Source organism: Saccostrea cucullata, unplaced genomic scaffold (assembly GCF_032062105.1).
Source record: "Saccostrea cucullata isolate Sc308-1 unplaced genomic scaffold, CSIRO_AGI_Scuc_v1 ctg1907, whole genome shotgun sequence".
NCBI lineage: Eukaryota > Metazoa > Mollusca > Bivalvia > Ostreida > Ostreidae > Saccostrea > Saccostrea cuccullata.
In genome coordinates this window covers 1-144,179 of record NW_026919461.1, presented here as the reverse complement: position 1 = coordinate 144,179, position 144,179 = coordinate 1, and the positions used below count along the sequence as shown (strand labels likewise).

At 33.2% G+C, this 144,179-nt stretch overlaps 5 protein-coding genes and 2 long non-coding RNA genes across 11 annotated transcripts in view; 3 read left to right on the top strand and 4 right to left on the bottom strand.

Annotated features, from left to right (window-relative positions):
* The window catches only part of LOC134232010 (uncharacterized), a 61,491-nt gene extending 5,728 nt beyond the window's left edge, over positions 1–55,763 (bottom strand). The window contains exons 1-12 of the mRNA XM_062713961.1: positions 55,696–55,763; positions 54,001–54,164; positions 52,031–52,258; positions 51,575–51,820; positions 46,128–46,382; positions 40,424–40,663; positions 37,545–37,793; positions 36,651–37,059; positions 33,045–33,153; positions 19,886–20,003; positions 18,974–19,408; positions 1–102 (exon numbers count right to left, since the gene is read on the bottom strand). The exon at positions 1–102 is cut by the window's left edge and continues 414 nt beyond it. Coding sequence (XP_062569945.1) covers positions 1–102; positions 18,974–19,408; positions 19,886–20,003; positions 33,045–33,153; positions 36,651–37,059; positions 37,545–37,793; positions 40,424–40,663; positions 46,128–46,382; positions 51,575–51,820; positions 52,031–52,258; positions 54,001–54,094 — 2,485 coding nt within the window. The 5' untranslated portion in view covers positions 54,095–54,164; positions 55,696–55,763. The remainder of the gene's footprint in view (positions 103–18,973; positions 19,409–19,885; positions 20,004–33,044; positions 33,154–36,650; positions 37,060–37,544; positions 37,794–40,423; positions 40,664–46,127; positions 46,383–51,574; positions 51,821–52,030; positions 52,259–54,000; positions 54,165–55,695) is intronic.
* LOC134232005 (uncharacterized) lies at positions 5,237–6,905 on the top strand. The gene is made up of 3 exons (XR_009984677.1): positions 5,237–5,321; positions 5,806–5,863; positions 6,452–6,905. It is a non-coding gene; the product is annotated as an uncharacterized LOC134232005 (long non-coding RNA).
* Positions 55,764–65,586: 9,823 nt separating the features above from the next.
* LOC134231995 (synaptotagmin-7-like) lies at positions 65,587–71,952 on the top strand. Its single transcript, XM_062713940.1, has 4 exons — positions 65,587–65,969; positions 67,770–67,939; positions 68,910–69,024; positions 71,393–71,952. Exons 1-4 carry the CDS (start codon positions 65,588–65,590, stop codon positions 71,695–71,697), a joined length of 972 nt encoding a protein of 323 aa, XP_062569924.1. The 5' UTR covers position 65,587; the 3' UTR covers positions 71,698–71,952.
* A 4,597-nt stretch (positions 71,953–76,549) lies between these two features.
* Positions 76,550–116,939, bottom strand: LOC134232014 (uncharacterized). Of its 5 annotated transcripts, none has more exons than XM_062713985.1 (20): positions 116,892–116,939; positions 113,860–113,987; positions 112,323–112,556; positions 111,423–111,653; positions 110,540–110,779; positions 106,909–107,148; positions 105,941–106,388; positions 105,452–105,554; positions 101,313–101,430; positions 100,437–100,859; positions 98,989–99,156; positions 95,913–96,425; positions 91,177–91,431; positions 90,877–91,089; positions 88,598–88,695; positions 87,206–88,385; positions 85,991–86,227; positions 77,786–78,027; positions 76,808–76,874; positions 76,550–76,725 (listed from the first exon to the last, which is right to left on the bottom strand). In XM_062713985.1, the coding sequence occupies exons 2-19, from the start codon at positions 113,948–113,950 to the stop codon at positions 76,809–76,811; spliced, it is 5,100 nt and encodes a 1,699-aa protein (XP_062569969.1). In that variant the 5' UTR covers positions 113,951–113,987; positions 116,892–116,939; the 3' UTR covers positions 76,550–76,725; position 76,808. The 5 variants fall into 5 exon arrangements, with proteins under 5 accessions (XP_062569969.1, XP_062569958.1, XP_062569986.1 ...); XM_062713974.1 differs by lacking the exon at positions 116,892–116,939 and adding an exon at positions 116,368–116,402 and having other exon boundaries at positions 113,860–114,027; XM_062714002.1 differs by lacking the exons at positions 85,991–86,227; positions 116,892–116,939 and adding an exon at positions 116,368–116,402 and having other exon boundaries at positions 113,860–114,027.
* An 87-nt stretch (positions 116,940–117,026) lies between these two features.
* On the top strand, positions 117,027–119,264 carry LOC134231988 (uncharacterized). Its single transcript, XR_009984671.1, has 3 exons — positions 117,027–117,124; positions 118,921–119,000; positions 119,098–119,264. It is a non-coding gene; the product is annotated as an uncharacterized LOC134231988 (long non-coding RNA).
* A 694-nt stretch (positions 119,265–119,958) lies between these two features.
* On the bottom strand, positions 119,959–126,562 carry LOC134231977 (MAM domain-containing glycosylphosphatidylinositol anchor protein 1-like). The gene is made up of 7 exons (XM_062713929.1): positions 126,405–126,562; positions 126,229–126,310; positions 124,980–125,093; positions 124,075–124,163; positions 121,182–121,302; positions 120,720–120,895; positions 119,959–120,045 (listed from the first exon to the last, which is right to left on the bottom strand). The coding sequence occupies exons 1-7, from the start codon at positions 126,552–126,554 to the stop codon at positions 119,962–119,964; spliced, it is 816 nt and encodes a 271-aa protein (XP_062569913.1). The 5' UTR covers positions 126,555–126,562; the 3' UTR covers positions 119,959–119,961.
* A 13,169-nt stretch (positions 126,563–139,731) lies between these two features.
* Positions 139,732–144,175, bottom strand: LOC134231966 (integumentary mucin C.1-like; the record flags this gene model as incomplete). The annotated part of the gene is made up of 4 exons (XM_062713920.1): positions 139,732–139,775; positions 140,001–140,130; positions 140,581–140,705; positions 143,320–144,175. Coding segments are annotated over 4 exons (1,155 nt in total), but the record flags the coding sequence as incomplete, so codon positions are not given.
* Between the last annotated feature and the right edge of the window lie 4 nt (positions 144,176–144,179).

Below are 144,179 nucleotides of genomic sequence, written 5' to 3'. Positions count from 1 at the left end.
TGTCCTCCCAAGGGATATTTAAAGATACGGAATAGTTCTCTGACATAAGTGTGGATATCAATATGCTCCATTTCTTCATTGAAAAATTCATCTCCATTAATTCTGGAATAAATAAAATATTTAGAAAATATATATTTTAAAATATACATGTACAATGTATGTTGACATGAATGGATACACATTATGTATCACGAATAGTTTGTTTCACAGATGAATAAAGTTACTATGTTTTGTTACGATGCACACATTCTTAAATACATGTGCTTTTAAATACGACTTCGTTCTAAACCTTGTTAAATATGTAAATGAATTGTAAAACGTACAGGTTAAAAAGAAACATGGACGGTCATAGATTACCTAAAAATTTATTTATTCAGAGACTAATTAAGAAACAAATGAGAATTTGGCGGGCGCCAAAATGCCACTTTTGAAGTGGCATAATTATCCGGCACAGTGTTGATATTTATTATCATTTATGCAGAAAAAAATACTTTAAGATAAAAATTCCGTCATTTAGAATAAAAATTTTTTGCTTTATTAACTTAAGTCAACATGTTTTTTCTACCGTTCAATGTAAATATTGCATGCATATTAAATACTTTGCATATTTAGATTGAGATGAACATCATAAATCAGCCCAACAAACCAAAATCATTACCTTTAAAACAGATAAATAATTATAAACAATTAATAAAAAAAAACATATAAAAACTTCAATTTATTAATTCACTATAGTAAAAACTTTGGAACTTTGAATACCTATAGTATAAACTTTGGAACTTTGATTTACTATTGTAAAAACTTTGTAACTTTGATTTACTATAGTAATAATTTTGGAACTTTGATTTACTATGGCGAAAACTTTTGAACTTTGATTTACTATGGTGGAAACCTTAGAACTTTGATTTAGTATGGCGAAAACTTTGAAACTTTGAGTTACTATAGTAAACTACAATGAAAATTTCATATAAATCCGTCCAAGCATCTCAGAAATCGTCTGCACAAAATATCGACAGAAATAAAACAAGAGGCCCAAGGGCCACATCGCTCACCTGAGAAGCTTTGACCATTCTGTTCTTTACCAGATTTCCCCCTTGTTATACATAATGCATCCCCACCCTACCCCACTGATCATAATTTAGACATTTTGAAATCTACACTACCCCATGATACTTCCATGGGCACATATGTTTCAGCTTTTTTGGCCCAGTGGTTCCTGAGAAGAAGATTTTCAAAGATTTTTCCTATATATTTCTATGTGAAACTTTGATTCCCTATAATGGCCCCGCCCTTCCCCCGGGGGTCAAGATTCCTACAATTTAGAATTTACACTACCCCATAATGCTTCCACAAAAGCTTCACTTTTTACGGCCCAGTGGTTCTTGAGAAGATTTCAAAGATTTTTCCTATATATTTCTATGTAAATTTTGATTTTTCATTGTGGCCCCGCGCTACCCCCGGGGGTCATGATTTCAACAATTTAGAATCTACATAATACTAGGATGCTTCCATGTACGATTCAGCTTTTCTGGCCCAGTGGTTCTTGAGAAGAAGATTTTTAAAGATTATTCCTATATATTTCTATGTAAAACTTTGATTACCCATTGTGGCCCCGCCCTACCCCTGGGGGTCATGATTTGAATAATTTAGAATCTACACTACACCAGGATGCTTCCACATAAGTTTCAGCTTTTCTGGCCCAGTGGGTCTTGAGAAGATAATTTTCAAAGATTTTTCCTATATATTTCTATGTAAAACTTTGATTCCCCACTGTGGCCCCACCCTTCCCCTGGGGGTCATTCTTTGAACAATTTAGAATCTACATTATACCAGGATACTTCCACATAAGTTTCAGTTTTTCTGGCCCAGTGGTTCTTGAGAAGAAGATTTTCAAAGATTTTTCCTATATATTTCTATGTAAAACTTTGATTCCCTTTTGTGGCCCCGCCCTTCCCCGGAGGGTCATGATTTGAACAATTTAGAATCTACACTACCCCAGGATGCTTCCACATAAGTTTCAGTTTTAATGGCCCAGTGGTTCTTGAGAAGAAGTTGAAAATGTGAAAAGTTTACAGACGGACAGACAGACGGACGGACGACGGACAAAATGTGATCAGAAAAGCTCACTTGAGCCTTCGGCTCAGATGAGCTAAAAAAATAATAATAATAGTGAAAAAGAAACAATAGAATAATAGAAGGATCTTCCGTAGGAGACGAAAGACCCTAATTAACTAAAGTTTACTATAGTGTTTTTTTTGTTAGGGTAATTTATTTCAAACATTTAGCTCGTGATCTTAATTTTAAAGTGGTTGATCCAAGGCAAGTGAATATTACTTTTAAATATTTGTGATGGGTAAAAGGACATTACTGATTCCGGCTAATTGATTTCAAACATTAAACTTATATGTCATGTGTGATCAAGATCAAAACTCATAAGTGGTGGATCCAAGGGGGTGGATAATAATCTTTTTTTAAATATTTGTGAATGATCAAAGGATATTAATGATTTTTGATTATGGCTAATTTATTTCAAACATTTAAGTTATATGTCATGTGTGAACATGATCTTAATTTAAAAGTGGTGGATGTAAGGGGAGCGGATATTATTTTTAAATATTTGTGGTTGGTAAAAGGATAATAATGATTATGGCTAATTTATTTAAAACTTTAATCTTATATGTTATGTGTGATCAAGATCTTAACTTATTAGTGGTGGATCCATGGGGAGTGGATATTCATTTTTTAAAGAAATATTTGTGGTGTATCAAGGATATTAATGATTATGGCTGATTGATTTTAAACATTAAGCTTATATGTCATGTGTGGTCATGATCTAAACTCATAAGTGGTGGATGCAAGAGGCATTAATATTTTATTTTTAAATATTTGGTTGAATCAAAAGATTTTAATAGCTGTACTTTGTGATATATAACCGAATGAGTTCCATTAATTAAATATTTAGATATATTGCACATGAATTAAATAAATCCAATCTTATTTGTGGTGAATGCAAGGGAAATGGAGATTTAAAAAAAAATCCACAAACTAGACATCATATAAACCTAACATATATAAATATATATTAGTTAAGGAAAGAAAACTCTTTGGACACTGTGAATTGATTTCTATTGTGTATATTGTGTTGGTATAAAATTTTCTTGTTTCATTTTTTTAAAATCAGATTTATTGTCATCGATCAAATAACCTGTGAAGAGTTTTATGATGAATGTTTCATTATGGAAGGCAACTGCCTTAGAAACCTGTTTTCATATAAATCTTCTTTTACATAAGCAAAAATTTGAAGAATGAATACTTGAAAATTTAAAAAATAATAGATATTTGTTATAACTATCCACTTTTATAGAATGAGAAACAGAGAAGATACTAATGATCCATTAGTCTAAGAAAAAAAACCAAGTTTTTTAGGAATTATCTTACAGTAAATATATCGATACATGGGATTTAAAACCCCATAATAAAGAAACGTGGGAGAAAAAACCCCATATTACAATATAAGCAACATATGGGTTTAAAAAACCTACATTGATTTTCGTGGGGTTATTTCCCCCATGGGTGAAAATTAAACCCCATTAGGTTTTTGTGGGTTTTTTTGTGGGGTCTTTTTAAGTTCATGTTTCCCCATGGGTTTTTTTTTAACTCAAATATCTCAAAAACGTGCAGAAAATGTTGAATTTTTTTTTTCATAAATCAATTTAATTTTAAAAACCCCACCATTAAAAAAAAACCTAAGATGATAGCTTTAAAGGAAAAGGGTGCGCAAGTTTGGAAAAATGTCCATTCCGAAGTTGTCCGTCCCACTGTTATTATTATCTATAGCTATAACTTTTGTTGAAATTGAGAGTTTAGACAACTCTAGTGTAACATAATTCATAGAACATGCTGAAGTTATCAAAATGAAGGCTTATTTCGATTCGAGACACCAACACTGAAAGTGTTAGAAAGCGTTTCATTATGTGCTTTAAATCTCATCTTCTCGGGTCTATTCTGGGAGCACATGTACTTGTTTCGGAAATAAATTTTAACCCTTAGCATAATAACAGTGCTGCTATCCCACAAGTTGACATGGGATGGGATCGGATAGGATTCAGGATTGCGGATTCACGATAGAAACATATAGAAGTTAATCCTATCCTATCCTTTCCTGTATCCTACAGCCAATCAGATTCGAGCAAAGGTTCATTCATATTTCAGAATAAATTACAAAATCGAAATACGATATAAAATCCCACCTCTGATGTTTCGGAGGTCCGTGTTTGCTCTGCTCTTATTTTGTATATTGTTTAATGGACGTTGATATTGAATACTGTTCGTTATTTCCATATCCTTCTTACAAGAGAAATATTTCTAAAATTTCAATAGAAAAAAAACCCATTCTTTTCTCTAAACACAGATTTACATTATAAACTTCGAGTAACACGGCGCACGATCTAACCGTGAACGGTCACCGGAAGAAGGTGGCAGAGGATAGTATTTTTTTGCAATCAAAACGTTTGACTGACGGTTGACTTAATATTGAGCTGCTTTAATAATGTGTATTGAAAAATTTTTAATTTCCTCCACATGTAATAATAGTATTATGTAGTCCCTTGAGAAATTTGAAGCTTTTAGGAATAAAACATGTACAACTTACACAATGAGCCCTAAAGATGGCGCAGGGACAATCTCAAAATTTCATGTGATCAAGCCTATTTTCACTATTTCGCCGCAGCCGCATCTTCTTCCAGACCCGTGCTCCTGACCTTAGCTACCACACAAATTGTAGAATAACATTTGTACATACCAATGAACAGCAAGAGATAATGGTTCAACTACCTCGTGTTCAAGCTACAATTCATCCTGTGAACCCACCCCGCTTTTCTGGTGAAATACCGGTTGAGCGAGTTTTGAGCATAGTTTTGTATTTCTAGTCCATATCCCATATACAGTAGTAGTTACACTAAAGTGTCATATTTCAATAAAATATACAAGACCACAAATTCCCTCCAAATGCACCCATAAAATATTCTAGCTATAAAATTACCTGTAATATGCATTCAAACCTCAGGTCTCTCTATTTTTTCTATTTTTTGACCGGTACCTTATTCGAAACTATCCTCTGCCACCGAATTTGGGAATGTAAACAACGAAGAGTCCAGGTATCGAAAGACCGTTCTTCTTCAGCTTGTTTGGATGATTAAACCGATTCTGACGTGTGTAAAAGTGTTATAACATGTTTTTTTCTGTAAAATATGTTCTGTTTAATTGGATAATTCTACAGGAACCGTCAACAGCGGACTTGAATAAATGATGTGCGAGATCATGTAAGTATACTACACACTGTACATTAGACATGCTTGTATTTTTATACATATTTATCACTTTAAACAATGTTCTAATGTACTAAACATTTTATTCTATTTAATATAAACAAAATTGGGTGCGGAGAAAAGAAGTAGCGTAGTCTGAAGGGGGGAGGGAAAAATATTTATAGTGACAAATATTCTGTCATATGATTCAATCAGCTATCAATGAACACTAAGACTAAAACAATCATATGTATTATGTCTCAATCAGGTTGTTATACTCTTATCATTTCCCTAATAAGGTCAGAAAATAGTTTCTATCATTTCAGTGTAATTTATAATAAATGAATGTAGAATCATCATAATGATCATGACCATTTCTAATGCTACTGCTAAATGTTTAATAAGCTCACTCGGCAGTGCACTTACATATTGTACCTGTATGTATGATGCATTGTGAGTTATGAAACATAAGTTAATCTTTTAATATTCATCATTACAGAGAATGGATTTGGCTGCACTCATGCACCATCACATTATAAAGGATTTTAATCTAAAAAGTATGTATGATTTTATTTTTATCATGTATTTTTACATGGTCATTTAAATACATAAACAACATTTTCTGAGTTGAGGTGACATGTCGGCAGTTTTTCGGAACAAGTGATTTTCTTCTTTCAAAAATCTTGAGAGTAAAACTGAAAGAAATGTGAATTTTTCTGGTCATCATGTTGTTGTTACATAGATATTTTCTTCTTCTTCTTTTTCATATTCAAATTTCAAGACCAAAAAAAAAAATAGAAAACCAAGAAAAAACGTTAAATAGATAAAATACAAGCAGAAAATAGAGGAAAGTTACTAAAACAAATGTATTCATACTTGTTAGCAACTTGTCAAGATAAAATGAATTTTAATGTACAAATATGCTAAATAACATCTTTTTTTTATTATTTAATATGACTGAGGATGCAGTATAAGATTTTCTTTTTTATGATTTCTAAAAGCATTACTTTACGGAGAGAAAAAGGTGAAATTAAAGCCAATAGTACATGGAATGTGAAAGATAATCAAAATCAAAAATATTTTAAATGTGTGTGAAATGTGTATGACAAAATTTACAATCTACATGCCTATATTTTTGTTTTCAGGAAACCCTGCACATTTGCAGCTGTACAGAATGCAGTTCATGTCAAATGCTGTTAGAGTAAATGATGAAAGATATGTTCAAACCAGTGTCAAAGAGTCCAAAGTCTGAAATCATGGTGCTATTATTAGAGAGATCACTGTTTGTTTTTTGTTTATTGTTGACATTTGTGGAACTGTTCGGTTTATGACCATCTCTGACAATAACTCTGACATTTAAATTTCAATTTGAGCGTCGGATTAGAAAGCCAAATTATATGCATGTAAAACATTATACAACTGTAATAAAAACATTGATAAACTTAAATTTAAACAAAGTTCATGTACATGTATCTGTGATCTCTGCATTGAAATTAATAAATACTGTACATGGATACTTTTAATGACTTTGTCTCATGGTAATGGAATATTCAAGTGGTAAACATTGTTGAGGAATCACCTTGAATAAAAATATTATGAACTTGATAAAATATTTTTCCTCATTTAAACACTGAAATGTTAAGATCAAATGACAAGGTCAAATACAAGGTTTACTCAAGAATATGTTATAAATGCTGTAAATACTGTGAATTCTTATGCATGTTTTATAAGATCTAAGGAACATTTGCGGAGCTTTTTCATATTTCTCAATCAGACACTTATTAACATTCAAGATCAAATGCCAAGGTCAAATACAAACCTGGCTTACTCAAGAATGAGTTAAAAAATACTGTAAATAGCGTGAATTTAATTTCTTATGAATGTTTCATAAGATCTAAGGAACATGTGTGACCTCACTACAATATTTATTACTGTCAAATCTGTCAGACAATAAACATTTAGCTAATATATTCTATTAAAAACAAATTATTACATTTTCACACAAAAAACAAAATTGGAAATTGAAATACATTTGTACGGCACTGAGATGATCATAAACTGAGAAGAAACTGAAGTTAAATGAAAAAAATTAACATATCTATTATCCTGAATTTTATTTGGCAACTATATATTTTGCATGTTTGAAAAAATGTCACATACAACAGATGATGAACTGGAATAAAAAAAAGAATAAATTATGCATTTAATATTTGATATGATACAATTCCACATTTAAAATGTATAACATTCTAAAGTCAAGATATACTAGATCTATATTTTGACTAGTCTGTTTGGTTTATAGTCTAGTCATATCTTAATTCTGTTTTTAGAATTGCATTCAGAAAAAAAAACTGTTTTACAGGCACAGTTAGATTATACATGTACATGCATGTTATTTTCATGGTGCTCAGTTTAGGAAAAATAAAAAAATTACATGAAACATATACTTACACTTTAAAACAGTATAGGCCTATGATTTTTAAAAATAATTAATTATAACACGCCGGACGCAAGTCGCGATCTCGGGTCTCCCGATCATTGTTACGTGTAGTAGGAAAATTAAAACACTAATTAATTTTTTTCTTTGATTCTTCGGGAAGCCCAATTTCTTTACATATGTTCTCAAAATCAGTACTTGCCCACGTTTAATTACGATCTATTTGTTTACATTAAATTTTAACATGATAATGATAATCGTAAAATTTAAATTTGTGCGGTGTGTCGGGAATTATGGAATGCCGATCTCGATTATTTTTCTCCATTAAATGATTTAACATTTCAATGAATACCATAACTATATCTGATTTTTTTTCTGGTTATTCTTTTTTTTTGTTTTGTCATATTAATTCCGAAATATCAAAAAACTAAGATTTGCAGGATAGGATAGGATTAGACTGAAATCACAGGATAGGATTGTGGATGCAGGATTCACGATAGGATAGGATATAATTGTCAACTTATAGGATAGCAGCACTGTATACCACAGAGTATCTATCTCCAAATTACACATAGTACCTCCTCCTCAGAAACACATCAATTTACTCTTTCAGATTTTTTTTATGGCTGTCAGCAGTTTAGAGCATTTTTGTACATGTCTTCGAAATTTATCATGTTTATAACGGGTCAACTTGAAATACATGCGTAGTGTATTTTGTGAAAGATTACAGGGTTTGAAATCTTATTCTAGTTGGGTTGAACCCCCTTTTGCCTATGTACATCATGTTACAATGTCATTGTGGCACTTAGGGTCAGATTGTGTTATATTTTGACTAAGATGTGTAATACTCTATATTTGAGTAAATTTAATGACCCCCATTTAATTAACTGTGCTTTACTTTTCCGTCATTTACTTTAATAAATGACATATTTCACTTTAACATGATGTTATTTGTTTCTGCCTACTTTTAACAAAAAACAAGCTCAGTCATTTGGCAGGAGAACTAAGGAACATAAAACTGTTTATTATCATTGTCTTCTAGGATAATTTATCTACACAACCATATATGAAATGCATGTGTTTGTTTTCATTTATCTCCGTAAAAAGCGTCAAAACTCTGCTCGCCGATGGAAAGTCGAAATCAATTATGAAACGATATGTGCTTATCTCGGACAAAGAGGAAAATAAAAAAAAAATGAGTGAGTTAAAAAATTAAAGAGGAAAATTAAAAAAAAATGAGTGAGTTAAAAAATTCAATTCCATATTTTAAAAATTGCATTGAATAAATAAAATTTGCTTAAGTCTTATTTTTTCATAAAAACACCATGAGGTATTCCAATGTAGTTTTAGATAGAGGTAGTTAACCAATCAAATTCTTTTCCCTCTCTTAATTAAAAAATCATAATAATCAATATTTAAGTCATTTAATTTTACATCGCACCTGCACCGATTACATTAAAAGTTAAACCTTCTTTTTTAAAAAAAAGAACATTTGAAAAATATATTGACAAGTTGATCACAAATTAAAAATTGCTAAGGCATTAATACTAATTACACCCCTACCACTACTGGATCGGCATCTTTCGTTTATCATCGGTGTTCTGCAAAAATAGTATTATCCGAAGAGTTTGAAGTAGAGTTGCCAAGATTTGTTTAGACTACATCGAGACTGTGCTTGATTGATCGATTGATTGAGTGTATGCTGTTTAATGTCCCTCTCGAAAATTTTTCACTCATATGGAGACGCCACCACTTGCCGGTGGAGGGATACAAAGGACAAGATAGGATAAGACCATTATTTGGCCCCCTATTTTGGGTGTCTTTCAGAATGATCCAACAGTTTATCCATGTAAACCTGTATTCAGTCCTGCCACAAAATGAGTTTTGGTTTTAAGATTTAAAATATACAGGGGTCACAGTGAGCTCTGGAAATAGGTCAATTTTTGGAATTTCTCATTTTTATGCAAATTTTCATTAAATTTACAGCATATTTTATTTTGGAAAACATAGAGCACACGCTTGCCTATCTACCAAATTTATATATTTTATACTCTGATATCAGATGTAGTATATGTGTAAAAATCTCAGATAGGCAAGCGTGTGCTCTATGCTTTCCGAAGAGAAATGTATCTCAAATATCATGAAATTCCACCAAAATTGAGGAAATTCGAAAAAACGTCCTATTTTTGCACCCTCTAGTGGCTTCTGTGTAAGCTTTAAATCAAAATTAGTGCTTGTCTTAAAGTAAGCATCATTTTAACGTTTTAACTAAAAACTATCACAATTTTACCAATGTTCTGATTTTTATATCAAATAGGGGGCCAGATTCGGCTCTTAACCTATCTTGTGCTTTTGTCCTATGCTCGGCACTCAGGGCCTTTGAGCAGTGAGGGATCTTTTTCGTGCCAGCACCTACTGCGACTAAGGGCCTAGGTTTATGCAGTCTCATCCGAAGGACCTGTCTCCACGCCCTACAGTGGGATTCGAACCCGCGACGTAAGGATTGACTCCTTACTTCGCGACTCTAGAGCATACGCTCTAACCACTGCGCTAGCACAGGCTAAAATGTAAAAACTATACGATTAAAGTGCCAATTAAAATGATTTATAATTGACAATAAGTTAGATGAGTGAAAAACTATGAGTTACAACGACTATTTCAGGAATTTTACAACTAGAAAGGCTAAAGCATCTTGAAATTAGAAAAAAAAACACAGTGATATTTTTCATTTCTGAATTTCATAGTTATGAAAAACAAGAGGCCCATGGACCACATCGCTCACCTGATCACTGTGCTAGGAAAAAATCGAAAGTGGTTTATTATTGTAAAATTTAAATCCAAATGACCAATCATGGATGTGCTATTCTTGAGAAGAAGATTCTTAAAGAATTTTCCTATATATGTCTATGTAAAACTTTAGTTGGCCATCTTGGCCCCACCCTATCCCTGGGGGTTATGATTTTAATAATCTTGAATCTACACTACCCGAGCATGCTTCCATTTAAATATGATGAATTATGGCTTTGCTTCTCTTGAGAAAAATTTTTTTAAAGAATTTTCCAATTTTTTTTCTATGTTAAACTTTGTTTGGGCATTTTGGCCCCGCCCTACCAATGGGGGACATGATTTGAAAAAAATTTAAATCTACACTACCTGAGGATGCTTCCATTTAAATATGATGAATTATGGCTTTGCTATTGTTGAGAAGAAGATTCTTAAAGGTTTTTCTTATACATTTTTAAGTAAAACTTTAGTCTGCCGTTTTGGCCCCGCCCACGCCAGGGGTCATGATTTGAACAAACTTGCATCTATACACCCTAAGAATGCTTCCATTTAAATACGATGAATTATGGCTTTGTCTTTCTTGAGAGGAAGATTTTTAAAGATTTTTTTCCTACGCAGCTAGGATAAGGCTGCCCGTAAAATATCAAACTGTTCAAACTGTACTTACTTCTCTGAACTACCTAGATATGACGTCATAATAGAATATGACGTCAAGTCACTGCATACTTGAGCTGACATGACGGGGAAAGTGTCATAATTTTTACATAGCATGTAAATTTATTTTGGGGATTTGTGTTTAATTCAAGAGTAAGGTTTGTTTTTTTAAGCTTAATAGTGCTGTTATAACGTTTAACATTTGATATTTAAATATCTTTATTTCTTTTGCTTGTCCGATATGCATATATTCAAGCAATAGCAAAAAATTATGTTTGAAACGCTCCCCATACACTTCCGTAGACAGAGTTAGAATTGATGAATCGTGTTTATATTGGACTGGCACAAGTGAAAGACAAGGATAAATTGAAGATATTTTGCGTGAATCTACAAGAGAAGTATGTCTTCTAACTGGATTTTGCTGGGGGATCGTATGTAGTTGATCCGTTTTTGTATAAATCGCAATAAAGAGTGGAAAATACCCCTTCTTATGTTGGTAATTTTAATTTATCGTAAAATATTTTCTTATGAAGAAAAGATTAAACCTGCCCCCAGCACTTTCTAAGTACCATGGATCACTATGAATTGGTCTATGTAACAAACTTTGCACAATAATTGTGTTATGCACTTGTGCCGATGCGATTTTTGTGCAACATTTAAGAATATCAAAAATGTCCGTCACGTGATCAACACAGTCATCTGACATCACAGAAATGCTTTATTATACTACCTGATTAAACTGTTATCTCAAGTTGACTTCAATTTCAAACAAGGATAACATATTGAAATTAAAATTTAGCTCAAAATAAAATGTATATTTTTAAGACATTTTAAGCCCTCGGACAGCCTTATCATGACTGCGTATATATTTCTGTGTAAAACTTTGGTCAGCCATTTTGGCCTTCCCCCTTCCCCTGGGGGTCATGATTTGAACAAACTTGAATCTACACTACCTGAGCATGCTTCCATTTAAATATAATGAATTATGGCTTTGCTATTCTTCATAGAAGATTTTTAAAGAATTTTCCTGTATATTTCTATGTAAAACTTTAGTCGGCCATTTTCGCCCCGCCCTACCACCGGGGATTATGTTTTGAAAAAACTTGAATCTACACTACCTAGGGATGCTTCCATTTAAATATGATGAATTATGGCTTTGATTTTCTTGAGAAGAAGATTTTCAGAGAATTTTCCAGTATTATTCTATGTAAAACTTTGATTGGCTATTTTGGCCCCGCCCTACCAATGGGGGTCATGATGTGAACAAACTTGAATCTACACTACCTGAGGATGTTTCCCCATAAGTTTCATCTTTCCTGGCACAGGGGTTCTTGAGAAGAAGATTTTTAAAATATGCCACAAAATTTTCATTAATTCCCAGTTATCACCCCTTGAATGAGGGCGTGGCCCTTCATTTGAACAAACTTGAATCCCCTTCACCCAAGGATGCTTTCTTTCAAGTTTGGTTGAAATTGGCCCAGCGGTTCTTGAGAAGAAGTCGAAAATGTGAAAGGTTTACATACAGAAAGACGGACAGACAGAGGTACGTCGGACAAAATGTGATCAGAAAAGCTCACTTGAGCCTTCGGCTCGGGTGAGCTAAAAATAAAATGACCCTATGTTATTTATTATTTCTTTAAACATTTTTAGCAATTTTTATTTAAACACCTTGCACCTTTACTTTGTTGTTGTTGCTGTACTATCATTAAAACATATGTCAGCTACATTCTTGGCATTAAAAATGTAAATGAAGCACAAAGAAACGAAGAATACTTATACCACCTATAAAAAACATATTTATGAATTGTGTTAAAACGCATTATATTAAAGATCAAAGCTAACATGTATGTCATCTTAATGGCTTAAGTACATACGTGCAGTAACTACATAATCACAAACAGATCAGATCATAAACTGTTTAAAATTATATTTTAGTAGAACTAAGAGGATATCTCTATTCTTTTATCGTATTGTATGTAACAATGTTCTCTCTCTCTCTCTCTCTCTCTCTCTCTCTCTCTCTCTCTCTCTCTCTCTCTCTCTCTCTCTTAGACAAAGAAAGAACCTTTTTAAAAGAGTTCTACAGAAAATTTACTTTTAGTAAGCATGGCAACATCATTTGTTAAAATAATTAAAAAAAGGAAAATTATATATCTCAGAGCAGTTTATCTGCAGGTCACATTATATAGAATCATACCATACCTGTGTAAAGAAACTTTCTAGAAGTATTCCATTTTTTTTAATTCTTACTCACCACAATAACACGGTATATTTAGAAGAAAATCGATATATAGAGGTATTAATCCTATAGTGAAGTTTTGGTGTGCCAAGTTATTTTGAAATTAGACTAAAATTGCAGGAGGAAGAGGATTTTGAAAGTATTTTACAGATATTTCTATTTTTAGTTATCAAGACAACACACATCATCAAAATCAAAATTAGTTCATGGAATGATATGAATTAAACCCTAGTGTCGAGAGAAGAGAGAAATGCTGAAGCATTTTTAGAGTAAATATAATTGCTCATTATATTATTTCATAAATTTAACTATGGTAAAAGCTGAATAAAACTTTGTAGTATCATCAGGAATTTGCTTCGATAATGTCACAGGATCTATATTTCTTGCTTTGCAGCAAAATTTTACAAACATCTCCAAATCATTCCGGTCATTTAAGAGACATTCAGGAAAATCGCCTATATGTGGAATAGGATTGTTTGTGTTAGTACCATTGTTATATAAAATGGATATTTTGTACAGAAAAAAGTGGAACAGACGTTAAATGAATGTAATATTTTGGGGTGTCTTTTCTGTAGATTATACGATTTTGCAATCTTTCTCAATATCGAAATGCATGCCAGAAAATCTTACAAGAGTGATATCGGACGCCTCCTCAAGAAATATATATGAATGAACCACAAACTAATTTATTAAAGAAACTATACAAGACTCAATTATAATACTCCATGGCCGGAAATAATGTTTAGCAAAATCTAAATTTAAAATTAGTTACAGTACACAATGAAGGCCGAGGTATAGATTTATCCCTGATATAATATTTCTCTTTAAAAAGCTCCTCAAGAATCAAACACAAGGAGTTATAATGGTTTAGAGGTCTAACCCATGTATAAAGGGGTTAAGGAAACGACTTAAGAAATATTGGAACTACATAGGGTGAATTCACCATGCATCGGATACCTTTGTACTTCAACAAGTTCTAGCGATATCGCTACCGACGGAAAATTATCAAAATGGAGTTTAACATTTAGTTTGTGATTAAAATAACAATTTAGGACACAATTATATGCCTTTTTTGAGAAAATATCCCCGAAAATCGAGTTTTTAGAAAAAACTGAAAATTCACCATGGATCGGACATTGTTCACCATGCATCGGACAGACGGTATGGAGACCGAAAAAATATCATACCTTTATCACAGTGCTTTAAAATCCTTGATATACATATATTTTCATCTTTTATCTGAGAAATAACCCTCAACTTTAATTTAATCGACGATATTTATGCACAAATGTAGAATGATTCTCGATACCTCACTCTGCCTAAGAATTGCTCTAAAATGCTTATAATGCCGTAATTCGCGCCTTTTTCTCATGGTTTATCATACTCTGGTTTGTTGAAATAAATTGAGTAAATTTCCAGACGTCAAATATCGATAACTTGTATTTTGACTGAAAATTTAGAGTTTTTATTTTCTTTTTCCGCAAAAAACAGCTGTCAGCTGGGTTCTGTATGAAAATGGTAGTGCTTACCTTTGCATCGAAAAGTGTCCGATGCATGGTTAATTTGTGTCCGATGTACGGTGAAAATAGCATACTAGTAAAAACCAGCTCTAATAAGAATTAAACAAACATTGAAGTGAAATTTAATTATAATTTATGTAAAATTACCAATCCCTGACAAAATTCACCAAAGTCCGACTCGTTCCGTGGAAGTCGAATTTAAAAGAACGATAACTCTAAAAATTGCAAAATCATAAATTTCGGGTTATTCCCCTTAGATGATGTAAAAATATGACGTAACTTCAAGGCCATTTGCGTGGTATTTTTATCACAACATGATAAACACAATCGGTATCATTAAAAAATTTAAATCTTCGTCTTTATGACAGAAACAAATAAATACACAGAAGTCTTAAGTTGAAAGATAGTTTATTGCCTAAAGTTGTCCGAAGCAAGGTATGTGTCCGATGCATGGTGAACTCACCCTACTAGATGACGATGTATGCAAAGAATTATTCACAACACCCCCTATGGTGGCATACAACAAACACAAGAATATTGGCGATCTTATCATTAGATCCAAATTAAAATCAAATGAAGTTTTAAAAAAATTGATTGATTTATACATACAGTGGACCCCTGATGATGGCAGACCGTATCACAATTATATAATGACATGTGCTATCAATACTGCCGACACACTCTTTATTAACTTAACAAATGAGCATCTGAGCAAATGCTTCATTAAGAGTGTCGGGTTCTAATAAGTTGAAGACATGTCTGGATGTTAAGACTATACTTCTTACAAACACTGTAGGAGGAGCAGCATTTGAAATATTATTCACAGACAAGAGGCCCATGGACCACATCGCTCACCTGAGCAATGTAGCTAGGAAAAAACATAAATCAATTTATTTTTTAAAAGTTAAAACCCAAAAGTGGTCTAAACCAATCCTTAAAAGGGAGAGGGTAAGGCTTGAACTAACTTGAATCTACACTAGCTAAGGATGCTTGCATATTTATCTCTTTGACTACCTGTAACGTTATTACCCTTTATATTTGAACCTACATTGTGGCTCTATCCTACCACCAGGGGCTGTGACTGGAACACAATTGAATCTACACTATGAATAGGACTAATCGTGGCTTTGCTATTCCTGAAAAGAAGATTTTTAAAGATTCTTTCTACATATGTCTATGTTAAACTTGGATTCTATGTTGTGGCCCTGCCCTACCCCCAGTGGTGATGATTTGAATAAACATGAATGTCCACTATCTGAGGATGCTTCCATAAAATATGATCTCATGCCTCTGCTATTCCAGAGAAGATTTTCCTATATGTTTCTTTTTGAAACTTTGAACGGCCAGTGTGGCCCCGTCCTACCTAACGGGGTCATGATTCTAACAAACTTGAATCTACACTACATGAGGATGCTTCCCTATAAGTCTCATCTTTCCTACCACAGGTTCCTGAGAAGAAGATTTTTAAAACATAGAATCAAGTTTGCACTATTTCTGAATTATCTCCTTGTGAAGGCGTTGCGCTTTATTTGAACAAACTCGAATTCGATTCACCTACGGATACTTTGTGGCAAGTTTGGTTGAAATCGGTTCAGTGGTTCTTGAGGAGAAGATGAAAATGTGAAAAGTTTACGACAACAACGACAACAGCAACAACAACAGACGACGGAAAAATTTTGATCAGAAAAAATCAGTTGAACCTTCGACTCAGGTGAGCTAATAATTTAAGAAAGAGGAACATCCTACCATACATATTTGACCAACGAAACTCAACGTTACTTATGTTCTCAGTGTACGAAAACGTACATAATGATAATTCATGTATATACGAGGGTTGTCCTTTAAAATCGTGGACAAAGCGTTTTTCTCGTAAAATAATGGAAATAATAAGCTGAAATTTTCAGTGAATGTTAATTTGTCAAATTTAATGTTTTGGATAAAATATACACAAAAATTTAAGTTTTATAATGCTTGAATATGCACAGGGTAAGGCCCTACGGCGCATGGTCAAAAACGAAGGTATTATATATAAGAGAATACAGGAGTATTGATTTGAAAAAAAAAAAGATTTAAATAGATAATATTAGGGTGAAAATTATCCTTATTCACTTCCACAATTTATTTATTGTTGTCTTCTTAAAATTTTCAATGCATTTGGTCAATTTTTTACAGTTTCCTCAGCATTTGAAATGGGAGCGTGGTAAATACAACGCACAAAATATGGTGACGTTTGGTGACGTAACGGTGCACCGGAGATCAGTTCGCTATGATTTAGATGGAGTAATAGCACCCTATAAAGCTTAAAGTGAATATAGAAGAAAACAAGAGATGTTCGTAAAACACTTATGCCCCCCTCCCCCTAATTGGAATATTTCCAAGTCCAAGGGGCATAACTCTGTAAAAAATGGTGTGATCGTACCCAAAACAGAACTTGACTTAGATATTCATATGATATATCTGTATACCAATTTTCATTTCAGTATTTTAAACGGTTGCAAAGAAAATGAACGGAAACGGCAAATAATTTGAAATTGAAATTTGAAAATAATTTGAAATTATGCCCCCCTCCCCCTAATTGGAATATTTCCATGTCCAAGGGGCATAACTCTGTCAAAAATGGCGCGATCGTACCGAAAACACAACTTGGCCTAGATACACATGTGATATATCTGTGTACCTAATTTTATTTCAGTATGTACAACAGTTGCAAAGAAAATGAACGGAAACAGCAAATCATTGTAATTTTTCCAAGTCCAAGGGGCATAACTCTGTCAAAAATGGTGCGATCGTACCGAAAACACAACTTGGCCTAGATACACATGTGATATATCTGTATACCTAATTTCATTTCAGTATGTACAACAGTTGTAAAGAAAATGAACGGAAACAGCAAATCATTGTAATTTTTCCAGGTCCAAGGGGCATAACTCTGTCAAAAATGGTGCGATCGTACCCAAAACAGAACTTGGCCTAGATACTAATGCGATATATCTGTATACCAAATTAAATTTCAGTATGTACAACAGTTGCAAAGAAAATGAACGGAAACAGCAAATCATTGAAATTTTTCTGAGTCCAAGGGACATAACTCTGTCAAAAATGGTGCGATCGTACCCAAAACTGAACTTGATCTAGATATTCATGTGATATATCTGTATACCAATTTTCATTTCACAAATAATTGAATATTTTTTATGTCCAAGGGGCATAACTCTGTCAAAAAATGTGCGATCGCACCCAAAACAGAACTTGACCTGGATATTTAGGTGATATATTTGTATACCAAATTTCATTTCAGTATGTGCAACGGTTGCGAAGAAAATGAACGGAAACTAAGTGGACCGACGGACTCTCTGAGGAAAGTCTTTCTTGATCGAGTCCTGAGGTAGTACAAGACATACAAACAAACTACAATTTGTAATAGCTAAAGACGCTATCAATGTAGACCGCATCAATATGATTGTCTGTTAGTTGAATGATGTTGGAATATTATCCGTATCTTACCAATAAATCATCAGAAGATCGTACATTTTTGCTACATTGGTTCCTAAATTGTTTATGGAGATTTAAGTGCTTCAATGAAATTCCGAAATTTAAGTGGGACTTTTCCAACTTAATTTTTAGTGCAAGGATGAAACTTGAGGTACCTGACGCTGTTATAGGCACTTTGACGTTATCATCCGTACGCCGTAAGGTGATACAATGCATGATATTAAATCTCATAATTCGTTTATTTATGCATATATATATTTGAAATTTGCTTTATTTATTCAGGAAATATGTAGTAAGAAGTAGTGAAAAAATTTCAGAAAGCAGTGATGATTATCATTCATGCTAGACAACTTGTCCACGATTTTACGAGACAAACCTCGTATCTTATATGTATATGGAATCAATTCTTAATTCATGTTGAAAGAAAATGATATAACTTATTTTTTTCTATAATATGAAATATTAAAAAAAAGAAAATAAATTAGAATTATATAACAATGATATGATTTATCAAACAAACATATGTACATTGTACATGTACCTTTTACAGAATAAGGTAATCCGTGTCCACGACCCTCCACAATCAGTCTTGTCGCTGTTATAGGACCGATGTCTCTGGGACCATCTCCATGACGATAGTACATTCTAGAATATATTTCTATGGATTCATCTGAGGCTACCTGTATGAAGAAGTCCTTGTCTATCTCACTCAGAAGACAGTTTTCACTGTAGGATTTCATTATCATAGATTGTTTATCATCTGGGATGTGGTACATAGATAGTTTATCAAGTGGAATCATCTGAAAGGAATACTGTTCCAGCAGTCCTTTGTTCTCTAGCTCCTTCAATATCGTCATGATATCAATGTCACCCATGTAGTCGGCGTCACTTATAGAGACGTCACCCCTCCACACCTGATATAAGAACAAAGTGTAGAGAACGACGCGCTGCTCCCTTGTCAATCCCGATAATGGATCTGTGTAATACATAAAAAAATATTTGTTAATGCTGAAATGAAAAACATCTTCATAAAGTACTACACTTACTAATTAAATTGTGAACAACAAAATGAATTTTAAAAAAGCAATATATGTACTGATATGCTTTCAATTTACAGTTTGTTCTATTTCACAGAAAGAGATCGTAGTTATGTAGTTTCAAATGTGAATTGTTTACATAAAATATCAAAGAATTGCAAACACAAACACCTGTTACGTCAATTTATCTAGTCAAACACGTTAATTAAATTCTTATCTCGATTCTGTGCATGTAAAAAGACATTTATATAATATTTTTTGGTCTATCATTAAAAACTATACATCATAAAGTTGAAACATATTACTGTTTTGTATGAACGACTTTAAAATATATCATAAAAGTACTTAAAATAGGTATTCATTCATCTAAATAATTACATATAATAATTTATCATGGTTTAATATATTTCATATACCTTTATTGTTTCCGGAATCCAGACGTCCATTTTCATCCCCAGACAAATCCTGATTACTTACAGAAGTACAAAGAGGGTCTGTGTCTACATTTGTCTTTGGGCGTTTTGCTAGGATAATCTGCAATGAAACGGTTAAAATGTATTCGTGTTAAAAACATTAAAATGTTTTAACACCGAATTATTATGTATTGACAGATTCCCTTACTGTAATGGTGCATGCAAATAAAATGACTAACGCTCGTTAAATGCCTTCTATTTGCATTTTTTTAATTATTTTTTTTTTGTGGCACACAAAGATGGCATCTTTCAAACAATAATTATTACATCCTTATATATTTATATATTTTTCCTTTCTACATGTTTACAAAAGTGATTTATATTCCGACATTCCTGTATAATTTTTTCCGCTTTCGCAAAAGCAAAGGCACATTAAATGTAATTCGTTTCTCCCACTGTCCGTCCGTCACAGAAACTTTAACCTTGGCTATTTCTTTTAAATTAGAAGAGACAGGACTTTCATAATATACGTGTACATAACCTATGATAACACCTTTCTAAATACACTATATTTTTTTACCCCGTGACCTTGCCCTTGAAGGTTGACAGACTAGTATCTAAAGCTAACATGAATTCGTAAAAACGCTACTTTTCATCTATGTACGACTTTTTTCAAACAAATTATAGCCTTATTCCGCCATATTTCTTCCAGACACCTTGTCTTATTGTAACGATATATATCCCAATGCCCTCGTTACACTTGAATGATTTTTTGTCTTGGCTATTAACTTGTGCACATCTACAAGGTAAATCATTTGTAAATACATGGGTTGATCAAGACATTTCAAAATCACCACAAACAACATAATAATCATATTTTTTTTTTTAATAATTATTGATTTGAATCAAATGTAATTAAAAAAAAGGAAAGAAAATGCAAGTTTGAAAAAAAAATAGTTGCAGGAATACGCATTTTTTTCACTGCGCCAATTTATGCAGAATACACATGAAATAAAAAGTACTAAAACCCGAAAACACACTTTGAAATTATCATTTGAATGGATCAAAACAAACGGCGTCTTAGATTTGCAGGTTTTATGCAGACTTGGATGCATGTCGAGAAAACGCGTCGAACGCTGTACACGTACCCATACCTGGTAATAAGATCACTGCACCGGTTCGAAGATGTGCACAAGTCAATTGATATACACCCTGAATTCCATTTTTTGAAATATGAATCACAAAAAAGAAATAAACTCCATAAAAACTCAAAATTAAAGACACTGTTACCAATCCGTACAGCCTGGCACATCGAAACACTCACTGACTCAGTCCGTGCTGATCAGATTTTGGTCAAGGAAAATATCAAAAGTGGAAAAGAAAAGTTATTTGATATTTGCGCGGCTAAAGGTGGGGAGGAGGGTGGCTAAGGTATAATTATTACGGCTTCATAAGGTACACGTATAGCTAAACATTGTCTATCTAGTTCTAATAAACATTTATATAGTCTGCAGTTGTTTTCCATCGCAAAACTCATTTGTCAATTACAACTGATTATCTTAGTATACTAATCTCAAATCTAAACCAAGCAATGTGATATCAGATAATAATTATTTTGTTCAAGACTTAACGGCATTTAACCAGAATGCTAAATTTTTTGTGTACATCTGTACGTTTTTTGATACACGCGCGAAAAAAATCCCCTGTTTAGATTGATATTTCTAGGCATTTGTATTTTTAAGGGGGGGGGGGGGGCAGAAATAATTGACATGACCGTTACCAAAATATTCTTGGAAGACAGACATTCCTGCCATAATCCATTTTTGAGATTTTTAATTGTCTCACTCCGACCACAAAGTATGTACATTTTTTGCGGGATTCGGCTGTTTTATTATTATTACAGGAAGTCTTTCAGTATCCCTGTCTGACAGTCTAGCTTTTTTAAAATTAGAAATAATTTCTGTTGCAATATTTGGGAGATATTTTTAAAATCTAAGGAAATGATACTTGAGACCTGGTTGAATATATAATTTTTAATTACTCTTTTATTCATTGAACTCTCTCCCTCTCTCTCTCGTAACCATCCGTAACCGCAATAGTAGATATAAAATCATATGCAATTTGTGCTGTACCATTTATTAGATACTGGGAGAGAGCATGGATTTTTTCAGGCGGGGATGTCGAAATTTGCTCAAAAATTGAAATAATAATTTTACTTTTGACAAGAAAATAAACCCAAACTTCTAATGCTTCCTACCTTAGACTTTTCATACCAATTTAACACAAATTCGCGTTTACCAAGGACTCTGCGTTTTCCGAGGGGGTGGGGTGCTGTCCAACGTAACTTTTTTCTTGCTTTAGTATATAACTTTAATAACCTTACAAATGCCGGGGGAGGGGGGCGGGGGGTTCTGACCCAGTTGACAAGCCAAAAAAAAAAACACACACACAAAGAAACAAACAACAACAACAAAAAATACCTAAGCACCACACTTTAAAATCTTTTTGGAGGGGATAGAGGGGGGGGGGGGGGGGCTTCCTGTATCATTTCTGTTTGGTGCATTACTTTTCAAAGCTTGGATCTGCGTATTTTCCAGCAACAAAAAATGTGAAGGGAGCTTCCAAATCAAAATATTATCTAAAACTGCAGCAGAAGATTATTCTCAGAAAAAGTGAAACCCCCCCCCCCCCATGCATCTGCATACTACGGGATCATTTTAAAGCTTTATCTTCACTGAATCGAAATATTTCATGCATACTTGCATGCATGTTAGTTACTTCTGAAGATGGCCCAAAAATTCGCTGGCATCTTTCTCGCACGTTACTTTTGGGTGATTGGAGCCCTTAGCCAGGGTAACCAAGACGAGATAGAATTTGTCCCCGAATGAACTCGGAGATGAGTTTCATTATAAACATGCTAAAGTGCAGCTCGCTACTTTTAGAAAGAATGCTTTGCTTAACAGAAAAAAGCATAAAAAATTCAGAATGTAATTAATTTTAAACACAATATGAATTACAATATACAATTTTCTGAAAATAATTGTGCTCGTATTAAATTATTAAGAAAAAAAAATAAAATAAGCGTCCGGCCTAAATTCCCATATTTACATTAATAGCAACGTACAATTTTTTTGGTTTAGTTTTTTATTCACGCATGCTTTATTGATCTACTGTTATGTATAAAATCACCTATATATTTTTGTGGTCTCTGTATACTATTGTAAAATGGTAAGGATATTCAAATATATGATTAAAAATGATTGAAGGTACACGAGGGAAAGCAAATCAGTGAAAATCTACAGTTCTAGCAAACAGAAAGGACAGAGATTTTTTTTTTATTTCTTCAAATAATATTTATTAGACGTAAAAATATCTATATTCTATATTACAGAAAAACCAATACACAGTATCTAAAATGAAATGTTTTATCGTAATAAAATCCAATCTTTTTCAGAGAGCATTATGCAATTTTTTTACCCCCCCCCCCTTTTTCACGGAAAAATCTCGACAAAGGATGAATGATTCGTAAGGTTGCATTGTGGCAACGTACTTTGAAAAAATTACGCACTTTGAAAATTTTTTTCAAAGTGCGTAAATTTTTTCAAAGTGCGTTAAATTTTGGACACACTCAACGCACTTTGAAATATTTTTTCAAAGTGCGTTAAGAATGCACATAAACATTTTTTACCATGAAGCCATTTAACGCACTTTGAAAAAAAGATATGTATGAAAATAAAAATTCTAGACTTAGATTTTAGTAATAGAGGAAATAAAATTGTAATAATTATATCTTTCGAAAAACTTTTTTAAAATTTACATGAACTCATTTAACCTCATTGAGAACAAGGAGAAGACGAGTAGAAGGTCTCTCATCCCAACTCTGTTTTTCTTAAATATTGTACATAGCCGTCGGTAGCAAATTTAAAGTTGACCCCACAGGTAAGCCCCAATTTTTAATGCATACATGTATATATTATGTATATCTTTTAAAAATATTTATATGCCTTTATGTAACCCCCCTTTCCGGTACTGATGCCAATGCTACACCCAAAAATATGTGTTTACATAACTGGTATGACGTTGAAAACTTTCAATAAATTTAAGTTTACATAAAATGCATGCAAACTTGAAAAAAATCAAGTACAGTACAGTATTTAAGCAAGAAAGAATTTTCAAAGTATGGAAAAATCTAAATCGCTCACTTTCACATCCTGAAGTGACCTCTTCAGAGAAGAATTATCAAACAGGTTAAATTATTTATCTTACCTAAGATTTGCAGGAATATTGACAAATCCACACACAGTTTTTCAAAGTGCGTTAATATGGTCCATGTTAACCCACTTTGAAAAGAAATTTTATTTTTTCAAAGTGTGTTGACTTGGTCCCAAAATTTAACACACTTTGAAATTTTTTTTTCAAAGTGCGTAATTTTTCAAAGTGCGTTGTAACATTGCATGCAAGAAAAATAAATTTAATGTAGTTAAGCCATGTTTATAAATTTTGTTTACATTTACAAATACAGACAAGAGTAATATCTATTTTTGAAAAGAAAAGGATTTGCTTTTTTTCAATCAACAATAATAATAGTAAGCTTTCCACCTTTGAAATATCCCCTGACCAAATATACCGATCGTCGTGGACCACGTGTGTAAGTGCTATGTGGTGACAATTTTTTACTGTTCGGTTAGCAATGGATAACATGACTTCTGAGATTCATATTTCAATAAAAGTAAAATAGGATTTTTTTTTCGACATGTGCACATCCCTGTAGCGATAGCAGTATACAGGTAAATATCTTTATCACTGCGTTCGATGCCTATTCTCGACCTGTATGCGTGCATATCGAAACGGGTTTTGCTGTATTCCGTGTTTTTTTTTTTTTAATTGCAGCAAATGCATTAAAAAATAATTAACTTCTCAGTATAGTTCTAGTTTCTGTTGGATTTTAACTTTTAAAACATATATTTGGTCAGTGTATGGATTTATGACAACTATGCTATCGGAGATGTGTACATGTCGACAGCCACGCTAGAAAATCACTAAAACTCTCTTTTTATGCTAAGATTAAAATAAATATGGAAAAAAATCACTTATTTAAAGAAAAATCACAGTGATGAAATACATGTATCAAAGTTTTTCAGACCTTGCTTTGTTCACTATAAACTCGATCATGTAACTTTCATAAAAAGAAGTTAATATGCAAATAGAATTGTTTAAGAAAGGAAGATATATCATAACCTAACATTTATTTTTCTCCCCCTTTCTCGACAAGTATTAAATCAATCGAGTACTACATATACTGCGTTTAATCGCAACATTGTCGGAAATTGTACATATTCAATTCTCAAGCTCCTTGAAACCGTGGATACGCGTCAGAACGGGGGGGGGCACTTTCTTGCAAAGATAGACATAATATTAGGCATTTAAAAGTGGTGTTTACCTTTTTTGTTGGTTAAGCCCCCCCCCTTCCAATTAACGTCTCCCACTATTTGCCTGCGCCGCCCATGATACGGCTATCGACCTACAATTTAGGCCAGGGAGTGTATTTACCAGCTATCCATTTTTTTCTGGAGAACTATGACCATCAAATACGTGATAATGAATGGCATAGAAGATGATAAAAAGGAATAGAGGATGGACGTTTTCAGTAAATCCCCCATACACATTTGTTTGCAATATTGTTAAATATTTCCCAGTTACTATAGTAATGTGCAATTACATGTTTTTACAATTAATTTACAAGTTTAAGATAAAGATATTTAACTGTATATATAATCATATGTTAATGGGGATTTGTCGTGTAAAATTCTTTTAAATGTTAATTTTAGAATGAAGAATGAATACCCTAAGAGAGAGAGAGAGAGAGAGAGAGAGAGAGAGAGAGAGAGAGAGAGAGAGAGAGAGATTGTCAAACAATTTTCTACACATTTAAATAATTAAAATCATGCTTGTTTTTCTAATTTTATTTCTAAACGTTTACCCCCTCCCCCAAAAAACATGATGCATAAGGCCTATACAGCAATTGATATGTTTTTTATTAAAAATATCACACTACATATCATTTTTAGTGAATGCGGTTAAACCAAACATGAAACGATTGAAATGTAACCAGATTGTTAAGACATCGGGATCGAGATGCCTTTCATAACTCGATACGGATACGGATACGTATACGGATACGGATACGTCAGATAGAACAATCTCTATTAAAAACTATGCATGAACACATACTTTGTATATGATGTTCTTTCAAATATTGAATTCTTACATATATATCTTTCATATTAAAAATATTGGGACGATTTATATGAAAGCCAATAGGGGCTGTCGGCGCACGAACAAATTGCGGAATAATTTACGCATATAACTGTTACATTTGGTTTTATTTCTTCAGTTCTATGTAAAACGTTGAACTCGAATCTAAATCAATGAAATCAGAATTAAAATCTTGTTAACATGGCAAATTTCCATATGAATATCAATTAAAACAGACGATAAGTGTCATGATTTCAAAGTGTTGTCATAACTGAGTTTGATGAAAATGACGTCGTCAAACGCGTAAAGGGCTCAAGGGAATGTAATGAATTGCTTGGATAGGGTTTCTATACATTAGAGACGTGATAGAAAGAGTACAGACGTATCAAAACACACTATATTCTAACAGAGAAGTTGTTTTAGAATGCTATCAGATTCAATGATAATTTATCCTATATACCAACAAGAGACCTATGGGTCTTATCGGTCACCAGAGCATCATGTGCGTGACGTCGAAGATTGAATTTAGTTAATGTTGTAAGCTAGATGCTATGACAATCACAATTTTAAAAGAGGCACCATTGCTAATCATAAGTATACACTTAGCAATTGCTTACTTTGTTTATTTGAGACCCATAGGCAGGGCAGGGGAAGAAAAACTGCATTTGAACTAAACAGTAATATTCAGCAATAATCGGAAGTGCACCTACCACAAATGAAACCCTAGCCCTAGGTCCACACACTGCATAATTTTTTAAAAGACGCCCTTGCTTATCAAAAATGTGATGGGCATATTTCAAACAATTTATTTTCAGTATATAAATTCAGACCTCCCACCAATCCCCAAACTCTATGGTACCACTTACCCAGGGGCCTTGAAATTCTCAGTTCTAGAAGAAAGGCCCTTGCTCACCATAACAATAAAGGTAGTTCATTTGCATATTACCCAGGAGCAGAGAAGACGATTTTCAAAAATTTAACGTATTTTCACTCTATGATTAATCAATAGAGCCCCACCCTAACACAAGAACTCCTAACCCGGGAACCATTAATTCACAATTTACCGTATATACTCGCCTATAAGTCGGTCTGCCTATAAGTCGGTTGTATTTAATAAGCTAGTATATCAGATGCACTGGCGTAACATAAAACCATAATTTTAATATCTCGCCTATAAGTTGGACAAAGAGTTTTAGACCAGAGATTTACTCCTAAAAAACCCACTTATAGGCGAGTATATACGGTAGGTAGATGCACAATTTAGGTAGATGCACTCTTGCTCATTATAACTATGCCCATAGTTTTATTTAATACCCAGAAGCAGACAGGAAGATTTTCAGAGAATTAATGCATTTTCATTATATAATCAATAGAGCCCAGCCTTACCACCAGAAGCCCTAACCCTGGGCCCATAAATTTCAAAATTTTAGAAGAGGCACTCTTGCTTATCATAACTATGTACTTCATTTAATACTAAGAAGCATAGAGGAAGGTTTTCAAAGAATTAATGCATTTTTATATAATCATTAGAGCCTAGGCCTAACCCCAGAACCCCTGAGCCTGGAGGCCATAAAATTCACTATTTTGGTAGAGGCACTCTTGCTTATCATAACTATGTTCTTAGTTAGTTTATTTCATACCCAGGAGCATAGAAAAGGATTTTCAAAGAATAAATGGATTTTCACTTTATAATTGATAGAGCCCCACCCTAGCAATAGAACCCCTGATCCTGGGGCCATGAATTTTACAATTTTGGTAAAGGACCCATTCCTCATTACATTCACGACAACAGTTTGACTTTCAATAATTTCAGTGGTTTTTGCCCAGCCCCTCAGGCTCCAGGGGGACGGGGACCATGAAATTCACATTTTCGTTTCCCTTCATCCATAAGGGTTGTGTACCAAATTTGGTTGAAATTGGTATAGTGGTTTCAGGGAAGAAGCTGAAATTGTTCAAATGTAAACACACGACACGTTGAGCACATCGACGGACGAAATCGAACAGCAATAGGTCACCTGAGTGACTCAGGTGACCTAAAAATGGTTATAGCATGTAAAAAGTAGAGTACTGTTTGTTAAACAAAGTCATCGAGGAACTTTTTTTGCAACGAACGACGTCAAACATGTGTATTTTCTGCTGCCTAAAATATAAGGTGATCCTTCGACTACTTTACGACAGAAATTTGAATCTATTAAAAAAGTAAAAAAAAAAAAAAAAAAAAACGAAGAGTAGTGAAAAAAATAGTCTCTTAGTCAACCGTGGTTTTTCACTTTAAAAAAAATTGATATTAACAGACGATTGTGAAGCAGACAAACAGATCACTACGTTATAAGAGACGTAATTTACGCTTGCTTTCGTGCGCCGATGTACACTTATATGCTTTCTTTATTTTTTAATACTTTAGTTTTCTTATTAATTATGAAATCATCATGGAATTTGAAAATTGACAACAAAATGTTTCTTTTTGCATTGACACGAAAAGAAATTCAATTTAGTAAAGAGAAAATAAACTGGTTTCTCTATTTTTGGGGGGGACAACCCTCGTATATTACCTGTGAGATGTCCTTACCAAATGCACTATGATTTTTGACCTTGACGTGTAAGGGTGATTAACTAAAAAAACAAATTGATCATTCCTTTAAATTGACCATAACTTTCTTTTGAATGAGAAGAGATTAGGCTTTCATGTTAAACTGTGTAGTATCTTTGACCAGACGTTCCTCGAAAGCAATGATTTCTGACATCATGCATTTTCCTTAAAGTTTGATCTTATTTTCAAAAGCTTTAACCTTGGTCTTGACCTCTGAATGAGAAGAGACTGGACTTTCATATCAAATCTGTAACATGTTCAATACAATACTGGCCCCTGAAAATCTTATTCTAGAGTGAGGCAGTTAAATGCAACATATAAAGCCGGTGTTTTAGAGCGATACTTTACCTACTTCCCCTTATAAGTCTGCTGTAGAGTAATACTTCCGAAGGATAAGAATAAAAAAAAGAATAGGGAACTCACAGAGGAGGGTCTCACTCTAGAATGGGACCTCTTTAAGGAGACGTGACTCTAGGTAAAACATTCCCCCGGGGAGATAGTATCAATCTTTCGGGTGAGTTATGTAAGACTCTGGTGTAAGTTTCACTACGAAACACTACTGGACGAAAAAAGTGCTGAGAATCCCAAATTTTACTGATAATGTTTGATAATTACTGATACGGTGCTGTTCTTGCTGATGATTACTGATATTTACTGTTATTATTACTGTTGTTTCTGATAATTTTAGTTGTTGCTGAGAAATACTGATAATTACTGTCATCTTTACTGCTGTGTCTGATAAATACTAATAAATACTGTTGATGTGCTGTCGTTGCTGAGATTTACTGATATTTACTGTGGCCACTTTTTTAAAGCTAAAATAGAATGAAGGGCTTTAAAAACCTTCAATTATTACTTTTTTTTACTTATATAATCATGGCATTAACCTATTTCTTTTTTAATGTTCTGCTAATGATAAAAATTAAACACTGATTTCAATTCATTACTATGATATTGTTGTGAAAATGCTTAAACAATTAAATGAAAGCTTCAGCATATACATGTATAAAGGCAAATGTTTTCTACAAGTCTATGAGAAAAAAGTTATTTATCTGTAAGCTAGATGATTGGAATACTTATTGTATATTTTTTTTTATTGAGGATGTAATTTATAACATTTTCTGTAAATAAAAAGAACATCTAAAGACTTTCTTTAAAAAAGATAACTTCATTAACGCCCTCTTCCGACTCAAAGAAAGGGTAGGGAGGTCAGTGATATTTATTTTTCATTAATAAGAAATAGTTCTTAGTGAATGGGGAAAAATCGGGATAAAACATGTTTTTTACGGGTTTGAAAACATTGATTCACACCGTTTTCACTCGGTCAACTGGTCAAGAGAGGACAGCATTCGCTTTTAAAAGGTCGCCTTAAGTTTCATAGAGCTTTTTTTTTTTGTTTTTTTTTTCTCAAAGAATTTTTATTATATTTTACGTGTTTGGTTTTCTGAATTCTTATTGTTAATTTTGTTTTTCTAAAATTTTCTCGAAAATGAGAAAGTTTATTGTTTTATTAAAAAAATTAATTAAGTGATATAAAACAGTGGTGATTAATTATACTGTTCAATCATAAGGCACAGCTTTCTCTTCATTTATTTTGAATGAATTATTTATTTATTTTTGTATACAGTCCCAGAATATAACTCTTCTGCATGCACATGTACAAGGTACATACACCACACGTGCAACCAGCAGATGGGGGCTGATAAAAAAATTTGTGGTCAGAATCCTTAGTACCAATATAAGTTCAGAGGTACACAAGTGTTATAATATAAAATTTTGATGCCGATGATCTATTAAATTTAATGACACAAAACATTTTCATTCATTATTTTTAAAATCTCATTTTTTTAAATTTAATTTTATGAAATTAGAATTAAATAAGATAGGAGACCTAGTGTAATCTATTATGTTAATAAAGTTAATTATCAAATTGATCGATTTCAATCTTGGATGATCAAATTGATCAGTTCTCATTGATCAAAAATCGATAATCGACCTGTGATTTGACTGACAGGTGCTGTGTATATGTCGTCGGCCCCGGGGTAGAACAGGGACCGGGTACAACTTGTATATTCCATGCAAATTGTAGTGTTCAGCGTAACAATGGGCACTTATCACCTATTGTTCTCCGTCTGCGGCTACCGGTGTACACAATAAACACACTTCCTACACTGTATCTGCTACTTTGAGCAGAAACAATCTTTACCAGTTTGTTAAAAAAATATCCTGTAATTTTAATTTTGACGAATAAAACTGATATTTAAAAAAATAGCAAAAAAGGACAGTGCAGTATTAAAAAGGAAACAAAAAAAGAAATGAAGTTTTAATTCATAAACATTGTACAGATTTAATCATTATTTTAATCTGCATAATCTGCCTATCTAAGTTCAGTAATTCATTTCATTTAAGCACATTTCTTGAGATAAATCTAAAAAGAATACTCTGGGGAGGGGTGTTTTCTGTTAATGATGATGGCTTGTGGCCCATGAAACTGACACGAGATACTGATACGGAACATTTCACTTCTTCGTCTTATAATTAAAAAAAATCTGCAAAATGTAAATAAAATTTTAAAAGGATAAGATGATAAAGTGAAAGCAGCGTTTGTAATAATATTAGAATGATCTTTACCTAATTCAGAAACAAAGAAACTCGACATCACTGAATCCGCAGCAAAAATCTTTTATGAATTTTGAATGTAAGTAACATATATGACGTTGTTTATCGCACTCATTCATAAAAATAATGTTCTGAATGTTTTATCGTTCATTGATTCTCTAAATTAAATCTATGTACATGTATAGAAAAATATGGAATAAGCTATTATAGCATGTATGATATATAAAATTAAAGAAATCAGCCTTTCGTCGTTTACAGCATTCCTCCCCCTTTCTATGCTACATGTCGTTCAAGTAAAACCATGTCAATAAGCACCCAGCCTGAAATTCTTTCGTTTATACAAAGGTCCTGGACAAGGAGAACATGGAATGAAAAACAAATAATAGTCTTTGTACAAAATTATTTTCATATTTGTTATACGGCGTAAAGAATGTACTAATAATTGACCCGATTCTCAAAATGAGAGTGGAACTCTTATACGTGGTTGACATGTGTATTCCAAAACAACAAACAAGATGGCATTTATGGAAAAAGAAACTTTCAGTTTTATTTTATTTTTTTTACTGACTGGCCATGTATAACATGTTTAGCAGTTGTTTAAATTGATCTCGCTGCTACCGGCAGCGTACAAGCGCCCATTCTATGTGTACTACTATTAACAAAAAGACGCATATTTTATCATCTGAAAATCCCATTGCATTAGATTTATAGTGCCCTGATGGCTTAGCAAATAGTTAATTTAAAAAGCGAAGAAACTCTAATTAGCGTTGATACCACACAATGATACAGTCTGTATAAAATTCGCATGGTGTGCATAATCAGCTAGAGATCTGGAGCGTACTAGCTAAAAGTATACAAATTTATAAAATTAAAGATAATTTAATTAGTTGTTTTGAACTTGTCACATTCTTCAAAATAAGTGAATACTGTATGCTTCATGAATATTTTTTGATAATTAGTTCATACTGTCTTGTTAAATTGAGAATTGTATGTAAATCGAGAGGGAGGGGGGGGGGGGTGTTGTACATAACGAATAGAGCTCATACGTGTACATGTTCAGTTCTCCTCGATAAATATTAATTACAACCAATAACAAAGACGTCCCCTTAAAGCTTTTTATGATCTAATTTGAACATTATGATAAAAAAATGATTATAATAAAATCGATATAGTCAAAAAATACGAAGACAATTAAAACATGACTTTATTTCTCATCTAGAATAATTTATTTTGTAAGTATACGGTAATGATTTATAACAACTGGATACTTTTCTTAAAACAAATAATAATTTTTCAGGGTATGTTATCCCTCTCCTAGCTTTAAAAAAGTGGCCACAGTGATTATCAGTAAATCTCAGCAACGACAGCACATCAACAGTATTTATCAGTATTTATCAGATTCAACAGTAAGGACGACAGTAATTATCAGTAATTCTCAGCAACAACTAAAATTATCAGCAACAACAGTAATAATAACAGTAAATATAAGAAATTATTAGCAAGAACAGCACCGTATCAGAAATTATCAACCATTATCAGTAAAATTTGGGATTCTCAGCACTTTTTTCGTCCAGTAGTGAAAGGAAGTGTCACTATACAATATCAGGGTATCAGGAACCTTGATCCCCTGGATCTACTCTACCATCTAGCTGGTCACCGTCAAATGAACTCGTCTTACCGCCACATATTACTACTTACGTTACCGTTCTCCCAGATGGTCTCGTTATTACTTCTCTTCTCGGCCATAATCGGAAATGGCGAGCAACTGTCGTATATCGCATCTAAAGGTTGCAATCGGCTACAAGGTCTGTGATAAAGAAAAACATGATTATCTTTTTTTCTGAAGGTTTCAAGTTAAATTTACTTCAGGTCAAACCACATGTTCCTCAACAATATGTTTTTCTTCCAAGAATTTGCGAATTTAGTATTGCTACTTAAACAAGTTTCTTCATAAAACATGTAAAAGATTAAAGTTCAATACATGGAATTTGTGCAAGATACCTGAGGTTGTAATTTACTATATACTCCGATAAGTAATCAACCATTGCTAATCTCAAAATTTATGGTTTGTGTATCTTCTTAGAATTTTTGAAAACAGTTTTAAAATAACAAAATAATGATAATGATAATCAAACTGTTTTAAATTATGACGAGATACTAAACAGATATTCGAACGTGTCACTAGACAACAAGAAAATTCGTTATTTAAAAAAAAATCATTAAACAAATCCTTTCATAGAAATAAATGTTTGTATTAGTCATACAAATATGCAAATATTTGCGTCAGATATCCCAAATAACAAATATATGCAAACAATATGCAGGAATTTATAAGTTTGAAATACCTGTTCTTTAGCATCCTGAAACTTTGAATAAAATAATTTATCCCATGTTCACCCCTTTATTCCACAGATATAGCCCATGTGATATCGTTTTCATATCCCACACTAAGTACAGTTATCACACCACAGTTATATTTGCATTAGCGGGATGAAGTACAATATAGCGGAATCCCATATAATAACAGTGTAAAACATCGGTTGTGAAGTATTAAACTTGGGACAAAAAGAATAACCCCATATTTTGTAATCCAACTCAATGACTGTTTTTATCCCCTCGCCAAGGTTCGGGATAAAAAATCACACAACTCGTTGGATAATATCATATCCAACTACAAACCATGGGAGATTCTATATTTATTTACATTTGGTAAGCCACAATGCAAACTTGTGTTAATTTGAATCTGGTGGTTTTTTCGTAAAGGGATTTCTGGAAGATTTCTTTCCTTAATTAACATTCAAAATGAGATATTTCACTCAATTTCATGGTCCAGCTTAGTCAATGATCTGTAATTTGAACAGACTTTGATCTCCCTACATGATGATGCTTGCTTGATGTTTGATAATTATCATTATTATATGATTGAATAATTTCCATCTCTCTGATTGGCTGAGACGCAAAACAGTTAAGGTGCGCAAAGGAAATATCGACTAAATTTTGTATTTAAAAATGTATTCGTAATCGGGATAGCGATTATTTTTAGTACATTATTCATATCGGATAATTGTAATTATGATTAAAAACTACATATCGAGGACGATCATATTTTATATTAGACTAGTCACGTGAAGCGGCAGTCACGCGATTTTAGCACATTGGCTTGAAGTATTGATGTTACATATAAATATCACTAGTGCAAGGGCATAACCAAGTTAAATTGCCAAGTTTAGTATATAAATATTTTCAACACGCATTGTAGTTTCTAAAAAGTGCTGCGATCCTGTCTAAATTCTGCAATTTCATTGTTAAAATTATACTTGTATGACCGAATGCTATATTTTTTGCTGGTCAGCGGCATGAAATATTGATATAATTAAATTGTTTAAATTAAGGTTTCATCAGGATCGCAGCACTTTTCAGATACATTAATAGTTCTATAGTTGAAATGTAAAAGCTAACTTTGATCCATAGAGTGTATGCCCTAGCACTAGATCGATTTATTAAGACCCCCCACATTACCCTCCGATGTACTTGCATACAAATATACGGGAGTGTCAATTAAGTACGTAATGTACAGAAAATATATTAATAAAATAGTGAAGAAGACATTAAATTCAAGTTATTGGCCCATAGAATATCAGTAAATAATATTTTATTTAATTAGAGAATACATATTTTGTTGAGAAAATATTACTTGATCTGTCTCTCACTGCATACAAATTACGTCACGTTGTAAGATATGACGTCATATTGACAAGCGTATTGCGATCAGTGACTTGTTTATAACTTGTTATGTAGGATTTAATTGACGACAAAAAAAAAACACACTGTAGTAAGTTTTATGTAGTTTGATGATTTCTTACTGGTTAAATTAGCAGATAAACTCATTTTGTGGTATTTTAAAGAAATGTTGTATGACGTTTATTGTGTATGATGTCATAGTCAAGTTTTCCCGTACAAATTAGGCTCCGCCTCTTTTTTGTAACCTTAACTGTGCTGCGGATCCATTTATGTTAGAAAAATACTACGTTGTATTGACCTGCATGTGACGTTCCAGGTGAATACAAGGATTTATTTCCTCTGCATTGATCTAAAAATAGATCGGGGAATTCCAAACTGATACAAATTGTTTTGGAAAGCTATTTAAACAACTATGACTTTTTTCATGTGAACAAAACATAAGCGAATATATATATTTTCGGGTGAGGGTGGTAAGAGGGGATGCAAGGATACCCCTCCAACACTTTTACTGAAGAACAATTTTTACTTTTTGGCAATCAGTTTTCCCTGATAATACTCCTTCCTTTAAAAATCTAGAAATTTAAAAAAGACTGACATTATGTTTTTTTCATGGCAACTAAAATTGATTAAAAAAAATCAAATTGATACAACTGGTTAGGCTTATTTACATTTTCATTCTGCTTCTCTTTTGTATTTGGCTAGGACTTAATTATTAAATGCAAACAAATATGCTTTATCATTTTATCAGTAAATCATATATTAAAACGATTATTGCTGTTTTTTCTGTTAATACAATGATTAAGCCATCCTCGAAGTACAATATTCACCTCGCCCTTTGGGCTCGGTGAATATTGTACTCCTCAGATGGCTAAATCATTGTATTGACCTCAAAAACAGCAATAATTGTATAATATGGAAGACCACGATCCGGTAGTCCTTTCAAAACATTCCTTCACATCCCTATAAAAAATCTATTTTAAAAAACATGTAAAGTACCAATCTAAATCTTTCGATCTTCAACAGTTGGGAATGTTTACATGTTATCATAGTCAGTCACAACCTTGTAGTTCTTGAGAAGAAAAACATAGTCCTGTAGGAGAAGCTAAAATTTAAAACAACAGAGACACTGACAATATATAACAAACAAAGGGAAACATTTTGAACATAAAAACTCACTTGATTGATTTAGATGAACTAAAGGCAAGAGGAAAAAAAGCTGCTCTGATTACTAAAATAGCTTGAAAGAGTACACAGTCTTCTGGATGAAACTTAGGTTGCAACTATTCCAATGGTTTAATTTTTTTTGTGAAATGTAACTTGTTAATGAATGAAGGTTGCACCACTTCTTGGCAAGAAATTTGGTTGAGATTAAAAAAATTCTTTCCAAGCTTCAAAATATTTATGCGATGAGAAAATTAAACTTTTGAGTTTAATAACTGTAAATGTATACATACAACTATCGCATGTGATAATGATAATATTATCTCCTGATATCCCTCCACTTAAAGGTTTTTACTTTTTGAATTTATCATTTCTGATTTGATGTCTGAATATACTAAATACCTTTGATTAATGTCATGTGGAATACTATGATCATTTCCTATAGAGTCAGTAGAAGAGGTGGACTGGCTTCCAATAGGACCAAAAGGAGACGTGGACATGTTCCCCGAATGGGTAGTAGGAGAGACAGACATATTTCCCATAGGATGTACAGGAGAGTCAGGCATGTTTTCCAAAGGATCAGCAGGAAAGACGGGCATGTTTCCTATAGAAACAACAGGGAAGGTAGGCATGTTTCCCATAGCAAAAGCAGGAGAGGTGGCCATGTTTCCCATGTGAGCAACAAGAGAGGTAGACATGTTTTCCAGAGGAATGACAGCAGAGGTAGACATGTTTTCCGAAGAGCCATCTAATTGATTCAAGAGTGGTGAATGCCGTTGTTTTTTGTGGTCTAAAATTCCCCTTCTTTGATCTTATTAAAAGACACAAAATATATAAATAATACTAGTTCATCAAGAAGTTAATATTGCGTGCAGTAGTCAAAAATTAAATAATTATGGGCAGTTTAAAAAATTGTAAAGAGAGTCCTAGATACTTTAAATGTGGAAATTTTTTTAGAGTAAATAGTGTTCTGAGTATTAATTTTCCAACTTCAAGTGGGGAAGATTTTATTTCCAATACATTTATTACAGTACTTTGCAAAAAGGTAACCAATAGAAGCAATTAATTTAAAATTGACAGTAATTTGGGTTTTTTTTTCAATTTAAATGAAAAAATCAAAATTTTAAAAGTAATCCAACGGTATCAACCTCATTGTGATCAAAGACATCTTCTATTGCTATTACGTTCTAAGTCTAAAATCTTTAGAAAGATATTCAAAAACATAAGGAAAAGTGCCTGTATCAATAAACTTTTAAATAAAACCCCTTCAATTGAATAACGCTGTTAAAATCATACTTGAAGACGTTGTCATAAACTGATCAAAATTTGGCCGTTGAAAAGGCATAGGAGCATCATTTTGATGTGGTGTATTTGGTGTCAATCGCTCATTTTGTCCCTTCATAAAATTCTGATGCTGATGTTGCTGATGTGGCTGTTGTTGCTGTAGAGCTGGTTGTGGTGTTGTATGTCTTTTCTGCTGGATGAATGGATGTAGACCCCAAGGAGCCTGAGCACCGTTATTTTGAGGATAAAATATTGCTTGTCCTAAAGTAAGTCAGCACAACATTAAAACAAGTAAAGTGACCATTCTTCCAAAATCACATTTCATTTTCTGTTCCGATTTCAATATCATTATCCAAATAAAAATACTTGGAACTTCCACATCACCACCTTATTTTTTTGGAAGTCAATGAATTTGTAGATCAGTGAACCCCGTACATGTAAATATGCTTCAAAAAGCGTTTTTACTCACTGAAAAATTTAACAGATTTTCCCGCTTTTCCGGATTATGACAAAGAACTCACATCCTTATCTCATATATTTCATCAGTGTGATGCATTGATTGTAGTGTTGGCAACGAGTACCTGGTTAACCGGTTAACCGTCGAACGTTGCGAGTATCGGTTATTAAAACTGCTATTCGGTTACTCGGATGAAATTAATTCTACATAGTAAAGGGAAAGGAAATGAATGTTTTATAATTTATAAATGTATACTAACTTACACATTTCCCTAGTTTTAGGTACCGTTAGATTTGATCTAGTGCATGGTTGTAGTGAATCGTTTTGATTAGTTTTCACAATTTATATAATTGATAGCTTTGATTGCCTGGGGCATACATGTTTTGAAGGCCTGAGTTTTAATTAGGCCATTTTTTTTATTAATTGCGTTTGTTTTACGGATTTTTTTTTTTGGAAAATATCCGTTGGGTGGCTACAAAAAAAAAGAAGAAGCAGCTTTCAATGTTCAAAACTTTTAATATGCAGCATATCAAAGCAGTTGGGTAAATCAACCTCAGAACATTGCACAGAAATGTCTTTCTTGGCATTCCTCACTAAAAGAGAAAGATTCTCTGAGCAGAGAGACATATTATGTGAACAATGGTAAACTTTTCTGTGTATGTCTATGACTGGATACGGATGTCCATTCCCTGCTACGTCCACATTGCCACAGAAAAACACACTTTAGCAAATTTTACACAACCCCCTGTAAAATAATAAAAGTTTAATCAAATTCAAATAATACCTTTTCTTAAACCGTATAAAACTAAAATTAAGTGCACAATCAATGGACACAAATAAACTTACTAGAATGATAAGTCATCCCCATAGGGTTTCACATTCCTATGACTCTCATACAAACATTTTTTGTCTTAGAACATCCTGATGAGTCAGTTCCTTTTCCAATTCTAAAATTTAAAACTTTAAAAAACATTTCTTTCACATCATTTGATAGATTCATACCTGTACAATGACATTTTTCATTTCTCTGTGTTTACAGAATTTTAAAATACCAAACATGTGCTTTTAAAAATGAAAATATTATATGAACCTAACCATTAGATAAACTGTAAAATTTATTTAAAAAACATTTCTTTCACATCATTTGATAGTTCATACCTGTAACACCACGTTCTTACAGATCAGAAAAATTCTGGGTTTTGAAAATATTAATTTCCTTAACCACCACACTCCATTCGCTGATCAGATAACGTCACATATAGAATCATCACCAGTCTAATCAGCTCATAAAAACCGTCATACATGTACTAATGTCCTTAAAACATTTATATTCTGTTTTGAAAAACCTAAAATGTTTCACATGGCCGTCATACTTATTTCATCTCTGTCTATAAAACGCTTGCAGAGTTTTAGGGTCTATAATGGAAGCGTTTACATGAGTCTGATCACAACTAATTAAAATTCAAACAATGTACGGTCATTACCGGATTTTTTTTTATTATGATTAAAGTCAAGTTCGATCAGCGATTATATAAAAAGGATTGAATGGAATTTTTTTTCCAAAACTTAAAAAAATGGGGTCGGTGGATCCGTAAAACAACTAATAAAAAAAAATTGGCCTTACCTCATTTGATAATTTAACGAGATGCCGCCGCAGACCTAATAAGTTTGGAGTTGTAACAAAAGAACAGCTGATTCAAAATCTGTTAAATCACCTAAGTTTAAATTATTCGAAAACAAGCGATTTACTGGACACTCCACATATTGATTATTAATAATGGAGTATGTAAATAATTATTCTACTTGATTGCGACAATATTTCGGGGGCTGAAAAAGAAAGCAAAAAGTGGCGATTGGCGGTAACGTATTTATTTGTCTTTATGTGTCGAATTCCCTATTTATTTTCTTTTTTTAAATCAAAAATCTTTGACGATATCGTATGTGTCTATTGTATATATATTGTCCCTATATAGTATATTTGTGCATTACTACTACCGATAAGTATAGAATAAGATAAATAATAGATATCGATACTTTTACCAAAAATAATCCAAGTAACCGGGTACTCAATCGGAAGATGAAGCGAGTAACTGGTTACTTAAAATCGTCCGATTTGCCAACACTAATTGATTGACAAAGAAATTTACAGGCTTATGGTTAGTACAGTATTTGAACGACAGGGGAGAATATTTAGATTTAAGATAAATAAAATTGGTGAAAACTGTAAGGTATCATTTTTGGAACATCTTTCATAATATGCTTAATTTAGAAAGGCTACTTTCTTTCCTTTGCATACATGTTAACTTGTTGTTGGGCTCTTCAAACAAAATGTTAAAGACTCAAAAAAATAATTAAAGATCCTTTTTAAGATGTTGAAAGGATAACCTGGCCACACTAGAAATTTTCTATATTATTGATACTGACAAAATCATACCTATAGGGGTTCTCAACTCCTGATTTGAGTGTGGCTGCTGGTATGACATATAAGCTTTATTTTCATGTGGAGCCATTTGTTCATTCATTATTTGTTGTTGATGCTGAAGCTGTTGTTGATGCTGTTGATGATGTGAAGTTGGTTGTGCAGTTGTCTCCTCTAGTCGCTGGTTTGTGTTTACCCTGTTGAAGCCCAAAAGATCCTGAACACCATAGTTCTGATCAGAAACCAATGCTGGACCTAAAATATTTTTCAATTTAAAAAAAAATATGTACTGCATTAACAATTTCAATTCGTACAAAAATGCCATTTTTCCTAATATTCAGAGACATATCTATATTTAGCCACCTGATACTAAAAATAGAAATTGAAATTCCCCTCAACCATTGTCCAAACCAGCTAGTGGTGTCCAGCTCTTGTCATTAAAATTTCAAATTTTACAATATACGCTCTAATTATGCAGTAATGACAATTAAAACTTTGGCAAAATTTAATTTTTCACATTTTTCTAAAATATATCTATTTATAGATACATTTTACTAAAAATAGGAGCAAAAGCCAACTTATGTTTTTTCATGAAATGACACTACTTATTCCCAAGTATAATTACACACATAAGATTTGGGAAATTTCCGCGGACAATTTTTCTTATCTAGCCTCAAAGATCTCAAAAAATTCCAATTTCCCCATTTTTCAAATTTTTAGAAACCATGTCATTTTGCACAACCTTTTTCTTACAAGAAGAATTTTTCTAGAATAAACGAGTATATGCTCTGTGTACCCTAAAAGGTCATGTTATCAAATGATCCAATGATTTTTGATAGAGTGTATTAGATACCGATTAATATTCATTTACATTTCTTCAATTTTCATGTTTTACTTTAGTCAAAATGGGCCAAAATGGCCGAATTCAATGGATCCGTCTCCATGGCAACCAAGTGCACGTGTGGAACTTCCGACACGATATTTACTAGTTTTGTACCAAGACACACCTATGGAATAATTTCATCAAAATCTGAGACATGTCGTTTCCAAGCCCTATAGTTAATTTGTAGGTGCTTACAGAGAATGCGTGTTAATAAGTTTTGTTCTTTGGGAGCAGTTTATGCAACAACTTTGATGAAATCTTAAATTAATGAATATCTGATCAAATAACGCCTCAATTATCAAATGCACATTCTGACGATAATAAACTTGGGTCGTGTACATTATAGTTTCTGCTGACTATGTTGCACATCGTGAGGACGGACGGGATAAACACATGATAAATGCAAAGAGTAGAAAAAATATACTATACCCCCTAGATACCATGTTGAATGAATCAGAGACACACCCTATCTATGATGTTATATTCTGTACGTTTTTTTTCAAGAAAAAAAAATGACAGACAGGTAAAATTTCCAGTTCAATCCGTTTATGATACATGTACATTTGGGACACACCGGTATAATGAATTAATTCAATGACCAAGTCACGAAACATCAGTAATGTTCTTAATTTTTTATCATACAAATTTAAAAAAATAAATGAAAGTGCAATTCAATTAATTTCTTTTTAAATATACATGTAACTGTATCCCTGTAGTATCTTTATTGCCATATTCTTATAAAAGAGTACTTAAGTTATCTGCGTTGTTATTTGTCACACATCAGTAATAATTTGTCATACTTCATATTGTGGGGTTCCGACCCCCCACCCCCACACATTACCCTCAGGCTATTTTTTTTCGTTAGAAGACCTCACTCTCTAAGCCTCTCATTTTATGTCCAGGCTCTATCTCCCATGAGAATGTACTCTACTATAAACTGGCTTGCTAATTTTGGCTATCCTCTTTCCCTTAGACCTGAAGTTGAACAGGTTACATTTGAGAGGAGCAACTCAAAATAAAAAGAGATAAACAAGTAGCCTCTTTTTGACTTTTTTCATGTGGCATGAAGGCGAGACTGGAATTACCTGCAACCATAAAGAGCTGTCACTATCTCGGTACATGTAGTAAGTTTTTGCAGATTGTTTATTTCAATAGATCTGTTTAAATTTTCAACTCGAATTTTCTAACTTCAATACTTCGTTAGGCCTACATATGTTATAAACTCTCGGATCGGAAAATATTTTTAATAATAAACTTTTTTAAATTAAGCTGTCTTCTTGAAATGCCAACAGCAGTTTCTGAAATGCATGTTGGTTTTGGATGTGGCCTGTGGCTTTGTGCGCTTGTATCTTGGCTCAAGTAAACGTAAATCATTTTTATCATTTATGACGCCAGTCGATGCAGACTTCACGACATACACAATTTGTGTTTTGTAAAGGGGTAAAACAATAATTTTCAGTTTATATATACATCCTGGTAGTTGCTTCCGATATAACTGTTTATGTTAAAATTATATTTTAGGATTAATTCAGACTTGTTGACAAATAAGTTTCTCGGGTGATCTCCCTTTGATTACATAGTGACGATGGAGACGAGGAGACGGGATCGGGAGATAAAACATGAATACATTGTTTGTAAAATAAATAAGATTTTGGGGGAAAGAGTATCCATTTTAAAAAAAAAATATTTCAGCATAATCAATGATAATGTAAACCTAGATCAGCTGCACTCGAATAAAAAGTCTTGGGTTAGGAATGAGTCACCATTCTTGCATCTTCATGCAGTCATTCTTACAGAGACTCCGAGAGACTTACGTAATTTTTTTGCACAACACAAAATAACTTATAATAAATGGTATATTTGCATTTAAAAACTAATTAAAATTTACAAAAGCAACAAAGAATCTTGTTTCTTTTTAATCAATATGGGTAAACCCCCATTATTTCCACTTTGGTGGTCGGTTCGAAGAAATTTGAATCGAACGAAAATTAAATATTTCGATGTGGCCACACCCCTCGAACAAAATAAAATAATACTCTATTAGTTCAATTTTTAATTTTCTTTTTAATGGTGTAAATTTTATTTTGTTCAAAGGGTGTGGACACAGCAAAAATTTGAATCAAAGACGAAAAAATGCTAAATTTTGATAAAAAGTAGCAAAGTGCACGTGTTTAGATGTTTTGTACACAAATATGACGTCATCAAATGAAATTTTGGCGTAAACTATTCAACTTTGATACCTAAGGATAATTTTTCCGTAAATTATTTTCTTATCCCCCTCACTTTAATTTTCCTAAAATCATTAGGCCGATTAAGCACATTCCTGGATTTAGCTCTTTGGTGGTATCCAAAAAAAAAGTCTTGTCACAAGGAATACACATGTGAAATATGAAATTCATGGCTCCACTAATCGAAAGTTATGGGCAAGTTAACTTTTTTGTGGACAAACGAAAAACTAGACAGCTAGACAGACGGACGGACACGACAAAAACTATATACCCTCGAAACTTCGTTTACGGGAGCATAAAAAGTACAGTTTCAGAGAAATAAGATTTTCTTGAATCCAGCCTAAGATGCCAATGCTTATTTGCATGATATGAAATGAGAAGTGGTTTGTGGTGTCTTGCAATGATAGCAAAAGCCTTTTACACTATGTATTATATAATACATAACGGAAAAAGAACACAAAAAATCCCAAATAAGTATAACAAGAGGCCCAGGGGCCACATCGCTCACCTGAGCAATTGGCTAGGAAAAAACACAGATCAGATCAGAACTGAAAGTAAACTTTGGGGGGGGGGGGCGCTTGAATTTTACACACACCCCCCAGGGGTCATGATTTGAACAAACTTGAATCTACACTACCTGAGGATGATTCCCTATAAAAATAACGAAGCCTAGCTTTGAAGTACTTGAAAAGAAGATTTTAAAAGGTTTCCCTATATGTTCCTATGTAAAACTTTGATCCGACATTTTGGCCCCATCCTACCCCCGGGGGTCATGATTTGAACGAACTTGAATCTATACTACCTGAGGATGATTCCATTTGAGTTTCATCTTTCCTGACCTAAAGGTTCTTGAGAAGAAGATTTTTAAAGATTTTCCCTATATATTCCTATGTAAAACTTTGATCGGCCATTTTGGCCCCACCCTACCTCCGGGGGTCATGATTTGAAGAAACTTGAATCTATTCTACCTGAGGATGATCCCGAATGAGTTTCATCTTTCCTGGCCCAGTGGTACTTGAGAAGAAGATTTTAAAAGATTTTTCTTATATATTCCTATGTAAAACTTTGATCAGCCATTTTGGCCCCACCCTTCCCCCGGGGGTCATAATTTGAACAAACTTGAATCTACACTACCTGGGGATGATTCCACACGAGTTTCATCTTTCCTGGCCCAGTGGTTCTTGAGAAGAAGATTTTTTTAAAGATTTTTTCTATATATATTCCTATGTAAAACTTTGATCGGCCATTTTGGCCCCACACCACCTCCGGGGGTCAGGATTTGAACAAACTTGAATCTACACTACCTGAGGATGATCCCGAATGAGTTTCATCTTTCCTGGCCCAGTGGTGCTTGAGAAGAAGATTTTTAAAGATTTTTCCTATATATTCCTATGTAAAACTTTGATCGGCCATTTTGGCCCCACCCTACCCCCGGGGGTCAGGATTTGAACAAACTTGAATCTACACTACCTGAGGATGATCCCACACGACTTTAATCTTTCCTGGCTCAGTGGTACTTCAGAAGAAGATTTTTAAAGATTTTTCCTATATATTCCTATGTAAAACTCTGATCGGCCATTTTGGCCCCACCCTACCCCCGGGGGTCATGATTTGAACAAACTTGAATCTATACTACCTGAGGATGATTCCATTTGAGTTTCATCTTTCCTGAACCAAAGGTTCTTGAGAAGAAGATTTTTAAAGATTTTCCCTATATATTCCTATGTAAAACTTTGATCGGCCATTTTGGCCCCAACTTACCTCCGGGGGTCATGATTTGAACAAACTTGAATCTACACTACCTGAGGATGATTCCACATGAGTTTCATCTTTCCTGGCCCAGTGGTTCTCGAGAAGAAGATTTTTAAAGATTTTTCCTATATATTCCTCTGTAAAACTTTGATCGGCCATTTTGGCCCCACTCTACCCCCGGGGGTAATGATTTGAACAAACTTGAATCTACACTACCTGAGGATGATTCCACATGAGTTTCATCTTTCCTGGCCCAGTGGTTCTTAAGAAGAAGATTTTTTATAAATGCCATTAATTTTTCTCTAATTCATAATTATCTCCCCTTGGAAAAGTGCCTGGCCCTTCATTTAAACAAACTTGAATCCCCTTTACCCAAGGATACTTTGTACCAAGTTTGGTTGAAATTGGCCCAGTGGTTCTTGAGAAGAAGATGAAAATGTGAAAAGTTTACGACGACAACAACGACAACAACGACAACGACGACAGACAACGGACAAATTTTGATCAGAAAAGCTCACTTGAGCCTTCGGCTCAGGTGAGCTAAAAATCATGAGAATTTCCTTGAATACCCGGATACCCATCGTTTTTTAAACTAAAATATATTTGTTGATCAATTTGCAATTTGAAAATACATTGCTGATATCCCAATTCGCCTTTTCTGCAAAAATATCAGAGATTTGACAATTTTCCCTATTTTTAAAAATATGATTAACTTTAAATTTACATATTAACTTTTTGAGTTCCGATATACTTGAGTGAATGTTTTCGATTTCTTAACTGCTAATTTTATAAACCCAAGGATCAGACTACCTTAATAAAAACCCATTCAAATCAGTAACGATGAAAATAATCATACTTGAAAGAGTTGTCATAAACTGGTCAAATTTAGGCCGTTGTAAAGGCATAGCAGCATCATTCTGATGTTGTGTATATCTATGTGGTGTCAATCGATCATTTTGTCCTTTCATAAAGTACTGATACTGACGTTGCTGATGTGGTTGTTGTTGCTGTAGAGCTGGTTGTAGCGTTGTATTCCCTTGCTGCTGGATGAATGGACATGGGCCCGAAGGAGCCTGAGTATCGTTATTTTGAAGATTAAATATTGCTGGTCCTAAAGTAAATCAACACGTAGTAAAAATAAGTATATCATAAGTAAAAAGATCAAATAAAAAGATACCCTTGACCCCTGTTCCACTTTCAATATCACTATCAGAAAAACAAGAGGCCCATGGGCCTTATAGGTCACCTGAGCATTATGCAACAACTTTCCAGTGATTAAACTTGATTCATGTTTTAAGCCAGATGTTATGGCATTCACAATTTTGAAAGAGGCACCATTGATCATCATAACAATACACTTATTGCTTAGTTTGTTTACTTAATAACCATACGCAGGGTAAGGGAAAAAAATGCATTTCAACTAATCAGTAATATTCAGCAATAATCAGTAGTGCCCTTACCATACATGAACCCCTGACCCTTTGGCCTTGATATTTGATTAATACCAAGAAGCAGATTTCAAACCATTCATTCATTTTCAGCATATAAGTACAGCCCCCCCCCCTCTATGGTACCCCTGACCCTGGGGCCTTGAAATTCACAATTCTGTAGAATATGGGCCCTTGTCTATCATAGCTATATCGTCGCTGTAATATCAAATTGTCGTAAGTCAAAAATCCCAACTTTTCAGGAGAGACAAAAAACATCTTTTTTCAAAATGTCGTATGTCTAGTGTTTTCCTTTCTGTCCTGGATGTTTTTTCTGTACAAATTGTCGTATCTCCAGAAAAGCATTGAAACAAACCCCTGCAATGTATTGTAAAGCGTACGAATCTGATATTAGAACGCTCTGAAATGTTTTATATGAATTAACATACTCATAAATTTATTGCAGTTACAAACTTCGAAAAACTGAATTAAGTTTGTCATGAAGTAACTTACATCTAACTTTTCATCAATCTTTCCATTGATTTCTCTGTTTATTAAATAAATATACTTTGTTGTGTATGTTGAACACATTTTTTAGTAAAAATTATAAAAGATTTAACTAAAATTATAATTTTTACCTTGATATCAGACGGCCAGTGACATCCTTGTCAGTGCCCAGAGACATACGACCTTTTGTCAGGAAAAAAAATGCATCCAATGGACATACGCGCTTTTATCACACGTCTGTATCTCACTTTCTAATTGGCCTAGAGACATGACGTTTTGACAGAACATGTATTCGATATTGCAGATTCCAAATTAGCAATAAAAATTTCGCGCCAAAAATCGACTTACGACATTTTGATATTACAGCGACGATATTCATCATAATTATATTTGTAGTTCATCTACTTAATACCCTGGAGCAGAGAAGAAAATTTTTAAAGATTTAATGTATTTTCACTATATAATCAATAGAGCCCCACCATAACACCAGAACCCCTGACCCTGTGGCTATAAAATTCACAATTATGGAAGAGGCATTCTTGCTCATCATAACTATGTACTTAGTTAGTTTATTTATTTCCTAGGAGCAAAGGAGAAGATTTTCAAAGAATTCATGTATTTTCACTATATAATCAATACAGTCCCACCCTAACCCCTGACCCTGGGGCCATAAAATTCATTATCATGGTAGAGGCACTCTTGCTCATCATAACTATGCACTTAGTAAGTTTATTTAATACCCAGGAGCAGAATTGAAGATTTTCAAAGAATTCATGTATTTTCACTATATAATCAATAGAGCCCCGCCCTAACACCAGAACCCCGACCCTGGGGCCAAAAAATACACAATTATGGAAGAGGCACTCTTGCTCATCATAACTATGCACTTAGTTAGTTTATTAAATACCCAGGAGCAGAGAAGAAGATTTTCAGAGAATTCATGTATTTTCACTATATAATCTATAGAGCCCCCCCCTAACACCAGAACCCCTGACCCTGGGGCAAAAAAAAAACAATTATGGAAGAGGCATTCCTGCTCATCATAACTATGTACTTAGTTAGTTATTAAATACCCAGGAGCAGAGAAGAAGATTTTCAGAGAATTCATGTATTTTCACTAAATGATCTATAGAGCCCCGCCCTAAAACCAGAACCCCTGACCCTGGGGCCATAAAATTCACAATTTTGGTAGAGACACTCTTGCTCATCATAACTTTGTACTTAGTTTATTTATTTAAAACCCAGGAGCAGAGAAGATGATTTTCAAAGAAATAATGCATTTTCACTACCTACTTATTTAGCCCCGCCCTAGCACTAGAACCCCTGACCCCTGGGGCATGAATTTCACAATTTTGGTAGAGGACTCATTGCTGATTACAATCATGCAAACAGTTTGACTGCTTGATGTCCAGGAGTAAAGAAGAAGATTTTTAAAGATTGCATTAATTTTAGTGGTTTTTGTCACAATCAATATTTAATTTTAATTGCATTTACATTATGTTTATGGTTTTTATTTTATTTACCCTTTACTGGACCTCTATACTTTTGTTACCTTATTGAACCTCAGTTAAGTTTTGCAGGTATTGGTCAGTTACGACCTATTGTATTTTGGGGTATTTAAATCGCTGCATAGCTGACCAGGTAACCAGGGTCCACGTTTTCATAGCTTTTAAATGGTTGACATACAGTCCAAGATGAGTGGCTAAATTTTTTCTTTCAACGGTAACCATTTCTCCAAAGGGGTAAGTTTGTTTTTTATTTCATATGTAAGTTTTTGAGTAATACATTTAAAACGTAGAACTATTTAAGAACTTGAGTTAATTAATGTTTTTGTTACTATTTACGTATACAGGTTTTGCTGGGTAGAGTTACTCATGCGTTTATTGTTCTATTTTTGTGCAATGTACTGAGTTATATACGCACGTAGGCTATTTTGTTTTGCCGCTTATAAAGTCGGTGTTGTGGGTTTAATAGTTAAAACCACTTTTGTTAAGATGTTGTGTATTCTTAACGTTTTTCTTGTTATAATAGTGTTCGGTTAAAATTACCGGGACTGATTGTATGGTGTGCCATTAGTGCAATTGTAGTCAATGGTGACTTGAGTTTTTCTTTTGTATACGTAGCTTGTGACTTAAAAATGTTATTTAATTCAAAGGTTCCTGATGTAATCCAATAATCTAGCCGTGTGTGTGTGTTGGTGACCACCTTAATCAGACCGGGATACCCACTGGGAGCCAGTTGGCGGGAGTCCGTCGTGAAACGGGGCGTGTCGGTGTAGACGTGGTTCGGAGCCAACGATATTGAGGATTATAAGAGACTTTAAGTTCTATTTATTGTAAATAAGAGCTGTGTAAATATATTGTGAATATTGGTTTTTATTGATTTTATTTATAGATAAAAAATTGTAAATAGAAAAAAAAATCTTGTTATATCTGACTGGACAGAGCACGACGGCTGTCGTGACAGTTTTTGCCCCACCCCTCAGGCCCCAGGGAGGCAGGGATCATGAAATTCATAATTTTTGTTCCCCTTCACCCATAGATGCTTTATGCCAAATTTGGTTGAAATTGGTTCAGTGGTTGCAGAGAAGAAGCTGAAAATGTTCAAATGTTAACGCACAACGCACGACGCACGACGACGGACGAAAACGGATAGCAATAGCAAAATTTTTGTAGTCAAAGAATTTGTAGAACAATAACACCCGTACTTGTAAATATGATTCAAAGGGAGTCTTTACATACTGAATATTCAACATTTTTTCCCGTTTTCTCTGATTATGACAAGGAACATAATGCTATTGTGCAGGGAATGTCTTCTCCTCCTTGGCACCTGAACTTATCTCTGATTTTTTGGAGATCCATACTTACTCTGCTTCATTATGGTATTGTTTAATGGACTTTTGATTCTGAATACTGTTTGTTATCACTATATATTTCATCAGTTATTTATCAAAAAAATTATTCAGGCCTAGGGTGGGGACTTTAATTGAAGGACAGGGACGGATAAATAAAAATGAAGATAAATATGTTGGTGATAAAAACTGTCATGTGTCATTATTTTCATAATGTATATGCTTAATTTAAGAAGCTACTTCCCTTTCTTCGAATACATATTGACCAAATGTTAAAGAAAACGTTTGTAAACCTATAAGGTTTAGCGCAGACATACTGTTTTTACATTTTAAACTAAGACAAAATTAATATCATAATCAATATTAGTTATTAGTATTAAAACTGAAATGATATAAGGGTTTATTAAATCAGAATGTATACTATTAGTGACTGAAATTCGGTGACTTTATAATAAGAAAAGACTTTAATTTTGTAACTATTCTTATTTTGTTAAAACAAATTGGATTTTGTTATTGTTTCAATGAACTGCCGTTAATCTGGAAATTTTGCTGTAGATAACTTTTTAGCAAATTTGCGAGTTTATTGCAATCGCAAAAATATTTTTCTTAAAAATAAATCACCAATAAGAAAATGTAAACAAAGCAGTGGTCATTTGCAAAATTTTGACACGTAATAATTAATCAACAGCATTTTGACCCGAATTCACTAAATAAGATCGACGTAAAATTTTCCATATTAATGGTTTAATTTGGTAAATCATTTTGTATTAAAATTGATCTGGATAGACCAATCAAGCCCATAGATAATAGGTAATAAAATTTGAACGGAAATACAATGGTATTACTAAGAGCTTTCAGTAAGAGCAATATAATGGAAACTTTGAAATAATTAAGTAAAAGAGCTTAGGCCTAGAACTCCTGTAGTGCAGAAATGGGGACTGAGCCTATAAATATTAGTAATGAGTATTAACCTGCATAAAGGGTGCACGTGGTACCATGTTGGGGTTCATAGGTCAACGGACAGACCTACGAACAAAGTGTAGGTAGTTAGTGATGGTTGGTTAAATGTAGTCAATGAAATGAATTTTTATATCCGGAACCATGGATACCCACTGAGCACAAAATATCGTTTTGGTCAGAAAAGAGCATTCCTGTTTTTATTCCAGGTCTTACTCTCAAATTATCAATTCTCTCTTCGCCTTTTCTTTTTGGAAATAATTCTTTTGGATTTTTGAGTACTTATTTATTGGGAGTTTGGTCTTCAGCTCTTTTTATTTTGGACAGATCCTTTGAACATTTATATCAACAGTGTATTGGTTTATACAGATCAAATTACAAATTTCGAAAACGCTTTATAAATCTATACGATCACAGTAAAATTGAAAAGTGGATTGATAAACTTTTAAACCAACAAAAGTGTCCTCATAGGCTTACATGTTTCAAAAAGGAAACAATGTTAGAAGGATAACCTAAGCACTCCAGAATCTTCCTATAATATTGCTACAGAGAAAATCATACTTGAAGATGTTCTCAACTCCTGTTTTGGGTATGGCCGCTGATTAGACATATAAGCTTCATTTCCACGCGGAGCCATATGTTCATTTGTTAATTTTTGTTGATGCAGAAGCCATTGTTGATGCTGGTGTGGCTGATGATGTGAAGATGGTTGTCCAGTTGTCTGCTCTAGTCTCTGGACCTTGTTTCTGCTGTGGAAGCCCAAAAGATCCTGAACACCATAGTTCTGATCAATCATCGATCCTGGTCCTACATGTAAAATATTTCAAATTTTCAAAAATATTTTATTTACATAATATTTACAAAATTGACAAATGCAGTGGCCCCCCTCTCCTGAGAATTCTTTTATATAAATATTATCTTCCTCATTTTCTGACCTGGAGATAAAAAAAACTATTTGTTTGACTTAAAAATCGTAATTACATGTGAATCTCAATTTACTAATGCAAATATTTAGACCTGACGTGTTTGTCATCAGGTGATTTAAGCTTTGCTGCTGAAATGGCATATAAACTGTGTTTTGGTTTGTTGCCAATGGACCATTCTGTTCATTAATTGAGTAATGTTGTTGATGCCATTGTTGCTGTGAAGTTGGAAGTGCAGTTGTCTGCCCTTCCTTCTGGATAAAGTTTGCTGTAGGGATGCCCCAATGAGGTTGACAAACATGAGAATAAGATACTGCTGGTCCTAAAATATATCAACAACAATTAAACCAATCAAAGGAAAATCGTTTTTATGTAACACTTTTCTACATGTACCATGTCATATGAATAAATAGAACAATGACTACATAATTGTTCCTTTATACAGAGTCTCTAAGCAATGAATCATTGTTACATGTACATCCATCCTTAAATTTGCTTTGAAACCAAACTTTACTTTCCAGAAAAACATGTAAACTATTGAACTTTTCATAGGGGAAAAGCCACCACTCAAAAAATATCTACATGTGATGTGCATATTGCCATTTGTTGACTGAGAAATAAAAAAGTCACCGTATGTAAATATTTATACATGTGTATAACTTATAGTGTACAGTAATTGTGAAGAATCTTAATCTGAATACTGCAAAATACATTCCTTGTCAGGCTATAACATATAAATGAATATATTTTATGCATGTATTAATAAATTCTTATGAGAGATTTGAAATTACAGGGTATCATATTAATTCCAAAGATGATACACGTGCTCTCTCATATCTTCTAGAAAATACAGCAATGATCACGCTACAGTGCAATCCTTGCATCGCCCTGTTATAAATGATACTCAAGCTACTTAACGATGCAAGTATTAAAAGGTATTGCTTAAAACACATACTGTAAAATCACTACGTTTTGTGTCGGTTAATTTTCGTGGTTTTCAAGGTATGTCGAAACCCAAAAATTCATGTCTAGCACGAAATGCAATTTTCCTTTTTTTAGTTACTGCTGAACTATTCTTCAATCTTGAAATCAAATCCTCATTCACTGATTTATTTATTTCAAACCACAAACAATAGATCATTCGGAGAGATGTGATTTTTTTCAGAAAACTGTAACAACGTCTAGTATATGATTCCAAAAATGCATTAAAACCTTGAACCAGCTAAAACAGATTCTCACTTCAAACTTCGACATTTGCTTTTCCTTAATTTTTTTTCCTATTTATTTTAATAAAAAAGGTTTCGTGCAAGAATCGCTTTGTCTGGTCCAGTGGTTCTTTTGAAGATTGAAAATACAATAGTTACACCAATTCATATAAATAATCTTCATTTGAAGAGGAATATGGAGATAACGAACAGAATTTCATATCAAAGTCCATAAACTAAAACAAAATAGGTGCAGAGCAAACAATATCCTCCTTAGCATCAGAGGTGGAATCAGGAGCCTTGTTGTAGTTTTACAATGACACAAATTTGAATTTCTTTCATCCAAACATGGTTTAAAAGCAATATGAGCTGCATTTTTTAGAAATTTATTTTGCTGTTGAAATGTGTTATTATGATTAACTTGTGTGTAATTTAAATTCTATTGATCATAAAAGCCAAAATAAAGTTTTAAATTGTTTCAGAAGAAAATTTCTGTACAGTCGAACGTACCGCACTATATAAGAACTCAATATTGTACAGTAAGACAATAATGTAATTTTGCTTCAATTAAAGCTTATAAAAACTTCTTCCATCTCAAATATGAAAAACAGAAGTATATAAATTTTCAATTTCTATCATCGAAATAGTTAATTACAAATCTGCAACAAAAATTTCCCATGTCAAACTTTCAGCTCATATTGCTTTAAAGATAACAGAAAGACAGATAGTTAGCTGGATGTGTTGAATGAACAATCATGTTCTAAAATATATATGATAGATAGATTGCTGGGAAAGTATAATGCCATAAGATATACCATAGATATATAGGAGTATCTAAAACAGAGACCTATGATCATACCTTGCTGACTTCCTGCTGCAGTAGCTCTACTGTCTGCTTCTGGTGTAAGGGGGGTAAGTCGTACAGGAGGATCAGGACCGCGTGCATCCATCATGAGACGTCCATCACTCCATTTTGATCAAAATACCCCGCAAGTAGAATCTAATATTTTAGATCTGAACAGTCTGAAAGGATAATGCCAAATGAAATGCCTATATGCAACACAGATCATGTGAATAATGCTTTAATGTTTTAGAATTAAATTGAATGCATGGAATTTGAATTGAAGCTGTAAAAACATAATTTTATCTGAACCACGCCTCTTCATTGGGACAAATTTTGATCATGACTTAACCAATGGGTGTGTTTTTAAATAAATTTGGTTGAAATTTGTCCACTGTTTCTGTGGACTGTTTCATGTTACGCACGACAGACAGCACAGAGGTAAATCAATATTGAAGTAAGAAAAAGCCGCAGGCTTTGACATTAAATTTTATAAGTACCAAACCAGTCAGACTACTTCGCATAATTACTAGCCCTGACCATAATATTATTACCCTTTGCCCCCCCCCCCAAAAAAAAAATTGCAAGTGATTTTACTGAATTGTACCCTAATAAAAAATCAAAATGAGATTAGTACTACAACATAGCTAGGAAACCTTTTGTACATTTTGTGGTATAAGCATCTTTTTGATCACAATTATATGTATAAACTGATATGCACAATTGAGAAATCTGGATATTTAGCAATCGCAAAATAAGTTCTTGCAGCCACAGTACCCATTTCACAAAATGGTCTCCAGAATTAACGTTATATGGTTGACATTTTCTAAATCCTTCCACAGTTTTCACTTACTATCATTGTAAAAATAATAATAATGCAATATGAATTATTAGTTTAAAAGGTTTTAGGTTTTTAAATAAAATGAATTCATATGACTTTCTAACTTGTTTATTTATGTCACTGTTTCACAAGGCGAAACAAAGATAAAGTCATAATAATTTTTCTCCATCAAAATTAATATTGATTTAAGAAATGATCCCTTTTAGATACAATTAAATGGTTCAAAAAAGATTATTATTAGCACATCCAGTAACACAATCGTTAGAATTCAATGTAGTTTAGTATATGCTGCTATAAAACACGCGTGGTCATAATTTTAATATTCACAACGTTGTGATATCATGAAGTCCAAAGGAATTTAAGCAAGACAATAAGCCTGTCACATTCACAAATATGCCTGTTAAGGTCACTTGAGTTTGGATATTTTACACGCGCTCTTAGGTTTAGGCCTACAATAAATGACAAGAGAAGTATTTTCACAATTCTGTTTTATTGTTGCCAATTAGAAAGAAGTCTCAGAAGCAGATTGATCCAAATGTTGAATCCTCCCAACCCGCCCCTTAGTTCCGACGTCTATGAAGCTTAAATACATATGTACGAGATTTCGTGCTAGTGCTACTAAAATAAAGATACCTTTTGACACACACAAACACATAAAGAAGACCAAAATGGAGCAAGGCCTAGCTGTTGTTGACATATTTCTACATGTAAAACACGGAAATATAATCCATCATCTGACATCAGAAACATTTAACTTGCAGTACATTTAGGATATTTACATTTCATTGATTCTTTCTATGGAATCCAATGATAGTTGTATTGCATATGCATCATCAAATCTTTTCTTATATATAAAAAAAACAGTATCTCACCTTCTCTTTGTTACGAAATTCTCATAAAAAAAAAATCCATGATGCTCGTTTCCTTCCGTTTGGAAAGGATAACCCCTGCTCTATAAATAGGGTCTACACTGGAAATATACACAATGACATACTACATCTACTAGATGTACTTCCGTTTTTTTTTCTTTTAACGATGCATATACACAGATTTGAAGTGGTTGTTTTCTGTATAATATAATGACCTATCTATTTCAATAGCATTTTATACGAAAATAAAAGTTATATAAATTTCAAATTCATGGATGGGTTTGATTGAACATCCTTGCGTTTTTACAAATTTAAATTATATTCTTAATACATGTAATTAGGAAAAATTGCAAACGTTTTGTGTATTATGGAAAATATTAAAACTTTAATCCCAAAAATTCAGAGTAGAATGTTCGAAAGCAAATCATTCACACATTGTTTTGTCTGTTCGTGCACTTCTGGTGAGCAGACTTTAACATTCGAACACACCCGGTGAATTGTAAACCTTAACAATAGCAGAGCTCGTGTCCTGTTTACAAAAACTGTGTACGTTTCACGGGTGTATTCAATTTGCTAAAGTCTGTACACAACACTAAGCACGAAATGACGATACTTGTGAAGGGGTGTTGCTTTCGAACAATCTACACTGACTATTACTATTTTCTGGATTCAAGTTTGAACAATTCTCCATATAGTCTCCAATCAGACTAATTAAAAATTCAAAACATGAAAAAACATTGCCATGTATAGTAAACATTTATCTTTAGTTGACCCCTTAACAACATAAAAAAAACATTTAAACAGACATGAAAATGAGCTACATTGATGCATAGGTATATGATAGGAAAAGTTTATTTACCTTTTTTTCATTTCTCTCATGATCATCGGAAAGCTGGATAATCACCCCAAATCCTTCAACATTTTAAAATTATTGTCTACCCGCCTAAAGTACAATGCTGCTATCCCACAAGTGGAAATGGGATGGAATCGGATAGGATTCAGGATTGAGGATTCACGATAGAAACATGGAGAAGTTTATCCAATCCAATCTTATTCTATCCTATCCTGTATCCTACAGCAAATCAGATTCCAGCAAAACTTGATTCATATTTCAGAATAAATTACAAAAACGAAATATGTTATTAAACGTTTACAAAAGAAATATTTATAAAATTACAATAGAAAATAAAAAAAAATGCAGTTCATCTCATATGCAGTAAGACTGAATAATGAAAGATGTTCAAACCATTGTCAAAGAGTCCTAATTATTAAAAAAAAATAACATTTCAAATATCATGAATTTTATTTATCAACTATGGATTTTACGTGTTTTAAAAAAATCACATACAACAGATGATGACTGGAAATTTTTAATTAAGAATACATTATGAATTTAAAGGAAAAAAATCATTTAAATGGTGTTTGTTTTAGGAAAAAATAGTTTTACGTGAAAAATATACTTAAACATTAATAACGCATAGGCCTATGCTTTAAAAAAGAATAATTATAACACACCGGGAGCGAGTAGGAAATTAAAACAAGGCCTATTTATAATTTTTCTTTTATTTTTTTGGATGCCAAATTTCTTTACATATGTTCGCAAAATCTGTACTTGCCCACGTTTTTGTCATCTCTCACGAGAGATGACACATTAAGTTTGATTTCCGGATGTGAAGTCCCAGTGTAAACTGCCATTTTACAATCGGCAATCCTCGGCTAACTCCTTCAAGTGCAAAGCCATTCAACGATCAACGCGATGATGCGATTTTCTAAATAAAGAGATGTATGCTTGTGAAAGAGAAATCGGCTGGATGATGGCGGTTCTTCAAAATATGTATGTTCTTATGTATAGTCTTCTTGGCTATTACCTAAGTGATCTAAATCATTTAACTAGGTCAGCCTGAGCGCGTGTGTAAAGATCCTCTGCAGCCGAGGCGTGGATCCAAGAATTTACAGAAAAACAACATCAAATTCAAAACATTCACATAACAGTCCAGTCCAATACGAAAAATCGTAATATTACTAAAATTCGTAATATAAGCAATTTCTAACTCTTCTAAGAGTTACTTCCCTTTTTTCTGATACAACCTGCTTGTTATGTTTCATGAGAGATTATACGTCTCTGGTTTCATCAAATAATCGTGGATATGCATGCATTTTCTTTGTTTTGATGCATTTGATCCAAGTGCATGCAGAGTCAGAGCCTAGTGAAAGTTGTACAAGTTATATCCCGTAACATTTCGTTGTTAGAGATGAGGGTCTGATTTTTAGGGTAGACTTCGGGAAAAATATAGGGAATTCGGGGATTATAGAACACTATGACAAGTTTTAGGATACATTGAAGTTTTATGGAAAATTGTTCCCATCCCTGGGAAAATTCTTATATAAGAATAATAATACAAAATTTTCACTCACCCATTACTATTGTTACTTTCCTCTTGCATTTTCATACCTTTCGATAGACGTCACTGACCAAAATGACCACGTGATACTAGTACTATTGGGGCATAATGTATTTCTGACGTCATACTTTCCTTAACATCATTCAGTTTCTTTCAATGCTAATTTTGTCTTACATTACGAAAACTCGTAATATAGTCTCTCACAACATGCTATATTACGAGTTTTCGTAATTTAACTATATTACGAAAAATAGTAATATAAGAATAAAATTACGATATTCTGTAATATTACGATTTTTCGTATTGGACTGGACTGCATAAGTAATCGCATTACTAACTAATAGGAATTGATGGTAAAAACTTTAATTTTTTGGCACATTAGTCATTCTATAACTCGATGTCATTTTATTTTTTAATTACTATAATACAAGTCTGATTAATCAAATGTATTAAGAGTAAAGAAATTTTAGAAATTAATATCACAAGTTATAAGCGGACACATTAATGTCTATAAAAAAAACTAAAGACATTGGAAGAAAGATCACAAAGAATCATTACAAGTATCTTCTTTCATGTCTATTCTTTTCTATTTTAAGGATTTATATTGTTTATAAATAAAGAACTTGCAATCACTCTCTTTATGCAGTTTTAATTGCATTAATGGCAAAAAGGTCACCAATTCACCCCTCCTATATTACTGAATTTAAGCCAAAATCATTATACAGATTATTTATATGTTTAGTATGCAGATAAAGTTTACTGAAACACAGAAAATATACGCAGTGCAAGTGAATTTGGACGGTCATTTATGGCACAATACCGTGTATTCCGAAAACAGCCGTAATTAAGTACGGGGCTGGCAAATAAAGAATCTTTTAAGACAATTTGTAAATGCTTGATTTTAGCTGATAGCATATAAAAATGTTATTACAAGGCCGTAACTTCCATTGAGGCAAGTTAGGCAAATTCCTCAATAAATTTTTTTTTAGAGATTTCTGAAAAGTGAAAAAAAGGTTTCCATTTTTTTTGGAAATTATATGTGTTTTCATGCATAAAATTTTTAAACTTTTGTTTTAATTTCTTTAAAATCGTTCGACTTAGCAGGTGTCATATTTTTTTTTTCATTTAAAACGCATGTAAAATATAATTCAAAATATTTGTTTTGTCAATTGTTTGATTGTTAAAATCCTTTCAAAGAATTTCTCATTCATATTGAGACACCACTTTTTGCCGATAGCGGCTGCAAGTTTTAAATATGAACTGGGCTCTCAGGGTTACTGAAGATGATAAAAAAGTTTTTACGGTCTTATCCGAAGGTTCGGTCTCTACATCCCGCAGGGGATTCGAACCCGCGATGTAAGGATCAACTCCTTAGTCTGCGAATCTAGAGCATGCGCTCTAACCACTGTGCCATGCGGGCGACAATTCAAAAACGTAAAACTCTTTAAGATTAAATCTTTTATTTTCTCATTCCCAGGTTCTGGGATCGCCCTCCTCCTGGAATCCCCCATCACTGGCCGTCAAGTACTACACTTTCCCCGTCTGAAATAAGAATGTCCAGTGCCTTTGCCTCATTAAGAATTTGAGCCTAGTTACGGCCTTGTATTATTTACTTATGCTTAAATACATGTGGGTGTCGGGTAGGGGTCCAAAGCCACACACAGAAACACACACAGAGACACACACAAATGATTTCATTGCATGTTAAATCTTGTGAATATTTTGGGCAAAAAAAAAAACGGTGAGCCTGGGCACCCTCTAAATCCGCAAGTGCTGTTAAAGATTGATTTTGAATAGTAAACTTTTTGAGGTAAGATAAGTTTATTTTTCTCTTTCTAACCCAAGGGGTTCGACGCCCATATCAGTTAAAGGAATAGGAAGTTTACGGGAAATGTTTGGAAAGGGTAGGAATTATAAAAGTTAGTGCTTTTTCTGCTGTCAGAGTAAAAAGCTGTGAAATACATGTATGTAAGGAAGGCTAAGATTTTACTCAACTCATTCTCAACTCATTGATTTTTTTAAACGAATTTTACAAATACTGCGTGGTGGGAGATTAACATTTTATTTTACATAAGACAATATAACTGGCCTACGGGGCAAAATTAGACAAAAAACTCTTCACTTTGTAAAAGTATATGTCAATGAAACGTGTCCCATGTAGTGAAAATTGCTTTGACAATTTCCATAGGCATTGGAAGCAAACTCAAAGTGGAGGAGAGGGGCTAATTGAAAAGGGGGGATAAACCCAAATTTTTAATGCCTATATTATGTTTCTTTTTGCGAAAAAAGTGAGGGATGGGGAAGCCTCCCACAAATCTGTGTACCAGCCCTTTTAACGTTGTACTGCTGTAATTGTTCACAGCCCCTCCCTTATCCACCCTTTTTGTTCGAGTATAGTCATATACTAACAAAATGAATTTGTTTTTTTTTTCGAAAAAAAAAATAGAAAAAGGTAAAATAAGACCGCGGAACATTAACAGGCAAAATTGGAAATATACAGCTTACGTCATTTCAATCTGTTGCAATCAAAACATTCAGTGAAAGACAATGAAAAGGGCGGGTACAATTTGAAGCGGACGGGGGGAAAACATCGAATTGAAATTGCAGATCGAAAAATCTTGACGTGAGCCCATTGCAGAGGTGTCTGAGAGATGAACGAACGACAACTCTGCATAGAAGATCGCTTCCCTAGAAGAATAGAAAAATCTTTAATAGCTGAGAAAAAAGTTACACTCCATTGTTTATTCTGTGAAATAAATGAAGCCAAAGAGATGACATTTGAGGCTTTCTGGAAAGCCAAACTTGTTGTCTGACGTCACGGCGTCAGACAGTACTAGATTTAACCAAGGCTTATTTATGCAGTCGTTCCATGAAATTGTTTAGATAGTTCGATAGTGGAAATTTCGATACATGCATAATCTCCAAAGAGTAATGTAGTTCGTCCCAGGAGGAAATGAGCTTTTATTTACATTACTGAATGATCTTGTCTTTAGTATATATAATCCGTACTTTCATCTATGAATATGTCCGCTTCAGTTCTCTATAAAAAATGCCTTAGCATATAAATCTCACTGTTTTGTGTTGTGTATCAAAGATTAAGTCATTTTACATGTCATGGTTAAATAATTGATTGCTTATTTTTAGTAAAATTATACCTTGACATTGAATTATCAAGCACGTGGTTAAATATTTTCTCTTAGTTGCCCTGCTCCAGGTATTGAAAATCTGATAATACAGTGCCTGAGAAAAATGCAGCGAAAACAGAAAAAAATGTCTTATTCAAGTTTGCTTTTAATTCTTTATTGTGTAAATAGTTTTGTATGCTGGCTGAAGTGTTATACTACACACCTATCCAACGATTATATTATATTACATTGTAAATTAGTTTGCATCTTCTTGTTTCTTTTCCCAGATGCTTCAGTTCAGAGTTTCATCAATCAATTACGTAACAGTGTTATGTAGAGAATCATTGTACATCAAATGGTTTGAGAAGCAATGAACATGTGTAACGCTCTGCCAAAATTGTTATCGCCAGGGTTAGGTTTATACGCGCCCATTAAATTGTTTACAACCTTCATTTCATTCTGTTTGTTGAGTAAAAAAAAACAGTAGGTCATTTGACATGTAAAACAATACTTGAACAATGCTGACCCGGGATCTTAAAACTAATCTAAATCGATCAAAATCTTTATTTTATAATAAAATGTCGTAAAAGTCAAGCAGACCAGAAGGGTTAGGGTTAGGGATATTTTTAATATTGATTCACAGAGATGTTGTTATGTGCAAAGGAAGAAAAAATTCCATAATTAATAAATATTTTTTCGGCGATTAAAAATTTCACTTAAAGTCTTAGTTTATGTCATGATTATGGAGCCAGGAGCTTGAATTTAAAGTTCTTTGTTCATTGTATACAATATTGATTACGCATGGTCTCTTAAATATATAGTATCGAACGAAAGAAATTATATTATTATTTCTTTCCGCTTAATGAATTTAAGCAAACCACGTCAGACAAGCTTTTTAAGAAAGCTAATACTTGTTTTACAATCTGTTTGTTTACATCATATTTTAACATGGTAATGATAATCGTAAATATAATTTTTGCGGTGTGTCAGGAATCATAAAATGTAGATCTCGATTATTTTTCTCCGTTAAAATATATTACATTTAAATGAGAATAACTATAATTGAATTTTTTTCTGGTCATCCTTTTTTTCGTTTTGTGAAATTAATTAAATATTTAAAAAACTCTGAGTTGTACGATAGGATAGGATTAGACTGAAATCACAGGATAGGATTGTGGATGCAGGATTCACGATAGAATAGGATAGACTTGTCAACCGATAGGATAGCAGCACTGCATTGTATCGTTTAAAATATCGGCTATCATTACTTTCTGCTTTATTTGCAAAGTAGCTTCGACCATATAGTTCTCAAATGAAACATATGCTTGCAAAGTTAAGAACAAAGATATATATGCATCTTACACCAATGAATAGAAATTTCAGCTCTAAAGCAAATATATTAAGTCATTGATTTTAACTCTTCGTCCCTTTTCAAAGAATTGCAACTTCATCACAAATACAACAATGTACGTTTTTTAAAAAAAAAATCTTTATCCTTACAATGTAAGCTATTGGATAATTTCTAAACATTCATTGCATTTACAATGTATTACGCTTAGAAAGATTCTCCGTGAATTTTCAAATCAAAAACTGATAAAAATGATAAAAAATGACCTTTTTAAAGAGAGAAATGAAAAATATTAAGACTTTAAATATTCTGTTGACTGACAATCATATCAGTTTTGAATAGTTTTGACATCCCAAACAACCAAAATGAATTTGAATTACCATATATCAATATTGGATTCTGAAACTTTATAAAAATCTTTACAACTAAAAAATACATATAGGGTGCGAGTAAATGTTAAAAAAGGCGTCTTTCTTTAATCCTCACTAAGATATTAACAGTAGTAAAGGAGATACTTCAAAAGTACTGTGCAACAAAGTATCCGAGAAGTGGTGTTAAGCAGATGAGGATACTTAAAATTCCATGGAACTTAAAGACAATTTGAACTCACAAGATTTTACGAAATTAAACAACTTAAAATCTTACCACTTTTCAACTTAATACACATACCTTCCACATGATAACTTAAAATCATGACTTTCTGATATCAATGACAGTTGCTTTTTAAATAAAAATGGAACTTGAAAATTTACTTACTTGTTAATTGGTCATTTGCAAAGTAAGTTATTTTGTAATAACATTCTATTGCACGCACTAGTACATGTACTATAAAGTTGACATCAACTAGATGCTTGAGTTTCTGATTGATAATATCTATGTGGTTTTTGAAGACCAGATCTTTCAACAATCTATTAGAATTCCCATGGGTACCGAGAGCGCCCGTTATAAGCAGACCTATTTTTGTATTCATATGAAGAAGAGTTTGTCCAAAATATTAAAGGTGAAAAAAACACTTGCAAAATCTGTACTTGAATTGCAATTTGATTTTTGTCAAACAAATTGATAAAACCTTGGTATGATATCAGCTGTAAAGGCAAACATTTATGCTATTGTTTACATACATGTATATTATGACAGTTGTTAATATTGTTATGTTCATTAATATATATCCTCGCCACTAATTCACATTCAATAGATTACATAAACCGTCTTTTTCAGCTTGTATTCGATACAGCTTAACATAAATGCTGAAAAGAATTGATTTTTTGAATTTATTGATAAGTGAAATTTTAATTGGTTTGCAGTGTAATTAAAATTGTATCAACTTTAATTTGTCATATACTACAGACCATCTGCTACTATGTAATCAAAACACTGCGACTTAAGGAGCTTGTCAATATACGCATGGGGTGTATCGACCAAACTGTAATTAGATGTTAATGTTATTTAGTCGCGACTTCTGAGAAATTTACAATCAATATTCAATTATTTCTGTTAATAATGTTTACAAAATGACGAAAAAAATAACGGTTAGAGTGAGAAGAATGAGAATAATGTATTGATTTTGTGTATAAATATTTTTAAATAAGCAAGATTTATGGTGTTGAAATTAAACGTAAAAAAGAAAGCATCTCTGATAGTATTTTCACCAGGCCCGAAAGATTTTAATGCATTTATGTATATATCATTTACAAAGACGATCTATATATGCATATACATATATATTCCACAAGAAATACTAGCACAGTTTAATTCAGAGTAAACGAATTAAAAAAAAAAATATATGAATTCCTCGAGGCTTTTCTTTAAAAATCTTTTTGTTTATTACGATGAAAATTTTATTTTGACCCCCCAAGAGGTAAATTTGGATATTTATTAATTTTTGCCTTGTATTCCGAGTTTGATTAAATTTGATGTTGGGAAGGGGAGGCTATGCTGATACAGAAACGATAATCTATGTGAAATATTTTTATCAGTTTGAGTAGCAATTGCATATATGTTAATATTTGCACAGACCGATCAACAGTAGTGAATCATTGTTACAGAATGTTTTAATTTTCTCTGCGCAGCACTAGTTCTCTGCCCTTTATTCCTGCTTCTGCCGCTAGGAATACAAAGTTGACGATGTTTACAATGCCCGCATCTCCATGCTGTCAATGAAATAAATTGAAAAATTCTGATTCTGTGTTATTACATAATAAGATACAATAAATAATTCACTAAAGCGCCAGTCATAAGCGTGTTTTATTTGAAAAACAGAGACATGATTTCATTTATATCAGCATTTGTATGGATTTTTCTGTAATAAATAGATGTTATGTGTTGTTTTTGATTTGCATGAGAACGACTTTAAATCTTATGTTGGCAAGGAAGCACCAGAAGCATTTCAAATCATGGAGTTAAGTAGCTTATAGTAATAACTTAAAACATCAACGCGAAATATGCAATACATTTACGCATTCAGTAAGACATGACATTGTAAATTTGGAATGTGTTTCCATATAAACTTCAAAATTTGTTTTGTTTTTTTTTTCATTTGAAAGAATAAAGGTGCTGTGTAGCATGTAGCTGATTTGCACCCATCTTACACAATCTTAATAAAACGGTGAACATATGTAAATATTACATAAATGGTACTTATTCTATTTTCTTATTTCTATGAACGTTGTTACTTTGGATACCAAAAATAGAATGTACCTAAAAATATTTGTCGTTGGTTTCTTTTTAAAAAGAAAAATATGCCCAAACACTCAAAATAAAATACCCCGTCTGCAAATGTAAACCTACATGTAATACGAAAAGAAAACAAAACTCCCTGTATAGTGGGGTATTTTTTGTGGAGCACTTGTTTTGTTGCATGTAAACATAACATGTACATATACATGTAATCTATAGAAAATCCATTCCAGTAAGAATACAGTCTTACCAGAAATATCTTGGTTGAAAAATGTGTGATGCCCATTCAAATATATAAATTTTTGTCTAAACTTAACTTTTGAAAAATACCGTTACAGCCACTCATGAAGAATGATTCACAGAGATCTCAAAGTTCTGATGACGTCAACAGCAGTTTATGGAAAGGGATGAGGAATATTGCGTTCACGTTAATGGAGAATGCGTCACAGGACGCAGAGGAAGTGGACGCTGCTGCGTCTGTTGACGTCACGGAAGGCGTCGATTGTAAACTAGGACGCATACAAATAGGATTAAGTTACGATTTTCAGTCTTTAACATTAACTTTAAAAGTGATTCAAGCGAAAGACTTAGTGGCAAAGGATTTTACGGGAACAAGTGACCCTTACGTGAAAATTTTACTTTTACCTGATAAAAGACACAAGTTAGTGACAAAAGTGAAGAAGAAAAACCTTAACCCACGCTGGAATGAGAGTTTTCTGTTCGAAGGTTTGTAACATATACATTTCTGTACATATATATTAGTGGCACGTGGAATACCTGAAAACCAGACATTTCATCTGATTGTTTTTATAACTACCAATGTTTTACACTTTTTTTATATATAAATCGAAATAGCTTTAATTCTTTACTTTCACTCTAAAATTATTGTTACATCACAGTGTTGAGTGAAAAAAATTCCCCAAGTCAGTAAGAAAAAGTAGTTATTTCAGAATCCTGCTTTCCAGTGTAGTGTTTTAAAAGTCTAGTAGAGTCATGATCCCGTTTAGCCGGCTAGGTTGAGATCGAAATATGACTTAATATTTACATTAGAAGATAGAATAAAAATATTTTGAAATTTTCCGTAACAGAATACATGTTATAGGGCGAGGACTCAGATAATTGTTGTCTCCTCTTTTAATCAGCCTACTTGATTAATACATAAGACTCACGATAGGTAGTGACCGCCTTACAGGGGATGCTTCTTTGTTGTAGGCACCTGATCCCCTTCTTGATTTTCCTGTGCGTTGAGTTTGTCCCAAATTTAACGCACTTTGAAAAAGTTTTTCAAAGTGCGTTAAATTTGGGACCAACTCAACGCACTTTGAAAAAAAATTTCAAAGTGCGTTAAGAGTCTACATCAATATATTTTACCATGGAGACACTTAACGCACTTTGAAATTTTTTTTATAAATCATATTTTAATAATGAAAAGATTTTATTTGTTATTCATCTTTCAAAAAAGAATTGTTTTATTCCCGTCGAAAAGAGGTGACAACGGGTATAAGATCCCTAGCCTCAGTCAAAATCTTTTCTTTCCAATACATAGGTGTCGGTAACAAACGGGGGAGGTGAGCAATAAACCCAAAAGGGGTAAGCTGCATTTTCAATGCTTATACAATGTATATATCTTTCCAAAATAAGTGGGGGCTTAGCCCCCCTCTACCCTGGCCTTTCACCTGGTTTCGATGTCTATGCTATACTCAAAACAATCATATAATTATGTATTTACCTAACTGGTATGACGTTGAAAACTTTCAATATTGAATGAATTAATTTAAACAGATGAACACTAGAAATTTTTAAGTACAGTAAAACGTATTAGAGAAAAAGAATTTTCATAGATTTGAACAATCAAATTGCCCCATTTTTATTATGATAAATGCTTAAGTTGCTTAAAAATGTCCACTGTTAGTGCCCCCCTTTACACCTTTACATCTATTTATCAAAGACTAGAATTGTAAAAAAAAAAAACGAATTAATGAACTTAAACAACCGTCACTCTTTTTTTTTCAAGACCCCTTTCCCTTTTATTTTATCAAAACCTCAAATATTTAAAACGTCACATCTCAGGTCCTGAAGTGACCTTATCATAAAAAAGTTATCCAATCAGGATCTGTTATTTATCATGCCGATAGATTTCTATGAATATTGATGAATCTTTAAATTTTTTTTCAAAGTGCGTTAAGATGGTTGATATTTACGCACTTTGAAAAAAAAATGCAAAGTGCGTGAGCTTGGTCCCAAATTTAACGCACTTTGAAAAATTTTTTCAAAGTGCGTAATTTTTCAAATTGCGTTGTAAGGGATGTTGTTACATGTAGATGTTAGTGTAGCGGTTATGCAAGCGGATCTAACATCTAATTTTAATTTGATGATAAAATAAACATGGCTTTTGAAAAAAAAAATCATTTTTAAACTATCACATGTTGAGATTGTTAAATTAATTTCTTTTGCAGTATTCTTAGATAAAGAATCATTATTTTTGTGTTATCTGGCTAAATATTTATTTTATGACTTTTTTTGTAGGTTGGCTTCATAACAAATTGTTAGAGAAGACAATATATCTACAAGTTATAGACTATGACCGGTTTAGTCGTGATGATCCTATCGGTGAAACTTACATTCCTCTTAATGAAGTAGATCTCTCACAGTCTCCCATCATGTGGCGGTACCTTCAGCCGTGCAAGGACAGCAGGGTAAAAAAAACTCACCAATTTAGAAGTCGAATTAAAACAGGATGTGTTAGTGAAACACTGATGCCCCCGTATGGCAACAAAACAAAGATTAAACTTTTCTTAAATGCAAATTTAATTAACTGGTACTAAAAGTAGGGTATTCTCACTGGAAAACAATTGTGAAATTTGAAAGTAGGCCAATGTTAAAGGTTTTACAATATTAAGTACCTGGTACAAAAATCTCCAAGGTCAAGGTCAAAAGGTTCAGGTAATATGTATCCAATGAAAGATCTTGCCAATGAATAATGAGTCTGACCTACTTTAAAAAAGCCAACCTTAGAGATAGTGCTTTCATACTATAAACATTCAATCCTTGTGACAAGACTTTTCATTTGATAACAAGACCTTTGATCTTTTTACCTTGACCTTGGAGTTTGACCTACTTTAAAAAAATAACCTTGGTTATAACTTCTGAACGGTTAGGACTAGGACTTCCATACTCTAAATAAGTACTCTATGTGGCAAGACCTTTCATTAGATACCAATTACCTTGACCATTTGATTTTGACCTAGCAGATTTTTGTACTTATTTAAATAACTTGAACATTGGCTTACTTTCAAATTTCAATTTTTTTTCCTGTGAGAATACCTACTTTCGGTACCAATTAGTGAAATTTGCATTTAGGGAAAGTTTAATATTTGCTTTGTTGCCATAAAGGGGCATCAGTGTTTCACAAACACATCTTGTATTTACATGCTAAAAGCAGCGTATTTTGCTTCTTTTTCTTAGTTTCCAAATTTCCTCTATGCTTTTAATAATTCAATTAAATTTATCTAAATGAAACGAATATTATGCTTGTAACATCGTTTAGCTTCTCATTTGAATAGTTAAATTACATGTACATGTACAAGGTTCATGTATGATTTCATACTTTGCTGTTGTATACAGTCGAGTGTACTTAAGAAACATAATTTTTAACTTCTTTTGCAGGGAAAACTGGGAGAAATTCTACTGTCATTAAGTTACCAGCCAGCTGTAGGCAGATTGAATATTATAGTAATGAAATGTAAAGATCTCAAAGCTAAAGACATAACGGGGGCATCAGGTGAGATAACCTTTAGAATGGTGTGTAGGTATTAAAACATTAATGTGTAGTATTTTTGTGTATGATAAACCTTTAGAAAGGTTAGCACCTAGTGTGTATGATATAGAAGGTGTGTAGCAGTTCTTACATCAAGGTTACCTTTAGAATGGTGTGTAGGTATTAAAACATTAATTTAGTATTTTTATGATAAACCTAAGTTAACCTAGTTATGATAAAAGTGCAGTATTTCTTACATTATGTAATTATGATAAATAGCTGTGCAGATATTTAACACAAATCTGTATTCTTACAAAATATACATATAAATATGATAGATAGGTGTTAAGATCATAAAGCACTGATGTTTTGTTTCTTAAACTACACAAGTATTACTTAAGAAACTCCCGAAAACATTCAACTTCAGGTATTTAAAGAAAGATTGGGAGTAGAAAATTTATAGGGTCCCCCTTCCTATGAACTGCTTTGTTTCTAGTTTTAGGGGACAGGTGATAATTTATTTTCAAAAGCTTATTTGATATATCATTATTTCCATGCAGATGTAAAGTATACCCATTCTGAATTATTTGATTAAAAGATTAGAGTAATAATATAGCATTATTTGCACACAGATGTAAACTATACCCATTCTGAATTATTTGATGAAAAGATTAGATGAATAATATAGATATTCAATTACAAGTATTTTGACACTGTGCGTTAATTTGCTGAACTCATTAACTTACACAAGAAATTTTCATGATTAGATGTTTTGATTTTTTTCTTCTTCTGTCAAATGAAATTGCCAATTTTCTCTACATCAAAATAAAACAATAATTTTCTCTGAAAAGGTTTACAATAAAGAAATATTCTAGATTTCTGTGATGTATTCAATTTTTTCAGAATACGGATATGCGATTTTTTTGTTAGAAGTGTATTGCCATAAACATATAATTGTTATCAATTTACATTTATACCCAATAAAAGATCTCCTTTTTAAGCTTTAATGCTTTATGTCATATATATTAAATTATATATTTAAAATATGTAAATAATGGATGATTGTATAATAACCTTAATATCTAAAGGAGAAATGCAAATAAGAAATTCTTGTTGTACGAAGCTGTAAGTATTGACAGACCTTGATTTTAATAATAGTTTATACACTGTACAAACAAACTTAGAAAATAACAATATGATTTATGTTTAAAAAAGAAATTTTAAGTCCAAAACTTTTTTTTTTTTTATTTAAAGTTTCACAATAATTGGAAAGAGTTACAGAAACTTGTATAGAAAGGTAGAATTTTGAACGTCGAAAAGGTTTATAATTTCTTAAAAATTAAGAAATGTATTACATGTATTTGTATAATTTGCAATAATAAAAGACCAAAACATAAATACCTATTCTTAGAGGCATCTATTCTTTTGTATCATCATTCCTTATTATTGCTTGTGCATGATATGTTGAAATGTTTTATTTTATTAGAACAAATCATTGACTAAGAGTCACCCCTCCTGAAAGTCTTTGCTTAAGCATCCCTTAATTCAGAGATTAAAATTACATATGTCTATCCTCATGTGATGTCAATTTTTTTCAAACAAACGTTATTAATTTATATTTATACCCAACAGAAAATAGCATTTGCAAGACTGGTTTCAATAGGTGTAATGAAAAGTACTCTAATTAATACCGTAAGTAAAAGAATTTGAAAAATGTTGGGTTTTTTTATTCATTGAATCAATCATTCAATGTTTTAAATAAATGTGGATAAGATCAGTAAATCTTTCTCATATTTCTTTATTTTGGAATTTCCTTTATCCACCCTGTCAAGTTTCTTAGATATTCACAATTCAAACAGATTTAAGTATCAGCATTATTTATTTGAGCCAATTTTATGTAATTGTAATTCTCTTTGATAGAAATGTACGATCTTTTAGGCAAACATAACAATGTACCTTGTTGTATGTATGTTTTGCATCATTAGGAAATAGGCAACGTAAGTTTGTAAATTTTTTACCCTTTGTTCGAATTTATTAGGAATTTTTCATTTTTTTCTAAATTTTCATTTTAAAGGTTTCTCGAACCTTATTTTGTTTTGAGAAAGTTCTTTAACGGTTCTTGATTTTCAGGAATGGGAAGTTAACTTTTGAAAATAACAAATATATATCCGTTTGAGAGCTATCTTTCTTATAAGGGTATCCATGAACCTTGAAAACATATTTATTTACTAGATTATGCAAATCTATCACTATACCTACAATAAAAAAATTCATTCATTTTCTTTTTCTTCTTTTAGTTCTAACCATCTTTATTCATTAGTAAAAGCCCGGGGCCTATACCCAAGAAGAATAGATTTGAGAAATATAAACGTTTTCCTTTTTTTTTTTGCAGATCCCTATGTCAAGCTCTGGTTAAAATTCGGAAACAACCGTATAGAGAAAAAGAAAACATCAATTAAAATGCGAACTCTAAATCCAGTGTACAATGAGTCGTTCTTTTTTGAAATTACTTGGGAAAAGATCCGGGAGGCTGCAATAGAAGTGATTGTGATGGACTTCGATAAAGTGGGAAGGAACGAAATGATAGGAAAAATTGTGTTAAGCAGCAAGAGTGGTCCCTTGGAGACAAGACATTGGAACGACATGATAACAAAGCCTCGCCAACAAGTCGCTCAGTGGCATTTACTTAAAGACTGACACAGGCTAAGGCTTAGAATATTCTAATTTTGTTTGATTAAGCAAAAAAAAAATATTGTATTTTGTTGATAGGATGTTCGATATTGCAAATTTTGTAAGATATTGTCATTTTATATGATTAGTAATTTGTGTTCTGTAAAATTTGTTTTTAATATTAAGATCTCACAAGATGGGTTGCAAAGATGGCGACGTTGTTAAAGATGACGTGATATAATGCAATCTTTCATCTATGTGTTTCATTTTATTGTTTTGAAAAGTATATTTAATAAATTTATCAACTCCATTTTGTCTTAGAAATGTGCACTGATAATGAAATTCTATAGATAAATGAAGCACTGTAAGTTTAAACTTCCTTTAAAACACAACATTAAGTCGGGATAAAATTTCGTTGATTTGTTATCTTAGATAGTTTTGTGGAGATTCAATTTCTTTGTTTTCAAACTAATCCTTTTCTTTATAATTATATACAGTCATATTGAATTTCGTGTCGGATTTAATTTACTTAAAAAGTTTTTAACAAAAAGAAATTCAACAAATTTTATCCCCTACGTATATTCTGCTTAACCTAACATTTTATAAAATCAGCAGACACTCGGAAGGGCAGTCAACCTTTTACAATCTTGAAAATAAATCCAGAGTTATCCCTCTTTAAACACAATTCTAAGCATTTATATCTACAGACATGGGCACTGGAAGATTATTTTACTAAAGAATACAGAGCCTTGCCGCTAGGGTTCGATGTAAGGAACGATAACTCATCATTACTGGAACTTGTTTACGTTCCCAAATTTTTTGATATCGTTATACATGTTTTAGGTAGAGTGAAGACATATATACTCCTCATGTGTGTAGTCAACCGTTTGTGTACAAAATAATGCAAGAAACCATTTTGAGTACCAACTGAAGCAGTCTACGTCTTCTCTATAAACTATAACTCATAAATTGGCACTTTGATCTTCATAGTTGTGTTACCTGTAGTTAAAATACAACATCGTGCAAATCAATTATTAATTTAGATTTTTAAAGATTTCATTTAAGGTATGAATAGATTATAATATTTTGAGAATTTCATGCATATCCATATTTGCAACTTAAAAAAGCGGAAAGGCGTAGATTGATTGATTGATAGTATACTGTTTAACGCCCCTCTCCAGAATATTTCACTGATATGGAGGAATGCTGGACAACTCGCCCCCAAGACAAGTCGCCCCCAAGACAACTCGCCACCTTTTCAAGACAACTCGCCCCCAATTTAGGACAACTCGCCCCCTGTTAAGACAACTCGCCCCCAGGTTAAGACAACTCGCCCCCAGCTTTAGGAAAGCAAATTGGGGGCGATATTTTTTATATAAATGTATATATTTTTTATTAAATATATATATATTTATATTATTTCGATATTTATTTTTATTTTAAGTGTTTCTGGCGTTAGTTACGCTAAAAAATTGTACTCCTCTTCTCACGTGAGGTGCCTGAAACAGAAATATGTTTTAGATGAAATTCATCAATATTTGCATTTATGCGGTCATTATGCCTATATAACATTGCGCTTAAAAAAGGAGAAGATACGATTAATATAATTTTTTTATGAAAATGTTTATTTTTTTTAAAGTATTAAATATATATTTTTTCTACTTAATTATTTTATTACAGATGACAAATTCCAGTCATTTCTTCCTTATATAGGGACCATGTCAAATTATTTTTTCCAACGCAAGCTTTCTTGAATTCTTCATCACTTTAAAGTTTTACTGAAGTTGCTTCGGAGCTTGGATACACCAATTTTTTTATCAACTTACCGTATATACGTAATTTTCGAGGCTTGCATGCTCTAATTCTTCATTACTTTAAATATGCTTTGGAGCTTGGACAAGCCAATTTTTTAACAACTAAATATACGTAATTTTCGGGGCTTGGTTGTCCTAATTGATCATCACTTTGAAGTTCCAAATTACTTGTGAGCTTGGGGATTTCATTAAAATGCTGTCTGCTGTTTTCATTTCAGTTTTCATAAGTTCCCTAAAAGCCGTCGTCAATGGAATATCATTAATATGTCATTAAATAATTAAGATTGTTCAACTTAGAACATTGTACTTGATTTACCTAGACATATTCTACAGATATAAATTTAAAACAATATGATAAATTAAAACGCATTTATTTGCTTTATTTCATAAGAAAAAAGTCTAAGGAAATAAAAAATATTTTATACTGTGTTCACTAAATATATATGAAAAAAACCCAAACAAATAACAACATATTACACACACAATCGTAAATATTAATTTTATTTTACCTATAATAAATATCAATTATAAATCATAGATTAATCTTGCATTTAAAATATATTTTATTGAATAATATATGTCGTTTTTTTTCCTTGCAATACACAATAAAATATAATGGGGACGAGTTGTCTCTACAGTGGGGGCGAGCTGTCCTGAGTGGGGGCGAGTTGTCCTAAATTGGGGGCGAGTTGTCTTAACAGGTGTTGGGGGCGAGTTGTCTTGGGGGCGAGTTGTCCTGATTCCATATGGAGACGTCACCACAGCCGGTGAAGGGCTGCAAAATTAGGCCTACGCTCGGCTCTTTCAGCCTTTGAGCAGGGAGGGATCATTATCGTGCCACACCTGCTTTGACACGGGGCCTCGGTTTATACGGTCTCATCCGAAGGACCGTCCAATTTAGTCGCCTTTTACGACAAGCAAGGGGGTACTGAGGACCTATTCCAACCCGGATCCCAAAAGGGTCAGAAAGGCCTAGAGTATATGCATGTGCAGGTATAAATAACAAATGATAGAACTTTCTTTTTAAAAAGAAAATACGAATGCTTTAAACTGTATGCTTTTCAAACGTGCTGACTTTTACAATTTACTTGCAATAGGCACATATCAATCAACCTTGCAGCAATTTCATTGGATTTAATCTCAAACCTGGATAAAGACATGTGAGTTTTCTTTGTACAGTCATATATTCGTCCTAGCAAATTAATAAGTCTAAGAAATCAGTAAATTTGCAGTTTAAAAAAAAACTTATACATGAATATGTTAAACTGTGTTTGTTCTTTGCAAGTATAACATCCTAAATGTAGTTATAATGACCGAGTACTCAATCTTAAAGGAAGACGAGTAACTAACTGTTTAATCAAAAATAAACATTTTGAAAACCATGCTTATAATGCATAATTTATTTTACATGACTAACAATTTTTACCTAGAAGTTTCAATTACAAGTAACAGTATTTTTAAATGTGAAGAGTATTTGTAACGTACACATAAAAATAAAGCATATATTATAATTTTGTAACAAATGCTATGACATACAGAATACGTAAAATAGATAAAAAAGTAAATATATTGTAAACATTTTAGGCATTGTTTCTTCCGAATTTAAAGAAAGACAAAATACAATAGCATACGCAAAACATAAAAACAGCTCTAAGTCAGCAATGATTAATATTAATTTTTTCATTGAATTTATCTCGACGATGTTGCTTCAAATGACCTGAAGATTTAATTTCAACATAAGTGTTAGTACAAAAATAGATTGAATTAATTCACTGCTTTCAAAATTAACTGTTTAAAATTGCTATAAAATCAACATAATTAAATTAAATACATATAAAAATTATAAAAAAAAGTTTAATGGACACACTTTAATCAAAGACAGGGATTCTGACAGTATACAATATAGAAAATCTAACGTGTCCACTACTAGAGACGTCCTTCAAAGAGTCGACCACAATCTAGTTATACGAGGGGTGATCAAAAAGTTCGCGAACTAATTGAATAATTCCGAAAAAGAAATGATGTGGGGTTTCAGTGTTGAAATTTTTTCAAAGTAGTCCTCTTTTTTTAATGCGCATCTGCAACCGTTCTGCCCATGCGCGAATCACGTGATATAAGCTATCATGTGACATGCTCTTAAGCGTTTTGTCACAGAAGCCTAAAATTTTTTCGGTTTCTTATATTTCTTACCATGCAAGTTATGTCTTGCAACAAAGGCAGTCCATTTGTCAAAAATAGCCTTATCTCTGCAATAGTTTTGGTGGATAATGATATCCTTTTGCAGATTGAGGATGGTGACCATCAAACCCAAGTCCTCTTTCTTTGGAACGTCGTTTATTTCATGTGGATAAAGTATGGGTACCTTCACATTATCATATCTGATATGTTTAAAGTCTTAAGTAAAGTATATTTTTGGAATCTGATCATTATATTATTGTAAAGATATTCATCTGTTTATCTAACTGTAAGTTGGCGGCGATATTTTAAATCAAATTGCTTAACAAAGTACACGTCTCTCCCAGTTTGCTTTCACCGGTCAACAGAACAAACATCATTTTTAAACATCTCCTTTCCTTCATGTAAACAATCAATCAAATTGATAACAACACTAATAGCAAGTATTTTGTCTTCATAAATCGTGTACGAATTATTATAAACTTCTACAAAGGAATTTCTAAGATATACGTTTAACTTAACAGCCGTTCGTTTCTCGAATACGACTGAGTCAACCATTTTTTGTCACAAATGATCTACTTAATGACGTCATTTTCACATTGTGACGTCACAAACACGGGGCAAAACGTTCCATACCATATGCTTTTTATAGAACATATGTATGGCTCTATGTATATTTCTTTCTGATCGGAATTGCGGTTTCGTAAATATAGAAAAGTTCGCGAACTTTTTGATCACCCCTCGTACAAGGCACAATAGGTTAAAAATCATTTTAGTTATTCCAATTTTTATCTTTACTTTAATACAAATGCAAAAAAATATAACTATAAAAAAGTTAATCTACAATGTAGATATCTTTTAAAATTTCAAAACGTTATGAAAATTCATGTAAACTCTTTCTCGAACGGGGGTAGCGCTATTAATGTAAAATAACACAGAAATTTCTTATTTCAGTTTGTCGTCGTGAATTGGTTTAACTTAGATATCAATGGTTCTCCTCTCTGCATCAGGATGCATCCCCTTTTTAATCACTGATGTTTGTGAAATATATCCGTTTCTCATGAACCTGTAGAAACAACAGTTAAATAAACTTCTCAACGAAACATAAAATATATATTCCGTTTGATAATCACAAGTATTTTACTCACCCTATTTCTGCATCTTCAAAGCTTTAATTTCTTTTTCCAAAGTCCCATCACTGAGTCTCATTATTGCCTACACGATGGTAGTAAACAAAATGCAAGTTAATGTCGTCCGACATACTAGAGACCCTGAACGATACCTATGTACTGAATGTGTTTTAAGATTTCAAAATAAATTCAATTTCAGTTTAGTGCACAGGATATCAAGCTTGCAAATGTCTTTATAAATAAGATGACGTACACGTACGATGTATTTATAAGCTGAAAATCTATTCTGAAATCTAAAATGAAATATTTGGAAATAACGTAAAGTATTCAAGCTCAAAAGTAAATTTCACAATAAGATCAAATTATGAAACAGATGTGGTATCTTTTATCTTGAGCTAACTGGTATATATATATTCTTATATTTTGCTTAAGAGTTTAAAAGAAAACTTCCTTCATAATTTTGTTAGGAGGTGAAAAGATATAAAAGAAATGAAAGAAAACCGACATCATTAACAGTGTTTTGTTTTTACAACCATCCATTAAAAGAAATGCTAAAACACAATTGTTAAAATGTATCAAAGAATATTCAAAATATTTAAGAATTCCTTTTAATAATATGCTTACCAATATTAACTCATAATGTTCAGGGGATACAAGTTAATTTCGGCGAAAGATTAATTTATGTGTATTTCCAAAATCTTATTTCATATGAAAAGTGAATATAACTTCTATGATGCAAGCACGAGTTAAATTTGGCGAACTTTTCTTCAAGACCAAATATGCAAAGGTCAGGGCAATACTTACACCCTTTAAAACAAATCTCAATTCAAAATCCTGGAGCTCAGGGTCTCTTACAATAAAATATAAAATGTTTTTGAGTCACAATATTTTTTTCTAATTTTGCAAAGACATTGACCTATTCAATATGATATAATTTAGTTTTTTTTTTTGAATTAAATTTGATAAAACCAATATAATTTTAAAAGATGTGTTAACCTGAGATAAATCCTTCCAGAAAATATCCAGTTCCTCTTGCTCCATTGTTTTGTCTGTTTGATGTACCACCATGTTTCTGTAATGTCGTATTCGTTCGACATCATCCGTTTCACTTTTCTTTCCTACCTCTGGTTTGTTCCCCCAGCCTACCAGTGGCTCCTGAACATTTAGTCCGTAGTTTCTCAATAGTTTATACATAATCGTCACGTCAAACGCTGAAGAAGATGGACTAGTCCCATTGGCTGGAGAAAAAAAAAGAATATGATAGAAAGTCTTTCACTTCATATTTCAAATATATTTATCAAGTTGTCTTATCAATATTTTAAAGATAATATTATCACATTTTTGTGGTCACAATGACTACATTGACTAGAACATAATATTTTAATTTTTTAAGCTTCTTATATTAAAATAATAAGACCTGGGGTTAAATGGTGTATGGATTTCATTTGTTACTCAATTATTTTTATTTAAGTACTAGTCCGTGTAAAAATCATGCAAAAGTGATATTTGAGTGATACACTCAGGTTCTCAGAATTCAAAGATTTTCCACACATAGATTTCTCTTACCTATGATCCATGTGTGTAAAATAAAAAATGTTTTGGATCATGGTTACTATGGAAACCTGATCAAAGTAATTTCCTTAGCAACCAGCCAATTTTTCTATCTGAAGGCACTGAAAATCACTGATCTTTAAAGCCTGAAATTATATATAAAATCTTGAACAATAATTCTCATTTACTGAAATAATAAAGACACACACTTTATTTGTTTAAAACACATAAGACATTGATATTTTATCTGAAGCTAGTACTTTGGTAGACATTAGGATATATGTATGTTTTTGCTTTTTTGCTGATTCAGCATTTTCCTTGATTTTGACAATATTCAAGGTCAATTTAAAAAAAATACCAAGCTAATACAGATTTTGCATGACTTTCACATAAAAGTAGAGAACTTTCTTTTTTACAGATTGACTTTGAAAGCGTGGGTTTTTGAAAAATCCTATTCGTTGCCTAGCAACAAAATTGGATGTTTTGATAACTTAAAAGTGAAAAATGGTAAGGGTTGGGTCAAAAATCTTATGAATTTTTATCTTTTTGTGGCAGATACAATTTTTCAAGTAAGAGAAAATAACTCTTATATAATTTTAAAAGGAAAGAATAATTTATAATCATTAATCTCCATGGCAACAGGAATTTTTCCTTAGCAACAATGCAAAAACAGTTATTTTTTCGCCCTTTTAAAATATTATATTAGAAATAAATCGACAATTATTCTCAAAATTGTAATTAGGCAAACTGTCCATTTAATATGGGTTTGAAATAAGTAAATTTTACTTTATTAACCCATAGCAACAATTCTGAATACCAAGCAGCCAATTTTGTAACAACCTTACCTTTTTACATACAGTAATTTATTTTTGAAGTTGAAATAATATTTTCCAAAAAAGGGCCTTCTGAATGAAAAATAGAAACAAATAGATACAAGTAGTATATATCAAAATACCTCTGTTGATGAAAAGATTCCATAGAGTAACTAATTCTTGGGTTGCCATGGTAATAAGTTGCACACTGGCTAAAAAAACTTTTTGTTTACAAAGTACACTACAGCTGTACTTGGCCCACAGTTTTTGCTATGGGTTAAACTAACTGGTTATTCAAGTACCTTTAGCATTTGTTTTTCTACAAAAAGTATATTTTTTATGATTACAATGGATATAATAACGTGATATTGATTTAATGTAGCTTAGGTACTATCCTATTAGCTGCAGAACTGTAGCTCTCTGCTTGAGAAAATTCGGACAGATAAAGCAGAGAGCTACAGATCCAACCGTTGTAAAAACCTTCGATTTACGCCGACGATTTTTTGTCGCTCACGTCGGGTATTTTTTCTTCTATTTTATAATTTCCTCAGCTTTAAAAGGGTATTTTATAATTATAATCATACATTAAACTTAAATTCTTGATAATTTACTTACCATTCAACGCTAACAACTGGCTGTTTTTGGTTAACTTTTTTAAACCAACAAACTATGAAACTACAAAACTATTTACATGACTGTTTCGGACCGTTAAAAGGTAAATAAACTTTAATAAATTATAAAAAAAAAAATAATAAGAGTTAAATATGTAATTAATTATAGGATACAATTCTAAAAGCCAGAGAAAGTTTAAACTACACAAAATAAATTACCTGAAGTAGCGACAAAAAATCGTCGGCGTAAATCGAAGGTTTTTACAACGCTAGGATCTGAGGCTCTCTGCTTCATTTGTCCGAATTTTTTCAAGCAGAGAGCTACAGTTCTGTAGCTACTATTCTTTGTTAAAGATAAAGGCTCTCATTAAGCTTTGTTTAATTTTACAGGCAAGGACATCTACGAATTTTTGTGAAACCTCGTTAAGATTTCTCTAAAGGTTGAAACTTATTTATGACCTTTTTTATGTGAAAATGTCTATTGGTTTTGAAAGTATCTGGTAATCAATCGCTGTACTTTGAAATGGAAGATTGATTGATTGTATGTTGTTTAATGTCCCTCTCGAGAATTTTTTTTCATTCACACAACATACAGCATTATATACATATTTCAAAAGAAACAGAATGAAGTGTTTCTTTATTTTAAGAAAGAGAGAGCAACAGAGAGAGAGACAGAGAGAGAGAGAGAGAGGTGAGCAACAGAGAGAGAGAGAGAAAGAGCCTCTCGAGAATTTTTCATTTTTATGGAGACGCCACCACTTGCCGGTGAAGAGGTGCAAATTGTATCCTAAACTCGGCATTTACGGCCCTTTTAAGGCAGTGATGGATCTTTTTCGTGCCGGCACCTATTGTGACATGGGACCTCGGTTTATACGGTCTCATCCGAAGGACCAGTCTCCACGTCCCACAGTGGAATTCGAACCCGCAACGTAAGGATCAGCTCCTTACTTTTCATCTCTAGAGCAGATGCTCTAACGACTGCGCCACGCGGGCGACTGAAATGGAAAAAGACATTACCATATCACTATTTTCTAATACTTACAAACAATTCTTTTAAAGAGAGAGGTGAGGTAGCGCTGTAGCAATCATAAAAGACAGAGATAGATTTCAGAACCACGGGAACTTTAATTTGCTGAATTTATAAATTATTAATAAGAAGGTACTTAGGGGGGTGGTGGTGGTCTCCATTCAGAATAATGAATTCTAGAGTGGACTTGACAATGACACAGCTCAATAACTCTGCTATATAAGCATTCTGTGTTTTACTGTTATTTCAATCTGGGGTGAAAAATAAGAGACCAATAGAACAAATGGGCACCTAGTTTATAATATTCCAGTGCCCTACCATTTTGTCCTTGCATCTTCTTGGCTCTTTCCAGCAAGCTAAAAAAATAGCCTAGGTTATACTAGTAATTCTGAACTTGCCAGAATGATCAAGTGAGGTAGTAAAAGCTAGGTACAGTATTTATTATAATTTTAGAAATGACTGATCTCTTCAGTCTTGGCATTATAATAACTAAGAATTGATTGAAAAGACTGAAAATAATTAATATAGAAGAATATCTAATGATATTTGAGTAACTGTTACTTTATATACATTTTTATGCCCCCACCCCACCCCGTAAACGAATAAACGAAGTTTCGGGGGGTATATAGTTTCTTTCGTGCCCGTAGGTCTGTCTGTCTGTTTGTCCGCAATTTGCCCATTACGTTTGATTTAGTGGAGCTATGACTTTCATATTTCACATGTGTATTCCTTGTGATAAGACCTTTCTTTGGGTACCACCAAATATGACCTTGGAGTTTGAACCGCTTTTACACAAAAATTCCAAACTTTTACTTTGGTCATATCTTTTGAACAATAGATACCAGGACTTTTATACTTTACATATGTATTTTTTGTGGCAAGACCTTTCATTGAGTACCAACAACTTTGACCTTTTGACCTTAGAGATTTCCGTACTTAAGAAAAAACTTTAACCTTGGCCATAACGTTTGGACAGTAAGGGCTTTCATACTTCACATAAATGTATGTTATCCTTGTGATAAGGCGCCTCACTGGATATCAAGAACTTTGACCCTTTGACCTTGACATTGGAATTTGACCTACATTTCAAATACAACTTTGAACTTAATTTTTGAAAGGTAAGAACAAAGGTTTTCATATTTCCAGTATTTATATCTTGTGACAAGACCTATAATTTGATATCAAGATCCTTGACTTTGGAGTTTGACCCTATTTTACACAAAAAATCCAAACTTTTACTTTGGCTCTAATTTTTAAACGGTAGATACATGTACTTAAAATTTCAAATATCAATTCTTTGTGGCAACACCTATCATTTTAAACCAACAATTTTGACCTTTTGACTTTTACCTTGGACATTTCCATACTTACCAAAAAACTTTGGACATAACTTTTGAACAGTAAGGGCTAGGTCTTTCATAATTCTTGTAACAAGACCTTTTATTAAATATCAACAATTTTGACCCTTCGACCTCGGACTTGGATTTTGACCTACTTTTTACAAACTTTAACATTGGGCATAACTTATGAACAGTAAGAGCTAGAGTTTTCATTCTTCACATATGTGTAATCCTTGTGACAAGACCTTTCATCAAATATAAATATATTTGACCTTGACCTTGGAGTTTGACCTACTTTTTACGAACTTTAACCTTGGCCATAACTTTTGAACGGTAAGGGCCAGCACTTTCATACTTCCCATATATGTAATCCTTGGAACAAGGCCTTTCTTTAAAAACCAACAACCTTGACCCTTTGACCTGGACCCTGGAGTTTGTCCTACCTTCAAAAACGTTAAGCTTTGAACAGGTGGTGTTAGGTTTTATATTTACAATTGTATTTTTTTTCTATGTTTTACCCCAGAAAACTACATTAGTTCAATATGCACTACATTACCCTCTGTGCCTTTGTAAAGGAAACAGAAGTATATGTTTGATTGTTTCTTAATATGATAATTATATAAAATCAATTCGTCTAATCATTTGTGTGATTATTATTGAAAGCGATAGTCAAGATATTTATTCATGAACTGTCAATTTTCAATATGCATTTTGATTTCATATTACATGTAATTTCTTCATTTTGAGGAGAGAGAAATGCGTTATTTTGTAGAAAAAGGAGCCAATAGGCCCACATTACTCAAGCACTTTTGTCTTGAAAGAACAGAAATCAGATCAGTTTGAAATGTCTACGGGAGACAAACTTGAATTTACAGTACCTTAAGATGCTTCCATTTCAATATTACTAATCACAGTTTTGTTGTACTTGAGGGGAAGAATTTTCAAAATACCTCCCAATATTCTTTTGTAAACTTTGACCCCTTGTTGTGGCCCTGAACTACCCTTGGGTGTCATTAAATCTACACTACGTAAGGATACTTCTGTATTAATATGACTTATAATGGTTTTGCTGTTCTAAAGAAGAAGTAAAATATTTGGGCCCCTGTTGTGGCTGTGCCCAACAGGGGTCATGTTTTGAAAAAACTTGATTTTACACTACCTGATCACTGGCGGATTTAAGAGGGGCGTTGGGGGCGCACGCCCCCCCCCCCCTAAAATTTTCAAAGTGTGATGTGACTTATATTCATAATACCACATTTTGGTTCAAAACTAACCAAACAACTGTTATTCTGCCTGGTTTTACTCTTAAAATACACAAAAAACCAGGAGCTTCCGGGGGCTGCGCCCCCTGGTCCTGCACCATTCAAAGTATGATATGACTACTATTAAAGACGTCGTACTTTGGTACATCACTAACTTATACCACTATTAGTGAGTAATAAGTAAGTAAATCGTTTATTATAGTGGCATACAATTATAATTCAAACATCCGGACCTATATGCCACTTTTAACAAAAATAATTGAAAAATATGCAATATTATTTTGCCTGGTTTTACTTTTAAATACACGAAAACACAAGAGCTTCCTGGGGCTTCGTCCCCTGGACCCCCACCAGGGCTTCGCCCTGGACCCACTGATGGCCTTAAGGCGGCCCCCAGACCCCTTGCCTCAAAAAAGTTATCCACGCCCCCCTAACCACAAATCCTGTATCCGCCCGTGCTGATGATACTCTTCTATATGTCTAATTATGGCTTAGCGGTTCTTGAGAAGATTTTTTTAAGATACATGTATTTCCTATATATTCCAATTGTATACTTTAACCACCTGTTGTGGCTCTGCCCTACCCACAGGGGTCATGATTTGAATAACATTGAATCTCCATAACCCGAGGATACTTCTGTGCTTAATCATGGTTTTGCTGTTCTCGAGAAGAAGAATAAAAAGACATTTTCTATACATTCATACGTTAAACTTTGAACTCCGCTTCTGGAAAGTTATGGTGAAATGGTTCTTAATTAAGAAGATACAAATGTGAAAAGTCTACAGAAAAACAGACAGGCAGATACCTGAAATGTTTCTAGAATGTAAAGCTGTATAATTTTTTAATAAGAATTTTTAAATGATGAATTAATTTCAATGATAATATTGTTTTACTCGAAACATTAGTACATTTCAAAATTTGGTTATATTACGCAGTTGCTAAGCAACACTAGCTTCAAAGCGTACTCATGGTAACCATAAAAATATATAGTTTCTTAAATTATGAATTTTAAAGCGTTCTGTGTGCTTGCTTATTGAAATGCTGGCAAAAGTATTACTAGTAATTATTAATGGAAGCTAAAATTTCAAATATTTGGTCACAGATAGTTTGCTTTCTGGTCATTGTGCATTAAGTTGCCATGGCAACCCAAGTATAATTTGATTATGGAATCTTTGTCATCCATACAAATGTTTTGTTACATAATGATATTGTATCTGAAGCTACTTATTTTTTCATTTATAACGTCTTTTGTGGAAGATCTCATTTCAGCCCTTAAAATTTAGCGAAAAAAATGCCTGAATGTAAAAGTAAATTGTAGATACAAAAGTGGTCGTTAAGTGTTCAGAATTGTACCCATGAGTTAATAAAGTACCAAAATAACTTTATCAGACCCATATTTAATTGACATTTATGCCCATTCGCATTTTTAAGAAAAAAATATCTATTCGTATCTATCAAAATCTATACCAAAAAGGCCAAAAAATAACTGTTTTTGCATTGTTGCTAGGGAAAAATTCCTGTTGCCATGGAGATTAATGATTATAAATTATTCTTTCCTTTTAAAATTATATGAGAGTTATTTTCTATTACTTGAAAAATTGTATCTGCCACAAAAAGATAAAAATTCATAAGATTTCTTACCCAACCCTTTACCATTTTTCACTTTTTAGTTATCAAAACATTCAATTTTGTTGCTAGGCAATGAATAGGATTTTTCAAAAAACCCACGCTTTCAAAGTCAATCTGTAAAAAATAAAGTTCTCTACTTTTATGTGAAAGTCATGAAAAATCTGTATTAGCTTGGTATTTTTTTTAAATTGACCTTGAATATTGTCAAAATCAAGGAAAATGCTGAATCAGCAAAAAAGCAAAAACATACATATATTCTAATGTCTACCATAGTACTAGCTTCAGATAAAATATCAATGTCTTGTGTGTAATAAACAAATAAAATGCATGTCTTTATCACACCAGTAAAGGAGAATTATTGTTAAAGATATTATCTATAATTTCAGGCTTTAAAGATCAGTGATTTTCAGTGCATTCAAATAGAAAAATTGGCTGGTTGCTAAGGAAATTACTTTGATCAGGTTTCCATAGTAACCATGATCCAAAACATTTTTTTTTTTTTTTTACATACATGGATCATAGGTCAAGAGAAATCTATGTATGGAAAATCATTGAATTCTGAGAACCTGAGTGAATCACCTTTTGCATGATTTTTATATGGACTGGTACTTAATGCTTCATGCAGTAGCAGATTAAAAATGGATTTTTCTTTATGTTTTGGGTGAATGCAATGAATGTATTAAATATACATGATCATGATGAACATTGTAGTTATATCTTTAAAATATATCGCGTTTATTTGCAAAAATGAAAGGAAATTTTCTCATCGTTTTAAAAAGAGCATATTATTCACAAGAAAGGTATCAAACTTGAAATATCTCACTGATTATCATGTTAAACAACATGCCCTCCATTAAATGCTGACCCAAAGAAATAAAAGGTTTGTATATGTAGAATTAAAACTTAAAATGAATAATGAATAAACGAATATTTTGCTGTAAAAAATATATCAAGTTAAAAGAAACTTACTCGGAAATAGAATAACCAGTTGATCTTTATTGAATTTGTATTGCCCATGTTCCATATCGACTTTGTTTTTCGTGAATATTGAGACAATGTCTTTTGAAGGGAAAATCTTGTCGAAATAAATTTGAAGCGATTTTCTGGCCATATCTATCAGTTTTGTAAATTTGTCGTAATTTTGACTTGGTGATTTTCCGACGGGTGCATTTGTGCAGTCCTCTTGATTGGCTTTGTTTTCAGAATCTGAAAATATTTTATTTTAAACATTATAATACCAAATCATTGGTTCGTTTCTCCATTGTAACCCCTAAACTGTAGTTTACTATAATTTGTATGAAAAATCAGGTTTTAAAATAGTAATAATAAAAAAGAAGTGATAAAAAGAAAGTATTACCATTTTTATATGATAATTCATTCATCAATTTTAGAAATATTACTGTGAAATTCAAATTGTAATTTTTCAATATTATCAATAAATTTAATGGGATCATCATCGAGGATACAGAATTTTTACTGGTTAGATTAGGAATTTTTTTTCACGATTCAGGAGAGATGTTTCTTAAGAGATGGAACGAATGAGTGAAAAACAAATAAAATATATATATATATTGACAAAAAATGTTGATTGAATTTTCTTTCATTCTTTCTTTGAATTGCAATTTTGTAGAAAATAAGGTCAGGAAAACGATAATTTGAATTAGAATTTCTAAACATGGGCTTTAGTACATGTAACAATAAAATTATGCAGTTCTGATTCGTTTCTTGTTTTTTAAACTGTATTTTTCATGACAAGAGTAATTGTTTTAATCTTAAAGGGGAGTACAAAATGAGCGCTTTCCGCTTGTGTTTAATATTTCTAATGAGAAAATTCCCACTTTCAAACCATTCAGAGATATATTGCAGGATGCCTCTCTGTTGAAAATGTATATTGAAAAATCGACTTTAATACCAAAACGTTTGATAATGCCTTTAAAACTGCAAAGCATGTCGTTTACGTATTCTACATAAAAAGGATTTAAAAGTAATTGTTCAAAAATTACATTAGTTAAGAATATCTTAAGAAAGGATCACTTCCTTCAGCGGCAATTACAATATCATATTCTGCCCTTAGGTTAGTGAGATTTTGTGTCATAAAGATTGTATCATTGTGTCATTTATTTTTTCTGTCATAGAAAAATTCATATGTAGAAATTGCTTTGACGTATTTTTCCATTTGTTTACCATATTTCCAAAAGAGAAGCAGTTCCTTTTCTTTTATGACATGATAATTCTCCAGTCCATGATTTGGACAACTAAATTCTCCTCTACCAACCAACTTTTGCTCTGAAATAAAGCCTAGATCATCTTCTTCAGTAACGTCTTGCTTTGAACACTGATATCCGATCTCATACAGTGTTTTCTTGTGGAAGTTTTTCGTCAAATGTTCAAGGATACATTCCATCGTTTTTTTTATTTTCCTCGTAATTTCTCCAATGAGCTGCTTAATTCCCTGTCTAAATATTTGAACCTGTATCGTTGATGTTGTAACTGCTACACCTATCAAGTGTTCTTTAAACTTAAATAAAGCGATATTTTTAAACAAACACTTCTGTCCATTGTCTTCAATAATAGTCCACTCTGTGCTGACTATACAGGCTACTATGAGACGGAAATAAAAGAAATAGGGCAGGAATCGGAAATTGAAGACTAAAAAAGATGTTTTTTGTTCTAAGTGTGTAATATAACATTTTAAATGCTCTCCAAAGTCTAGTTTGTTCATACAGGGAACATAGTGTGCATCTTTACCTACAGCAAGCAAACCAAGGCGTTGCATGTACTTTAACGTAGAAATGCATTTCCTTGCGTCCATTTTTTTCTTTTTCCAAATTCCCTTCAGTAGTTCTTCAGATAGATAACCACTTTTAAAAAAGTTTGTCCAGTCTTTGTCATTCTTAACAAGATCCCTGGCATGCTTTGGATCTGTTATTATATACTTAAAACAGTCTACAAACCATTGAACATCAGTTATTGTGCTCTTTTTCAAGTGAACTTCGTTGTAATATAAAATTACCCCAATATCATGATAAAACCGCAGCACATCAAATGTCTCCTTTTCTTTTCCAATTTTTTTTATTGAAACCTGTCTTCTAAAATCTGTAAGTGAGATACATTTTTTCCCACTTTGCTTGTTTTGTCTTAAAACTACTTCACAATATGCCCAATCCTTCGGAATATTCTCTCTCCAACGATCTTCCAAAGCAATAGAAGCAATGCATTCTACTACATCGGTAAGTTTATCTAATGGTTCACAATCATCCTTAGGAAACCCAATATGGAAGCAGCGTTCTCGATCAAGATGTTTCTTCAGATCAGGCTCATTCTTCAAAAGCTCCAGCAAATCATCATAAATTGATCTGTTAAACTGGGAAAAAGATAAATATTTACCTAGTTAATTATGCCCTTAACAGTTGATACAATTACATTATACGTAGAAATCAAACGACTTTGAAAACATTGAATTTTTTTAATGACCAAAAATGAAAAAAAGACATTTGTATCTGCTAATTTTCAAATTAAACGAAAGCATTGGTTCTCCTACATTTTATTTCAAAACATTTTATCATTGACATGTACCATATTTTTCACTTCGTCAGAATGGGTTCCTAGGGTAACAACTTGAGTGTCATCTTCGCAGTAGGTATGGATAGATTTCAACCAAAAAATGACATATTCTGAATTTAAAAATACTTGAAATTAATAAAGTTATCATTTAACATGATTAATGAAAGATAAATACATATCTAAATTTAGTTTTAACTTGTCAAAAAAATGTTTTGTTTGCTTGAAGGTTGTTTAACGGAGTTCTCGGATTTTTTACTCATATGGAGACCCAACATTCGCCAGTGGAGATCGGCAAAGTTTATCCTATTCCAGACACTTACGGCCATTGAGCAGATAGGATCATTTCGTGACAGCAACTACTGCTACACGGTACCTAGATTTATACGGTCTCATCCGAAGGACTGCTGCTCTACGCGTTGCACAGTGGGACGCAATCGATAATGAAGATAAGCAGTATATCAGTCAAAAATATTTGAATGCCCTAGCCTGTATGTGCAAACAAAAATTATTTTTTTTGTCCACATAAAATTCCTTTTTTGTGACAATGGTCTATCAATTCTAATGAAAAAGTATTTTTCCCGTAAAACGGCAGATATGTTAGACGAATTCTTATGTGAATGTTTAATTTTACTGTTTTTGTTTAATTAAACCACAATTTGCATAAATTTTCTCTCTCACTGATTGAGTAGAGTGATATACTGCTTATCCTCATGGCTGAACATAATTTAATATAATACGTTAAGTTAGTTGCTAACAAATATTGTTTAACAATACAGGAATTAAAAGATCTGTGGAGATTTGTTTATTTTGACTTAAATAGCTTAAATAGTTATGAAATACTGACAAAGGTTTGTCTGAAAGTGAATATAAAATTATTACTGATATCGAACTTGTCTGATGATGAGCGACATTTGATGGCATGCAATAAAAGAATGAATGCATTTCGAAACATTTTGTTGTATGATGAATTGTGTGGAGATTTATTTACAATCTTTAACATTTCATAAAAAAACGATTGTCTGATCATCTTTGGGTGTGTTTGTGAAGATTATCCTGTCCTTTGCTAAACAAAATGAACTGGGCACTGACAATCGGACCAATATACAGAAAGAAAAAGAAACGCAGGGTTAAGTTTTGAGGTGAATTAAATTTATTTTTCTTTCAATTTTTTTCAGTATCCCTATGTTACTTTTAAAATCATCTTTCAAAAAGATATAACCAAAATTTTATTTGAATTTGTCTAATAGTTCTTAAGTTATTGAAGCTCATATTACGATATCCCCCAAAAGTGAAAATCGAAAACACTCATTATCTTCAATGTTTCTCCTGCACATCTGTCATGAGCGTTCTTTCTCCTTTGCATAAAATTCATCATAGTGATTATCTTTTAAACCTGGGTATATTGGGCATCAATTACCACGACAAAAAATTAGTCATGCAAAGCGCACATGCGCGAGTGAGAGGAACACAACAGTAAGTTGACATGCTCAAAAAACCAAATTGCAGAATTGTTTTCTTTTGCTTTTTGTGTGAATGCAATGAATAGAATAGTCTACTGTATAAAAGGCGGTTTTTGTGGCAGTAGGGTCGCGACGCGATTTATGAGGTGGCAGGACGAATAACCTGCTCGTAACATGACTCTGTTTAGCGTCAATGTCATTGTCACGGTTGATTGAAAAACCATTCCAGGCCCTCTCCGACAACGGATAATAAGTTTTATAGGGAAAAATTTATAAGAAACTGCTTAGTTACCCGTTGTTGCCTTTTTCATTAATTGGGCAATTCGAAAATCAGACCCCATTGAACTTCCGTAAACTGTACCGAGATTGCAAAAATTTCATATCGTCTCTAAATATTGAAAAAAAAGCAATGTATATACCTCAGGTGCATTAAATGGTGCAACAAGATTTGTTGACAAACTCGTCGTCATCAAATTGCACGTGTTTTGGGATTTTTACCGTTTTCCCTACATGACGTCATACATTTTACGGTGAGTAATTCTGAACACTGAATTTTGTGCATAGGAACATCTGACCATATTTCGTAATTTTCCGTCATGCGGTCAAAAAGTTTTCGAATATTATGCTTCCCTGCGTTTCCTTTTTTTCCTTTCAGTATATATATATTTAACACTGAAATAACCTGAATTGCAGTTGTCCTTTTCACACTTAATAATTCTGTTAACAAAGCATATAATGATTTCCAAACCTTTATCTTAATCAAAATTTGACCCACCAAAATTACTTTATTGTACGCAAACAATTGCAAACAACGTGTACAAAAACACTTACGTCCGAATGTCCAGTCTGAAAACATGGTTCCTTCCTGTTCACACAATGCTTGATCAACTTTTTCATCAAACCTTTTTGACATATCGATCACAAGAAGATAGAAAGCCCTTCTGCTGAGATAGACCTGATGACATGCGTAATACGCACATTGTCCAGCAAAATCCACAACACTTAGTAGGCACTTATTTTCTGTATCAACATCTTCCTCAAGACCTAAAGATTAGAATCTGAAGCACATCATTTCATACAAAATATCCATATTTTGATCATAATCTCTTTACTTTAAAACGATTTACAAACCTTTTAAACATTTACGATCCCTGTCTATATCAAATAAGTTTTCGTACACCTCCAGTCCTACGGTCGACTGTATTTGTCGTAACTCTTGAATACTTCGCTGCTGTAGTCGCTTTAAAAGAGTAGTTTTTCCAGCTCCCGCACAACCAACAATCATTGCACGAGCTCTATGCATTGTTTGGGTTCCTTTCTTAGCACATGCTATGTATCTGCATCGAGCATCATAGTCCCATTTTAGCACTTCTCTTGGTATATGTACTGTTTAGAAAATAATCAAGTACAGTAAGAAAGGCTAACAAAAATATTTCGATTCTTTCAGTTTTTTTGCAAATAAGTGTTAACATATGGTATTGTGTTTTTCATTATTTTTTTTTATTTCTACCACAAGAAAAGTATACTCAGAATTCCATTACTGATTCCTCTATTACAGTCATTGTCACGTTAAAGTCATTGCATTGATTAAGCTGAATTCACGTGAACTTGCGCCTAAACTTCACTTTATAAGATACCTGGTATGTTATGATATCAACCTGTTGTTAAGGTTCATAAGCCCTCTGCTAACTAATATAAAATGTTGCTTGCAATTGAACCTTGATGATTTTCCAAAAGAAATGTATTTTATAAGTAAAAAATACAAACAATTGTAGCATAGCTTGCGGGGCAAAATTGAACTAAGACACTTCAGCTTGACAAATCTATTATGGAATAATAGACATTTCTGTCATTAAGAGTTGTCTCTCCTATCAGAGTATCAATGAGCCTTAATATGTTAACCTCATCTTATTCTGTTCAGTCCTCTTCCATATAAAATAATCTTATTTATCCAGCCGTTTTAACTAGGTCAAATGTTCCCTGGAGTTCGAAAACAGACATTATACCTATAGTTAATTACAAACACAAGAAATCTTTACTCTTTTACCGACCAACTTGACCACTGGCACAAAAACAAAGGCATGCCTGTTTTCATACATAGCCGTCGCACCTAAGGTTCATGAATCCTCCACTCACTCTCATAAAATGTTTTTTTATCTATGGATTTCAAAAAGAAACGGGCCTATATCTTATAAGTAATATAAAAGATACCACAGAGTCTGACAAATCTGTTTCATTAACTGGATATTTTACTTGAAAAGACGTTAATGGTATTCTAAAAACCAAGCTCTTTGATAAATTAAATGACTTTCCCATAGTTAACTTTCCTTACTTATGCAGCAATATACCTTCATCACCTGCATACAAAGTTTATGCATCTCATTTAATTCGATACGCAAGGGTATGAACAATTTCTTTAAGGAGGGACCTTTGTCCGAAAAGTATTTGTGTGAAATTGTCAAAACTTTGAAATATCTTTCATTACCACTTGCTCTTAATTCTTAGGCATTTAAAACAATACCTTTATATGCTTATTTTTACACAGGAGCACGTGCAAAAACTGTGTAAAATGCTATAAATAGATTTATTTATTTTAAGATATTATTAGTCTACCCCAAATATGCGCTAAAAAGAATCAAAAATATCAAACACATTCAAAATCAACATGTATTAAAATTTTTAGACTTGTATCTTTAAATTGAAGTTAAAATCATTGTAATTCATATCACATGAAAAATTATAATGGAGCACAATGTAAATATTACCCACAATATTTTTGTCGTATTTTTTGCAATTTTGACATGCATAAAAGGTAATATCTTAGAAAGTCTTTGTGTGAAAATGTTGTATTTCATACGTTTTGAAAGAAATGAATTAACTCTTTTTTTTGATAAAGAAAAAAGTATACCTTTATGATAAAATAAACAATAAATGTGAAGTTTTCTTTTATTTTCTTACTCTTGTGTCATAAATATTGACCTTTCTGCACTACGACCAGTGTAAGTAAACACTGGCAAATATCTGAATATAAAACTATTTTGTGGAAAACAAGTATTTTGTTTTGATTAGTAACAATTTACACTGAATTTAATCTTTTCTTTTTTATCCCAATCATTATGTCCCCCCACCCCTTCCCCGTCAACAACCAACTCCTATAAGAATTATCCTAGGAATGACTTTATACAATTAAATGTACTGACCAATAAGCAAATATATATAGGTACAAGTTAATTTTTTATTTTTTTTTCCCTAGTCTTATCGAGAAAATACAATTAATGGTAACCATAAAATTAAACATATTTCCCTGATTTAAGCCGCTTTCTTTGCTGAATTTTATCTTATCTTTTTTTTTTATTTTATATCAGCATATTATCGAGGTATTATTTTCACAATTGAACTTGCTATGAATTATCAACCAAAGGAAGAGATTTCTAATATTAACAAACTCCATTAATCAAATAAAGCTGCCATTAAAGATGTACATGTATAAATTTTCTTTTTGTAAATTATCTACGCTATTGATTATTAACAATGGTAAGCATATACCACAGTTGCAAAAGTCTAAAGGTAAAAACAAACGTAGCTTTTTTGACGTCACATAACGCTGCTTTGACGTCGAACGACATAGGTCCCCCTTTAACGAGGTGAAGTATTGATAATTAAACAAGTTGATGAAACAGTAATGTCGGTAGTCTCGTTTAAAGACATCATTTCTTAAGTTCTATGGTCTATACGATGACTTTGTCAGCAGATACAATTTTTCATTGAGTCAAATGCTGACTATCGTTTTCTATACTAAATTTTATTTCCATTGTTATTTTACCACTAAAATTAAGATGTATTTTCCGTTATTTTCCGATCATGACAAGGAGCACACGCTGGGTGTGACTGATCGGTAAAGGATGCTCACTTCTCCATGGCACTTGATCCCTACTCTTATATCTCGGTGGTCCGTGTTTGCTGAGCTCCTATTTTGTATGGTTTATTGGATTTTGAGCTGGAATACTGTTTGTTATATCCATGGATTTCATTTTTAAATAATAAATTAGAACAATATCTTAAAATATGAAGTGGAACATTTACAGCGTCATTTGGAACTTCTGTATTTTTGGTACACTGGGGGATCAAAGTTTAGGGAAAATCTTTGAACTTCTTCTCAAGAATATCAAAGACATGATTGGTCATAGTTATATGGAAGCATCTTCTGGTAATGAAGATTCGAGTTTGTTCAAATCATGACCCCTTGGGCAAGGGTTGGGCCATTATGGTTACCAAAGGAGAAATACATAGAGACAAATCTCTAAATAAAAAAAAATCTTCTTCTTGAGGACAGCAAAGTTGTGATTGTTCAAAGTCATATTGAAGCATTCTCTGGTACACTCAACTTTCTTCAAATCAAGGCCCCGTGGTTAGTGTGGTTCCAAAATGGCGTATCTGAGTTTTACATAGGAATACGCGTACATGGAAAAAAATCGTTAATATTCTTTACAAAGCCATGATTGATCATCAATTTAAAAACATCATTAAAGTGAATCATGACAATAAACAGCAAGTCATTACAGTGTATGTGTCATATTAATTCAAAAGCATTCTTAGGAAGTGTAGATTTTAGGGGTATGTTTTTCAAATACCCCACTTCCTGGTAATTAACCACTTTGGAAATACATCAATTTAAAAACATCATTAAAGTGAATTTTAAAATTAGTCATACCGGATGTAATTCTTACCTTTTACACGTGTTTTTTTTTTACAAAACACGATATTTTTTCGTATTTTAAGTGAATATTTATTAAACTGAGTAAAGCAAAAAAATGTACATATATTAACAATTTTTTTTTTAAATTCTAGCATTCTCAGGAAGTGTAGAAAGAAATTTTAAAAAAAGGGTATGTTTTTCAATTTTCATATGCCCTTTGAAACTGATTCGAAATAAAAATTTAATTCATTAATTGTTTCACTTCGATCTGCCAATATATTTAAACTTTTCATGTTGATACCATATAGACACCATAAAATATATCACCTGCAGAATTGTTATTAAACATCCCTTTTCAGCTAGTTTCTGCTCAGGTGTCCAGGTAAAGTTGCTAATTATGATGTGACACACATAGCCTTTTGTTTTAATTTTCAAATTAGAAAACCTGCAGTAGGTAGTTTTATTCGAATTTCCTAATCTTCTATTTGAGCTGTATATTTACTTTATACTTTTCAATACTAAATATATTGTTGTTATTACCTAGTTGCTCAGGTGAGCGATGTGGCCCCTGAGCCTTTTGTTTCAATTTTCAAATTAGAAAACCTGGAGTAGGTAGTTTTATTCGAATTTCCTAATTTTCATTTGTAACACCTTCATAATATGGCTACCTTTGAATATTTTAAGTAACACCTTGGGTAAATATACGTATCGAAATTAGGGGTACATGTATCTTGGTGGGCATTTTCAATTAAACAATGTCTTTTTTTTTCAAAACCTTAGGATCGGACTGACTTAAGTAGTTTAAAAGGCCTGTTTTTTTTAAAAACATTTTGTTTAATTATCCGTGGATGAAAAAATGCGATTGTTAAAAAAAAAGAATATCTGAGGAAATGTATTACACTTTATGACCTTTTACCTTTCTTTTTTTTCATTTTTGCCTGTTTGAATATTAAATTGCTTTCTTTTTCGACCTGAATTAAAATATAATAATTTTTATTAAAAGCCTCAGCTAAAATGTCTCAGGAATATCTTTGTTTCAAATATGGTAAATGTTTTGCTTTATTCTCTGTTATTATGCTTAAATTATACGGTATAAAGGCAGAAAAATGAATTAAATAATTGGTGATTAACGTAGTACCGATAATACATGTAAACTCTGTGATTAACTCACGTTTTGAAGATATTACAATACTTAAATTGTAATTATTAGCTGCAAACTGTATGGCATCTACACCAAGTCTGTCTACAAATAACTCTTCTATCATATATGGTAGGTACATACAGCGTTCTGTCATTCTCCTCTCGTACGTCAATGGGCGGGCATATTCAAATATTGAGTTCACTGAGGATAGCTTTAGGTAGTTCTCATAATCTCCCTTACTTTCTAAGCAATTTAAAACAAAGTAACCCATCACCTGATGTCGGATCTCTTCTGATACAAATGACACTGTATTGTTCTCTTTATCTACAGTTAACAATTTATCACAATGTTCCAATTCCTTTAGGATTTCCAAATCTTCTTCTGTATTTTCCTCCTTACCATCTTGCATTGCTTTAAATGTTTGTTGAATATTTTTTCGTTTTTCTTCCCATGGTATATTTTCACAAACAAAATATTCCTCTGACAAAAGTATGGATACCAATGTGCTCCATTTTTTCTTTGATAAATGCATTTCCATTAACTCTGCAATGAATTTAATTAAAAGAAATTATTTTAAATATATATATATATGTGTGCATGTTTATTGACATGAATGGATACACATTATCCGTATAAGCAGAACTCTTAAAGATTTAATTTTGGCATTACATGTAGTAGCGAAGGTACAAAGATCGCTAATATTGTATATTGCTAAAAAATAATTGCGTTTTATTCTTTAGCGAGCTTTTTAAAAAGAATTATATCTCCCTAAAAATAAATTACCAATTCTTAAGGACAATTAGCTAGATTGACCTTTTGCTAAAATGTCCACTTATACGGTAGTTTGTTCAACAACTGAACTAAATTATTATGTTTTGATTCAATGTATAAGTCCTGAAATATGTCATTGTATTGTAAAAAAGATTTCTTTCTAGACATTTTTTTTAATATAAATAAATTGTTGAATGTCTTGTTTTAGGATTGGTATAAAGGAAACATGGACGGTCATAGATGACTTTTTCAAATGACGTAACTTATTAAGAAACAAGAGAGAGTTTTCTATACTTGTAATCTATCTATAGAAACATTTAATACTACATTCTTTTTATGACACCCTAAACGAAGTTTCGGGGGTATATAGTTTTTATCGTGTCCGTCCGTCCGTCTGTCTGTCGGTCGGTCTAGCTGTCTGTCTGTCTCTCTGTCTGTCTAGCTGTCTGTTTGTCCGCAAAAACTTTAACCTTGCCTATACATGTAACTTTTTATTTAGTGGAGCTATGACATTTATATTTCACATGTGTATTCCCTGTGACAAGACCTTTCTTTGGGTACCACCAAATTTTACCTTTTGTCCTTGATCTTGGAGTTTGACCCACTTGAACACAAAAATTGTGAACTTTTACTTTGGCCATATCTTTTGAACAATAAATACCAGGACATTCATACTTAATACATGTATTGTTAGTGGAGAGACCCTTCACTGGGTACCAACAACCTTAACCTTTTGATCTTGACCTTGGAGACTTCACATGTGTAATCCTTGTGACAAAACCTTTCATTGGAAATTAATTCAAGAATCTTGACCCTTTGACCTTTACCTTAGAGTTTGACCTACATTTTACAAACTTTAACCTTGGCCATTACTTTTGAATGGTTAGGGCCAGCGCTTTCATACTTCCTATACGTAATCTTTGAGGCAAAGCCTTTCTTTAGAAACCAAAAACCTTGGCTGTTTGACCTTGACCCGGAGTTTGTCTTATCTTATAAAATTTTAACTTTGGTCATAACCCTGGAACAGGTGTAGCTAGCATTTAAAATTTCGCATTTTTTGTGAAAAAGCCTTACTTTTGGTACCAACATATTTGATCTGCATTTGAGAAAGCTTAACCCTTCGCTATGTTGCCACACGGGGGCATCAGTGTTTCACAAATACATCTTGTTTAATTTGTTGTTGTTTATGTTGTTGTTATTGTTTATCATAGTGTATATTTTTCAAATCATTATAATATAATGTTATATAATAAATGTATTTACTAAGGATGGCAATGGATTACAGAATTGCTAATCGGTTAATCAGTTGTTTGTTTTTAATTTTGATTTATAGATCAAATCACAAACTTTTTAAAATAAAATATTAGATCGTAAGGAATATTTCTTTATTTATGTTCTTTATCCTGTTGTACGTAACAACGCTCTCTCTCTCTCTCTCTCTCTCTCTCTCTCTCTCTCTCTCTCTCTCTCTCTCTCTCTCTCTCTTCAATATTTGGCAAAAGAGTAACCATTTAAAAGAGTTTTACAGATATTTCATGTTATTTACCCTGGCAACAATATTCATCTAAATAAAAAAATGATGAAAATTATGTATCTCATTGTAGTTTATTTGCATACCATGATTTTTAAATCAGACCATAACTGTGAAAGGACTCATCCCCCCCCCCCCCACAACCAACCCCCGCCCTGGAAAATGAAATCTGGATCCGCGCCTGAATCGCATGAAAATGAAGACAGCAAAGACGTTCAAATTCATAAAAGTTTTTGATTAGAAAAGACAGAGCACAAGGTTTTTCAATAAGATATTTTACTCACCACGACAACAGTTCATCGAAATAAAAAAATGATTCAGAGATTTTATGAATTATACCTTAATTTAGCTCTTATGTGTTCCAAGTTACATGAGAATCAGATCAAATCTGTAGGAGAAGTAGCATCTTGAAATATTGGTTACAGACAGACAAACAGACGATGAACACCTTACTGTCCTAAAAATTCATCTGGTCTCTGACCAATAGAGAATTAAGGAATAAAATTCATTTATTAAATTTCGAAACTTGTAAACCCATTCACAAATGTTTTTTTTAACCTCCGAAAAACTTTTTCAATTTCGGATATCTACACCAATGACAATGAAGAAACAACAATTAAACGATGATTTGCTGTACGTAAAATGAACTCGAACGTTTGGTTGACAAAATCATCAAGTCATGTATGCTGCTTTAAAAAACAATTAAAAGCGGCTTTTGGTTTCGCATGTTTAAATATATATAATAAGCAGTCAAGTCAACTAGTTACATATATATAGATCGTCATATTCATAGAGAATACTCACCATTTTTTATTTCCGAAAGGATGGTGAAGGCAGAATAAAAGTTTATAACTTTCTCATCAGGAATTTGGTCTGACAATGTTATAGGGTCTGTATTTCTTGCTTTGCACCAAAACTTTACAAACATCCCAAACTCCTTCTCGTCCTTTATGAGACACTTAAAAACTTCATCTACATATAAAACAAAATTGTATATTCTGTGTTAGTGTCATTATTAATTAAAGTATGATATTTCCACCAGAGAAAAATTGGAATAGACGTTTAATGAATCTAGTATTTAAATGGGGGCATTTCTGTAGATTATACTTTTTTTCAATTCTTCGATTTTTCCCAATATCGGAATGACCAGAAATCATACGTGAGTGACATGGAAGTCCCAAGTAAATATGTAAATGAACCACAAAGTACTGGATTAAAGAAACTATATAATCAAAATTGTGAATAAGAGATTCTAAGACACCTTTATAATTATCAATTGCCAGAAATAATGTTTTGTCAAATTCTTTTTTTCTTTTTATGTTTTATTGACTTAATTAGAATACACAATATTAAGACCAGGGTATATATTTGTCCCTAAGATATTTTCTATTACAAAGAGTTTTTCCGGAATCACACTCGGGAGGTTAATTTTTTTAAGTGCATCATTAATTAGTGCCGTATCAACTTTCTCTAAGTTTGAAACAGAGAGTTGGAGACAGAAAATTGATTAAAGTAGAATCTTAATCGTCTTCTGTATAATTAAAAGCATGTATAGTAAAAGTCCAATATGTATATTTAAAAGGTTTTCTTGTGGATCAGGGTTTTTTAATCAGAACAAAACTGTAGGGGAGTATTTTGATTGACTGACTGTCTCAGAACTTTTAAGTTGCGTGAAGTATTAAAGTAAGCATAGTAATATTTATATTCTTCTTCCGAATCAAAATCTGAAACGAAAAATTATGCTGCCTAATTTAGTCTACTCGATCATGGGGGTTACATGTACTACATGTTTAGGTAATAGGAGATCAAAACTGTTGAAGTTGAAGCGTTTTAAAAGAATTCTGTAGAATTTTCTTTAGACACGAAACGGTGGTAAAAAGTAAAAAAAATTAATAGAGATTTATTTATTGTAGTTTAGTTTACTTGTCAATGTTTATACAGATTTATAAAATCTTACATACACTGTAGGAAGAGCAGTGTATGTAATATTATTCAGAGATAGGAAAGAGGGACCCCCTATACCACGCATATTTGACCAACAAAACTCAACATTACTTATGATCTCAATGTACAAAAATGTACATAATAATGATTCATGTACATAGCATGTGTATAATTATGAAGTCAAGTTTTTATTAACGTTAAAAGAAAATGATATAACATTTTTTACTATAAAATGAAATTTCAAAAAAATAAATAAGAATTATATAACAATGGTATGATATATCAAACATACATGTATGTACATGTACCTCGTACAGAGTCGGGTAACCTGAGTCCGCGACCCTCCACAATCAGTCTCATCGCTGTTATAGGACCGATGTCTTCTGATTCTCTGGGACCATCTCCATGACGACAGTACACTTCAGCATATGTTTCTATGGTTTTATCTGAGGCAACCTGTATGAAGAAGTCCTTGTCTATCTCACTTAGCAGGCAGTTTTCTCTGTAGGATTTCATTATCATAGATTTTTTATCATCTGGAATTCTCTTGTACCGACTGTTAAAACCCTCAATCACCAGTCCCTTGTTCTCTAGCTCCTTCACTATCGTCATGATATCAATGTCACCCACAGAGTCTGCGTTCCTGATTTCGACGTCACCGTCCGAGTCCTGACATAAGAAGAAAGTGTAGAGAACGACGTGCTGTTCCTTTGTCAAATCTGATAATGGATCTGTGCAATACATGAAAAAAAAAATGATAATGCTGTAATGAAAAAATATTGTCATACAGCTCTACACTTACTAAATAAATTGTAAATAACAAAATAATTAAAATTTCTAAAAAGCAATATATGTCCTAATATGCTTTCAATTTACAGTTTGTTCTTTTTCACAGAAAGAGATCATAGTAATTTAGTTTTAAATGTGAATAGTTACATTGAATATCAAAGTACAGTATTACAAACAAACAAAACATTTGTTACGTCGATTTTTCAAGTCAAACAAGTTAATTAAATTCCCATCTATATTCTGTGCATGTAAAAAGACATTAATACATTTTTTTTTTGTCTATCGTTAAAAACTATACATCATGAAGTTAAAAGATATTACTTTTTTGTATGAACTTTTAGAAAATATTAAAGTACTTAAAATAGTTATTCATTAACCTAATTACGTAAATGTACCTTTATTGTTTCTGGAATCCAGACGCCCACTGTCATCCCCAGACAAATCCTGATTATTTACAGAAGAACAAAGACGATCTGTGTCTACATCTGTTTTGGGGCGTTTTGCAAGGATGATCTGCAATGAAACGGTTAAAATGTTTCCGTGAAAAAAACAGAAAATATTTTAAACACCGAATTATTATGTATTGACAGATGTAATTCCCTAACTGCAATAGTGCATGCAGATAAAATGACTAATATGCCTTATATTAGCATGTTTTTATCTCTTTATTTTTGGCACACTGTTAAACTTAACTTTTATCAGATTACATCTTTCAAGTATTAATTATGACAAGCTTATTTTTTATATATATTTTACTTTCTACATGTGTGCAAAAGTGATTTATACTCTGACATCCCTGTATAATTGCCCCCCCCCCCCCCAACCCCCAACCCCCCTTTCAGAAAGCGAGGGCACATTAAATGTAATTTGACTCTCCCTCTGTCAGATTTTGTTTTGAATATATTTTATTGAAATAAATCAAATGGATCGTCAGTCTGTCAGTCCGTCCGTACGTCACAAAAACTATAAATTTGGTCATAACTTTAAAATCGGAAGAGATAGGATTTTCATAATATACGTGTACATAAACTGTGACTTGACCTTTCCGAATACACTATAATTTTTTACCCCTTGACCTTGCCCTTGAAGGTGACCTATGAAAAAAATAATCATTTCTTTGAATTGGCTATAACTTTTGAATGAAAAGAGATAGGGCTTTCGTGTTGAAATCTGTATGATCAGTGACAAGGCCTTCCTCGAAAGCAATGATTTTTGGCATCGTGCCTTGACCTTAAAGTTTGACCTACTTTTCAAAAACTTTAACCTAGGTCATGAGTTCTGAATGAGAGGAGATAGGGCTATCAAATCTGTGTATTGCCTTTGACAAGAACTTTCTAAATGTACTATGAATTTTAATCTTATGACATTGACCTCGAGGTTTGAATTCTTTTCAAAATTGTTAATATTTTCCAATAAATTTAGATTGAAAAGAGATATGGCTTTTATATTTGTCATGTGCATTACATGTGACAATATATTCCCGAACATGCTTTGTTTTCTGACCCCTTGATTAACATGATTTTAAAATTGAACTTCGGTGATAATTTCTAAATGACATATGATGTCTCGTGCAGCTTGATGTTTGAAAGTGGCTGATCAATTTTTCAAGTATTTTGATCGTACAACTGCACTCGCCTCAATCACAACGTAAAACATATTTTAGAATAGATAAAGAATATCTGCAATGAAAAATTTTGGAAGGTAATAAGTGTGTGTATGTTTGATACTGACCCCTGAAAATCTTGTTCTAGAGTGACGCATTTAAATGCTACATACAAAACCGATGTTGTAGAGCAATACTTTACCTACTCCCCCTTTAGAAGCCTTTCGATAGAGGGACACTTCTGAAGGATAAGAATAAAACAACGAAAATGGAACTCACAGAGGGGGGTCTCAATCTAACACGAGAGCTCTTCATGGAAACCTGGCTCTAGATTAAGCCTTCCCCAATGAGATCGTATTACCAGTCTAGTCGCACCCCCAAACGAGGGTTTTCCGGGGAAACAAACTTACATATATTATTATCTTAGGAAAAAAAGTCCGATCATGTTGTTATTTTGCTATAAAATTGGTAAAATGTCAACAGAAAAAAAAAATCAACAGGTTAAGTTTTCCCTAATTGGAATTTATAATAAGGAATAACGAAATATTTTCCGTCATTTCATGAAATAATTAAGAATTTTGGTGTGCCTTTTCATTTAAGATTTTATTAAATTATTGACTTTGAAGAAAAATATTCTAAGAATGAAGAAAATATGAATTTTGAGTCTAGATTTAAATAAAAAAAAAATGTATTCATTTTTTCTCCAAAACGATCGTACTTTTTAAAAGGAAAAATTCCAAATACTTTATTTAACTTTTCTAATGTATAAAAGACAATAAATTCAATGAACTGCATTAAAATTTTTATTTTAAACTTTATTTTTGAACACTTCCTGAGCATGATTACCAATAATAAAGACTGTCTATAGCTTGACAGAGGAAATGCTGATTGAAACCTACGATCCAAAATAAAACAATATTAACAAAACACTTTCGTGTGTTTTTTTTTATTATAAAAGTAGAAGAAATAAGGTAGAATAATACATTTCTTTTCTAATTTTATTTTAATATCAGTTATTTTTGTCTTTTATGGATTATTTTATCTTAATGACAGAGTTATATTAACTTCAATTGTTTTATTTGTTATAATTTATTTCTGAGGTAACATGTTTTATTTGGTAATTGTTGTAAAGTTGTTTCATGTTTAAAACTATTTAGATCGGGATCAATTACCTAATTTTAATCTATGACACAATTGTCTTTATTTACAGCCAATCAGCGTGGCTTCTCCTAATCACGTGACCATTGTTTTATTTTTTACCAAAGGAGAAAGTCACACAAATTTACAAGGAATTTTTTTATCGAAAAAAATTATTTCCAGTTTGTTTCAAGCAACTTAGGTAGGGTTACACCTTTCTACCTGTGCTTAGTTTTCAGTGTGATTTGCTAGACATTTCTCCACAGGATAAGAGTTTTGATGCGTTTCGATATTTAGTGACTTTGTTTGTTTACGTAAGGTGCGCGATCCGGTTTGAACCGGTTTGGGGAGAACTTGTGTCACAACATAGAAGAGCCGAATTTCCTCAGGATTTGTTTACTTGGACATTCGTTTGTAACTCGTTTACGGCGATATATGGACTCTCATCCAGATTTAATGAACTTAAAGTTGCATCAGGATTTTTATAGTGTTTCACTGCGGGCCCGTGGTGGTCTACGGATCTCGAGCATCGCTCGTTCCAGAGACTTCTTTACTTTTGATATGTTGCCGCACGTGTGTTTTATGCAGATTGGAGAAAACGACATTCTTTTGCATACCAATGAAGTGATTGTACGTGACATTCTATCTTTAGCATCGTATCTACATTCCGGAATAGGCATATAAACAGTTATTGTGGGTCAGCTTCTTCGCCGCCAACCTTGGGCCTTGTCACCGGACTTCAACGATCGCATCATCGCCATCAATGTCATGCTCCGAGAACAGTGCTCAAACATTTCCGGTGTGCATTTCTGGCCTCAGAGGCTTCTGGACAGATTTGACATTTCTATGCCAGGACGGGGTACATCTCCGATGCCCCTCCCAGTCGTCCCATGTTGTGAACACCTCTCATGGGTGGGTGGATCCAATTTGCAATTGGATTGTAGCGTTTATTTTCTTTTAACCCACCCTTTTTTGAAGACAGGCATATCAGTGCCTGCTTTATGATACATGTAATTTTAGGGGGTCAGACTGCATAATATGTTACCAAAGATTTTTGTATTATTTCAAAGTTTTTTCTAGTCTTGTCAGACCCCCTTATAATATGTTTATATTTTGTTTTGCGTCATTCACTTCAATAAATGACATTTTTTCCACTTTCACTACTGTTGTTATTTTAATTTTAATCCATCAAAAAACTAGCTCAGTTGACTTGGCTTCGGTCTTGCATTATAACAGAGGAACATAAATATACTTTTGCACAATACAATCTCTTTAAACATCTATAATCTATCAAGTATGAGTAATTACAGGTCTACGAAATAATCCAACACTTTGCACCAGCATATTTTGAGGACCACACGATTTTCCGTGAAAATAGCACTTTTTTTATAGTGTCTGTGCATGCGCGTAACCCTATTTGGGGGTACGGTTTTCCTACCTTTGTTTATCCCCGTTTGGGGGTTCGACTAGACTGATCGCTTTAGAGATCTTCCGGGTGATAAACGTAAGTCTCTTAAAAGTGAATACCCCCCTTGTGAACATGTACATGTACTCACTATCTTTTGGGGATGTATGGCTCTGTGGGAGACATATGGCTATAATGTAAAATCCCCTTGCTGTAGAAGGCTTACTCAAGACCGAGACTTCAGGTTGAAATTTCACTATGAAGGGAAGTCTCACTATACAGTACCAGGATTCGAGCCCTGATCCCCTGACTCTGCAATCAGGTTATCTATACAAACCGTCTGGACACCGGCAATGTAATCCATCAGATCGCCACAGATTACTACTTACGTTTTCGTTCTCTCCGATACTATCTCCATACTCTCTCTTTTCGGTCATTATCGGAAACTGTGAACAACTGTCATCAACTAGATTTAAAGGTTGACTACAAGGTCTGTAATAAGAGAAAAGGTTTTTTTTTTTTATGTGTGAATGTGTATTTTTTTTTCCCTTAAGACAAGTAATTTCTCGAAAGTTTATTTAAAAAATCTCTTCATAGAAATTAATATTTATCTCAGTTGTACATGATACAGATATTTGCACAGTGTTTGCGCAAGATATCTACCACTTCCCAAATAAGAAATATATGTAAGCAATTGCAACTACTAAGTCGGATGACTGTAACTTTATGCGAATAGGCACATGTATCTCATTTGGTCATGAAATGCCTCTTGGTCACAATCACCTGTACATGTATACAAAGTATTATCTCTTTATATCTCACACTAAAAGGTTTTGACTTTTGGTATTCATCCTTTCTGAGCTTAATGTTCCTAATACCTTTGATTAAGGTCGTGTAGAATTCTATGATCGTTTCCAATAGAGTCAGCAGGAGAGGCGGAGAGGTTTCCTGTAGGACCAGATGGAGATGTAGACATGTTTCCCATAGGATCTACAGGGGAGGTAGATATATTTCCCATGGGAACAGCAGGTGATGCAGACATGTTTCCTATTGGAACAGCAGGTGTGACTGATATGTTTCCCATTGGAATAGCAGGAGAGGTATACAAGCTTCCCATAGGAACATCACTGGAGGTACAGATGTTTCCAATGGGAACAGCAGGAGAGGCAGACATGTTTCCCATAGGATATACAGGAGAAGCAGACAGGTTTTCCATAGGAATAGCTGCGGAGGTAGACATGTTTTCCATAGACCAATCTAATTGACTTGAGGGTGGGAAAAGTTGTCGTGTTTTGCAGTCTAAAGAATCCCATCTTCGATCTAATTCTAAAATGCATACAATAAAAAAATGATACTAGTTCAGCAAGAAGTTAATATTGCATGCACATAATCCAATGCTAAATAATTCTGGGCAGTTTACCTAACAATTATTATAGTTCAGTGTACATACACAATTTTTCATGCATTTTTAAGAGACTCCTAGATACTTTAAAAATGGAAAATTGTAAGAGGAAATAGTGTCCTGGGGATTATTTTTTCCAAAAATAAATGGGGAAGACTTTATTTCTAATTTATTTATCATAGTTCTTATCAGACAGAATCAATTTAAAATTAAGAGTAAATTGATTTTTTTTTAATTTAAATGAATACTAGTAAATAAAAATCAAGAGACCCAACGACAGCACTCCTCCAAAATAACTCATTGTAATCAAAGATGTCTTTTATTGCTATTACGTTTTCAGTCTAAAATCTTTAGAAAATATTCAAAAACACACGTAAAGTTGCCTGTATCAATAAACGTTTTAAATAAAACACATTCAATTAAATAACGCTGTAAAAATCATACTTGAAAAAGTTGTCATAAACTGATCAAATTTTGGCCCTTGAGAAGGCATAGCAGCATCATTCTGATGTGGTGTCATTCGCTCATTTTGTCCCTTCATAAAGTACTGATGCCGATGTTGCTGATATGGCTGCTGTTGCTGAAGAGCTGGTTGTAGTGTTGTATGTCCATTCTGCTGGATAAATGAATGTAGACCCCAAGGAGCCTGAGCACCATTATATTGAGGATAAAATACTGCTTGTCCTAAAGTAGGTCAACACAACATTAAAACAAGCAAAATAATCATTCTTCCAAAATCACATTTCATTTTCTGTTCCGATAATAATTTCAATATCATTATCCAACAAAATACACTTGGAGCATCCCCATCCATGATACCCACCTCCATTTTTTTTGTCAATGAATTTTTAGGTCTTTACACACTGAAATAATTAACAGATTTTTCCGTTTTTCGAATTATGACAAAGAGCACATATCGTCATCTTTATATATTTCATCAGTGTGTTGCATTGATTGACAAAGAAATTTATACAGGCCTAGGATGAGTACTGTAATTGAACGACAGGGGCGAATATAAAGATTAAAGATAAATAAAGTTGGTGAAAACTGTCAGGTATCATTTTTGGAACATCTCTCATATATGCTTAATTCAAACAAGAGGCCCATGGGCCTTATAGCTCACCTGAGCATAATGCAACAACTTTCTAGTTATTGAATATGATTCATGTTTTAAGCTAGATGCTATGGCATTCTCAATTTTGAAAGAGGCACCATTGATGGCAGGTTAGGTGAACAAAAATGCATTTTAACTAATCAGTAATATTCAGCAATAATCAGTAGTGCCCTTTCCACACATGAACCCCTGACCCTTAGGCTTAGTTCTTTACACTGCACAATTTTTGAAAAGGCATCCTTGCTTTTCAAAAATATTTGATTAATACCAAGGAGCAGATTTCAAACAATTCATTCATTTTCAATACAATGTTAATAAGTACAGAACCCCCCACCTATGGTACCCCTGAATCTGAAGCCTTGAAATTCACAATTCTGCAAGATTAGGGCTCATCATAACTATATACATGTAAGTAGTTCATCTGCTTCCTATTTAGAGACAGAGAAGAAAATTTTCAAAGATTTAATGTATTTTCACTATATAATAATCAGTAGAGCGCCGCCTTAACACCAGAACCCCTGACCCTGGGGCCATAAAATTCACAATTTTGGAAGAGGCATTGTTACAACGCACTTTGAAAAATTACGCACTTTGAAAAAATTTTTCAAAGTTCGTTAAAATTTGGGACCAAGCTAACGCACTTTGAACAAAATATTTTTTTTTTCAAAGTGCGTTCATATCGACCACATTAACGCACTTTGAACGAAATGTAAAGATTGATCAATATTCCTTCGAACAATCGGTATGATAAATAATAGATCCAGGTTTGTTAACTTTTTTTATGATAAAGTCACTGTAGGACCTGAGATATTGACGTTTTAAATATTTAAGGTTTTGATAAAATAAAAGGGAAAATTAAAGGGTCTCGAGAAAAAGAGTGACGATTGTTTAAGTTCATTATTTCGTTTCTTTTTTTTTTTAATTCTAGTCTTTGATAAGTTGATGTAAAGGTGTATAGGGGGCACTAACAGAGGACAGCTTCAAGCAACGTAGCATTTATCATAATAAAAAGGGGCCAATTTGATTGTTCAAAACTATAAAAAAAAATTCTTTTTCTCTCATACGTTTCACCGTACAAAAAATTTCTAGTTTTCATCTGTTTTAATTAATTCATTTATTATTGAAAGTTTTCAACGTCATACCAGTTAGGTAAATACATAATTATATGAATGCTTTGAGTATAGCATAGACATCGAGACTGGGCGTAGATCCAGGGGAGGGGATGGAGGGCTAAGCCCCCCACTTATTTTGGAAACATATAAACATCGTATAAGCATTGAAAATGCAGCGTACCCTTTTTAGGTTTATTGCTCCCCTCCCCCGTTTGTTACCGACACCTATGTATTGGAAATATAAAGATTTTGACTGAGGGATCTTATACCCGTCTTCTCCTCTTTTCGACGGGAGTAAATCAATTCATTTTATGAGGTTAGGGTTAGGCTTAGTTTTTTGAAAGATAAATAACAAATAATATCTTTCCACGACTAAAATTTTGTTTGTTTTTTTTCAAAGTGCGTTAAGTATCTCCATGGTAAAATATATTGATGTAGACTCTTAACGCAATTTGAAAAAAATTTTCAAAGTGCGTTGATTTTGTCCCAATTTTAACGCACTTAGAAAATTTTTTTCAAAGTGCGTTGCCACAAGGCATTCTTGCTCATTATAACTATTACTTAGTTAGTTTATTTAATACCTAGGACCAGAGAAGAATTTTTTTTTAAAAAATCATGTATTTTCAATACATAATCAAAAGAGCCCAACCCTAACACCAAAAGTCTGATCCTGGGGCCATAAAATTCACAATTTTGGTAAAAGCACTCTTGCTCATCATAACTATACTCTTACTTAGTTTATATAATACCCAGGAGCAAAGAAGAAGATTTTCAAAGAATTCATGTATTTTCACTATATAATCAATAGAGCCCGACCCTAACACCAGAACCCCTGACCCTTGGGCCATAATATTAACAATTTTTGTAAAAGCACTCTTGCTCATCATAACTATACACTTAGTTAGTTTATTTAATACCCAGGAGCAAAGAAGAAGATTTTCGAAGAATTCATGTATTTTCACTATATGCATGTAAGCAATAGAGGACCGCCCTTACACCAGAACCCTGACCCTGGGGCCATGAAATTTACAATTTTGGAAGAGGCATTCTTGCTCATCATAACTAAACACTTAGTTAGTTTATTTAATACCCAGGAGCAAAGAAGATTTTCAAAGAATTCAGGTATTTTCAATATATAATCAATACAGCCCTGTCCTAACAACAAAATTAACAACAGAACCCCTGACCCTGGGGCCATTAAATTTACAATTTTGGTAGAGGCACTTTTGCTTATCATAACTATGTACTTAGTTGGTTCATTTAATACCCAGGAGAAGAGAAGCAGATTTTCAAAGAAATAATGCATTTTCACTATATACTTATTTAGCCCCACCCTAGCACTAGAACCCCCTGATCTAGGGCCATGAATTTCGCAATTTTTGTATAGGACTCAATGCTGATTACAATCATGCAAACAGTTTGACTGCTTGATATCCAGGAGTAAAGAAGAAGATTTTTAAAGATTGCATTAATTTAGTGGTTTTGGTCCCACCCCTCATGCCCCAGGGGGGCAGGGATCATGAAATTCACAATTTTTGTTCCCCTTTACCTATAAATGCTTGTTCCAAATTTGGTAGTTCAGTGGTTGCAGAGAAGAAGCTGAAAATGTTCAAATGTTACTGCACGACGGACGAAAACGGATAGCAATAGGTCACCTGAGTTTACTCAGGTGACCTAAAAAGCTTCTTCCCTTTCTTTGCATACATGTAAACTTGTTGTTGGGCTCTTCAAACACAAAATGTAAAAGACTCAAATAATAATTAAAGATCATTTTTAAGATGTTACATGTATAAGGATAATCTGGCCACACTAGAAATTGTCTATATTATTGATACTGACAAAATCATACCTAAAGGGGTTCTCAACTCCTGATTTGAGTGTGGCTGCTGGTATGACATATAAGCTTTATTTTCATGTGGAGCCATTTGTTCATTCATTAATTGTTGTTGATACTGAAGCTGATGTTGATGCTGTTGATGATTTGAAGTTGTTTGTGCAGTTGGCTCCTCTATTCGCTGGATTTTGCTTCCGCTGTCGAAGCCCAAAAGATCCTGAACACCATAGTTCTGATCAGAAACCAATGCTGGTCCTAAAATAATTTTCAATGTAAAATAAAAAATTATGTACAGCATTGACAAATGTTGTGGCTCTCGGCTCTTGTGGGTCATGACATGAATCTTTTTTTTAATATTAAAAATCTTTTATATATTAGTTTTTTTACTGAGTTTTTTTAAGAAGAGTACTTTTATTTGACCAAATTAATTGTTCACTAAAATTAATTATCTCCAAGTGACGAAGTATGTCTCTACATCTGAACACAGCGTTATTTTCTTTAATAAAGATTGTTAGAGAAGTCACAGTAATCCTGCTGTGATAAGAGGGAGATATTTTTTTTTTAATCCCCTCAATATCGATCATTAAAAAATAGCCAGTCATACTATATTTTTTTTTAACTTGCTTATAGAATAGCAATTTATATCATAATATCATACACGTAGACTTAAAACCAGAAAGCCTGAAAGATACAATACTAAATTATATATGGTAATAAATAAGTTTCTATAATTCTAAAAATGCTGAAAATTAATGAAACCCAACAGCCTGAGCTAAATAGACAATCCTATTACTTTAAAAAAGACAAATATACAAAAATACACAAATATTGAAAAAAACTATTTGTTTCACTTCAAAATCTGAATAAACTATCAATTTATAAATGCAAACAATCATACTTGAACTGTTTTTCCTCTGCTGATTAAAGCTTTTCTGCTGAAAAGGTGTATAAACCTCATATTGGTTTGGTGCTGAAAGATCATTTTGTCCATTCATTAAGTATTGTTGTTGCCTTTGTTGCTTCGAAGCTTGCTGTGCAGTTGTCTGCCCTTGCTGCGGAAGAAAGTTTGCTTTAGGGATGCCCAAATAAGGATTACCACCATAGTTCTGGGGCTGTGGTACAGCTGGTCCTAAAATGTATTAAGAAAAAAAATTAATTAGAGCAAAATATTTTATTATGTAACATTAAATTTGAAAATGCACCGGTATATTATATGCCCCTAAGTCAAATTAATGAAAACACTGCTCCACCAGTCATGGAATAACGACTACAAAATTGTTCCTTTACACTCATCTCTAAGCAAAGGTAACAATTTTTCTTTAAATTTTTGCCCTTTAAAAATAACCAGAAAGGGAGTGTTCTTAACACTCTAAAATCACATATTTTCATGGAGAAAAATTTTCGAGGTTTTGGTTGGGGAAGGGGGGGGTTGGGGTTTGGGGGGAACTCTTGGTTCGTGGGGCTTTAATTTTCGTGGATGTTGAATAATTACGTAGTTATGTATGTCACATTTTACATTTCGTTGGATGTAGAATATAATGGAGTAGTTATGTATGTCACATTCTACATTTCATAGTGGACATGAATTTGTGGGTCTCTTCAAACCATGAAAACAACGAAAATTAAACCCCACGAAAATTTGTGATTTCATAGTAATTTTTAGATGCTTCTTTTTAAGTAATTTTACGTTAATATGATAATACTTGGCTCTGCTGTAACAAATTCACAGGAAACCAAATAAAATGGTGTGACTCTAGAATTCTAAAACTTATTAAAAGTTATTAAAAAGTCATTGTACTTGAAACGTTTATCAAATGCAGATTAAAGTTGGGTTGCTGAGACGGCATATAGACTTCATTTTGATTTTGTGATAATCGCTGATTTTGTCCACCCATTGAGTATTGTTGTTGTTGCCATTGTTGCTGAAAAGTTATCTGTGCAGTTGTCTGCCCTTGCTGCTCTATTAAATTTACTCGAGGGAAACTCGAATGAGGCTGACCACCACAGTTCTGGGGGTGAGGTATTACTGGTCCTAGAATACATCAACATTTATGTCAATCAGAGAAAGATAATTTCTCCAAGAATTGTTAAATCTTATACTAACAAATACAGACATTTAATTTTTCATATTTACATGTATATCTGTACAAATAATCATCTATAGTAGGATTACATGTAAGTAAATTAACCATTGTATTATTGTAATGAACACCATTTTACTCTTCATTAGGAAGAGGAGCCACCACTCAAAAAATAAAATATCTACAGGTCGTGTGCTTATAAAGTAACCCTTTGCTGACTGAGAAATAAAAAGGGCAGTGAATGTGAATATATATACATGTATTTTACTATAGTGTATATATATTGTGAAGAATATTAATAGGAATACTGACAAAAAAAAGAATAATTCATTTCCCTATCATGGATGAATAAAGATTTTTTTTTGGTATTAATCACATTTTATTAGAAATTTGAGATTGCAGGGTAGCATGTTAATTCATTCGTAAGATGATATACGTGGTAAGAGTAACGTTGTCTCTCATATCTTCTAGACAATTTACCACAATTATTACGCTACAACATTTCTTGTATCGTCCTGTCTGTTGTCCTTCAGGAATTTGAAATTGAAATTCCCTAATCATATTGCCTGAACGGTGCTTAAGCTACTTTAATAATGATGCAAGTACATGTTACAAGGTACATGTAGTGCAATAAAAGCACGTAAACTGTGACAAAGTCTGTGATTGTCAAAAAACACAACAACACTTGAAACTAACTAATACAACAGCTCACTTCTAACTTCGAATTTCCTTTTCCTTAAAAGATTTTCCCTACATGTAATAATGCATAACTGTCATCTCATTGCTGTGGCCATGACTTACCTTAAGGGAGGGGGGGGGGGTGTTAGAATATCAATTTAAGACGCTTACGTGCATATATCAACTTGATCAATGGTTCTTTTGAAGATTAAAAATAAAACATTTTCATTAATTTATATCATATTTTAATTATCGCCACCTAAAAGAAATTATGTTTTAATGGAACAAATTTGAATTCCTTTTTACCAATTTGAAAGATGTTTTAAATTGCGGTTTTATAAAGATAACAGATTATCTCCACCTGAAAGAAATTATGCTTTTAAAGAAACAAATTTGAAGTCCTTTTACCAATTTGAAAGATGGTTATAAAGATAATAGAAAGACAGAGAGACAAAATATTCTCTTAAAAGCTTTATGATAGATTGATGGGAAAGTCTATGCCATCAGATATGATATTCTTTAGACTAGCCCATCGAAATATACATATGAACCTAAAACGGAGACCTAAGATCATACCTTGCTGACTTCCTGCTGCTGTAACTGTACTGTATGTTACTGTGACAGGGGAGACATGTCGAGCAGGAGGACCAAGACTTCGAGGTTCCATTATGAGACGTTCATCACTTCATTTTGATCATAGTACACTGTACTATAGTAGATTCCGATATTTTAGATCTGAACGATCTGAAAGGATAATGCAAGGTAATAAATCAAAGCCGAATACACAGCTCGGGTGAGTTATCAATGTTTTTTTTTTTTTTTTTTTTTTTTTTTTTTTTAAAAAGGAGTGTATTGGTAATTGTAATAAAAAAAATACATCTAGAACATGGCTCTCTATTTGAATAGATTGTGATACTGTCTTCATAAAAAATTAGTTTTCAATAAGTAAAGCCCAAATTGGTCTACTCATTCTGGGAAATTTTACATGTAACAAAGAAGTTCCCTATACATTTCTTCAGTTAGAATAGGTCATTGAGTTTTTAGCTAAGCTCAGTTAAAATCCCATCTCTTTGGCCAGAGGAATTAACAACGATACAAAAAAGTCTTAGACGTGTCTGTCAGAAAGACTAGCTGTGCTCTTATTCACTGTTATTTCCCATATAACAGACACGTTAAAATATTTCTCTGTGTGCTCATTAGTGTTATGAAAAAAGCTTTTTCCACGATATTTGGCTGGACAATCCTTCTACATACATGTACATTTTAAACTACTGTACATGTATTGTAAAGTCAAGGACAAACAAAATGAGTAGAGAAAAATTTCAAAAAATATATTTTTGTGTGTGTGTAAATGTTCTTGCCTAATAAGAGAAAAGGATACAGTCAGCTATAAAGGGATAGAAGGAAACTATCTCAACGTTATCAATAAAATGGAACCTAACTCAAAGTTTGTAAGGCCATTGGGCTGAAATGGATTTGTAGCGGAGTGAATTTGAAGCTTGACCTTGGCTTTATCGTTTGCACCCTTTGGGTGGTGTATGAATAAGATTGCACCTCAGGGACAAAGATAAAATCACGGCAAGGATTTCTTTTAAAGATGGAAATGTTCTATAACATTTATGTCTTTTATATCCAAAACCAAAGAGAAGTCGAACTACAATTAATAGTACCTGTAAAATCCAAGTCAGATTAGGCAAAGTGGAGAGAAATAACCACAATTTTCGCAGGGAATATTTTAACTTCGGCTGAGAATCTTAAATGATACATTTTAACTTTGACAATTGATTTGTTGAATTAATTTATTTTTCTTTCAAAAGTAGGAAACGGTAAACTAGCATATATGCAAATAGTTGTACCTCTCTTTCTATTTTAAAAAAAATTAAAACCTATCTTCAAATGGATTAAAGATTGGTACAGTTGAATTTAAGAAATGTGTAAATTATAATCATACCTAACTCTAATTTATTAAATCTAGGTTCAAATAAATTACATCTATCTCTAATGGATTAATATCTAATTCAATTCAATTCAATTCAATTGAAGATAGGTTCAACTGAATTATACATGTAACTATCTTAAATTCTTTTGATTTAAAGATAGATACAATTGAATATAAGATTGGCAAAATTAATTTGAACATAGGTATAATTGAAACCCAACAGAATTAAAGATAGGTACAAGATAGGTACGATTCAATTGAAAATAACACCCCCTTTGACATCACCTGAACACAGAGAAAATGTATAAAGTATTAAATTTTATAGGCATTATTTGTTATTATCAGTATCTAAATAATTAAAGATAGGTTCAATTATATTGCAATTATCTTTAAATCATTTGTACTTTTCTAAAGATAAATCAGAAATAGTTGTAATTCAATTTTACCTTTCTTTAAAATTTTAAAGATAAATAAAATTGACTTGAAGATAGGTACAAATATAATTAAAGATAGGGACAAATATTTAAATATATATTAATTTGGCGTGTCATACAAAAATACCTTTTTTGATAACGGTTAAGCATGGTTAGGCCAAGGAAGATAACTTAAGCTCCATACAAGGTAAAGAACAAAGTTATTTTGACCTTTCCAGACGATTTGATCAACTTTTTTGAAAAGGATTAAATAAATAAATATAAATTTATTATTGAAAGTGTAATTTAACTGTGCTGAAGTTGAGGGGGTTTCACCTTGGACAAGTAGTTATTCAATGAGGATTTATGACCTTGATGACGATTTTTTTTTTCCACAGGCACCTGACATTACTTATTTTTCTTTTAATAAAAAGAATATACCCAACCCGTTACTTATTTTTCTTTTGATAAGAAGGATGTACACTTACCTAACAATAAACCTGTTTATTATTTGGTATGGGTATATTCTTTTTATTAAAAGAAAAATAAGTAACGTCTGGTGCCGTGTTTTTTTCTGATCTTGACTTTTGATCAAGAACATTTCCTTTTAAAAGATCACTGAATATGTTTTGCGCAAGGAGTACTCTAGTCTATGGTAGAAGTTTTTACCTCCTGTGGACCAAGAGAGAAAATATGGTTAAATTTGAGCTTACATAAGGAAAATATACTCACAAATGAAGTTTGATTGACACGACAGCTTATATATGCACAACGGAAAGGGTTTATATTACTGCATTAAATGCACACACACTTGATTTGTATACGGGGCAATTAATCCTAACTCGTTTTCACCACGAGTGCCTGTAACTAAATGGCACCTTTCTAAATAGCCAAAAAATAGTTCATGTATGTATAGGAATCAGTATTATGAGAGGGGGAAGTTAAAGTGGAGATAATGAATTAAAGAAACAAAATGACACCCCACCCCCTCCCCCAAAAGGGATATATTTATCAAAGCCGCTATATGAATTACATGTATGTTGCTGGTGCTAATGAAATCATAATACCTAAGAAGGTAAAATGAATTGCATTCATTTTACATGACAATGTGAGACTCTTCTGTTATTTTTCATCCGAAACCTTTGACCTGTAGCAAATTTAAGGTATTAAAATTTCATAAATGCTTACTATAGAATCAATCGATAATGATATAATGTATATACGTGATCAAATCAACTTAAAAATCAGTATCTCACCATCTCTTTGTTAGAATCTCCTCTTTCCATGATATGCGTATTTACTATATCACTGTATAGAAAAACCCTGTTCTATATTTAGATCTGCACTGCACTGCATCGGCCGAAAATGGGATTGCCTGTACATAGTACTTTCGTTTCGGTTTAGATAAACCATAGACCTATTCACTTTATATCTATGATAAAACCAAGTGGCATTTACTCATTAAGGATAAAATTAATCTAGAAAACAGGTATACGTAGTGTCTCAATCAAAATAAAATTAGATCTTTGATCCACTCCAGTTAGATCGCTATACACACTTTGTGTTGCGATCTAATTTGAGTGGATCAAAGATCTAATTTGAATGAGATTGATAGTATTTGAGGGAGGGGTGGAGGGCTCTATTAACACACCCAACTCCCCCAACCCCAAACATTTTCCCAATCTAAAGTGAAATTAATTTCATACATAAATATTTCCATTTCCAATTGTTTTCTCTATGATAAACACTACAAAAGTGTATCTTGTTAATTTCATGATAATACCCTGTGGTATGTATATTTCTCTATTACTGAAAGGTCAGGTGTCAACCTGCATGTATATCACTGGCGTATAAATATACTCAAGAAAAAATAGATGTTTTGTTTAATTGTTTACTAATTAATTTGATATGATATATCTTTTTAACAAACAAAATAAATAATGAATTATCTTCGGCTCGAAAGCAAGTCACTAGCGCAACGCTGTCCACTATCAAATATAATTAGTTTTACAGTAAAAGCGAGGCCTTGCGAGTCCGAGAACTCCACTTCCGTAACAGCCACGTGGAGAAATTGACATTGCCACATGGATCTGCACGTACTCCATCATCTGATGCAGACATCGTCCCTTAGTCATTACCATCCGACTTTAAGCAACTCAACTTCTTCTGTTATTATAACATCCATACAAATCGGTTTCCTGACCATACTGACCAGCTCCCGTTTCATCAACTGCATGCAAAATTGCATTCAATATGGCGGCGGAGAAGTGACATAGTGCTGATATATGTTCGTGCTTCCGACAACCTAAATCTAGGTCACATATATAATTAAAGTCAACAAGATTTCTTTGATCATCATTTAAAATTCTTTTGTTGTTTATTTTATAAATGTTGATATTTGACTACGGTAAATATAAATAGTCAATAAATTTGTTTCGTGTTTTTGGGACTATTTTTTATAGTAAAATTTGACGTCATGGGGCCTTGTGCATTTCAAATCTACTCAATTAGACGGTATTTCGATTTATTTTAAGATGGTTATTTCAAGTAAAAATGGAAATATAAGGAATCACTGTCTAGTTTTGAGGATATGCCAGGGACATCAACAATAGTGGGAAACATGGGATAATTTTAGCAAAACGGGCTTCGCCCGTTAAGCAAATTATCCCATGTTTCCCACTATTGTTGATGCCCTGGCATACCCTCAAAACTAGACAGTGATTCCTTAAATGTAAATATAAGGAATGTTTATAAGTTTTTAGTGTGAATAATTGGTGCGCGCTTCATGAGATATGCCTACGTGACAAGTCTGTATGATGAACACACCAATAACTCACACAAAACTGAAAAAAAATTCTGAATGTAAATCTAAATTCCACATATGAGTTATACTTTGTAATATCTCAAACATGCCATAGAGTGGCCCTTTTAAATTAAATTTCTCTGGTTTATTAAACTAAGTACACATCAAAACAGTAATTTGGTAGTTACCTCTTCTGTCAATTTAGAACTTAAATCATTTCATTCAGAAAGCAAATAATCAAGTCATTTTTAGAGATATAACTTGCAAACAGCTGATTTACTCAAATCTAATAAATATACTGTCATATTAAACATACGTATGTATTATTCACGGGTAAGTTCTAACCTTTTCGTTCATTCAGGTACACCATATGTTGGGTTTTTTTTAAATTTCTTAAATAAGTTGAGCTTTTCATCTTTGCAATGTTCATGTACCAGATATTTCATTTAAACTTTTCAAATATTACTCTTTCTATTTATTAGGATTTATAACCAAGCTGCAGTTGCTGTTTATTTCTGGGCTGCTAAACTTAACTTACTGTACAATGCATTATTATTCACTGGTAAGTTTACACCTGGCCTGTTCATTCATTCATTCATGTACAACAAATGCTTGCCTTTTTTATATTTCTTTAATAAGTTGAGCTATTTTTTTCGCAGACAACAAGAAATTTCATTTAAACTTTTCCAACAAAGGAGATGGGTTAATATGACGAGCAAAAAGCCTTTTGCTTCACAAAGATGAAGGTGAAAAACTGGATTTTGCGTAATATTTCATCTAACATGAATGTATACTTTATGTAATATCTACAACTTCAAAAAATCTTACAGTAGTGTAGACAATTCCATTAATGTAAACAATTTCAGTAATGTAAACAATTCCAGTAATGTAAACTATTTCAGTTATGTAACAATTCCAGTAATATAACAATAACAATTGCAGTAATGTAGACAACTTCAGTTGTGTAAACAATTCCAGTAATGCAGACAATTCCAGAAATGTAGACAATTCCAGTAGTGTAAACAATTACAGTAGTGTAGACAATTCCATTATATGTAGACAATGCCAGCAGTGTACTCAACTGCAGTTATGTAAACAATTCCAGTAGTGAAAACAATTACAGTAGTGTAGACAATTCCATTATATGTAGACAATGCCAGCAGTGTACTCAACTGCAGTTATGTAAACAATTCCAGTAGTGAAAACAATTACAGTAATATGAAAAATGCTGGTAATGTGAACAATTCCAGTAATGTAAACAATGACGGTAATGTAAACAATTTCAGTAATGTAAACCATTCAAGAAATCATTAATGTAAACAATTTCAGTAATGTAAACAATTCCAGTAATGTAAACTATTTCAGTTATGTAACAATTCCAGTAATATAACGATAACAATTGCAGTAATGTAGACAATTTCAGTTGTGTAAACAATTTCAGTAATGTAACAATTCCAGTAAAGTAAACAATTCCAGTAATGCAGACAATTCCAGTAATGTAGACAATTTAAGTAGTGTATATCTCAGCAGACTCCGGGAGTCATGGTTACATTGTCTATAGCGATGTCACCCTGATAACTCCATCCTCGGATGCCTTTGATGTCAACCTGTAAATACATGTACACATGTATTTGCATACCATATAACTTTCTGTCTATACTATAATGAATTCATCGTTTATGACGACATGAATTATTTTAGCGTATTAAATTGATTACCAATTAGGTTTTGAAATATCTAAAAACCACTTTTAATTTTCTCAATCTACTGTAACTAGGTATGTGTTCAATTCAAACAGATATATCAGACAAATATTAATTTGCACATTTTTATGGGAAAAAAAAACTCAATGTCATTCATATGATTTCAATTTCAGAGCTTTATCTAAAGTAAGGTCATTTTGTCTCCCATTGTCAGTCTTTGTTCTTTTTCTTTAATTCCTTATTTCCGTTTTCAATACAAAATTTAACCCGTTATATAATTCATTGTTTTAGGCAATTACAGTAAAAATATATATCTTGTTTGTCAAAACAAAATAAAATTTGAAACAATCTCCAATAAATGTTATAAAGCCCACATTATTTTCGTCCTGATAATTGTCGATAATATGTTTTATTTAGGCTTTCTATTCATGATATGCATCTTTGCAAAGAAATGCACAATTTAAAGAAATATGCAATAAGCAATAAAACAAAGTAAAATTACCCCCCCCCCCCCCAAAAAAAAAAAATAAAACCTATCAGGTCAATTTTATCAAAATTATAAAAATTCTTTCATTTACCACAAGGTTAGCCGTTGAAGGAATGGTAACCCTTTGAGTAAGCCAGTTGATTCCCTTATTTCCAGATGTATACCATAAGGTGGACAGTGATCCAGACGATCCAGCATTCACTTGTAATGTTCCAATATGTCTGCCATACATATTGTACGCGAAGGAAAGGCACCATGTCTGCTGGGCTGTATTTATTTAAAATAGGAATTGAGAAGTGCAATACTCAGAGGGCAAACTTTTGATGTTAGAAATGCCGTATTTTATATATACAGCGAAAACTGTCTAATCTGAATTATCCGACACACTGTGAATTACGAAGTTAAATTTCTTTCCCATTTTTACATTTTCCTTGTGTTCAACACTTTGCAATCTGACACCCTGTCTATTCCGACACAAAATATGTCTCCCAGTGCATGTCGGATTAGACAGGTTTCATTGTATTTATTAGCAAAGTCTGGAGTATATACTTACCAAACACTGTCCCTGTTGTGGTCAGTATGTAGGTGGCTCCCCAGCGTTGACCAGAGGCTTCAGTGTAAGCAAACGTCCCATCAATAGGTAACTGGGGACCTGTGAAGCGGCTTGGCGTGCTCTATAACAGAAATGTATTACTAACAATCTGGATACACTACATTCCTCTTATTAGATTAAGAATTTGATAGGGAGATCCCATTTCGGAAATTTCCGTGGGTTCGTGTTTATTTTTTTACGATTATATTCACTGTCTGTTCGTTTTTTAATATGAGAAGAAAGATTTTTATGATTTTTCCTATATATTTCAATGTAAAATTTGGGATCTCTGTTGTGGCCCTCCCTACCACCATCAGTTTATAATTTTGATAATTCAGAATCTACCCTACCTGAAGATAATTCTACATAAGTTTCAACTTTTCTGGCCCCGTGGATCTTAAGAGGAGATTTTCAATGACCCCATCCTATTTTTGTCTTTTCTTGATTATCTCCCCTTTATTTCCCCAAAGGATGCTTTGTACCAAGTTAAGTTAAAATTTAACCATGTGAAATGTTAAAAGTTTACAGACGGACACACAGCTAGACAGACGGACGGACAACAGAAAAAGTGGGCTCAGGTAATATAAAAACTTAAAAACTTTGATTTCATCTCTCCCTTTTTCTTTGACCTTTCTCCTACCTCACTTTCTCTTAGACCCAGTATCAGCATACCTCGATATAGTACTAATGAAACAAAAGGCCCATGAGCCACATCGCTCACCTGAGCATATTGGTTAAAAAAGCACAACCAGTTCAGTATTGAAAAGTAGGGCTTGAATTTTTAACTACCTGAGAATCCTTCCTTATCGATAACAATGGCTTTACTGTTCTTGAACAGAAGATTTTTTCCCCCTATATATTCCTATGTAAAAAATCATCTCTATTTTTGCCCCTCCCTACCCCCTGGAGTCATGATTTGAACAATTGCGAATGTACACTGCATAATAATGCTTCTGTTAAAAGACGAGAATTTGCCTATATCAGAAAAAATAATTTATTTTGTATTGATTTGAACAAATTTGATTCTTAACTACATGAGAATGCTTCAATTTAAATAAGAACAATATGGTTTCGCTTTTCTCCAGATTTTTTCCTATATATTTTAAACTTTGATTTTTAGTTGTGGCACCACCCTACCCCCGAGGGTCATTATTTGCACAAATTTGATTCTACACTACCTGGGATGCTACCACCTAAGTTAATCAATCCTGGCCCAGTATTTCTTGAGAAGAAAATTTTTAAAAGCTGTCATTAATTTTTCACTAATTAACTCACAATTATCTCTCCTTGAAAAAGGGTGTGGCTTTTCATTAAACAAGCTTAAATCCCCATCACCCAATTATAATTTGTGGCAAGTTTGGTTAAAATTGGCCAAGTGGTTCTTGAGAAGAAATGTAAAAAGTTTACAGGCGGACGGACAGACGGACGACGGTCAAAATGTGATAAAAAAAACTCAGTTGAAGCTTTGGCTCAGGTGAGCTAAAACAAACTATCCTTGGAACATATAATATATGTTTTGTCGCCAGTGATCATTCTGGCAGTATGGACCAATAGACGACAATGCTTATTGCACTGAGGAGCATGTAAACCTCAAATTCGCTAGCGACATTTTGTGCAGAGAAGGACCCTTCTTACCTGCAGAATGTGTTACATAACTTATATATATACAGCTATATATGTATATTTTTTTGTGAAACACTGATGATCCTGTATGTCTAAGAAAATTAACCTCCAAGATCAAGGTCAAAGGATAAAATTGTTGGTATCAAGAAAAAGGTCTTTCCACAAAGAATAAACTTTGTACTGAATTAATATGAGACAAGATGTGTTTGTGATACATTATGCGCCCAGCGACAACAAAAATCGAAAGAGCTATTTTTAGCATATAGGAAACAGTCAATGTCACAAAGTCATTGACTTTGGTGTCATTTGAAAGAACTTGATAAGTGAAGTATACACACCAAATATAAAGAGTCTACAAAGAATAAACTTTGTACTGAAATTCATATAAGACAAGATGTGTTTGTGAAACATTATTTGCCCGGCGACAACAAATTCAAAAAAAGATATTTTTAGCATATAGGAAACAGTCAAGGTCACAAAGTCATTGAGCTTGGTGTCATTAAAAAGCTTTTTTTAGCATATAGATCACAGTCAAGGTCACCAGGTCATTGACGTTGATTTCATTGTAAGAACTTAATTAGTGAAGTACGCATACCAAATATGAAGTCTCTACCTAACATTGTTCAAAAGTTATGGTGAAGGTTAAAGTTTGAAGACAAACAGACAGACAGACACACAGACAGACAGACAGGACAAAAACAATAAACGCCTCGGATCCATCTATCCGGGCGCATAACAACATAACAACATATAGTACTTATTATTCAGAAGTTATGGCTATTGCAGGGTTAGAGGTTTTTACAAAGTGGGCAAAATTCTTAGGTCAAAGTTAAATATTTGATAATAGTACCATCAGAAAGTCTTGTCATAATTAATACACAGTATTACTTAAGTATGATAGTCCTGGCACAAAAGTTCAAAAGTTATAACCAATGTAAATGTTTAGGTTTTTTTAAATGGATCTTACTCCAAGGTTAAGAGGTTAAATATGATAGTACCGTGCGAAAGGTCCTGTCACATCGAATACCTGTGAAATATGAAAGCCATAGTCCCAAGCATTCAACATTGTGGGTAAGGTTAATATATTTGCGGACAAACAGACAAACGGACGGAAGGACATGATAACAACTACATATATACCCCCATTCCCCGTCATTCAACATTGATCCTGAATATTTTTTTAATGAATAACTTTTATGATCTAGGTTAGCAACAATTGAAAGCTAATTACCGTTCCAAACGACCAGTCTGCAGAGTCATGGTTGGATTGTACCAGGAAAGAGCAGCTACCTCCAGTAAAAGTACAGGATGTAGTTCCAACTGAAAAAGCAAGGACAAGTCTCATTCAAGGCTTATTTGTGGTCCCCGGTTACTCATCAAATTTCATTTATCAAAGGCTTTAAAAATTAAATATTATTAATATATAATGTCTTTATTATTTGAATCTTCATCTAAAAATGCCAAACAATTAATTTACACAGCATACGAAGCTGCGTTTTGAAGTCTGGGTCCTTTGATTTTTATGAATATCAAAAGAAATCACTGACAGGTACACACTTTCAAGCTTTCTTAAACACCGAGCACAGATTTCTTCAGAGTCGAGTTTGATATATATTGTGTATATCATATTTTTAAAGGTTGAGTAAAAATATCTTTGTTGAACAACCTTGTGCTGTATGTTTTTTAATTAAAAGTATTGTGATTTTGAACATCGTCGCTGTCTTCATGTACATGCGATTAGCCTCTTTATGACCTGTTTCGAACTACAACAAACCACGTGGATTTGTGTCGTAAACAGGTAAATGCCCACAGTAAATGTGCTAGGAAGCACTCGGTTGAAATGTACTCAGTCGATCATGTATCGGTCAGCATATGGACTTGTTTGGTTAATCTTGTTATAGTGGTTCATTCACATTGCTAGAGTTTTGTGCATTGAAAATTGTATTTGTTGTTGATTGTGAATCTTGAACATATAATTCGTCTTTGAAAGGAAAATTTTATGTATCACGGGTATTCTTTCTATAGTATCTAAATGTCATTGAAACATGACATTGTTTAAAGTTAACCTTTATACAGATATTATGGATAGTCGTGAGATATATTCATCTAAGTGTGACCCAATACAATTATACATACCTATATTGTCACAGTTGGTTCCACCGTACCCAGTGGCACAGAGACATGAATACCCGCTTCCACTGCCGCTACTGGTACACGTCCCGCCATTCAGGCATGGGTTGGCAGTGCAACCTATAATACGTAAGGGGTAATGTACCCAAATGATCCTTAAATGTAATGGAGATGAGGCCCCCAAGGGACCGAGGCCAAATACTTTTAAGGAATAGACCCTATAAATAAACTTGAAATAAAACCTTTAACAACAATTAGGAAAAAAAGTTTAAAAATTCGCTAAAAATATTTATGACATCAATACTTCTATTTGGATATTTGACATGTACATTATAAGTGATGCTATATTGAAATCTCAAATAAAATGTGGGTGTAAAATGGCATCATAAACAAAAGAGTGACGGCACAGGTGGATTTTATTATTTTTCTGCAGTTAAGTGTGAAGTTTTGCGATGCATCACGAACTCTTCCGTCAGATGCATCCAGCGTTAACAGTTTACGTGATTGGTCAACTCATATTATCAACATTGACATGGAAATAGTCTGCTGTACGATCAACCAATCAGGGTTGTAAGATAAGAAGAAAGTTCCAGTCGTAAAGCTTGCGGTTAGAAGGCGTGTACAATTTACCCTGAGCGCAGCCGTCAACTACATGTAAATCGTGACGTAACGTAAAATATCGTACTTAAACACTTAACTGCAAACTATAATACCTAAGGAAATTTGAACGTTTTTATTGGAATGCTGTTTAATGAGAAATTTTAAAATTTATACGATGCATTCAAACCGAGAGCATGAAGTAAGAAAGAAATATATGTAGAGGCAGTGTGAATCGTATTGTAGGTTGACTTAAAATAAATACATGTTTTTAAACCAAAAAAGACCAATGGGGGTACAACGTATACAAACCGTTTACCTTTTCTCTTATAATATATAGTGGGTTATTTTGTGTGGAGCAATTATTTTGGGGGTTTACTATTTTTTTTACCTATTGTACAAAAGATGAATAAGTGTTTTTTGTTTTGAACAGATTTTATTGTATAAACAAAAGGATTGGAAACAAGTTCTTTCAATAAGTGTAATAAATATAACTTGTAAAAAAAATGCCATAAAAGCCCTGGGGTTGAATATCGGGGGAGGGGGGGGGGTCCTGCCCACAAGTACCTGTGTTTTATCCTTTTCCAAATCACATCTGATTTGTTACCTAAAGCAACACAACAAAAATCTTAAAGACCGAGTTCTTGTTCCTACTTACCACAGTTCCCTTCTGTGACCGTCACAGCATCTATTGCGATATCACTCTTATAACTCTTCCCTCGTATTCCTTCTATGTAAATCTGTGGGTTTAAACATTTCAGAAATGTAAAAAATTTGACAGTTAAGCCATTGTTAAAACTTTTTCCGATATTTATTATCCATTTGATGACCTACCACTAGTCCACTTGTCGGTGGGATTTCTACGGCTGCTAACAACCACTGGTCTCCTTGATTTCCACTTTTTGTAAAGATATTTTGCACATGGCCTGAACTACTGGAGTAATATACATTCAAAGTTCCCATGCCACGAGCAGAACCGAACATGTGATAATAAAAACTTATACACTGTAATGTTGCTGAAATAAAACCAACGAAATATACATTAAAATCATACTAATAACCGTTTTAAGGTAGAACCTACGTAGGAAAAGTCTTAGTCACAAGATTTTTAAACTATCCAAAATGATAAATTAGAACTTGCTTATCAATTAGTTTAAAACTCATGGTATGTTTCCTTGTTTTTAAATATAGTACAGCCTGTGAAACTTGGTATGGTATTTACATACTGCGGCTACATATTTTCAGTTATTTTTTGGGGTACTTGTCAAGAAGAGAATTTGAAATAACACAAAAATACCTCTTCAAACATCGTTGCTTATAGACTCTATTAACCGAACAATATTAAGCAAAATTTCTCAAGAATAATTTTTCCACTTTAAAAAAAAATATGCAAATGGACTCTTTTTCTTTTTAGTCAATTCTCCACCCTACATTTGTAAATATTTTTCAAAAGTCTTTGTCACAATGTTTTCAATCTTTAATATGATGAAAAACATACCCAAGCGATTACAAAAAGCCATTAAAATATATACTTTTCCCCTCTAACTAATGAGAGATAGGCTATTTACCGATACTACTTTTCTTGACCTTTTTGCACTTACACGGGATTTAATTATTAAGACTGTTTGGGGTTACTTTCAGATCAAACATGTTTATCAAAAATTGTACTTTTAATTTAAAAAGATCATATTTAATAGAAAAAATGTAATCAAACACCAAGAGTATGAATAAGTAACAATTAATTATCAAAAAGAATGCACATCATTTCATTATAGATATCACAAAAATCTACACACGATTACAAGATGTACAACATATACGTACATCTTTGACTTAGACACATTTTATATTACACTATTTAGTTGGCAACTGAAGATTTCTCTGGATTTTTGCATTCCTACAAAATGGTATATACCATTCACATTATTACAGTGATTTGTATACATTGTAATTTCATTACACAAGATAGTCTACTGTCTTGGATTTGTCAACTTAATTAAGGTCAAGATCGAGTAAATGAAAGGTGCCTACAGGTTTCTCTTATTCCAGAAATATATTGTCATTAAAGCTGACATGAACTCTTAAAAAGGCATCAGTTTTCATCTTTGTACGACTTACTACGTTCCTGTACGCCCTTGTCCGCCATATTTCTTCGATTCCGCCATATTAAATCGAAAAATTTGGGCCACCTGTACCTGTTATATAATAGTCCAGTCATTTTAGCCCAAAAATCGCTAAACTTGCAACTAATTGCAAAAGAATTGTTTTCAATGATTTTGACTTCACTAATATGTGTACTACAACATTAAAAAAATCTAATGTTCTACATGAAGTGGAAAAACATTTTTTTTGGGCCAAAAACAAGAAAAAGATCGAAAAACCGACAAAAACTGGAGATTTAGCTTTTCTTCATTATTAATCAAATAAGAATACAATTTTTAGTTTGGCAATTTTAAATTTTAGTAAGAAATAATAACTGTAAAATTCTCATATAATAATTTGACTTTTTAAGAATATTTTTAAGGAGGAATGTTCTAATTTTAGTGTAAAAAACAATGAAAACTGGAAATATTTGTAGTTTTCATTAATAAGATTGAAATATACAAATATATATACATGTATAAGAAATATATTCTATTACAATGAGGTTTTGTACTGTTTATCAATTTAGAAATACTAGAAACCAAGGGAAGGGGCACATGAAGGGGGGGGGCGTGCCCCTAGCTTTCCCCAGTATTTTCCCGCAAAAATTTCCAAGAAAAAAAACATGACACTTCAGTCTCAATGGCATTGAAAATAAATCATATCATTAATCTTATTCATTACATTATCTTAAATTTTTTTCTGAGAAGAAACCCTCCCCTAATGAAATACTATTTATTCGATAACCTAAATGTTGACCATAACGGTGACTGACCACCAGGTTATATGTACACTTACATGTATGTAACTGTTTTAGCATTGATAATTTTCATGAGAATTGTCAGTTTAGATAATATTCTGTTAAACAAAATGTCAAATGAATGCAAAAATTCTATTCCCGTCAATTTCCAGTTATGAACAAGATTGATTGATGTATACTGTTTAACGTCCCTCTCTAGAATATTTCACTGATATGGAGACGTCACCCTTGCCGGTGAAGGGCTGCAAATTTAGGCCTATGCTCGGCACTCAGGGCCTTTGAGCAGGGAGGGATCTTTATCGTGCCACACCTGCTGTGACACGGGGCCTCGGTTTATACGGTCTCATCCGAAGGACCGCCCCATTTAGTCGCCTTTTACGACAAGCAAGGGGGTACTGAGGACCTATTCTAACCCGGATCCCCACGGGGCGTTATGAACAAGAAGTAGAATGTCTAATTTTTTCTTTATTAAATTAATTTGTGTCGTCTCCATCATCTGTGCTCTTTGTTGAATTGGAGCAACTTGTTCCTCTACAATGGCCGCATCCAATTGTACATTGTAGGCCATGTTTCTGGCACGTGCATCTCTTTGTGTCACAATTTACCTTACAATTACAGTGAATGATATTCAGAAGACGATTGGGAGCAGGCGGCAAACTGTTTTTAAGTGGCATGCATTTGCCTTCATCAGTAACTGTCCAGCCCCAATCAAGTGGATTCAGATCAATGCGATCGAGTTTTATCCACTGCTGACACTGATAGTATGACCTTCTTGAATGCAACTCTGCAGAATCAGATGTTGGTGGCAGACTCTGTACCTGAACGCATTTATTGTTAGTTATAGCCTTGTTGGTATACAAACGAAGCCTCAGAAGATCCAGTCCTTCGTGTGGCACTCCTCCATAAAGGCAGGCAATAATTTGTTCACCACTCGCTACGACAATTTCCAGACTATTGTCAGGCTTCAAAAATTCCTCCATTGCCATTGTAACATAATTTGTTTTTGAAAGCCTCTTGAATGCGACACCTTTCCCTATCCCAAATAGCCGAGAAGTTGTATCACATCCCGTGATTCCGTGGACCAATGGCAGAACTTTGCATTTGTGTGTACCCAGCATTCGCTTGGTTTTTTTAATGTCCCAGCATCTGCACTTGTTAGAAAGTTCAGATTTGAAGTAGATGTGGTGCCCATCCAGAGATACATGGTAGCAGAGGAGAACAAGAAGATCGGTGTCCTCGCCAATGACAACGACATGTGTGGACCTAGCACAGACAACAGCTGTTGAAACAATGAGACAATCTGCATCCTCCTCTGCGAGGATGACCGTGCATTCATCTTCCCGGAGTCTTTGAGCAAGAAGTCTTATAAAACGAGACTTATTGTTGTTATTTGTGAGAAAGACTTCTTTCTTGGATTTGAAGGTCATATCAGAAGTGAATGTTACGTCAGGGGAGATGATGCCTTTTGAGCGTCGAAGATGGATCACATCTTTGGTCGATGGTTCACTGGTATATCCATCAAATACAACAATTGGCTTTGAGTATCTCCTTTTAATATAGTCAACATACAGCTGACATATGGCATTGAATGACATGCCTTTTGTCCATGGGATGCGCTGTAGCAGAGAACCACCATCCAAAACAAATTGCACATCATGCAATTCATCTTCCGATACAGCACAGTCCCCCATACTCCAAATAGCATCAGCGATTTGTGGCTTATTTGCTGCTCTTGGAAGTCCTGAAGGCTCAAAGATCGATGAAGGATGCGTTGATAATTCATATTTGAAGATGTCTGCAACACCTTCAGCAGATTCTCTTGACGAAATTGCAGTTAGTCTTTGAAAAAGGACCTGGGGATCAACCTCAACCCTGTCTTCCTCAACCGAGATAGACGTTTTAGAAGACATAGTTACAACCTGCATTGACTTTTTGAAGGAAAAATCAAACATATTCTGACCAACCATAGAGTCAATGATCTTGCGTCCACAGGCCACTGCGTTATGAGCGTTGATATTGTTGTCTGCATTTACACCAGTATCGATATTCCGAAGAGGAAGGCTCTCTGTAAAAGGGTCACGGTCTCTTAGGTATGAGATAACTTTGATTATATCTTGCATGTCCCTCTCTTGGCGAGATGTTGAAGACTCCTTGTGTTGTTCACTTGTGTGATACCCAACATCTGTCAGATTCTGCATAGCCTCATTTACTGCTGCACAAGAAGGCATGGACAAAAGCCACTGAGACCGTTGTACTTCTGTCATTCCTCGTCCTCTTGTCAAACCACCTGATGTTTTTACACTTCTTATTAATGCCTGTTCAATGACAAGATCACAGGATAGACCCGCCCAATACCTGTCACTTCTTCTCAAAACATGATAGCCTTCCAAGAACTTGTTGTATACATCGGGATGATCTTTCTGAAGATTAATCATTGACATAACATAAATATATGCCGACTTTGCATACATATTATGTCCAGCTGCAGCAAAATATGGAAGCATTGCATGTAGCGTTTGTATATGGAGAAGCCAATTGCCAGTTCTTTCAGCTGTGATAAAGGATTTCAAGAGGCTTATCATTTCCAAGTACTGAAGCCAGAGGGCTGCTGTTTTGAAGCACTTAGGAGAAGATCTTGTGTCTGCCAGTTTCTCCAGTATTTGTGCTACAATATGATGATTGCAAACGTCTTGTGCAGCAACATCTCCCTCTAGCAACTGGTCATACAAGGCAGCAGCTTGCTTGAGCAGATGGTTTTCTTCCAGTTGGATCGTAGAAACGTCTGCAGATTCAGCAAGAATACGATCAGGGGCCTCTGTGTCACTGGGTGTTACATGAAAGCCGTAAGATATATTCTGGGACACATCATTATCAGGCAATTCAATGCCAAACGTCTTAGCCACAAGCAAGGTATGAAGGGCTGTGTCAACTAGAAAATGGGCACGAGTTGCTCGAGCTACTGCTTTTCCACTAAGAATATGACCAACTGCATTTGGCGCATATACAATCTCCAACACTTCTTGCAATCCTGATTCTCTCATAATATGTCCGATACATCCTAAAAAGCTCATTTGTGTGTGAAACCCACCTAACCTGAGTATAATAGAGCTAAAATCTTCACGCTGTGACTCATTAGTGACAATTGTGACCGCTTTCATGTAGAGAGGCTGGTCAAAGGTGAGAATTGGAGTTGTACCATATTTCCTGGCTTGGCGAGACACGAACGTCAGTGTAGAGAATATACACGACATATCGCTTGCCTCCATATCTATCATCGGCAGAAAGGTGATGGCAGACTTCCCTGGGTAATCTCCATTCTGACTCCACTGCATCAGTCCCGACCAACTTGGGATAGGAGATCGAAGAGGCCATACAACCTTTGATAGAAAATCTAAATTCAAAGATGGATCCGGAACTTCCTGTTCTATACTAATCTTTGAGAACTGCATCTGCAATGATGATTTAGGTGGTTGCCTGTAAAAATGTATATCAATTTTCCCAGCAGTGACCAGGTCAGCCGATGAAACATTCAGTTTAGGAACCGGTTTGTTAACCTTTGTCCCAGGTGTAGAGCCGACAATTATGCCCATACCATGAAATGTACCATACCCATCAAGTGTGCGCACATTGTGATCCACGTTATCGGCAACGAATTGAAGAAATTGCCCATTTTCAAAGCCTGGAATGTCTGTCCCTTGTGAAATGGCTGCACTTGTTTCAAAACGTTGTATCTCCGAATATGAGGAACAAAATCCTAAGGAATGCAGTGTATCAATAAGAAACTTTGATGAAAAATGGTGATGAAGCTGCACTCCTAGACCTATTTGTAGTGGTGCAACATGTAAACGTGGCTTAGCCACCTGAATAATTGTCTGTCCAATCGATGCGATCTTCAACTCTGCGTCCTTTTCTCTAGTGAGAATCTTTAAAAAGGTTTGAAGACTTTCAGGAACGTATTGAAGATTCTTTTCCTGTGATTCAATATCTGACGATAATGGATACAAATCTGAAGCTAGATTAAGAGATAGAATGTCAGATTTTATCAGCTTAGCAGCGGTAGTAATGATGTTGAGCTTTTCGGCTGTCTGGTCCACCGTTTTGGGCCGATTGTAAAAACTTTGAAGAATTGACCTGGCGGTTTTTCGTATTGTTATCACAGTTGATTTTCCTTGCTCTTCTGTCATGATGATTTCATCCCCAAAATGCTCATATAATTTCTTTTTCAAGTAAAAATGCGAATATGCATCATCACCACAGTAACCCTTCATTTTAGCAACAAGATCCGACAGTTGATGTTGTTTATCATCATTCTCCTGCAGATAGTTCACCACTTTAAGAAAAGCATCGGTAATATGACTGTCAACAGGTCTTCCTCTCTTGGCTTCGGTCGACAAGGGTGAAAATATTTTAGGAGTGTTTTTGCCTGTGCGAAAATTGACATTACATGTTTGATGATAGATGGCATCAGCAGCATGCAAATCATTTACAGCTTCTATTCTACCATAAATTTGGTCTGCCCAAGCGTCTTGTCTTATAGAACAGATAGATTTTATACTAGTCTGGAAATCATGAGTTCGCACAGGATATACATCATACCCTCCTTTATTTTGGTTGAGTTTGGCAGTCTGTCCACAGAAGAGGCAGTGGTCACGGAATGAAAAAGTCTGTTTTGACCTGAGAATAGGTGTGCTTTCAGCAGGAGGATTTGACTTGCCTTGTTCTCTCTCTCTAAGATATTTCCCGATTTCAAATATATTTGTAAATTGACGCCTGCACTCTGTGTGTACATATTGTCCAGGATGTGTGCGTATATGGCTACCCCTTTTCTCAGCAGCATTATTGATACCTTCACTGCCCTTCCCACGAAGACAAACAAGCCCAGTTTGATCCCCCGACTCACAAATGACACATTTTTTTTGTCTTTCCATTTTCAAAAGAATATTAGAACAGGTGTAAATAAAATGAGAGGAAATTTTCAACTAGATATACCTACAGCGTCACATGACGATAACTAATGGCAATTTAACAAGAATGGGTGTCCATACACTGAGAAAGCCAAAATAAGCAGTGCGGTGTTAAAAAATCATTTTCACTCCCTTACTTGTAAATTATTTCCCATAAAAATAATGTTTTACGAATAAGCTCTTGATCAACTGTTATTTTCAATTACATTACGGCCCCTATCAGGAATTTTAAATGAATCCCAAATGCGTGACGTTCAGATTACGACGACACGTGTTGAGACTTCTCGGCTGTACCTGTATTTTGTCAATTTTAGGAGTTTAACGTCTCGTTTGTTGTTATAGTTTTACAACAGGGTCACATTGATTAAAATGCTTACACACTTGTGTCAATGTATATCATGAAACAAGGATAAATTAGCGTCATCTAGGCAATGTATATGCAATGACTACGTCATGCGATCACTGAAATTACGTCATGCGATCACTGAAAGCACGCTATGACAGCACAGCGGTGACAGAAAACGAAGGGCGCACTCAACAAATTTCTTACACAAAAATATAATATTTCTGCACATTAGATAAAATTAGATTTTTTTATATGTTGTTTTACATACACTAAAGAGTAGTTTGCAAAAAAAATTATTTCTTTTGCAATTAGTTACAGGTAAAATTTAAATTGACTGGACTATAAAGCCTCGCTGATTTGTTTCACTTGAGTGATTTTCTAGCTTGACTGTCGACATGTACACATCTCCGATAGCATAGTAGTCATAAATCCATAAACTGACCAATTACATGTTTTAAAAGTAAAAATCCAACAAAAACTTGAACTATGCAGAGAAGTAAATTATTTTTAAATGCATGTGCATTTGCAAAATAGGAGGAAAAAAAACACGGAATACATTCATGTATACCTGTCAGCAAAAACCGTTTGAATATCCACGCCTGCAGGTCGAGAATACGCATCGAACGCAGTGATAAAACATTTACCTGAATACTGCTATCGTTACAGGGATGTGCACATGTCGAAAGAAATGTCCTATTTTACTTTTATTGAAATATGCATCTCAGAAGTCATGTAATCCATTGCTAACTCTACAGTAAAAAAAAAGTCACCACATAGCACTTGGACACACGTGGTCCACGACGATCAGTTTATTTGGTCAGGGGAAATTTCAAAGGTGGAAATCTCACTGGTATTTTGGTTGATTGAAAAAAAAACGCAAATATTTTTTTTCTCTCAAAAAAAAAAAAAATAAATTTACTACTGTCTGTATATATGAATATGAACAAAATAAGTCAAAATTTATAAACAGCTTAACTACATCAAATCTATTTTATAGCATGCATCATTACAAATCTTTTATCTTTTGACGAGATTTTTCTTGTGAAGGGAAAGGGGGGTGGTGAAAATGCATAACAGTCTCCTCAAATAAATAAATTAAACAAACATCTGAAAAGGATCGGATAATCATTACGATCAATTATTTTCAAATACATACTGTGTACTGGCTTTATTTTTTAAAATATAGACCTAATACAACTTGATTTAAAGTTATTTATAATTTTTTACACAATAAACGAGTTTGATTCTGTGGTACATGAATGATCCAAATAGAATTAATTAGTGGATCCAGATGGGACAAGTTCTGGGAAGTTGGAACCCCCCTTTATTTTCGTACACACACAGATAGAATTTTTTTCTGTAATATAGATATTTATGCGTCGAATAATTTGAAGTAATAAAAAAATTCTGTCCTTTCTGCTCGATAGATCTGTAGATGTATGCAGATTTACTTTCCTCTGTGTACCTTCACAACCCCGCCTAAGGACTCTGGATACCCACAAGTAATATGCAAGGAAGATTCCAGCGAACTTTAGCTATACCATTTTAGGACCTTCTCCAGAAGTGATGAACTTGTAGAAATATGCATAAAATATTTTAAATCGAGAAATGTTTAAAATGCTCCCATAGTATGCAGATGGAGGCCTGGGGGCTCACTTTTTCTGAGGATAATCTAGCTTTTGCTGCAGTTTTAAATAATATTCTGATTTGAAAGCTCTCTTCACATTTTTTGTTACCGGAAAATATGCATTAATGTACCGAACAGAAAGGTTACAGAACCCCCCCCCCTCCGATCTGTCCCTTCCCAAAAAGGATTTTAAGGGTGGTAAACAGGTTTTGTTGGTGTTGTTGTTGCTTTATTTTTTTTTTGGTTTTGGTTTTGATTTATTTCTTTTTTGCTTTTCAACTGCTTTTGGAGGCCCCCTTTCTCATAAAGTAATAAGGACTTGAAGTGACCGTGGTTTAATTCTATGCTAATGAGTGGTGGGGGCACCGACCTGAAACACCCCACCCCCGCTTTTCTAAACTGGCTGGATCCGCCTCTATAATTGAATGTGAACAAGTTTTGACAATCCACCTCCCTGCCTGAAAAAAAATCCTTGATATGTCGTTAGGGTTAATAAATGGTAGAGCACAAAGTGCGTAGAATTTTAAACCTAATTTTGCGCTAACGAATGGTTGCAGGAGAGAGAGAGAGATTTTAATGGTTCAATAAATAAAAAACTAAATAAAAATTATCCGTATTGAACCAGCTTTCAAGTATCCCTACCCTAGTTTTTAAAATTTATCTCCCAAATATTCCTACAGGAATTATTTTTATTTTGGAAAAAGCTAGACCGTCAGACAGGGATAATGAAATCTCGAAATGAAACACTTTCTGTACTACATAATTATAAAACAGTCACATACCTCAAAATGTACTTACTTTGTGGTCGGAGTGAGACAGTAAAACATCTCCAAAATGGATTTAGCAGAAATGTATGTCTTCCATGAATGTTTAGGTAACGGTCATGTCAATTACCCCCCCCCCCCCCCTTTAAAATACATAATGCCTAAATGTCAATGTAAACAGGGGATGGTCTTTCTTTCTGTGTGTTAAAGAACCTACAGATGTACAAATGAAATTTTGTATTATGGTTAAATGCCTTTATTTCTTGAAATAAATAATTACCGTATATCAAACTACTCGGTTTAGATTTGAGATTAGTACTAAAGTAATCAGTTATAACTGAAAAAGGAATTTTGCGATGCAAAACAACTGCAGACTATATAGAATGTTTATTACAACTATTGAGAGACAATTTTCAGTTACACGTTATGAAGCAGTTATTAATATACTTTAGATACCCCCCCCCCCGTCTTTCAGCCGCGCAAATACCAAATAACTTCTCTTTCCACTTGTGATATTTTCCCTGACCAAAATCTGATCAGCACGGACTAAGTGTTTTGAAGTGCTAGTCTGTACGGAGAAATGACAGTGTGTTTACTATTGAGCTTTTTATGGAGTTTATTTCTTTTTTGTGATGCATATTTCAATAAATGGAATTCAGGGTGTACATGTATATCACTTGACTTGTGCACATCTTCGAACCGATGCAGAAACCTTATTACCAGGTATGGGTACGTTTACAGCGTTCGACGCGTTTTCTCGATATGCATCAATTGCAAAGGACCTGCAAATCAAAGACGTTGGTTGTTTTGTTCCATTCATATGATAATAATTTCAAAAAAGTGTTTGCGAATTATACTGCTTTTTCTTTCAATTTTATTCTGCATAAATTGGCGCACTGTAAAAATACGTACTCATGCATCTAAATTTCTCTTCCAAACTTGCATTTTTTTCTTTGATTCAAATCAATAATCATTCAGAAATATGCTTATTATGTTGTTTATTTTGGTTTTGAAATGTCTTGATCACCTCATGTGTTCTTATATATGCTTTACCATCGGAGATGTGCACAAGTCGATACCCAAGCCAAAAAACCATTCAAGTGTAACTAGCGCATTGGGGTATATATCGTTACAATGAGACAATGTATCTGAAAGAATATGGTGGAATACGGCTATAGTTGGTATGAAACAAGTCGTACATAGATGAAAATGTTGCGTTTTTAAGAATTCATGTCAGCTTTAAGGAAATAAGCCCAAAAATCATATAAATTGAATTAAGATTATTTTGGCATGATTTTAAAATTGAATTCTGTGAATTACATTTCACGGTAACTGCGGTACTACTCTTTTGCAGGGCAAAATAATAACATTTGGCGAAGTTTTTGTTGACAGATAATTAAATGACGTATCATTAACAATTACTTTTACGTCATATTTCACCAAACTATATCATTTTGCCCTGCAAAAGAGCAGTACCGCAGTTACCGTGAAACGGTCTATATCGAAATGCATCATTTTCTACCATTTCTATTGAAGCTGTAAAGTACGGGAAAAGTGACATTGAATAAATTATGACGTCATAATGGATTTAGCATAGGCTAACACATTCACTAGTGATGATGTCATACGACGTAGGTTCTACGTTAAGTCACCTATTGCTGTCCGTTTTGTCCGTCGTCGTCCGTCGTGCGTTATCATTTGAACAATTTCAGCTTCTTCTCTGAAACCACTAAACTAATTTCAAGCAATTTTGGCATATAGCATCTATGTGTGAAGGGGAACGAAAAATGTGAATTTCATGGTCCCTGTCCCCTGGGGTAGATTATATAGTGAAAATGCATAAATTCTTTGAAATTCTTCTGCTCATGGATATTAAATAAACTAACCAAGTGCATATTTACATGTATGTTGAATATGGCTGCCTGTTCCAAAATTGTGATTTCATGGCACAAGGGTTTAGAGTTTCTAGTCCTAGCGCGGGGCTATAAAGATTGTATCGTGAATTATTTCTTTGAAAAACTTTTCTGTGCCTGGGTATTAAAACCAATGAAAGTAAATAGTGATGAAGAGGAAGAATGCCTCTGAGATTTGTGAATTTCAGGGCCCCTGGGTCAAGCCTTCTTGTGTTAGGGCGGTGCTCTAATGTTTAAATAGTAAAAATTCATGAATTCTTTGAAAATATTTTCCTTTGCTCCTAGGTATTATGCCAATGATCTAAGTACATATTTTTCTTTCATTGCCCAGTGGTTCTGGAGAAGAAAATTTTTCCTGTATATTCCTATATAAAACTTTGATCATCTATTGTGGCCCCAACCTACCCCGGGGGTCATGTTTCAAACAAACTTGAATCCACACAACCTTAGGATGCTTCAATATAAATATCACCAATTATGGTTTGATGTTCTTTAGAAGTAGATTTTTCCTATATACATTTTTATGTTGAACTTCGGTCAGCCATTGTGGCCCCGCCCTATCCCCGGGGGTCATTACGCGCACAAACTTGAATTTGCACTACCAGAGGATATTTCTAAATGAGTTTCCTTTTTCCTGGCCTAGTGGCCTAGTGGTTCTTGAGGAGACGATTTTTAAAAGATACCATTAATTTTTTGCTAATTCATAATTATCTCTCCTTGGAAGAAGGCTTGGTCCTTCATTTGAACAAACTTTAATCCCCTTCACCCAAGGATACTTTGTTGCAAGTTTGGTTGAAAATTAGTCAAGTGGTTCTTGAGAAGAAGATGAACATGTGAAAAGTTTACAACGACAAAACGACGACAGACAACGGGCAAATTTTGGTCAGGAAAGCTCACTTGAGCCTTCGGCTCAGCTGAGTTAAAAACTTAAGGATCCAACAAAACCCAGAGGAAGTACTGTGTTGTACTGAGAAAACCCTAAGTGGTACTGAGGCTACTACTGAGAAATCTGAGGTAGTCCTGAGTTGCACTGAGGTTTCCACTGTGCATTCTCTTGTGCTACAGAGGAGCGCCGAGGTTAGCACTGTTGCTAAGAATTACTTAATGACATTGTGCACCTCCTATTTCAGTTTCTGATCTGACACTTATTGCGGGTTTCTCAGAGCAAAACATGCACTTTGGGGGTATCAATTAGTAAAATTGAAATCGACGCAAAATGTAATAACGCAAAATATAATAATGCCAGTTTATTACATTTTGCGTTGTTATTACATTTCGTGCTGTAACACCGCATTATCTTACTAACCAAAATGGCAGTATAAATAGGCGAATTTTTTTTTATGAACTCACTAATAGGGTTTTAAAGCTATTAAAAAACAATTTTTAAGATTGTGTAAGGATACACAATTAGCAATGTTTCGAGATGACAATTTTAACAACATGGAAAAAATAAATCGAGAAACAGCGCATTTTTGTTCGCAATAAATACATGTATACAGTTTTTTTTTCAAGTGATGACACTGAAGCTTTCCGGTATGTCAATATATATTTTTTTTTTTTGGAGAGCTACAGTTCTGTAGCTATGTTTTTCGAAGAGAAATATATCCGAAATATGACAAAATTCCACAATAAAAAGGAAACTCGGTTAAAACGTCGGACTTCCGCACCCTCTTGTTTCCTCCATGTAAGCTTTGAATCAAAATTAGTGGTGGTTATAAAACAATCATCATTTTAAGTTCATACTACAAACTTTCATGGTATTAACAGTACAAGCTAAAGTGCATTGATTTTTACATCAAATAAAAGGCCAGATTCGGTCGTAACCATACCTTGTCCTTTGTAAGAAAAAATGCAATAGGATATAAACAGTCTCATTTAAGAATGTTGATATTATAAACAAAATTTTAAATTCACCTCTGAATGTGTTGGTTGTTCGAATTACTGCCCTTTCACCAGATGCTCGTGGACTTGATGCCTCTATGTAGGCATATCTGACACCTTCTATAGCGCTACTAGGACCCGTTCTGGAGGAGGGTGTTGGACCCTGTTTAAATGTTTGCAAGGGTATCAATTTTGCAATTTCTACAATCAAAATAGTTCTAAGTACGGTAATATATTTTTAATGCTTTAAGTTCCGCAAAAACGAGCCCAAAGTGAACGTTTTGTTGAATGGAAATCACAAAATGTTTGCCTTAAAAATGGCCATTTAAATAGCCATTTAATAGTAATGCGGTATTAAATGTGTCTTCTTGCCTTAATGAAAACATACTTATGTGTGCAACACACATTGGTCTAATGAACGTTAAAAATATCAATCAATGCTTAATTGCTTGCTTGATTTATTAAACTGTTTAACGCCGAGTTGGCAATATTTTAGCCGTATTTCGGCGGATCAATTCATATATTCTCCTTTTAAGCTTATTTTGCAATTGTTATAATAATTTTTCTTCAAACATTAAATTAATGTATGCTATGAGGTATGAAATTTACTCACTGATTTTCCAAATATCCAGTCAAAATTATCGGCGAGCAAAATTTCCTGTGTTGTTCTCTTGCGACGCTGTGAAGGTTGGCTGTTTTCGAAGAAACAATCCTCAGTCGTTTCAAATCCGCAATTCACTGAAAAGATATTCATTAAGGTCAAGATCTAATAAATGAAAGGTGATTATAGAAATATCAAATTTAAGGAATAAATTTCTTTAATGTTGCTTCATAACTTTAGCTGTTTCAGGGTATCATTTGTAGGTAAACAAGATGAAAAATCATATTTTAAACTATAATTTCCGTTCAAAAATTTAGAATACCAGCCATGGATATGACGTTTTTTTCCATATCAAACAAAGAAAATGTATCCAGATTGCCTACTGTCTTTCAGAAAACGGCATTTTGTATGTTATTGGCATCTCCTTTAAAATAATGTCAAATTAAATATAGGTATTGGGACAACTTTTCATGTGGTTGTAAATTAAATTCCATGAAAACACTTTATTTACTACATATATCTATTAGAGTCGTAATGGAGTAAGAGAAAAAGAAAGTTGAAAGTGATTATGACGTCACAGCCCGGATCTTGCACCAAAAGGTTACTCTCAAGATATTTACTATATCTTGACCTTAAGACAGAATGTTAAGTAACGTTTCAATAACAAGTGATGTTTGTAAAATACTTATGCCCCCCCCCCCCCCCGAATAATTGTAATTTTTCTAAGTCTAAGGGGCATAACTCTGTCCCATATTACTGGATCGCACCTGAAACATAACTTGACCTCAATATTTTTTTTTTTTTGATAAATATGCACGCTAAATTTTATTTCAGTATATATGTGGAACGGTTGTTAGAAAGCGAACGGAAACTTGGTGGACTGACAGACAAACCGCGATCCGACCAACCGACAGATAATAGCAAAAAAATATGCCCTCCCTTCTTTGAAGGAGGAGCATAAAAATTTAAGATTGATAAATTATAATTTTGATAAACATTATTAGGCCCTAAATGAAGAAAACTTTTAGGAATAACAACCAATACCCTGACTCCAATCCACTGATCAATATCTCGACTCCAATCCACAGATCAATACCATGGCTTTTATCAATTTATCAAGTCACTGATCAATACCCTGATTTCAACCCACTGATCAATATCATGAATCAAAACGTGTATTTCATATGGTGGCCCCGTCCCACCCCGGGGGTCATTTTATCAATTTAGAATCTACACTATTCCAGGTTGTTTCCATATATTTCTCAGCTTTCTGGCCCACTGGTTCTTGAAAACAAGAATTTTTTAATTAACTCGCCCCGTTTTTGTCTTATCTTGATTATCTCCACATGAAGAATAATTTTAATAATTTTAACTTCCCTTTCCACAAGGATGCTTTGTACCAAGTTTGGTTGAAATTGGCCAAGTGGTTCTTGAGAAGACGTTGGAAATGTGAAAAGTTTACAGACAAACAGACGGACAAAGGGTGATCAGAAAAGTTCACTTATGCTATTAGCTCAGGTGAGCTAAAAACTCGGTTCAGGTAAAATTTCTTTTAACTTTATCTGCAGATTTCCCAATTACTGTCTCGGATATTTATGTCCTCTGCTTACATTAAGATATATCATTTTTTCAAGGTTTAAACTAAGTTTTGAGTTGGGCGACCATTTTTACCTAATAGGATGAGATATCAAGAAGGGAAAATCCCTGTTTAAAACAATGGCCCTATCATGACCTATAGAAAGCTCATTGTTATATAATTTACATTAAAGGATTAAAGATAAAGGTGAGACTATTTTAGCTTGCATGTTCCAGAGGATAAATTTGTTTTCTTAAAGGTTCTGCAATGATATCTCATGAATGTCAAACATATTCTGAAAGATCAAAGGTAAAAGATAAGATCAAATTATTGTATATTACGTACTTCAGATTTTTGATGATGACTTTAAGGACAGATGATACAAACAAATTTTTTCTTTGAAAAAGATTAAATGTCATGTCACAAGTTTAGAAAAGTGAATGGTTCTTAGATTTTATCCTCCTAAGAACTGTAATATGAAAAACACTTGGAAAATATTAGTAATATTTCAATGAAAAAACAAATATAGACAAATCACATTCAGTAAAGGTTTATAGGTGAAAATAAATTTCAGATTTTGTTATTTTGGTGCTAAAAGTGTAATATAAACTGAAGGAAAATATACCAAGCCAGGTGAATTTTATTAGGAAAAGCTAAATTGTAAAAATCAGCCTATGTGACATTGCTATTTTTTTGTCATTTTGTTCCTCCTCTTAAAATTCACCTGGATTGGTATATTTTTCTAAAGTTTATACTACACATTAAGCACCAAGGTAACATATTATGAAATTTATTTTCACCAGTAAACCTTTACTGAATGTGATTTGTCTATATTTATTTTTTTATTGAAATATTACTAATATTTTCCTAGTCTATTTCATTTTCCAGTTCGTAGGAGAAAATATTCTAAGAATTATCCACTTTTCTAAACTTGTGACATGATATTAAATCTTTTTCAACCAAAAAATTTGTTTGTATCATCTGTCCTTAAATCTGAGCTTTTGCAATTCTTTTATTTATTGAATTATTTTTTTCCATTTTACGACAAAGCTAAATGATCAAGACACAGTGTATCTTATGTTTTGGGATAAAGGATTAGTTTGTAGTTGAAATGGTTCATCAGTGCATCATTCATCTTTGAGAATACCTAACTTTTTACACCTAAATAATTTTACCTGTGGTTGGAATTGAAGTAGTCGTTGTGCCTTGGGTTGTAGTAGTTGTTGGTGGAGTTGTAGAAGTTGTTGTAGTACTTGTTGTTGTTGGTTCTGTTGTTGTGGTGGTTGGCTCTGTAGTTGTGGTGGTTGGTTCTGTAGTGGTGGTGGTTGGTTCTGTTGTTGTGGTGGTTGGTTCTGTAGTTGTAGTGGTTGGCTCTGTTGTGGTGGTGGTTGGTTCTTTAGTTGTAGTGGTTGGCTCTGTTGTTGTGGTTGTTGGTTCTGTTGTTGTGGTGGTTGGTTCTGTTGTTGTGGTGGTCGGCTCTGTTGTTGTGGTGGTTGGTTCTGTTGTAGTAGTTGTTGGTTCTGTAGTTGTGGTTGTTGGTTCTGTAGTTGTGGTTGTTGGTTCTGTTGTTGTGGTTGTTGGTTCTGTTGTAGTGGTGGTTGGCTCTGTAGTTGTGGTGGTTGGTTCTGTAGTTGGTTCTGTAGTTGTGGTAGTTGGTTCTGTAGTTGTAGTGGTTGGTTCTGTTGTTGTGGTTGTTGGTTCTGTTGTAGTGGTGGTTAGTTCTAATGTAGTGGTTGTTGGCTCTGTTGTAGTAGTTGTTGGTTCTGTTGTAGTCGTTGTTGGTTCTGTAGTTGTGGTTGTTGGCTCAGTAGTTGTGGTAGTTGGCTCTGTTGTAGTAGTGGTTGGCTCTGTTGTTGTGGTGGTTGGTTCTGTAGTTGTGGTGGTTGGTTCTGTTGTTGTGGTGGTTGGTTCTGTAGTTGTGGTAGTTGGTTCTGTAGTTGTGGTGGTTGGTTCTGTTGTTGTGGTTGTTGGTTCTGTAGTTATGGTGGTTGGTTCTGTAGTTGTGGTTGTTGGTTCTGTTGTTGTGGTGGTTGGT

Bases quoted from the DNA above. Each gene is read 5' to 3' on its own strand.
- LOC134232014 (XM_062713985.1), bottom strand. From the start codon at position 113,950: ATGGAACCTCGAAGTCTTGGTCCTCCTGCTCGACATGTCTCCCCTGTC. The intron at 106,389-106,908 runs GTATGATTTTTA...TATGCATTTTAG, and splicing joins GTTTATGACAACTTTTTCAA to AATTAGATCGAAGATGGGAT. The intron at 78,028-85,990 runs GTAAGTTTCTTT...TTTTTTCTCCAG, and splicing joins ACTGGTTATTCTATTTCCGA to CCAATGGGACTAGTCCATCT.
- LOC134231995 (XM_062713940.1), top strand. From the start codon at position 65,588: ATGAAGAATGATTCACAGAGATCTCAAAGTTCTGATGACGTCAACAGC. The intron at 65,970-67,769 runs GTTTGTAACATA...CTTTTTTTGTAG, and splicing joins TGAGAGTTTTCTGTTCGAAG to GTTGGCTTCATAACAAATTG. The intron at 69,025-71,392 runs GTGAGATAACCT...TTTTTTTTGCAG, and splicing joins AGACATAACGGGGGCATCAG to ATCCCTATGTCAAGCTCTGG.
- LOC134231977 (XM_062713929.1), bottom strand. From the start codon at position 126,554: ATGTTCGGTTCTGCTCGTGGCATGGGAACTTTGAATGTATATTACTCC. The intron at 121,303-124,074 runs GTAATTAGCTTT...TTTCTGTTATAG, and splicing joins CAGACTGGTCGTTTGGAACG to AGCACGCCAAGCCGCTTCAC. The intron at 120,896-121,181 runs GTAAGTATATAC...AAATAAATACAG, and splicing joins CACAACAGGGACAGTGTTTG to CCCAGCAGACATGGTGCCTT.